Source organism: Mytilus californianus, unplaced genomic scaffold (assembly GCF_021869535.1).
Source record: "Mytilus californianus isolate M0D057914Y unplaced genomic scaffold, xbMytCali1.0.p SCAF_1, whole genome shotgun sequence".
Taxonomy (NCBI): domain Eukaryota; kingdom Metazoa; phylum Mollusca; class Bivalvia; order Mytilida; family Mytilidae; genus Mytilus; species Mytilus californianus.
The window spans coordinates 100,169,130-100,313,308 of record NW_026262581.1 but is presented as its reverse complement, the minus strand read 5'-3'; the positions used below and the strand labels follow the sequence as shown (position 1 = coordinate 100,313,308).

The following is a 144,179-nucleotide window of genomic DNA, read 5'->3' as shown; positions in this document are numbered from 1 at the left end:
TGATATGAACGGGGTTATACTTCAAATTGTAAATATCATCAATATTAAAGTCATTTAAAAACTATTTTCAGTTGTAGTATGTCGAATAATCATATAAAACGACAATGAAAATTCATCGCACTTCCAAAAATTCCACATCAGAAATGATTGCACTTACAGTGATAATTCATCGCATCTATAGTTAAAATGAATCGCATTCAGTAATCATTATTATGGATTCTGCTGCTTAAATAACACTTTTTTGGACTTTAATCCTTTACATCAAAAAGTTATATTCTAATGAAAATCTGTTAAAACATACATTCAAATCTATTATTTTGTATATTCAAAAAGTAAACAAACGCAGTTTTTCCCATCATCCTTTATTCTACAATAGACATACTCGCATACAACAGTTAAAATGAACTAACTGGATTCGCACTTTATATACACTGTACATGTAAACATTGAGTTTTATCAATGGGAACGTAATTGTGTTTAGTTTACGTGTGAATTACACTAACACAACACCGAGTTTAGGTCAGGTCAATGTGAACACGGCCTTATAGTCAAACGGAAGAAATCAGAGTGACCACATTTCTATATCCCAGTCAGTGCATGATCTCCAAATTAAACATCATACTGTTATGAATTAGCGCAATAACTCTAACCCCCGTCCATGGCGAATGCTTTGCTCTCTGAACGTTTAGTTACCCTTGCAACAACAATTTTAGGGTTCTTTATGTAGTCTGTTGCAAATAAATACCCCCCTCCCCTACGCAACGTGAATTCTATTTCTTCTCACAGTTCAGATTCATTACCTTTTACCAAGACAAACACAAGTTGCAGAACCTACCATATAATTGTTCTACATTAGTAGACATATCATATATAGCCTCTGAACAATTAATTAATCTTTTTTATTATTTGATCGTAACATAGGTTAATTCCTAGTGGAAAGTGAGTTCGTATAACAACTTGACCAAGTTTACTGTTTGGTGTCGTCTATATAATTTCAGAGACAACTTGAATAAAAAGAATATCAGAAATCACCAAATGAACAGACCCAATTCAATGATGATTCAATCGTAATTTTCATTATCTTATTGCGACATATTCGTTCAATCCAGTAAAAGTCATGCATGGCCAATAACTACCCATTAGCACATATTCGATATAAACACGTCGTTTACCGATATAAAGATGACTTTCACTTGGAATAGTTAAACATGGACAAATTGTATTTTATCGCCATTATCTTACTCATCATTGTTTAAATGACGGTCTAATTATATATCTTTAAATTCCTTTCCACTAAATCAAAATGTCTATATTACATTCAGTAAAAAAATGAAACAAGAAGTAGCTTTGGAAGGAATTTAAACCAAAGTGTACGTGTTTAGATCGACATAAAGCAGACTACTTGAAACGTTTAGACTTTGAACCCCTACTTTAGTTATATATAAAATTCTATTTTTGAAACGCATGAATAAAAGAGATTGTTCGAGATTTTCCTCAATATCTAAGGTCGTGTTTTCCTGAGGCAGGATCAGTGAGGAAAAGATGACCGATTGTGTTGAATTTAAGTATGAGCAAAATGAAAACTTAAACAAATTAGCGCTTTTGTTTTTCATTTTTTTTAATCACTTTCCCTCTAAAAAGAATAGGCATCTTTTCTCTGAACAGATGAATTTCTATAAATCAGCAATCTTCTTGGCTTTTAGGTACACGTGGTTGTAATATTACACATATAAAGCATAACATTATAAGTAAAAACAATAAGTAAGGCTAGTTTAAACATTTTCTCCTTTCAAAGAAGGGCCAAGAAAGAAACACCGGAATTGTAAACACACACTGTTCTCCTTATAGACTCAAGGACATTACCTATTTCGTTGGTTCAATATGTTAATAAACAATTTAATATCAAAATTTACAAACAAAAGCATTAATTTGTCATCACTAATTTCTCTACTATGGTGTTGACACAAACATTCTTTGAACCTGTTTTTTTTTCGAATGATTGTTATGTAGACCGTGGGCTATTTAACATGTTAAAACATTATGTGTTGGAGAATTATTAAAATTTTGGAAGGCCTATGTAGGGAAAACGGTAGTAGTTATTCTTCCATAGGCGACAATACTAACATTTTCTAAAATTACAACTTTATATAATGAAAAACCTGGACAAAACAGTTATGTGTGATATTAGTACTTTATCATTCTGTTTTAGAAATTGAAGTCAAATGGTATCATGACCATCTTCGAACGGAGCTTGTTTATTGTATCTATGCCCATCGTCATTTTACATCAAATTTAGGAAAATTTGGAAGCCCTTTCCGATTATTCGCAAGAAAATATTTCAATGTGTTTCAAAATTTATATTTTAAATATACACACTGCAGTTAATCATAAATTAAAAAAATATATTATATCCTTACATCCGATCACACTGCTCCTAAGTTGACTTCCTTCACCTGTCACGGAAGGTCAACCTTAAGCCAGGAAAATGTAATACTACTATTTTCCCTCTATGACATGACATACTAATGTTCCTTTTTGAATCTTATGTAGTTAATGTTGTTTGCAATGTAGTTACACATATTCTTCATACGAACAGGATTGATTTTTTGTATATGTCCCTGAATAGATATAGGAAGATGTGGTATGAGTGCCAATGAGACAACTCTCCATCCAAGTTACAACTTATAAAAGTAAACCATTAAAGGTCAAGGTACGGCCTTCAACATGGAGCATTGGCTCACACCGAACAGCTAGCTATAAAGGGCCCCAAAAATTACTAGTGTAAAACCATTCAAACGGAAAAACCAACGGTCTAATCTATATAAAAACGAGAAACGAGAAACACGTATGAACTACATAAACAGACGCAAACTACTGTAATCAGATTCCTGACTTAGGACAGGTGCAAACATTTGCAGCGGGATTAAACGTTTTAATGTTTTGCTACCTCGTATTTAATTATGAAAAATAATAAAAGAGTAAAAAAAATAATGTTATTCAAGTGTTTAAGATTAAGGTTTAAAATGTAAAATCTGTGTTTCCTTTCTTTAAGTGTATAAGCGGACATTTCAAAAATAAAAATAAGGTATATCTGAGCATCTTTAAAGGTCGCCATCTTGGATTTGTAGCTTGCTTCATAAATCTATCAGACGATTATTATCTTCGAAATACACTGCTTACACAACTTCAACTGAAAGATACATTAATTGTTGACTTATTCGCGATTCAAAGTATCAGTGAATAATGACCAGAGTGTTAACTTTGAACAAACAACTTTGATTCAAGGGGCAAAATTTGGACATTACTGCAAAATCAAAGATAGGTTTTTAGTCAATGAATTCGGAAAAAAGTAGAACAAAACTATCAAATAACATCCTTCACATGTGAACTAAAACGAATGTATGGGATATTGCACAACAACACTTTTTTTGCAGATATCAAGGCAAGGATACAAAGTTGTTTATAATTCGTTTCAAATATATGTATTCTGATATTCGTCCGATATTGCTAGTTGATTGTACTTAAGATTTTTGAAATAACCTTGTAATACTGCTTCGTAAACTTGTTAATTCTTTTGGTTATTCTTATTAATGTAGGAAATTGAGAAACATCATTCTAAACAGATAATTCTCATTGTGAAATAAAGGAGAAATGTAAACTCAAGCTATGAATTCCTTATCTTTTTGTAATTTGTTGAAAAAAATAGGCGAAGGATACAAAAGGGACATTCAAACTCGCAAGACGAAAATAAACTGACAACGACATGGCTAAAAAGATAAAAGACAAACAAACACCAATACACAAAACACAAATCTTTCAACCAGTTTAGTTCTAAATAAAGAAATTTAATGAAATGATCCAAATTGTATATTTTGTTGATACCTTCAACTTAACAGTTTATGTGTGATATTATTTATAAAACAAATTCATAGAAAGAAAACATATACATGTTTTTACAACCACTGGATCAATTTCACTGCTGGTCGATGTTTCGTCCCTTAGTGTATTACAAGCCTTGTAGTCCGAACTTTTGTGCTGACATGTAATATCATTGATATGTTCATTTTCTGTAAATTTACTGTTAACAAAATGTTGAAATATTCAAAACACTGAGGTTTTTCTACCCCATGTATAGATTGCCTTAGCCACTGATGAGTCTTTGTACCAAATTTTAAACCTGTTTTTTTCCCTTAGATATTCCTTTTCAAACAAACAATCAAAAACAAAACATGACGTTGAATGAAACGTTTTATCAGTTTTAATCGCCACGTTCTTACTTCCGAATTATAAATCAATCGTAATTGTAATTATCCTTTGCGACATATTCGTTAACTCCTGAAAAGACCCTTCAGTAAACGTCATGCAGGACTCATAACTATCCATAAGCACATATCCGACATGAAAACATTGAAGGCAGTTTCACTTTAAATAATTAAATTTGGACAAATTGCTTATTGTGGCTGTGAGCTTGCTCATCATTGCTTAAATGGCGGTCTAATAGTATGTCTTTAAATGCCTTTTCACTAAATCCAAATGTTTATATTACATTAAGTAATGATAGAAACAGGTTGTTACTGGTCGCTTTAGAAGGAATTTAAATCAAAATGTACATTTGAAACATAAACTAGATCACTTGAATATTTACGACGTTGTGCCTCTACTTCAATTATATGTAGAAATTTATTTTTCAAACGTAAGAAAAATAATAAGTCCAGTGTTTCCTAAATATTGTATAAGTCCTTGTGTGTTCCTAAGATATGCATGAACAAATTTTGACTTGACAAAATGTACAACAATTCAAATAGAGAAAACAAAAAGCCTGATTTATGAAAAAGCAATAAACGAAAAACAAATATCACAGACAGCAACCAAAGACAATCACTGTATTACTTTATCGACTTGGGACAATCACATACAGAATGTGGCGGAGTTAAACATGTTCGAGTGCCTTCTACACAATTAATAGACCAAGAACACTACCACATATGATTAAAGCACATAAAAGGTAATCAGCACTTACAATTTTGCGGGATATGCAAGTTATAAAATCAGGACGAAATCTGCAAAAGTTCATTTATTATCCCTGCATAAAACACTTTCTTTATTGTTGAATTGTATTCTGTTAAAAATGCGGGAGAGAAAATTTGTAATTTATTATAATTTAAAAAAATTCTTTTACAGATTTTCATATTGTTTTACTTTAATACACTATTAGTAAACTGGAGAGGTGGTACATCGGAATATCCCATTATTGCGAAGTAGTTCTCGTAAATAAACAAACATGGACACTGAAAGCGTAAATAATGATCCAAAACATGCTAACAAATCGCGTACCTTTAATTTTTTCTGTTTTGTATTTTTTCAGCCAGTTAATATGACTATAAAATTAAGGAAAGTAGTTGCTAAAATTCAAAATGATATCATTCTCATCAAGAGTTCATTTCGAAAGAATTTGTTTAAAATTGTAACAACAGCTATTCTCATAACAGCAGACTAAAGGACAATGACAATTTCCTGGTTTTTCATTATTTATCAAAAATGTTTTGGGAAATTTAGAGTTTTATATTAAAATTTATAAAGAAAAACATTAATTCGTAGGCAGTCTTTTATCTTTGTCTGGTTATAAGACAGACATTCTTTAAACCTGTTTTTATTTGTTTTCTCTCTTATGTTTGTTATACATAAACAGTGGACACACTGTGACTTTGGGATGAAGAACAGCAATAAAAGCGCTGTTCCTTTGCTTTTTGTGTGTTTTTTGCTGTGCATGTACTGATTTTGTGTCAAGGATGGATATCCATATCCTTTGTTTTTTTCTATGATGTTAAAACAAATTGGAGATTTAATCAAATTTTGAAGGCTTATCTACGACATGACATACTACTTTCCCCTTTTTAGCTTGATAAAGGTATTGTTGTATACAATTTAGTTACAGACGTTCTTCATGAGAACACAATGTTTTTTATAACTGTCCGCGAATGATGTAGTTTTCAGCTACCATAAAATTGTGGTCCTTTATGAAAAAAACTATAAAAAATTAAAATGTTATTCAAGTGTTTAATATTAATTAAAATCTGTATTTCATTTCTATAAGCGGACATTTCAGAACATAAAAATGAGGTATATCTGAGTATCTTTTGGGGGTCGCCATCTTGGATATGTTGCTTGTTTTTATAAGTCTATATCAGACAATTTCAAAATATATTATCTTCAAACTGCACTGCTTAAACCAACAAACTAATTTTTGACTTATTTGTGATTCACGAAACTTGTGAATAAATACATTGATTATGTACACCAGATACGCCAGAAGTTCAACGGGAAACAGATAAGTTTTTATCCAATTCACCCAGAATTTTGTTTGAATAAAACTATCAATAACATCCTTCATATGTTCATGATACTATAGCCTGTGAAATATCGGTATTTAAAATTCATTTTACATTTTGTTTTACATGTTTTCTTTATGCATTATATATATGCCTTATTCTGATCTAACCATTGTTATTTAATAGTTAGATAATAAAAACATGATAAATAAAATAGTAAAAATGTACAAGTGATATGGTGGCAATGCAAGGGAAAATATTGCAAGGATAGTTTAAACATGGTATATATACAATATAAATTAAAAATAACAATAAGGAGGCTACCAGTAAATTTCAGGTTCATAGTTGTCAACCAATAGACCCACCAATCCTGTTCATTAAGAGTTCTGATCAATTTACAAAGTTCTGTTAGTTTTACATTTTTAATAAAGTCATTAGATCCCTAAACTACAAAGCATTACAATGGTCAATATGTTTCCCATCAATATAAGCTCTCCTTTCGGCAGTGAAGTTATCACTTCATTCAAGAAGGTACTGATATTCGTCCCCAATATTATTAGTATCACCAGCTAACTATATAAAAATAAGGAAATGTGGTATGATTGCCATGAGACAACTATCCACCAGAGTTCAAATGAAATGGATGTAAGTAATTATAGGTAACCGTACGGCCATCGACAATGGGAAAAGCCCATACCGTATAGTAGGCAATAATAATAGGTCTATTTTCCATTTAAATGTTGGACCATCTTTCACATTCAATTGGTAACTATGATTGACCATTCGAAACTTGCAGAATGTGAACATATCTCTGACTTCAAGAATGTTGAAATAGTTCTCAAAAGTAAAATGATCTTTATAAATTCTATAATTCTGTGTTTTAGAACAGTTTTTTGCATTTTAAATCCAGAATAAACTAAAATATTGAGCCAATTGTACTCACGGTATGTCATGTAAATCCATATGCAATCGTTTCAAAATCGTCCATACAAATTGTTAATGTGGGTAAAATTTGTCATCGCATAAGATTGTGACTGAAATGAAATTTTTACCAGATTTAAATTGTCTTTACAGTAAAATATTCCATTGCGACTGAACGTCGCGTTCATGTTTTCAAGTACTCGAGTACCTTTGAAATTTTTGGGTTTTTCAAGAGCTAATGTTCTGAAAGTCTTTCAATTGGGACATATTTGGAAAACTTAAATGAATAGGGTTTAATGAATTAATGCGTCTAAATTTTATGTAGATTGTGTAATTTTATTAGCTTTTGAAGTTGATGCCTTCGATGAAATAGATAATGATATAAACGGCTTATTCATATATATTACTACCCCAACAAACAACAAAATCAAAACACTACGAAGGATAAGAAATCATATCTTTTTTAATCGCTATGTACCTAGTTGCGAATTATGATGCAATCGTTATTTTCATCCTTTAAAGACCTTTTTATTAACGTTTTACACGACCAATAACTATCCATTAGCACATATGTGACATAGACCTCACTTCTGACGAACATGATGATGGTTTCACTTGAAATAGTTGAACTTCGACAATATATTTATGTCTGTTTTTGCTGTAAGTTCGTCCAATTATATGTCTTTAATGCCTTTTCACTAAATAAAAATTATATATATTTTGTGGTGACTCGATACAGGCAGTTACTGGTTACGTGTCATCAGAGGAAATTTAAAGCAATGTTTATGTTTTTTATCATACAGTCCAGTCTAATATAGTTTTATCTTTAAAAATAGCACGGCAATATCTCCTTTTTCCAAATTTTGAGGTATTATTGATTATCTATTCAAAGAGTCGTCCCTATTAGTATGGTAATTTTTTTATATTGAACAGTGAGCATCCAGGTTTGTTTTTTTTAATTATAATTTGCACTTTCTATGCCCATGTTCATTATGTGACTTCCTAATTTTTGACAGTAGAACAATTTACTTCTGAGGTGCAACAACTTATTCTATATGCTCCTTGAACACGTCATTTGATTTGTCATATACCTTTTAAATAATGAATTGGAGTTATAAATTTATTTAATTCTTCAGAACACTTTATTTCAGATTTTAAAATCTCACTTAAGGATATTATTGTAGTAAAGGAGATTAATGGTACGTCAGACGACCTCATTGTTGAGATATACTATATAAAACACGAACTTCACAGATTGCTGAAAATGGAAAGTATTAGATTTAGAGCGGTCGCATCTGAGGCAACATATTTTCATATTCTGATGGATGACGTAATTCAAGGTATTGCATTTGCATAGGTGCTGGGTGGGTAATGATTTGTAAAAAGCGTTCAATCTGGTCTTATTTCAGACTCTCCTACATTGATAACTTATTTATAAAAATAACGAGATGTGGTATGATTGCCAATGTGACAACTATCCAACAAAACTCAAATGAAGTGGATGTAAGCAATTATAGGCAACCATACGGCCTTCAATAATGAGAAAACCCCATACCGTAAAGTCGGCTATAAAAGGCCCGACATGAAATATATGAAAACAATTCAATGGAGAAAACTAACGGCCAAATTTATAACAAAACAATTTACGAAAAACAAATATGACAGACACGAACAAACGACAACCACTGAACTACAGGCTCCTGACTTGGGACAGGCACATTAGATTGTTTATTTCAAAATTACTCATTGAAAAGTTTTTGGCTCTTGTCTATCAGAATATTTACACAAGTGACTGTATAGTTTAGTCAAGTCTTTGAATAAATACGTGTTTCCTGAGTTTAATGGCAAGCTGCGCTTTTTGCCAATAATGTATAAGTATTGTTATATTACTTTAGTGTAAACTCTTCTTTGTCCGATCCCCTATTTATAGAAATGTACTCTAAAAAAACTAATCTCTTGACCCAAGCGTCAACACTTTGAGCGACATTTTACATCAACGATAGTCTTTGTTTTTTTCATTATATTATAATAAATCTACAGTATTTTTTTCCCCGGAAAATACCCTCAGTTTGAAAAGGTTACCAGTGTTAAGTGTTCTTGTTGAACTCAACTTGTTCATTCATTAATCATGTTCATGTATTGTTATATGTAAGATATGTAAGCGAAGGAATATGAATGAGAAAATTTTGTATATCAATTGTGATAAAAACATTGGTACCTTTTTTGTTTAGTTTAATCGTACTTCATTTGTTTATCTTCTCCATTTAAAATGCATGTTTAACAAAACAGTATATAAGAGCATACATTTAATAATTTTTCTTCATTTATATAAATTGAACAGAAAATCAGTTTGTGAAAGAGTAGAAAAAAATCAAAAAATCAAAAACAAATAAACAAATCAAAGCGTTAAAAAATGTGGGTGTTCGTGTTTTACTTTTTACTCAATAAGCTATCATTCAGACCCTCTAATAAACTATTTTAAATGATATCCAATATATTATATACAAATTCGATGAGACACAAATCAAACAGATTTATGAAGTATTTTCTATTTTAAATGTATATTGACAATACAATATATAAGAGCATACATTTGATAAAAAGCAAGGATTTGTATAGTATAATCCTTGTATAAAATGATCAGAAATTTAATTTGTCGAAAGACAGCAAAGAGAAGAAAAATAAATTAGAAAAATTAGAAAAATCAAAGCTTAAGATAAGTGACGATGTGTTTGTATTAGTGTTTTACTACCGAAGTAATTAGGAATCTTTCCGACCCTTTAAAAAACTCGAAACATGTTGTAAGATATTTTCATTTTTCTCCTGAGTAAGAAGACAAACTAACCGAGGTTTACATAGTTCTTTATTTAATATACATTCATTTTAAGATACAAGCTAGAGTTTATTTCCGAAAATAATTACACTGAAATTTCTTTATCATTTATTCTTTACAAAAATAATTGACTGATTGATTGGTGATTGCTTTACGCCGCATCAGCACAAAAAGGCTATATCGCGGCGAGAGCTATTTCAAATATTATTACAAGATTTTATAAAAACAAGTATACTTAACGTTTATTTTGGTTTTATTTTCTTGTTGTGTTGCTATTTCATTCAATTTAAACACATGATTCCTTTTATTTCATATTTCTTCGTGTATTATTTTAGGTTTCTCTCGTCCAAGAAAGCTGCTTGTTTTCATCAATCCCATCAGTGGTAGGAAGAAGGGTTTAAAAATTTACCGACAACAGATGGCACCTATTTGTAAACTTTGTGGAATAGAATGCAGTGTGATAGGTATGTACATGTATAGTACAGCAACGTGATATTTCCCACAGAACATAACGAAAAGTTATCTTGCAATATCGAAGGGGAGGACTATAGTTGGTGTCGAGGGGGACTATAAACTTGTTATTGTCCGAATAGCAAATAAATAACCTGTTGATAGTTTCAAAAACTATTTAGTGGAAGCAAACATTTTCCCGTAATTTCTGTATACTTGTAATAAAATACTGGCTATTCGTACAATAGCAAGTTGATATTCCCCCTCTATTGATTGGTTGGTTGTTGGTTGCTTAACGTCCAATGGCAAATATTTCATGCATGTTCAGGACGATATTCCCCTCGACACCAACCATTACCGGTAAATAGTATTTTACGGGAAAATATTTCCTTCCAGTAAATAGTTCATACCCAGTAAATAGTTTTTGAATCTATTTACCGGAAGAAAAATAATTTCAAACAATTTCGTAAAAATAGTAAATTTATTCGTCTATAAATATATATAGAAAATACATATTGAGGTATGATGATCTATGATATTGCATTAGCCCAAATATAACTTTAAATTATGGACGTCATCAGTGACAAAAAAGTTTTTCAAGTTTTGCTATACAATAAAAGGGTTAATGCATGCATATTTGAATATATGAGTATTATCATTGGTAGAATATATTGCAATAGCAAGCTCGTGCAACATAAAGATCTACTTGGAACAATATTCATAAATATTCATGCAATAAACCTAGAGTACAAGTATCTTTGACTTTAATGGTGTTTTCATTCAGCATTTTTTTTTTCGTACATAATCTTAAAATATGTTACTGTTCATATAAACATGTTTTACATTATTATATATACATTGAACTTTGTAAATTAGTCAAAATAACAAAACTTCTTTTGACTCTTCCCCCACACATTGGTTTAAGAACAGTATAAAATAGAACTTTAATTAAAGCTGAACAATTCATCGTCTGGTTGTTTTCAAATAAATGTTCATGATTAATATTGGTCAGTAATAATGTCTGCTTCGTCATACAATAATCGTTGCTGTAAATAAATTTCTAGTTACTAACAGACGTGGTCAAGCCCTGGAAATCCTAGACAACTACGATCTGAATAGTATAGACGGGTAGGTATGCGACAATTACTTTTATATCCTTTATTAACTTTTTCGCCTACATTAAAAATATGTCCGTAGGATCTTGTGATTTAATGCTCCAGTAAAATTGTACATAAAACTGTAATAAAATAATTTGTTTTCTAAACGAGGAAGTTTTTCTTTTTGACAGGAGAATGACCATGAGATAAAAAAAAGATTAGTTACAAAACATATCAACCATCGCCAGAATTGTTTTATAAGTTTGATATATATGTTATTAAGTTTGTTTTTTAAAGACATATGTACTTAAAGTACGCGTGTCTTTAAACAAAACATTAAAATATTTGTATAAATCGCATCAGCAGTGCATTGGCAGTAAGCAGTTATAGTGTTTCAAAGAATATATTGGTTAAGATTTATATTTAACAATACAGTCATTTTTAATTATAAAGGCTTTTTAGATTTTAACTACACAAATAAAACGTTGAAAAATTTCTTCATTAAAAGTGTATACCATATATACATTGTAGTTTCATAGTTAAATTTAAGAAAACTGTGGAATTATATTGTGAAGTTTAAGAATTTCTGTACAACCATAAACTTTTTTAATGTATTGTATTTAAGTAATATTTTGCGTTGAACACTTTTCTAACATAATTTATACGAGATAGGAGATGAAACACAAATGGAATACTCTTCATTTAATAAAATAAAATTCATTTCAGTGAGTTAAATCAAAGATGTAACTAAGTTTTAAGATGCAAGAATATATATATAATAAATAACCCAGAAGCGATTTTTTTTAAAACTGATAAGAAAAATGATTTAACATTGACAAATTATGAAACTTATGTCAGCTATAGTCGAAGTAAGTTCAACATGCACTAATGTCTTATAAGTTATATAACATGTAATATTAAGGATAAAATATTAATCAAATTCTATTAACTTAAACAAAAAAGGAAAAGACATGCATGTGCAATACAAGGCTAGCGAATATTACGATTTCGTACTTCCCATTTAATTTTAAAAAACTAAAATAATATTCTTATTGCTGATTCGTCATATAAGATGAAATAAGATAGTGAATAAAGAAATAGATCTGTATTGGATATGAAAGTTAAAGAAGTTAATTCAGTAATAATAAGTACAAAATGATACCGATTGAACATATTCTAATTCATACAACATAGATGGAACAAAGATATAATTACTGCAATTTTAAAAAATAATTTGGTGTTTTACAATTTCAGTATTGTAACTGTTGGTGGTGATGGGATCTTTTCTGAATGTGTAAATGGACTTCTTCGACGCCACCAAGCGGAACATAATGTTGATATTCACGACGCCAACAATCCTCTGCACCCATGTGATGTCCCACTTGGAGTGATACCAGCTGGTTCGGGAAATGTTTTATTAGAGCTATTGCATGGCAATAAGGACGTGCAAACTGCAGTTTTAAGGATAATTTTAGGTTGGTTATTTCTCCTGACGGAAGATAATTTTAAAGCAAAATAGTTGTCTACAACATTTTAATAAAACAACATCGTTTACCCTGTACCGTGTCCTATTATCCATGTCTTTAATTTCAGTTATTAGTACCCACACTTTATTTTAACTGATCACTCAATTCTTTACTACATGCATAAAAGTAAACTATAAAGAAACAACATTAAGTCAATGTAAACAGATTTTTGTATCTAAGATTTGACTTATATTAACTAAAATAAATATATATATGATCCGCTTATGCAAGACGGATTGAAAAACATAAACATTTAGGGTTAATATTTCAAGAAAACAGCTGTTTTGAAAGTCATGTGAATTATAGTATTGATAAAGCTTCGCCGCGCTTAATCTCACGAGGAACTAAGATTAAGCTATCACGTAATCATCTGCAAATTACTCATTTCAGTTTCATTAGGCATATTCTCGAATATGCGGATACTGTGTGGGATTAAAAAAAAAACCCAAACATACCAACTTATTTGAAGGACAAACTAGAAAGCATCCAAATAGAAGCGGCTCGTATTGTCACAGGAGCCACCTAACTTTGTTCTAAAACTAAACTATATTTTGAGACTGGCTGGGTACCTCTTAGTGAAGAAGATCCAGATATAGTATTATCAAATTTCACGAAATATTTTATTATCAAGCTCCTGATTATCGTTGTAGTATCAACCAACTTTGCCAAGTTTATAACTATGATACTAGAAGGGCATTTAATGTTCAAAACATCAACCGTAGAACATCTTTTTATCAAAATTCGTTCCTACCATCTGTTATTCGTGAATGGAATAGCCTTCCACAAGATATAAGATATAATCAATCAAAAATCACAGTTAAAAAATACTTAAATCGTGATATTAAGAAAGTCCTTTCATATTATAGTACTTATTGTAGAAAAAGCTAAACACTTCACGCCAGACTCCGGTAAAACTGCAGGGCACCTTTTCCAGAGAAAAAAAAATAGTTCATTCCAACCTCTGTATATGTGAACAAGTTGAGACCAGCAAACACTGCCTGCTAGAATTTCATAATTTTAGACTCATTAGGGCACAAACCATTTCCACACTACCAAGGAAATGTTAATATACAAACATTATTATCAGGTAGCGAACTCCTCAGTGACGAGGAAAACGAAAATATTTTAAAGTTGTACAATGTTTTATTTTGGAAACAGGGCTATTTGGTTTATAAATCTTTTTATTCTTATGTCGATTTAGATTTTGAAACTTTGTAATTGAACTTTATTTTGTGGAACATATACATATCATATTCACAGCTAAGACCTCAATTAGAAATGAGTTGATCACATCTTTCGGTCAAACTGACTTCCAAGTAACGGGTAAACCACAGAGTAAACATGTAAATTGAAAATTATATTATAGCGGGTTCTTTACACTATATGTTCCCAATGTTGTAATCTTGTTAAGGAAGACGGGTTTATATCCCTGTATTTCTCTTGTATAATTGTAATTTATGCTATTTTGAAAAAAAAAAAAAAATTATTCAAACTAAACCGTCTACCGTCGAATTATACAGGTGTTTTGAATATTAAATGTTGATTTTGTTAGTATTCTAGACTAAATTTATTAATTGATGTTTAATAACCATCCAGAGGCAAACAGTTCATATGCATATTCTTGACTAAGATAATTAACAATAAATACGATTGGTAGGTTTTTCAACTGCTACATGAAGGTTGTCCAGTGTTCTAAGTTGTTCATCTACAGTGATCAGTAGCCAGTACAATAGACTGGTTGTCAGCTCGAACCCCGCTTCGGCAAGCTGCGTTCGACTCCAATCTTAATTGACTATAATTGCCAGTTTTCCTGTCGATCCTGATGGTTCCCTCCAGGTATTCCGGCTTCTTCCACCAATAAAAACTGAAAACTGACCACCATTATCTAGCTAGTTGTGATGAAACTGGCGTTAAATACCAGCAATCAATCAAAATAAATCTAAGATTCTCATGATATTTGACAAGTTATATAATAAACGAGAAACCGTTGTATTCTATTTCGTACTCCTTTTTTCAACATAATTTTTGGTTTGTTAAATATTTTTGATACCTTTGAAAATTTATTTTACTATCGCGATTCGATTTCCATATAATTACAGTATTTGTTTTTGATATTCAGGTGATGTGACGCATACAAACGTAGCAGCAGTACATCAGGGCGGGGGTACTGTCTGTCTACGCCTGTTTAATATTGGGATTTGGGCTGTGTGGACGTATGGTAAGGGACTGCGAAAAAACAAGATGGATGGGACCTAAACGTTACTCGAGTAAGTATATAAACATAGCATCACAGAAGATACGGAATACTAACAAGTGACCAAAAAAATGAAGATAATGTGAACTAGTGACATTTGTAAATATATTTGTGCAGTGATTTACAGATGATCACCTTTTCCATATAGTGATCATTTGACAACATTCCTATAAGACAAAACATAAGTAAACCAACATAAAATTAATGACCAAAATCAGTAAAGATATGGCATGGTATTGGTTGCAAAAATTTTATATTTTTCATTTAAATGCAATATTTCTTATTAAATTGGTATTTTTCTTCATTTAAATGCAATATTTTTTTATTTGAATGGTATATTTTTTTAATTTAAATGCAATATTTTTTATTCAGATGGTATAATTTTTCATTCAAATGGTATAATTTTTCATTCAAATGGTATAATTTTCGTTCAAATGCAATATTTTTTATTCAATTGGTATAAAATGTCATTTGAATGCAATATTTTTTATTCAATTGGTATAGTAGTTTTTTATTTATATGCAACAATTGCATTATGGGAAATTCTTTGACGTCATAAGGTCAAATTTGCAACAACGTTTGTGATTGGTCGGTAATTGTTTGGATATCTCCCCTTTCTTTCTAAACTTGAGTGACCAAGAATTAAAAAACGCGTCAGAATATCGCCCCTCTAACTAAATTTGGCGTTCGTGCGAGTTCGTGCACTGGCTGTTAATGCCAATAATGGCCAGGACGAGCAAAAAATGCGAGTGACAAGTAATAATAATTAATTTGACACACAACTTGTTCATGGATAGAAACAGATGCCTGCGTGCATGGCAAAAACACCTCCAATGAAAACCTTTTCTGAAAAAAAACTCTCCTACAGTCTACACATTGAAATAAAAAAAAAAAATACATAGCTAGCCCCCCTCCCCCTTCTAAGTCCAGATACATGTAATCATGACGTTCTTTCGTGCTATATCATTTTTTTACTTTTCTTGATCCTCAAGAGACGTTGCAGGAAGGCACACATGAAAACAGAATAAAAAGCATCCAGGACGTTACAATTATTTGGACTAAGCCCCCTCTTTTTTACTACATGTAGAAAAAAATCACCTAATTACGACAGCAGAACCAGAAACCTACAAGTAGAGACATAAGCTGTTATACTCCGGAACTAATTCTTTAATAAAGACAATTCAGGATAAATTGGAACCAGTTACTAACCCATGTTACAACAATAGTCCTATGACATAGGACTTCACTATATGAGGCGTGAACTTCATATTTAATACTATCTATAATATGTGCTCTCATGTCTTATGCTGCAAATCATTTTACATTTAGGATTCGTTGCTGAGCTTTTTTTTTACTGTTCTCGTCTCCGAATCCCTTAAATAGATTTTTTTTAAGCCCCACAGTAGTTCAATAATTACTATATGTCTTTGCATAAATAAGTATGCAGGGCATATTTCAAAACATATTTTATCTTCAGGACTTTTAAATGATTTACTTTTCAATACTGCATTGGGAAGGGGGGTATACAAGTTTATTTTGTGACACATTATATACTATAATTAGGTATCCAACAAGTTATATGATTGTACGTTTAGGTGGCACGGTAGTATTTCCTGGCCCATAAGGGATAATGATAGCCTTTTTAGAATTTTCACCACTTTCTAACACTGCTAAAAATTCTACATTCACAGTCAACTGAAGTACTTTCATTTAACTATTCAGAAATGAATTTGAATATGTATCATGACCGTTTACTTTTTTTGCTATCTTTAAGAACCTAAGGCCACTAGTGCTTTTAGGTCTTTTATCGTGCAGTGAATACAAAATTTTAAAAAATTCTCAAAAAATCATTTTCATCTGCATGTAAAATTATTTCATATTTTTCTACACCTGATTCATCCCTCAGTTTGGGAAAGTATGTTCAGTTGATACTGTATTTTTTGTCCAATCATAATGTTCAGATACATTGACTTAAGTAGGGTACACAAAAGAGCAACCTAAATTCTGGAATGTAAATACTACCGTGCTACCTTTAGCTATTATCTAGACCCGTACAAAATGTATATAATTAGACACATTTAATAGAGGCGGATTCAAAACCTCGGTGTCTAAAGGGGAGGGGGGGGGGGGGGGAGTAGGTTCAAATTTAGATATTTGTATAGAGATGTATATATGCGAGTATTGGCAGTAATGGTTATGGTGTGTATGTGTGAGGGTAGGGGTTTCAGATCAAAGATCGTTTCTATAATTCTATATCTTTTAGTTTTTACCATTTCACTCTATTCTTTATCCTTTGATCTCTATTATATTTGTCCTAAACATGCGTGACATATTTGCCACTGGACATAAGGCAACCAAAAGTCAATCAACGTATTCTGTATATTTCATCATTTCTTTTTTATGTTATCTATAGGTTTGGTCCCGCCCCTTATCTATTTTTTTGCACATTAGGGACGACATCAAAAGTTCAATGTAGGATAAAAATAACTTAATTTATATAGTTTTTTTATATATATATAAAATCGATGCTAATTAAACAAAACTTGCTGCAATTTTGACCCCCCCCCCCCCCCCCAAAAAAAACAAACTATTTGAATTAAAGTTTTTTTTATCCTTCATTGATTTTCTGATGTCGTCCCTTATCCTCTCTATGTAAACCCAATTCATGTCCTGATAAATGGTGACTCATGCATAGCATCATATGTGGATATTAAAACAAGAAACATATTCATATTATAATAATTAATGTATGCTAGGACTTATAGATAGATGTCATTAGTCCCAGGTCATGTAATAAAGCAGGTCTTATAAAAATACAATAGCATTTTAATTTTGATGATTATATATATGTTTATATATTTAATAATGCCATTTTTTTGTAGGGGTACGGGCAAGGCGTTTTTAAAACATATCAATGGGGCGCGTTTTTTTTTTGTTCTTTGGAAGTGAGCCAGAAGGAGTCCATTTCTGTTTTTTTTTTGCATTGGGAAGATCTTCTGGCTCTCTTCCACCTCTTCTTTTTTGATAGGTTGACGACAGAGGCACATAACAAACATGGCGTCGTTTAGTCTAAATGAAATTAATAAATTTATGAATGCAGATATATTAGAATGTGAGCTGTTTTATATACGTTTTTATGGTATGACAGCCTTAGTAGGACATCCCTGTAGGACGATAAGCTGGATAAATATAAGAACTACACGGACAATAACACTTAAGGGACGATTATTTGTTATTCTAGGGAAGGGATTTTGATTGATTGGTGTTTAACGTTACTTTCAACACTATCGGGCTATTCCGTGGTGGTCAGTTTAAATTTATAGATGAAGGATGGGGAAGGGAAGAGAGGGCATTATTATTCATTTCAATCTGTCGCTAATCATGCCTATTTTTCAGCTCTTACCAGGCAACCATATTCTTATATGAAATCCTTCTGTCCCCCACCCCAACAAATAAACAAATATCAAATGGTTTTCCTCTTATTTAACACAAGTTTAAATTGATTGATTGTTTTTTGCCAATTTTAACGCCCAGTGGAAATTATTTCATGCTTGTTCAGGAAAACACGAGTTTAGAAGTCACGTATATAATATAAAAATGAAGAGATGGAATATGATTGCTAATAAGGCAACTATCCACCGGAGTTCAAGTATGAAGTGGATGTAAGCAATTATAGATAAGATAAGATAAGATAAGAAAATTTTATTTTAAGTCGGGTTACATGAAATACTACAAACATAAGCTCTGTAGAGCTTTTTGCCGTCATGTAGACAAATGCTTTTTGTAGGCAATCGTAAGGCCTTCAACAATGACAAAAACCTGATACTGTAAAGTCGTCTATAAAAGGCCCGACATGAAAAGTGTGAACAATTCAAACGAAAAAACTAACAGCCTAATTATACATAACAAAACAATTTACAAAATATCAAATATGAGTCGAGACAGGAACCAACGACAACCACTAAACTACAGGCTCCATCCCTGGGACAGGCAAATAAAGAATATGGCAGGGTGGATATAAAAACGAAGATGTGGTATGATTGCAAATGAGACAACTTTCCACAAGAGATCAAATGACACAGAAATCAACAGCTATAAGTCGCCGTATGGCCTTCGACAATAAGCAAAGCCTACACCGCATAGTCAGCTATAAAAGGCCCCGAAATCAAAAATGTAAAACAATTCAATCGAGAAAACTAACGGCCGAATTAATGTACAAAAAAATTAACGAAACACAAATATGTATAACAAAGCAACAAACGGCAACCACTGAATTACAGGCTCCTGACTTGGGACAAGCACATACATACAGAATGTGGCGGGGTTAAACACGTTAGCGGGATACCAATCCCCCTTATCTGGGACAGCGGTGTTACAGTACAACAACATATTTGTGAGCAACCCACCCCGAAGCTGGGACAGTGGTGTAACAGTACAATAAAATAACAACCTGCACAAATCAGGAAATTAACTCAAAAGATCGGTACGAGACACACAAAAAAAATAACATTAAGACAATAGACACAAAGCACCGACATAAGAGTATATTTGCAATTACTGGAAGTTTGCTCAAACCTAATTACAACTGAATGGTACTGAAATATATCTTGTTCTCCCAGACTGAGTTATCAATCAGTACACAACGCGCGGCAAAGGATTTATTAAAAAAAGAAAACAGTCTGAGAAACGTCTGGTTTACGTTGTATATAGATATAAGAAGATGTGGTATGAGTGCCGATGAGCCAACTCTCCATCCAAGTCATAATTTGTAAATGTAAAGGCCATTAAAGGTCAACGTACGGTCTTCAACCGAACAGCAAACTATAAAGGCCCCCCCCCCCCCCCCCCAAAAAAAAATAGTAGTGTAAAACCATTCAAACGGGAAAACCAACGGTGTCTAATCTATTTAAAAAAAAACGATATACTTGCATATAAATCCATATACAATGAAACGGTTTTTGAAAAGTGGACCGAACGTTTTGACCATCGAAATTTTGCAATAGAAGTACTAGTTATGACCACAAGATTTTAACAGCCAGTGCAAGACTCGCATGAACGTTAGATTTAGCCAGAGGGGCGATATTCTGACGCGTTTTTTGATTCTTGGTCACCCATATTTAGAAAGAAGGGGGAGAAATCCAAACAATTTCAGACCAATCACAAATGTTGTTACAAATTTGACCTTATGACGTCAAAGAATTTCCCATAATGCAATTATTGCATATAAATAAAAAAAACTACTATACCAATTGAATAAAAAATATTGCATTCAAATGACATTTTATACCAATTGAATAAAAACTATTGCATTTGAATGAAAATTATACCATTTGAATGAAAAATTATACCATTTGAATGAAAAATTATACCATTTGAATAAAAAATATTGCATTTAAATGAAAAAATATACCATTCAAATAAAAAAATATTGCATTTAAATGAGGAAATATACCAATTAAATAAGAAATATTGCATTTAAATGAAAAATATCAAATTTTTGCAACCAATACCATGCCATATAAAGACCCGTCTTAATTGCATTTAACTGATAAATTCAACAACACTTACCGTTATCTTGATGATATTTTTTCGTTAAATAATCAAAATTTTTCTAAATATACTGCCGAAATTTGCCTAAAGGAACTTACTTTAAATAAATCAAATATAAACGGTAATAACTGTCCTTTCCTAGATTTAGATTTCAGTTTTACAAGGGAAACTCTACACTAAAATTAACGACAAAAGGGGCTATTTTTTGTTCCCTATTGTTAATTTTCCTTTTTTGGACGGTGATGTTCCTTTGGCAACATCTTACGGTGTTTATATATCACAACTAGTTCGCTATGCCTGTGTCTGTTGTGACGTTTTGGATTTCAATGAACGTAATCTTTGTAATTACCGGTAAATTATTCAGTCAGGGATTTCGTTACCACAAATTAGTTAAAAACTTTACTAAATTCTTCCATAAATATAAAGATTTGGTTTTGAAGTTTGGTTGTACCTGTAGAAAACTTATTTCAAACGGGATAGCACATCCTAATTTTTACGGAGATGTTGTTTACCGAGCCCGGAAATTTAGATACGATTCGGGTAAACTTATCGATCCTTTAAATAAACCTATCCTAAAAGGTTATAAATTCAACACTTTAATTAGATCTTTGAATATTGTTTTTTGTTGGTATTAATATTGATTTTGTTATCAGTAAATTAAAATCAAACTAAATATTAATTTTATATACATATGCACATTCATGGTCTACAATCTGTCGATACTTGTATCAAGGCATTGCACAAGGTCATGTTTTCTCGGGCTATTAATGATGTCTTTACACTAAATCCATTGGATGTTAGATGTGTACTGATTGATATTTTAGTCTTAGATGCATGATTTTTTTTATTAGTTGTTATTGGCTTTGAACTAGCTGTCAGTAACTACGAGTACTCTCAGATCTATACTTAGTGTCTTTTTGTTGTGGGAATGTATAAGTACCCTGCCACGTCAACTCTGTTTTTTGTTAGATGTATTTCTATTTGTATCCATCTGATGAGTTAAGCCTTTTTCAACTGATTTTTATAGTTTGTTCATACGTTGTAATGTAACACCACTGTCCCAGGTTAGGGACATGTTTAACCCCGCCACATCATGTATGTGCCTGCCCCAAGTCGTGAGCCTGTAATTCAGAGGTTGTCGTTTATTTCTGTGTATCATATTTGTTTTTCGTTCATTATTTTATACATAAATTAGGCTGTCAGTTTTATCGTTTGAATTGTTTTACATTTGTCATTTCGGGTCTTTTTTTAGCTGACTATGCGGTATGGGTTTTGCTAATTGTTGAATGCCGTATGGTGACCTATAGTTGTTAATTTCTGTGGCATTTGGTCTCTTGTGGAGAGTTGTCTCATTGGCAATCATACCACATCTTATTTTTATAACGTCAACTCTTCATACAGTCTTCATTTACGACTAAGCGTCCAAACCATACACCAATATCTAAAAAGTTTTGCCAAGTAATAAATAAAAGTCGAAACTTAAAATTCGAACGGCTTAGAGAATGCATAAAGAAAAGTGGTGATAATAAAATGTATAATAACCCTCTCAATTTGTAAAATTTAGAATAGAAACGGGGAATGCGTCAAAGAGACAACCACCCCGACCAAAGAGCAGAAAATAGCCCAAGGCCACCAATGGGTCTTTAACACAGCGAGAAAATCCCGCACCCTGAGGCGGGCTTTAGCTGGCCCCTAAACAATAATGTATGCTAGTTCAGCTAATGGACGTCACAGTAAACTCCGAAACATATAAATGAACCAAAATTTAAAAAAAAACATACAAGACTAACATATTTTCAAAATTAGTACTAGCTGTTTGAAAATAAGCCAATCCATTGACAAATGTTCAGGAAAGAGGTTAACTTTTCAGAAGAATTTGGAGAGGCTAGAATAATCAGTACAAGCATTCTTTTATAATTAAATGCAATTTATATGGAGAATATTTTCGTTTTCGTACACGATTTTTTATTGAAATAAAGACATTTTGTATTACATTTGAAAATAAAGTTCTAACATGATTTATTTTTTGCAGTTGCTCCACTGAAAGCCTTGCTTACCCGAAAAATGTACGATGTAGAAGTCAGTCTGTTGAAAAAAGACAATGAATCCTTTATAAAAAAATCGAAAAACAGGATTGTAACGAGGACAAAATCTTATGATGTTCGAATGGGAAAATCTGCTGTTAGAAAACAGAAGCAACATTTAGTTATAAACCGAAGTAAATCTTTAGACATTAATGAAAATTCAAAATTTCATGCCATTGAAAGAGGAAGAGTCTCCTTAAAAAGGAGTGTTTTTTCTAACTTGTCCGCTACCTCACAGACTAGACGAAATGGTGTAATTAAAGCGTCCAATAGAATTGCCTCGAATCATGAAATGAGAGTGTCGTACAAAAACAAAAATACTGTATCAGACATAAATATTAAGCCAATAAACTCTGTTCAAAGATCATTACACGTGAGTGGAAGTATAAAAATGACTAACTCTAGCCAGAACAACTTGTTACGAACGAATGGTAGTGCAGGTAAAGTTTATCCAAATTCCCAAAACCGCGGAAGAAATACAGACATCTTAAATAGACTATATACTGACCAGGAATCTTGTGATGATATCACAAACTGTTTACCTGATGATGATAATAAAGGTATGCAGATTTTTCTAGGTTGAATAAACTTGAACTCTGACACAATTACGCGACTACCTTTGTAATAAACATTAAATTTGTAAAATTAAGGGGAAACATACTAAGTATACTAAAATACAAGGTACATTGAAAAAAATAATTCTTACTTCATGGTTTACTCTTGGATAAAGATCTCTTTAAACGACCCTCATTAGCATTTGAATGTCATTTTCCGGAATTTGTACAGCCACTTGAAATGAGAGTGGAAGGTTCCGCCAGTTCTACGATTAAGATTAAATTTCATATCATATTCATAACATCCTAGCATTGGAATTGTATGATCAAGTAATAATGACACCGTTTTCAATTACAGTTCTGATATCACTCTTCGATCTCACATAACACTTGGCTAACGCCTCGGCCTGATATGGGAGTATGAGAGTTCATCAATGTCATTGGTAGAATATCAAAGCAGAATTTCCTTAAGTTGTAAATTATATTATACGATAGAAATCATTGATAGTACTAATCTAGACTAATTTTGTTTCAGAAAACTATGTGCTTCGGGACCGCGTATACAGTATCGATACATGGATTCCAACGTTAACGGATATCAGCGACCAATGTCATCCAGTGTTTGGTGACTCTAAAATAACAGCGCATTGTGTCAAAGAATGTTCGTTCGGTGATCATTTAAAACATTTATTGAAAGTGAACGAAAGAGTCGCATATTGTGTAAGTATACACTTTTGTAGTTGACTGGATGACTTTCAAAGTGGTAATACAAGTGGGAGGTTAAGCTAGCTTTAAAACCAGTTTTATCCATAATTTTCTTCGGAAAATGCATGTACCAAGTCAGAAATGTGGCAGTTGTATTTCGCTTGTTCCGTTGATTGATAGTGTTTGATTTTGATAGAAAAACAAAGGATATGGGGTATCTATCCATCAATGACATAATATCAGTACATGCACAGCAAAAATCACACAACTAGCAAAAGAACAGCTATTATTGCTGTCAATTTTGTGGACTTCCCCTTTATTAATTGGCCTTGGAGTTCGGTATTTTTATAATACTTTTTATGCTATTATATCATGTCTATGCTTCCGACAAGATGAAGTCAGGAAGTAATTTATATGCAATTTTGAAGCAGATTTTCATTCAGATTTCACTATCACAGCAGAGCAGGTTCTATTAATTATTTAAAGGCATTTTCCTCTGCGACAAAGGACGAATGCCGCCAAACAGTAGAAAATATAACTAAAATGATAAAGATTATCCATTCAAAACCGTTTTCAGCTTTTCTATTTGTACGTCCGCATATGCGTAATTTTTCATATCCAGTATGCGCCTTTTCATGACTTTTCGTAAAAATTAAAAAGAATAAGCATACGATTTCCCGAAAATTTGTATATTTGTCAATAACTTATACTATGCACTAAATGTCTATAAGTTATAACAAGTGATAAGCAAATTTTGCAGGGACTTCAAAAGATTTGCCATTAACATCAAATTCCTTTAGTCTATATTATTCAGGTTGTCATACGGTCTATGTATGAAGTATTCCTGTGTATGTCATATGATCCATGTATGAAGTACTCCAGTATATAAAGGATATCATAATTATGCTCTATCATTTTTACGAACAATCTATTATGTTAAACAGGTGTTCTAAAGCAGTTATGCGGTATGGAGGATTCTAGTTAAACTAAATTGCATGAAACTTCTATATTGCATATTTTCGGTTAGTCAAGATTAGTATCTTGCGCTTTAATTGTATAACATATTTTTCAGTTTAAATTCGATTTTGTCCATGCGCTTAGAGGAAGAGGATATAAAGTACGAATATTTGACACTGGTGATTCAAGACATCGTAGTAAATACTACATTAACTATGATGGCGATTCCCTTTTATTGAAGTCCTCTGAATTTGACGTCAGGTAATACTACTATACACCTTCTAACTAATGATCCATTCTTTCACATATGTTTTACACTTTGACTCCTTCAAACTATTATTGGTTTTATTTGTTGAAATATCATCTTTTCTTAAAAAAGAGAGGTGAAAGATACCAAAGGGATAATCAAACTCATAAGTCGATAACGAACTGACAATACAATGGCAAAAATAGAAAAACGATCAAAAGACAAACACCAGTATACAAAACACAACATAGAAAACGAAAGACTTAGCAACACGAAAAAGGGTCCAAAAACAAAAAACATAGAACATCTCTCATAATTTTGACCAACCTAGCCTTAGCAGGACATTATGTGCATTTATATGGTCGCGTATTATATTCTGTTTGAGACAATAGTAGCGTAGCAGTCTCATGCTGTATATTATCATCATAACACATGTAAATGTTTCTTTTTTCAGGTTGCATAGAAATATTATCAAACTTTTTGGCACGAAAGAAGAGGTTGACATTTCAAGTAATGTCAAAACCTAATAACATGGCAAAACTGTGAATGTGAAACCAATGTTAGCTCAAAGTTACCATAGAGAAGTTCAAAACTTAAAGTTAAAAATTAATCAACACTTATAAAGTGTATGGTGCGCTTCTACATAATTGACAAGAGATTTCTCATAAACGAGTTTCTGTAACAGACAATATATGAATAAAATGTTATTTATGAAAAATAAAATTTGTGTAAATATCTTTGATCCTTTTTGTTTGTTTGTTAAAGCCAAATATTTTTTTCAATTTACTTGAATACTGGATTTGTTTTCTGCATATAGATAAACCAATCAAAGTCAAACCTTTCTAACACCCGTATTTTACTCCCTGCTGTACTAAAGTGGTTGTTTCGAGCTTTCCGTTATCTTTTAACATAGTATATTATAGGTGATGTATGTTTTTTCCACATTAAAACCTTTACAATGAAAACAGCATATCTTGATTAGTTTCTCAAATGATATCATTAATTATAATACTACGGATAACCCGAACTTTGAAGAAGTATCACACAACTTCTGCTTTATATCCTTCAAAGACTTCAACTATGACAAGCCTTTCATTTCAATCAGCAAGTTAATACGGTACTCTAACACAATGTGTTACCTTCAAGGAGAAACGATTTGCATCTACAAAACAACAGTTAGCAATGTCTTCTTTGTTATTTGAATAACAAAACTATCCAATTTGAATCAAAATGGTGTGTATACAAATTTGACATAACGAGTTGAAATCACTTTTGAAACATGAACAGGAAAGGGTTATATTCATTTGAAATCTCTCAATCCTTAAGTATTTCTAATTGAGTTATTTTGTATTGCTCCAATTAATATGTGAATTTTCGTTCTTATCAAACAAAACTATAAAGACTTTCATGAAAGATGTTTGAATATATCTGAAACTGTACTCTTAAACGTTCAGTTAAATGTAATATACAACATTTATTTACATTAAACAAGTCAATTTATAAAAGTAAGTTGAAGTATATATGTTTTAATATACGAGTTAGTTGACCGTTATGGAATAGCCGTTTCACAGATGATATCGGATATGTTCCTTATGTCGTAACTACAATACCCTTCCCTTTTCACAAATGTGACCTACCGAATTAGACTATTTACCGGATTTGTAATAACATAAGCAACACGACGGGTGCCACATGTGGAGCAGGATCTGCGTACCCTTCCGGAGCACCTGAGATCACCCCCAGTTTTTGGTGGGGTTCGTGTTGCTTAGTCTTTAGTTTTCTATGTTGTGTCATCTGTACTATTATTTGTCTGTTTGTCTTTTTATGTTTGGCCATGGCGTTGTCAGTTTGTTTTCGATCTATGAGTTTGACTGTCCCTCTGGTATCTTTCGTCCCTCTTTCAGTACTTACTTAAAAAATTCTGAAAGGTGTCCATTCCATATATTGGTAAAGTATGGTCATGTGTCTTTATTGGATTTATTGGGTTTTATTTATTTGACACAACTTCAAATTCGCTGATTATTATTAAGAAATGACAACTCTTATCAATTTATTCTTTTATGTATTATCATTTATTTTCTAATGTCTGTTTTATATAAATTCCAATAACGCTTCTTTATGATGATTTGATAAAACAATTGCAGCCAAAATATAATAAATATAATAGAGGAAATGTTTCCTTGGTGATTATATTCTGATTGATAATCTTTTATACACTGCAAAGGTCAATGGTTAAGATATTGCACGCTATATCTTGTATTTATATATTTAACGCAAAAAATAAAAAATAATCAAGGAAAAGAGAAAAAATTGTTCCAAGGTAGTTCTAGAACAACGAACTAAGTTTAAAGCTATTCAAAGATGAGGATTTATTGCTCTAATTAACATCTATTGCATGACAGTTTACAAAATTCTAACCGCCACCCCTCACACTGTCCATCATTCGCCCAAAATGGACACACTACATCTCTATCTTCACATTCCGTTGTACTAGTAGGTCCAAATGAAGTTTCGGAATTTATCTCATTATTGTCCTGACCACCAGTTTCTGGTGAAGTATTATCAATTACCGTGTTGGGTGTGGTAGGATTGACATTATCTCTACCTACTGTGACGTCAGATGAATCAATACCATTGGCATTTTGATTTGAGACAATTTCAGGGGAAGTAACACTAGCAGCTGGAACATTTGGAGTTACGCCGCTAGAGATACCATTTCTGTTGGAACATAATCCACTTCTACAGAATTGTCCTGTTTTACACTGGGAACAAGGACGTCCATTCCGAAGAAATGGATAACAAGGAGGGAGGCAAAAGTTAGCCCTGAAAGATATTAACAAGAGAAAAGTTCTTTTTTATTTTTTTTTAAATTAGCAATATATGTTCAATACGCAGACACAATGATTATCATTTATCATAATTAATTTTTTGGTGAGTAGATTAAATTTTGCCACTTAAACAAGTTACCCTCTAACATATTATTTTTCCGTATATGTAAAAAACCTGTTGTTCACTCTAGGTCACCAGGATTTTTTCGTCTACACACGTTGGGACTTATATTTATTGTTTTATCCCTATCCAAGGACTTTTTTTACAGGTTTTCCGTACTTTCCCAAAAACAATTATATACTAGCATTTGGTATAAAAGTTCGTCATTTGAAGTTATAGTTCATATTAGTGCTTTACTTCTGTGCAATGACTTCCATTTGAGTTATGGCGCTAGTATTCTTTTTAAATCTTCCATTTAAAAGTTTCAAGAAATGCTATGTTAGGGCTAGGTTGCAAAGAGTAACTACCGTTAAAAATTCCTGTGGATAGTCACTTTGATTGTTCATTCTAATTCATATACTCTCAGAAATGAATGTTGTCCAAGATAAACTTTTACTTAATGATGCGCGTTTTTCTCATGTGTATTTATTAAAAAAAAGAGGACCTCAGATATAAAAAAAAACCACGAAATAATGAACAATTAGCGTACTTTTTCTCTGACCAAATAAACTCATCATAGATACCAGGATTAAAATTTTGTACGCCAGACGTCTACATAAGAATTATTAGTGACGCTCGAATAAACTTTTATATACTTTTTTAAGGTTAGTAATTTTTTTTTATCTTTTGTCACTTTAACCGAAAAGTTGCGAAATCTTCAAAACAATTTTTGTTTCTGCTTATTAACGAAATGTAAACAGTGTGTTTTTTTATATACCAAATACGATAAAACAGGCACGACATGAGAAGTATGAAAATGTCAAGTCATACAACATCTTGATCCTTTAGAATGTAATCTAGGAAATTCGCTTTTAATCAACACAAAATAAATAAAATAGAATAAAGGGGCCATTTATCGAAACTGGTACAGTTTGTACTCCTCTGTAATTGTGTTTGTGTTTTCTATTACAATGACCAACAACAAAAGCTGTGAGTCTTGCTGATCTGAACAAACGTACTATGACAGATAATAGATTTGAACTAAAATATAACATAAAAACTTGAAAGGTTGACACACTACAAACTGACAGATTATTCGCCTCTATAATTAAGCTTTTGAAATCGCACTAATATTTAACTAGACTAAGTGTTTTATAGTGTGTGACTAGTAAATAATATTTATCTACATGCTCCTCAAACAGTTTGGAAAGCCACAGATATGAAGAAAAAAAAGGAGTTCTTTGATTCAATTACGAAACACTTGTCCTTAGATGATATCCTCGAAGTACAACTGTTCTCGTCCATTTGCATCGACCTAGTGGTAAGGTAATCAAAACAAAAACGTTTAAAACTTTCGAATATAAAAAGGTGCTACATCCAATTTCTCCTCCAGGGACTTTTTAATAAAGTATCTAAATATTTTTCTGAATTAACAGAATGACAGCTTTGTATGTGTGGTTCTATCTGAATATTCAATCAAATTTTAAACGCTCAAAGACTGCCAAAAAGAGCAATTTTGATAGATTTTGGTAAATTTTGAGTATTTATCACAGAAATTAAAATGAAGGACATTCTTAAACATAACCAAAATTCTACTGGAAGTAAACGAAATGTGTTTTGCCTTTCAGATATAAAATTTAGCTCATTTTGGTAATGATCTCCTTTAATAAAATTGAGAATGGAAATGGAGAATGTGTCAAAGAGACCACAACCCGACCATAGAGCAGACAACAGCCGAAGGCTACCAATGGGTCTTCAATGCAGCGAGAAACTCCCGCAACTGGAGGCGTCCTTCAGCTGGCCCCTAAACAAATATGTATACTAGTTCAGTGATAAAGGACGTCATACTAAACTCCAAATTATACACAAGAAACTAAAATTAAAAATGGTACAAGACAAACAAAGGCCATAGGCTCCTGACTTGGGACAGGCGCAAAAATGCGGCGGGGTTAAACATTTTTTTGAGATCTCAACCCTCCCCCTATGACTCTAGCCAATGCAGAAAAAACAAACGTACAACAGTACGCACAGTAAAAAAACTCAGTTTAAGAGAAGTCCGAGTCCGACGCCAGAATAAGAAACAAAAGAAAATAAACAAAATGACAACAATACATAAATAACAACAGCCTACTAGCAGTTACTGACATGCCAGCTCCAGACCTCAATTAAACTGATTGAAAGATTATGTCTTCATCATATGAATATCAGGCACAATCCCTCCTGTTAGGGGTTTAGTATTATATAATCATAAGATATATGAGAAGAACATAACCCGTGTCATGCCAACAACTGGTTTTAGAATAAATATGTTTAATTCCGATGCAAAGACCCTATAAGTGAATCAATATTAAAGCCAAAATATGCAATCTTTAATGACCTGATAACAGTATTGTAACTATATCCCATCTTAATAAGTCTGTTTAAATGTTTTGTTAGCTTTTGAGGTGAATACTGACATTTCGGTGCTTTGTAAAGAATATTACCATAAAAGATTGGATGTAAAATACCCGAACGTATAAGATGTCTGCATGTTGAGTTATATTTACGAATGATGTCCTTATACCGATGATAAAATTTAGTAAATGTTTTGACTAGTTTATGATATCGAAAACCCTAGTGTAATAATTTTTCAGTAATACATAAATTTCTCTCGCTAAAATCTAATACGTTGTTACATACACGAGCGAATCGTACAAGTTGAGATATATAAACACCATAAGATGCATAAAATTAAAATAAACTTGTAAAATTTGATTTTTTTTTTAAAAGAAATAAAATGTCTTCAAGAACAATGTTTAGGGGATGGAAACATTTTTATTTTATTGATATGGTACAACTTTACTGTGAATTTGTTTATTTACATTCTTTAATGTACAAATTTTAGTATGTTTTAACAAACTTATGGTTTTGACACGTGAGTAAAATAAATTCAGGGAATATTGGTCCATTCTCTTTGTATAAGACTAACCTTGGAGAATAAAAACACACAAAATGCCAGGCATTCCTGTAGACGTTACTTAACAAATCACAGATATACATTCCACATCCTATCTTGGTGGTATTAGCCCAAACTATCTGAAATTGGACAAATTAATATACAATCATGATCACGTAGGAATTCTTTCTGAAGTGGTTACCGCTTATATCCTTTACGGACAAAAGAGAGAAGATTAAGATATCAATTTGCAAATAAAATCATAAGTCGAAGAAAACCAGACAACACCATGACCAAAATATAAAAAGTCAAACAACAGTCTATAAACACTATACAGAAAACTATAGGCTAAGCAACACTAACTCACGACAAGTACAAATCCAGTAAAAGTCGCATTCGGTGATGTCACAATCGAGTAAAAGAGGGTGAGAATAGGATATGATAAGTGGAACAGATCCATGGTTATTTGTAACTCAACACAAAATAGACATGTATTCCATAACGGTCAACCAAACCACTATCATATTACAATGTTAAGTGGCAATACATTCCATGTTAGCATCTAGCTATTCAATTAATACTATTATTCGTTGAAAAAAAATTCTGTTTTCGTTTTAATTGCAATTGATTTTATGATATATTACTATAATTTATTATATTTGGTTATTATCTACCTGTGTGTAATGACATGAGGAACCACAGTTATTCTGGTCATTGTAAAAGTAATCGTTTATCTCATCGTACATGTCCTTCATAACAGTCTCTATTTGTTCTTCTATTGGGTACTGATTTGTCATAAATGCAAGATTTTCACCAGGTCTTTCCAACAGGGATCCGGTTGCCGGTCTGTGCTCAAAGCGGCATCCTCTTGCCCAAACAAATGCTTCACGACTAAGAGCATTATCCCAAGCCTAACAATGTTAATGTATTATACATTTGTTAGTCTCTGCTTTTCGGTGATTTTCATTGACTTATATATAATAAAAGTTGTTCAAAGATACATTTGTTACCAAGACAGTATATTGTGTAAGGGCCAAAGTAAAGATTTTAGTCTGTTGGAATCAAATTAGGTGTCAAGTTTGTTTTGCGAGGGAAAATACATGCCGTATGCCACGAAATTTGATGCTCGTTATATAAACCATATTTTTTTCTCAATTAAATCATTAACATCAGTATCTGTATGAATTTCATTAATTCAAATGGTGATCAGAACTAAACCTATACATACACATTCGCTCTATACTCAAATATAAATTGGTATTGTGTCACTTACGGGGATGCAATTAAGAAAGGGATGTTGGTTGCAGAGAGGTAAAGACATTCATTAAAACATAAATTTCTGTTAATTGGACTGTCACGTGCATTCAATTGAAATTTTGAAGTTGAAATAAAGTAAAGTTGAGTTACATTTGATTTAAGAATGATTTTTTTCCATATCTTGTTGTGCGATTTGAACCTGAAATTTTACTGCTGGAAGCTGAGTCATTCTACCGCTGGGCCACAATGGTAATAGTATTGTCGATGATTTAGAGACAGTTTAATTTACTTCAAACGTTAGCGTCGTGTTCATTTTACCATTGTCAACGTCATCTTTTGTTAACAATGTTCTATTGTCATGTAATACGTTATTATATTGAGTTCAGATTACAAAACAAACGAAATAGACGTTGTTTACTGCGTCTCCATACATTGAGCTTACCGATTCGTCACAAGTATCGACATTAAAGTATTTAATTCTCCGGAACAAATATAGAGAGAACAGACTTTAGAAAGGACATTAGCTGCATTTCCCTTAGAAACACAGATAGATATATATATTAATTGTAAATGATTAATTTAGAGAAAATACAGAGGTGGAGGTTAGTCTATAGTTAGGGTGGTTGACATATAATTGTTCTTAATGAAATATGTTTTCAACATAACCACAAGTAAGAACTTAAGATACGATGTGTTGTTACAATTATTTCAACTTTGCTAAGAATATTCAAGAAATTTTGAGAAATTCTAGCTCTTTTTTAAAGAAACTCTTTAAGAAATGTGCAAAACATTGGGGTGTTTTTCATTAAGCCTGATAAACTACAAATCCAATATTTTACTTAGGCACATTAATTTAAAATTATAATTTTGATCATCCTGTTGCGAAACACACTGCACTGATACCAAAATTTTCATATATTTTTCAAAACCGGCAGTATAAATGACAAATTTTCTGAGTTAATATTCTAATATAAATGTTAAAAAAACTGTTTTTACAGACGCTATAGACAAATAAAACTTCAAGCAGTATATGATAGATTTGAAGCACATAGACCTACACTGCTGATTTTTAGGGTAATGATTTGAGTCCTTAATCATGTCTGCAGTTCCAAAAATGTCAAATTTACAGCATTTTACGTACAATAGTTGTGTTCAAACTTAGAGTACGGATAGAACAAGAAAATGTTTATCAAATTAGCATAAAACAAATACAAACAAAATCATAAATGATACAAATTCGGTCGTATTCGGCTTACATGACACTGTATTTATAAATAGAATGTTCATGCAAATGCAGTTGGAGAGAGACCCAAGATATGACAAACTCTCTATAAGGTCCCTCAAAACCCAACTGATTTAGTAGTTCCTTTTTGTGTCTTTATCAGTCTTTTAAGTTATTGATTAAAAAAGGAAGACAAAATTAAAGGAGAAAAGAAATAAATATGCATCAACAGCGCAAGTTAATACCAAATAATTTCAACATATCACAAAATGGCTTTCAATGACCAAGTTCAATCTAGACAAAAGGTGAAATGATGCCAAGAGGACAATCCAAATCCATAAGTCGACAAAAGATAGAAATCAAGTTGTCTAAAAGAAATAAACCAAGCAACAGTCCACAAAGAACTACACAGAAACGTAAAGATCGAGATATACGAGCCCACCATTAAAATCCGGAAATGAATCCAGGCAGGAGCTCCAGAAGGGTCAGCAGTTCATACTTTGTCATGTTACTCCTCTCTAAACACGTGAATGATAAATAAAAGGTGAAAAGGCAATAAGCATTAGGGGATGGGAAAAATCACTTGTTTTACTCTAAGACGTTAAAAAATTTATTATTGCATATTCAATGTGCGCAATGAAAATAGTACTAAAGATTTGTTTTTTTTTAATTTCCACTGTCAGAATAATATTAACAACAAACAAATTAAAAATTTGAAATTTGGCTGATTATTTGTCATGGCATTCATTCAACAATATTCAACAATATAAACAAAAAAAAACAACCAACATGAACAAACTGGCCAACAAATTAAAACAATTAAACACTGAAGGGAAAACCAACAGTGAATGCAAAACAATTTCTAACTTCTGGACAGATCCATAACAGCTCAATGAACAATATTTGAATAAATCACTGACAATTGAATAAAGTTGATGATGACATCCAACGAACTTTCCATATTGAACTGAATGCCTTGACGATAGACATTTTGTGTTCCTTTATTACTGCAAATTCCTTGAATTTCAGTTTACATTGCATCTGCCGATGAACGTTGAAACTTCTGACACTTTTGATGATACATGACAATCTAATTGGAACATTCAATACATTTGGATATGTTCACCATGCAATCTGAAAAATAAACTGAAACAGCAGCAATTTTGTTTATTAAAGGGAGGGAGGGTGGGTCGTATTATCTTGTTGATTAATTGTCATGGAATGAAAATTGAGCGGGAACACGTGTTTATATATGACTAAAGTACTCGAGGCGCTTCAAAGCATATTTTTTGAAGCGCCTCGAGGACTTTAGTCATATATAAACACGTGTTTCCGCTCATATTTCATTTAGATATATGGTTATGTAAAGATTAAAATGGAAAACCGTAAATAATGGACTGTACATTTAAAAACACAATAAACAAATAAATGTATTTTCGATGCGATAAATCAATTTAATTATTAGATCATTAAATTTATTATTGCATACTTGTGCGCAATGGATATACTACTACAGATTTGTTTTCTTTCCTTTCCACCGTCAGAATAATATAAAAAACAAACAAATTAAAAAATTTGAAATTTGGCTGATTATTTGGTATGGCATTCATTCAACAATATAAACCAAAAACCAACCAACATCAACACACTGGCCAACAAGTTAAAACTTGATGAAATTTGGTCACTGAAGGGAAAACCAACATTGAATGCAAAACAATTTCTAGCTTCTGGACAGATTCATAACAGGTCAATGAACAATATTTGAATAAAATCACTGCCAAAATTGGTATTTCAGTGAACTCTCAATCAAATGCCAATCCGCCATGACAATTTAATAAGCAGCATAGATTAAACGAAAATATAATCAACTAGTTATTCATTTGAACATACAACATACATCAAATATAAACAAACAACATCATGAATGCATCGGATAAACAGAATTATTTGGTACACAATAAATTTGTTCTAAAGCAGTTTGAAATGAATCCAAAAATATATCATTGCCAATAAACGACAAATGGACTCCATCGTGACTAAATAAAGATTGATGTTTGTCTTCAAAATCAGAATGAATTATAGTGTAACCCCCAGTTTTATTTAAATGTGATTTAACTCCCCTATTTATACGTTTCCTGGTTACATCCATTGCTTGTAAATCTTTTGAATATCTCCATTTCAACCTTGGCAAAATACTTGAAAAAATGATTTTACTACCATTTACCATACGTCCAACTATATCTAGCATAAATTAAATGTCAAATAAAAGTTAAGCATTGTTAAGAAGTCCAATATCATTGCAACCACAGGGAAGCAAAGCAGCAAAGTAAACCCCAACAATGTATCAATTTCTCCATTATTGGTACAACATTATATACTGGTATACCGGACATTTCAGCCCACATCAACTTGTAGCCTAACTTTTGCAAGCCCAAATCATTTCCCAAATGTCTCATTTGACTATGTGATGATGCTTCGGTAATCAAGGAGGATCCAATAATCCAAACCCCAAAAAGGCCTGAAAACAATTTAATTTCTTTAATTAACCAAAGGACTTAGTCTAATATACGATTTAAAAAAATTAGAATTCCATATACCCTATGATTGTATTTCTTCATCCGTTTTGCCTTCAAGGCTGCAGTGGTTGCAGCCCTATTCGAAATGAATGAGTATTAAACTCCTCAGGATTCAAACTAAGAAAATTTAAAGCAGACCTTAAAACAGCTGAAAAGTGAAAACGAGTCAATTTACTTTGATTAAGATGACAAAATAGTTGGCCTTGACAATCTGGACGTAAATGTAGGTAATTTTTTAATGTTTTGACAACACAAATTTCGTCATCATTATCATTTAAAGACAATATTAAAGTTGTTGAACAACCAATTTGATCCGTCTTTGAAGACACAATTGTAATAAAAACGTTAGAATTAATATCAAATTTAATATCTGAAATTTTTATAACATGATTTTAAGCATTTTTGTTAACATATGTGATTTCTCCAATTCTCATAAATCCAAAAAAGGCTAAAGCAAGTGCTGCCCTGAACAGTTTTGTCTCATAAATTGACTGACAAACATGGTGAAGAATCGATATAAGCCGTTTATATACATCAACAGTAATAGGTTTTCTTGAATCAACTCTTATACCCAAATGCTGCATACCTTTAACAGTTTTCCAAAATGAATGATTTGTTTTAATCCTTTCAAACATTCATTTTCAACTTATGATTAATTCCTGATAGATATGTTTTGCAGTGGTGTAGAAACAACAATTTTTTGAAAGATAGGCAACGTAAATAATTATATGATCAACAGGAGGTGGCCAAGTTTCATCTATTTGAAAACTGGTCCGAAATTTACTAAATAAATAGATTGCATTTTCATACACATTACTCGTATTTGAAGAAACAGAGTGCTGTAAAAGTTTATTCACTTCGTCTTTAAAAAGTTCCAGAACCACTGGAATTGGATGTGGCAAATCGTTGGCAAGTGGTGCAAGACGTTGAAATTTCAGAAACGTTGCCAAGATAATGCATCAGCAATTGCATTGTCCTAAGACAAAATGTGAACAGATTTAAACTGAAAATTACCAATTAGTGAACAGTAAACATTTAATCTTAAAACTGACATAACTCGTTCAGATTTGCTTGACATTTTGTTTAAAATATTCACTACTGCAAGATTATCAATGTAAAAAAGTAGTTTTTCATGTAAAGTTAATCAAACCACAAAAATATTGAAAGTGCTATTGGAATGATGTCACCATAATAAAGTGAAACGGTATTGAAACTTTGCCCATGGTCGAATACAAACGTCAAATAAACGCTCTTCCTGCAGGTAGAGCCTTTGTGCAGAAGGCTAATGAACCACAAATTGAGTGCAATTCTTTTAACATTACTTTTTTCATGGCCGATGATTTAAAAATTCTGTCTAAATGTTCTTGAACCTTTTTATGTAGAATTCTAACAAGCATATTAACAATATCAATTGTAAGACCCAGATATTCAATCAGTGAAGTTGGACCTTCAGTTTATTTATTTGCAAGTTGGACTCCAATATGATGGCAAATTTAATCGTACTTTAACATCAGTTATTCACAATCATCAGAATCTGATTTGCCACCAAATAAAAACATCTTCTAAATAGTAGTCTATATTATTTGAACCAGACTTACCGGAAGTAACTTAAATGCTGACTTAATATTCAAGTTTGCTAATTTAGCACCTTTTCCAAGTTTTTTTTTAACCATATTAACAGCATTATCAAATGAAGAATATTTATCAGAGGTAAACCTATCATCAATGAAGTCATTAACACTGCTCAATGGTGGATATGATAAATTGGTAATCAAATGAAGTCCCCCAGTTTTTTAGGAACTAATCCAATAGGAGAACATCTTAGACTAGATGTTGGTCTATTACAAAAAGGACATGCTATTCTTTTTAATGATCTTTCAGATTCAATCTTACATTTAGCTCCAACAGGATTTGACAAAACAGATTTTAAATTCTTTTATTCAAATGGAGTTCTTGGTCCATGATAATTCAAACCAAATTTAAAACCATTAAACAAAATTTGTTTATCCTGTTCATTAGATTTTTTTTTTAAATAACTCTAATTGTTCAATATCAATTGGTGAATGTCCCATCTTCCAAATATCATATTTATCGTTTGACAATTCTAAAAGAAAAGTTAATTTCAATTCATTTGATTAAATGTAGGCACAGAATACCTTGTGTTAAATGGTGGCCTTTTTCTATTTTGTTGAAAAAATGAAGGCCTGTTTTGTTGAAACTGGTTAGACATTTAAGGTCTATTTTGGTTAAATATTGGTGGCCTCAATGATCCATTATGAAAACCTTGGTTACTTTGTTACCTATCAAATCTAACACATGATATGGCTGGGTGTTGTTATGAACAATTCATACAGTTATGTCTATAAAAACACTGAGATTTCTGACAAAATCCTTAAAAGTTATAATCATAACAAGGTTTTTGTAAGTAAGCCTGACAGACTACAGGATAATGCATGCCTTGCGATCCCTTTGCAATGAATTTCAACCAAGGAAAGCCATCAATCTCAGACCAAGACTTGGAGTGATTTAGTGATACACGTTATCTAAATTGTCTATCATACTGATAAACTCTGTCAAATGATGCATCTGATATAGCATCTCTTATAATTGACATGTTTGTAAACAAGTCTTGTGCTAAGCTAGCATGCTTTTGAAGAAGTATTTTAGAAATTTTTTTTGGGAAATGACAAGCATTCCATTTTCAACAGTAACACTTTGTTTCTTGTCATAATTGCTGTAATATTGACTATTTTGTTTAGGTAGAGTACCAAAATCAACATATTCGAAATTCGAAAATTTCTCTTTTATTTGCTGAGAAACAATGATATCAATTTCATTTGAGCATGGCATCAATAAAGGACCAGTATTATCTAAAGTATTACCCGATCCAGCCTGAACTGCAGTAGTTTTTAGTTGAATATTTGGCTCCACAGGTTGATCTGCTTGTTGACGGTCGAGTGCAGCACGCCTTCTATTTCCTCGTCTGCCCCGGTTAACCACTTGTGCAACTTCTTCAGGGTCAGATTCCTCTTCTGGTGCAGGTGCTTCATGATGAGTAGGTTGTTTAACACCTACATTGTCTATCCTGGGCCTTAATCTCCGGCGAATATAATTTCTTCTCCTAGGCATTTTATAAAATGAAATCATTATAAATATAATGTTTATAACTACATGTATATAAAGATTTTTTAATTTATGAAACAGATTACATTGATGCTTAGGCTGCATATAAATTAATTCGTAAATTAAACAACTGTTCCATACTTCAAATATATACTACTATAAATGTGAATAATGTACGCCTCTAATGACAGCTATATGTGTATAAAAACACGCAACAAATTGACAGGAACTTATTATATTTAACTAAATGACATTACATTTGTAATAATCGGGCGTTCCGTAACTTGATAACAGGTATAAGGTGGCACGGTAGAATTTACATTCCGGAAGTTAGGTTGCTCTTTAGTGTACTCTATCTGAACAGTGTGATTTCTACTGAAGATACTTTCCAAAAAATAAGGGAGGAATCAGGTGTAGAAAAATTATGAAATAATTTTACATACAGATTAAAATGAATTTTTGAGAATTTTTGAGAATTTTGTATTCACTGCATGATAAAAGACCTAAAAGCACTAGTGGCCTTAGGTTTATAAAGAAAGCAAAATAAGTAAACGGTCATCATACATATTCTAATTAATTTCTGAATATAATAAAGAAAGTACTTCAATTAACTGTGTTTGTAGAATTTTGGGCAGTGTAAGAAAGTGGTGAAAATTGTAAAAAGGATATCATTATCCCTATGAGCCAGGAAATAATACCGTGCCACCTATCATATTAGTGTCAATTTATTAAATCAAATTTCGGTAAAGTACGTAAAATAGAATAATGTAACTAAGCGTATAATCACAAGCAAGCCTACACATGCATTCCATTGCTAATTAAATGAAAATATTTATTGCTACATTGATATAGTAGAAACAAAAACTTACCACAAAAATACCTTGTTTAAGAGCTGTGAATTAAATGCAACAACCAGAAGTAAACAAATTCAAACGGTAGTAAATAAGCATACAATAAATGTTATATTAAAGTGACATAACAATTCATCTATTTAATAATGAACGTGAAAAAAAAAATAATTATACAACCACGTGCAAACACATGTTAAATTTAAAATTTACCTGTTTTACTTCAATGTCACAGATTTTCAACTCACTGGTAATAAGTTTGCTCTTTAAGTGTAAAACAAATTACTATAGTGAATTGAATTTAAATGCATAAAAGGAAAAATATTTAAAGTATATTGGAAAAACTAAAATCAACTTATCTTATTTATGCTCTGGTCCTCCCCTTGAACTATCTTGTTGAAAAAATGTCGTGAAATGAAAATTGTGCGGGAACACGTGTTTATATATGACCAAAGTCCTCGAGTCGATTAAAATGGCAAACCGTAAATAATGGACTGTTCATTTAAAACACAATAACAAATAAATGTATTTTCACTGCAGTAAATCAATTTAGTTATTAGATCATTAAACTTTATTATCACAAAAGAGGCTAAAGATACCAAAGGGACATTCAAACTCATGAATCGAAAATAAACTGACATCGCCATGGCAAAAAATGAAAAGGACAAACAAACAACAGTACACAAAACAACATAGAAAACAATAAACTGGGCAACACGAACGCCAACAAAAACTGGTGCTCCGGAAGGGTAAGCAGATTCTGCAGTTGTGGCACCAATCGTGTTGCTCATGTAGACAAACCCGGTGATATGTCTAATTCGGTAGGTCACATTGGCAACTTTCAGTGAGTAAAAAAAACGTTTTATGGAATTCGTATTTGAAGTACATTCGTTGGTCTATATTCGATAATCGAGAGAAAACTACATGTATATTGTGATTAAAGTTTAACTGACCATAACATCATTGTAGTTATATTTACAAACCAGTTCTTGCATATTTGAACTCTGTTGAATCCTTCTATATCTATTATGAATATCTAGAATCAATTTGATATATGGCCCCACTGGTACTTCCTGAGATATTATTGGCGTTAGCAACATCGGTAAGAATAGCCAAGACATCATTAACTTCCTGAAAGAAGAAGTTTTTGTCATTTCAATGAGCAAATCAGATAAACTGAATCATATGTTTTTATTATGTATAATTGATCTTTGTCTTTTCATTGCGTTCTCTATTTGTTGTATTATCTTGGGTTTTTTGAAATCTTGGTCTTGTTTTGCTCTGTCTTTTCTATGAGTTGTGATTGTCTTGATTTGTCCTGACATTTCTTTACGTTCTTATGTTCTTGTTTTGTCCTCTCTTTTCTGTTTCTTTCTTTGCCGAATAAAAAAATCAGTTCATAATCAGGCAAGGACATGAAATATTTTCTATAAAAATATGACTGTTCGGTTTACTATGGATAAACTTTAGACGAGTTTTGTAACGGAAAAGAAACATTGTTGTTAATATTTATAGAAATGTGGATTGTATGTATCCATTTAAAAATTCTTAAGTAAAAAAGTAGAACATAAAACATAACTATGTTTCCTGATCAAAAAAGTAATAATTTGTATAATTTGACGAGAAAAAATTTTAAAAAAAATTTTCAATTTTGAAATTAAAATTTTGAAATTATAAAGAAATAAAAAAATTCTGACACTTACTGATTGTATTTCCAAAAAATATATCTTTCCTGTTTTGTTTTGTTTTTAATTTTGATAAACACTAATTGAATATTTCAAATAATTCTTTTATCTTAATTCATGTTTTGTTAATTGAAATTTATAAATAATATGGGCTTTAAGTTTGATGATAATGATGTTTATACTTACTCCATTCCGTTGCAGCAACAAAGAAAGACTGATCATTGCAGATTTTGCTTTATACTTTCAAAAGAAACGAACGAAGCCATCTGCGTATTAACTTTTCTATTATTTTCCATTGTCGAGTCATTGTTTAATCGTTCAGTTTATGATGATTGTCTATATATTGCTGTGAGTGGCATAAAATTACAGCGACATGATTTTTAACCAATATAGAGACAAAAATGTAAGAAGCGGCTGTTTTACTTGATAACATTTGTATGTTAGGTGATACTTAGTACGTTGACACTGACCAGTAAGCAGCAAAGCAATTTGAAATTCATTCAAATAAGCTTAAGTAGGGATTCTCGACGCGAAAGTACATATTCGATGTCATTAGACGAAAGCTGAACTCGACGATCTATACGACAATCCTTGATTACTCTTTTTCGGGATTGAATTACTTTTTTTTTTAAGAGTAATTATATATATCTAATTTTTTGTATAATAATCATATTTCGATTTCAAATTACAATTTATTCGGTATATTTAAAACACATTTTCACAAATATTTCATTAAAATATATATAATTAAGTTATTAAAGGCAATATTTGATATCGGGATTCAATAGAAAAGCGTTGGTTCGTAACAAAAGATACCATAAGTTTAGGGGGAATTAACAGTTTGCAGTTTTCTATCTCAATTTTAAAAACATTTTCAATCTTACACACTTCCTATTTTGCTTTATTTGTATTAAGTTATTATGATTTTGCACATAACTATCTCAATCTAATTCATCTTAATCAGTAGAACAACAAATATGAACTTTACTCTATAATATCGCTACAATAGATGTCAGGAACTAAAGTGCAAACAAAACGATACTGTATCAAAGAAAGCAAGCTTAAAGCACCTAAACAATACCCCCATCGATAACGCTGATTTTGAAGTGACGGACAAGATATATTTCTTCAAAATATACTAATTCAAAATACAGTGTAACGACAGATACAAATTAAGTGTTACTCGTGTGGTAATTAATGGGCGGTTTAATGTTAAGAATAGCTTAATCCCAAAACGTATGCGTCTGTCTGACATGAGAACCCTCGTTAGTGGTTGTCTAGCTATATCTTTAAGGTTTTGTCATTAGGACACTTTACTGTTGAAAGCAGATCTGAGGTAGACTATATTTATTTTGATGTGTTTCAGTATTGGTATGATTTGTAAGATACATTTTAGTCTGTAAATTCCCATTTCATAAAATTATATCCTGGCTAAAACTAAAATCAATATTGCATAATATCTCGTGCAAAATTGACCTTATTAGGCTCTCGGGGTTTTGAATGCTCTCAAAAGTTTAATGTACTTGTAAGGTTGTATGTATTAAATATTTGGGTTCTAGTGTACGCGATGAAGGTTATTCGGGAGCCACGTGTTGTTTGTGCTGAAATCATACACATTTTACGAGGTTGTTTACTGCTCATTTCAAACCTTTCAAGTAGAAAATAATAGTCGTCCTTAAAGTGTTACTTATTTTCATTGATTTGAGATTCGAAAATGATGAATACCGACAAAATATTTTTTAAGGTGATGTCTTTGATACAAATAAATATATTTTGATGAAAAATTTACCAAATCACTTGAAATTGGCAAATTGTCTTCCAACATAAAAAATAACATTTTGATTTAGTCATGTATGGCTTGATGTGAAATTGTAAATTATATGTTTTATGTTTATAATTAGACATGTTTTTTTCAAATTGCTGTAGGTTTCATTGCTTTCCTTTTTGACCTTGTGAGTAAAACAGCTTTATTAGATGACTATACCGCGTTACATTTCAATGGTAAAGATTCCAGATAAACTCATTCAACAAATGCCAATTCGACCTTTTCATGTTAGTCACCATATTTTAAAAAAAATGAACCTTTGAACAATAAATCAATAAACTCATCATAGATACATACAAGGATTAAAATTGTGTACGCCAGACGGACGTTTCTTCTACAAAAGTTTCATCAGTGACGCTCGAATCAAAAAGTTAATACGGCCAAATAAAGTAATTCAAGAAGCTGATGAGCATTGAGGGCCCAAGACTCAACCTAAATATAAAAATAAATCAGTCTCTAATTTATCAATTCAGAATATATATATATATATATATATATATAAGTCTGAAAATTACACCCAACAGTGTTAGAATTAGACTTTTATGCTGACAAATTTTTGTCCCTCAACGGGATTCGAACTCACACCTTTGATACACTACAGCACCAATCGCTTAGCCTCATGTCCAGCGCTCTTTATATATATGTTTATTATCCTCCTCAAGGTGAGTATGATATACAGGAATATAGTTACAATACATAATATATAATACAAAGCTGCCATGTATTATTAAGATTATAAATTTACAAATCATCAAGAAACTAAGGTTTCAACTCACTCAGGCAAACTTGACCTACGATGGATATTGCTATTATATTTAGGTCATTTTTTTTTGTCACCTGTTTCGATTCTAATACAGCATTGCCTTTCAAATATTCGGCTTTGAGCGTTCCTGATGAAGGTAAATGTTCAGATAATTCAATTGATGTCTATTTAGAGTTTTCAATTATGACTATCAAATAAACTGTCATATTCCTTACATAACCTTTAAATAAACTTTATGCATGAGAGAAACTGCCCGCTTCTGATTTTTCAAGAAGGAAAGATTTGTCACAGTTACAAGATAGCAGAGTTAGTGTCAAATGTGTATCTTCCGTATCATGTAGCGTTGCGCAGAATCCAATGCGTCCAATATTAATCAGATCTATCCAAAATAAGTCTCTTGTTGACGATACACTACACCACTGTACTAAAATGAATTGCATTGCCATAGAAAAATCCACAAGTTTCAGATGATGTCTTAGATACAAATAAATATATGTTGATGCAAAATTTACAAAATCATTTTAAAGTGACAAAATTGTATCAAAATTGTCTTCAGCATAACAAAAGCACTGAATAACATTACAATTTAGTCATGTATGGGTAAATGTGAAATTGTTAATACAATCTTACATGTAAATCATTAGACTGTTTAATATTCAAATTGCTGTAGGCTTCATTACATTTTTATTTGTGAGTAAAGCAGTTACAGGAGATGACTAAACCGCGTTGCATTTCTATGGAAAAGAGTAAAAATCGACCCGTTAAACAAATCGTAGTATGAGTGTTGTAATGATGTATTTCACATTTTTCTAAATGTTGGGAATTGAAGATGAAGTTTAAAAGCGCGATATCATATATATTTGACTGAGATATAGAAAGTTATGAAAAAAATTGAATTTATCGGCATGAAGAGTAACTCCTTGTTCGGTTGGTGTTTTTTTATTAGACAAACATCTTAAATAAATAAAGCCTCCCCTTTTTGAAATAAAACTCTAAACGATAAGCAATATTGTTTAAGAAATCAATCCCTATATTTCTATTGGAGATAGAGAATGTTTTATTATGTAATATTCGCAATTCGGGATTGCTTGATGTGCTTAGAATAACTCAAAGATTGAGATCAAACCATGCAAACAATTTAAGCATATAATACTAAGATAATTTTGATAACAAATATTTTACGGCGAAAGTACCTAAAATGTTGGAAATACAACACTATCATTTTTTTCTCTAAACTTATGGTGTCCAACTAGATGAATAAGTTATTATAATCCAATGGGAGTATGAAGATATAACAGTATAGTACCGACAAAAAAACCGTAGAGTGTAGAAATCGCGTATTATAGTTCTAAATTGTATATGGAGATAGGCAATTGCCCTGGATATCTAGTTTATAGCTATCTCCATTTTTATCAAAAGTGAACATATCACACTATAATACTCTTACGACGAAATGACGATTCAACCTTTTTCATTTTAGTTACTTTATGTTTATAAAAATGAACCTTTGAAACGTAAATCAACATAAGACACAACCTTGATATAAAAATAAATCTGTCTCTCTTATTTATCTATTCGGAACATACAAAGACGAGTGACTAACTGTGATAAATATTGTTAATTGCTATAAATTAGTAAAAATTTGCCGATAATAATGATCCAGTAAACAAATGAAACCTACAATAAAACAAAGACCTTTGATTTTGATGCATGAAATAATGATCTGATAATTAAAACATAACCCGCTATAAAAAGATGGGTAATATCAAACCATCAGCAAGTGTTCAAAGGCAAGCAAACACCAAGTAAGTTTTTAATTCTTTTTTTAACACATTTTGTAACGACCCGGTTCAGTCTTAAACGTGATGCATGTTTAATACAATGTTGGATTGTCAGTCAACATGCATTTTGTACATTGGAATTGTTTTGACTATCGTAAAATTATATAAAAAAAATGTATAATCAAAAATACCGAATTCCAAGGTAAATTAAAAAAGGGAGAAGTCCTTTAAACTTAACAAAACAACTATCATATTCCTGACTTGATACAAGATTGTAAATGAGACAATCAAATTCACAAACATTCCAAATATGGTGATACTAATAGTATTGCGAGGCATTTCAGGATCTTCTCCTTTGCCGTTTAACTTCATTCACAAAAACTTTCAACCAACTAACTATCTTTTTAAGTGGTGATAAGACATAACCATCACGATTAACCCGATGATAATACATATTTTAGGAGAAGCCCTTCGGCCTTCCCTTTTTTATTTGATCGTCTACCTATGGGGAAGCTAATTTTTGGCATGAATCAATAACGTTCTGTTAACTGGTTATTGTGTAGCCTGTTAAACTACTGTTTGATTTGGAAAATGGTACAAATTAATCCCATACTGGAAGTCTGAAACTGACAATATTACTACTGTAATGAAGGATCCATACATCTAAAAAACAAATAACGTTATTACTGAATTTTCCCGGTTTTTTTAATTTAGTTATTGAAGTGTAATGCACAGATTGCAATGTCAAACCATCCTATTGTTTTTTTTTTCTCTTTCATTGTCTTACAGTGGCTGGCGATATATCCGTCAATTCTATTTATCGCTTCCATTTAGCGTGAACATAAACTTAATCGCCAATAACCATTGATATGTTCAAATTGTCGTTACCAAAATGCCGTCTACTTTTCCTCCATTGTGACATCGCCGAATGAACCTCATCTAGTGCAGTGCATCTGTTGCTGATAATGTTATTAATCCTCGACACACCAGTTAGTTGCATCTTCTGGATATTTTCACTTTGTACGCAGCATTAATTTGCTCATCCTATTTTGACAACATAACGGAACTATAAACAACTGTCATACAAGTGGGAGATTTATCTAGCTATAAATAAAGGCAACAGTAGTATACCGCTGTTCGAAACTCATAAATCGATAAAAACATTAAAATGTAACACACACAAAAACGAACTATAATATAACAATGGCCATTTTCCTGACTTGGTACAGGAAAATGGTGGGTTGAACCTGGTTTTGTGGCATGCCAAACCTCCCGCTTTAATGGCAACGTCAAACACAACACCAAAACGACAACATCACATGACAGGACCACAATACAAATAAATGGGAGAACATATAGGACAAAGAAACACACGAATAATAGCTAACAAAAGGTACTAGTCTTAAAATTAAATACGCCAGACGTGCGTCTCGTCCTCACAAGACCATCCAGTAACGCTCAGATGAAAAAAGCTTGAAAGCCAAAACAAGTACAAAGCCGAAGAGCACCGAGGACCAAAACTTCCAAAAAGTTGCGCCTAACACGGCCAGGGTTTTCTGGTATAAAATCAGGTTTAACCCACCATTTCTTTGGAAAATTCCTGTACTAAGTCAGAAATATGACGATTGTTTTCAATTTGTTCTGTTGGTTGATATATATAGTCTAACGTTTGATTTTGTCAGATTTTATGGACTTTCCCCTTTTTGAATTTACCTTAGAGTTCGGTATTTTTGTTAATACTTTTTTGCATGGATATCATAATATTCAAAATTCTGTGCAAAAAAATATTTCTTTTTAAAAGACATGAAGAATTTTCAAGCTGATCATCTATGATATCAAAATAATTGAAATTAATTTTTTTTAAAAGAGTATGAAAAAGAAATCTTTTAATTAGTTTAGTGTCTGTTCGTAGCAAGAATACATACAAAAAACATATACAAACACAATATAAGTTATCTTTCGTATGGTAGATAGATATATGACTTAGATATATTGCAAAGCGAACCTCTACCCATACACACACAATTTTGTGATGATGATTGTTAAAGAAATCAATGATTCAAATGTTTAATTGGTAATGATTTACAGTAGGTGTTCAATATATATTTTTTAATGGCTGCAGTGGGGAAAACGCAGTGAAAGTTAAAAAAAATGAAGGAATATATAACATAAAGTCTCAAGTTAGTTTACATATGCATCCATCATTATTCCTGAGACCCTCAATAATAGTTGTTTTGAAAAGCTCCTTTGACGATCAAAGAGACCACAACCCATACATATGGATTTGTTCTGGAAGTATTTTAAGTTACTAGTTAATGAATTGTAAATACATTATCAGTACCAATTTTACTGCACCAGAGGCGCATTTCGACAAGTAATGTCTCTTCAGTGATGCTCGAGGCCAAAATATTTGAAAATACAAAAATGAATTCAGACATGAAAGAGATGATAAAACAAAAAAAAGAAAAAAAAAGTCAAAAGTAACTGTTGTTTGACTAAAAGATATACTTTTCTCTAGGTAAAGCCATTGTTAAGGAACTTGCAGATATGTCATTACTATAATGGTCTTCGCTGGTTGACAATGCTTTCTCGGGTTATTGGTATGTTCTTTCATCCGCTCAGTCATTTGTTATTTATACTGTAGTATAATACATGATAACTTTTCGAACAAGACCTCTCACATTCCTTTTAACAACTTTGTCTACAAATATTCATGTATTTGACCAGCAGAGGTTCTAAATAAAAGTGACATACCATTTGACCTTCAGATAGAGATAATGATTTCGTATTTTATTACACAGTATTTTGGTGTTTATGTTCTTTATGGAGTTTTCGCGGTGTTGATGACATATATTTATCTCTGTTAGAATTCAAAATTTTTCTCGGCTCGGCGATTATATAAAGGCAACAGTAGTATACCGCTGTTCAAAATATACTATATGATATACTGTTTTGCATGTGTCTATTGTTGAAGACCGTATAGACGTCTATCTGCCTTATTGTTGTTGTTGAGTAACTGTTCACCCTTTATCCTTTCTAATTTAATTCTGTGTTTTCTTGGGTTTTCTAGAGTTAAAATGTCATATCTGTATTTAAGACAACATGTATATTTCATTCCTATTTTCAACAGTAGAATTGGACAAGTGAACACTTGGACGCCATGTGAAAATAGTTGGGTTCTCAAAAAAAACTATAGGCACGTAAGTGCAGAAAAGAACAACTTCTTAAAAAAAATATTTTTCAAGAGTATTTGTTATCACAACTATAACATCTCTTTAGATGTAATTTGTTTTTTAAATGCGTATGTGTGTTAACATTAAATTCTAATTTTGTATTGCTTTCGGTTTATCCCTTTACTTATCAGTTACAGAATGTTGCCGTTGTGGTTCATCTGTTTTGTTGCCATGTCAGCTGGTGAACTTCTAGATACCGAGAAGTACAAACAGTTATTGTTAGATGAACATTCTACCTACAGAAGAAAACAGGGAGCTTCTAACATGAACAAGCTGGTAAAATTCTAATTAACAACATCCAACATTTTAAGCGATTTTATAAACGCTAAGTGGCAAATCTTGCAATAACATTTTAATTGACATGTTTGTTAAAATAAATAAAATTCAATGGCATCTAAAATCAGATCCAAAAACAAATATCTATATCTTTTGAAAAATGGCTTCGCTTCTGTTGGAGTTTATGCGATTCCCTCAGTTTTCGTTTTTTACCTTGATTTTTTTTATCTTATTAGTGGATTTATGTTCTACTGACATCCTTCTATCGAAATTGTTTCGCCATTAGTACGGAAAAGTGGTAGACAAAAGTAGAAGTATACTAATTCTAAATCAATAGTTTGTCATGCTCGAAAATGCTTAAAGTAAGCTCAAAGTACAAAAATTTCTGGTATAGAAATGATAACTTTCTTAAACTCTGGTTTTTATAGCAAATTCTTTGCAAATTTTCCTAAAGACTGCATAATTGACATAAATTTACCCTTAATTAATGACAGCGCTGCAAAATCATGTCAAATTTGAAGAGATATTGTTAAAACATTACCTACCGTTTTATTATCATCTTTTCAAAAACAAAATTCAGAAAATGGAAACATGGTTTGGTGTTTGGAACTTTTATGTTTTATAATAGCAATTAATAATTTCTTTTATTACAAGGTATGGGACGAACAGCTAGAACAGGAGGCAGGTGATTGGATAAAATCATGTAACTTTGATCATCAGCATAAAGGTCGCGGAGAGAACTTAGCTTTTGCTACCGGAGACGATGCCGAAAAGATGGCTAAAGACGCCATGAAAGGGTGGTATGATGAACTTAACACGTACAGCTACTCAGGGAAAGCTTGTTTATCTAGCTGTCATTATACGCAGGTAACTAACATAAAATCGTTTCGAAAAAAGTTTGAAATGTTTCCCTGGAACTCAACCTACATACCTTACCATTACGAACCCAGGTGGCTGATACAATTTTAAGTTATGTCCTGTTCTTAAGAGGGTGTCGGAATTACAAGGGGTTTGTGTTTGAATGTTGTAGATTTTATTCAGTTTTCAAAATGAGTGAAAGGAGATACGGTTGTAGAAATAATTATTGAGACATCCACCTTACTACTCAACAAATAAAAAACATTACTTGAGATCAACATATGGTTAAAATCATTCAAAGTATATAAAGGAAGTGAATAAATTAAACAACGACTTATTGAATATAGTTCATCAGTTAATGTTGACGGACGTTCTTATAATTGTGTTTTTATGATTTTTTTCGGCAGTATTAAACCAACACATTGGCTTGCTTCCTATAATAGCGAGCTCATTTTGATCAACTTTTTTTAATCTGTATGTAACCTTTACAAAAAACGATTAAGAAGTTGTTTTGCTCGTGTAAAAAAAGGTTTAAAACCACCACATGTTGTGCATTAACCTAGTCGTCAACCAATCGGGACAATGTGTTGTTTATTATTGTTTGTCTTCGTACGTTTATTTTCACGGAAGGTTCGATTGTTGATGACTGATGTGGTGCTGTCCTATGTTATCCTTTTTATGTGTCACATTCGTAGTTGTATTTCTATTCATTTGGTAGCTTCCGTGTCGTTTTTCAGTCATTATTTATAAAGTCCAACAACTGAAGGTTCGAATCAACGCAACACAAAAAATCGTACCTAAATGAAATAGTGTTGCACCAACAACAAACAAAAGTTTCAAGACATCAACAAACATATTTTGTTTAAATTTTATCCATTTTTAGTACTATATTTGTACGTACATGCTTCAATAGTATTTTTGTATTTTTTCATACCATATTTATTATGTATTACACTGTCTTTAAGTTTATTTATCAAACTACATATGTGATATACAGTTCAAAGTTTAGAATAACATCTATAAAAAAAAACTGTTTGTACTAAAAACGACCGTACTAAAACTATGAAATAGATATTTGTACAAAATATGAGTAGATATATATCATCTGACCGTTAGTAAAGTTTTGTTTCAATGTATACTGTTGTCAAAAAAAAGGTACATCAATCTCACAAGGTGATTCTTCAAGGATCTGTATATCTGTTATTCTCTCTTTGTAAACAAAAATCCATTTAGATTCTACTACAGTAGATTTGTACTAATGCAACGACTTTATCTTTAGGTAGTCTGGGCCGAAACAAGGAAGGTTGGATGTGCTATGAATAAATGCGGTTATTTATCATTTTCTGGACGTATGATAAAGGATGCATTGTACTTGGCTTGTTTCTACGATCCAGCGTAAGGTTTACATTTTATAGCTTTTATGTTGTGTATTTGGCATGTTTATTCATAAGCCTTTCTGTATATCCTTCCTCAACATTTCCTTGAAAAATGGAAACGTTGATTGAAACTTTAACAAAATATTCTTAATGGTATGAAATTGCATTTCTCTATTTTTATCATTACCTGTGATTGCTAAACTATCCAAACACAAAACAAGCACTTGATTGTTTAGTGTTATCAAGTATGCTGGGCGTTTAATTTGTATCAAGACCTTTGCGAGACAAACAATTAATTTTGAGGTTGTCAAGCATAATAGAATTGCACCGAAATTTCAACCATTTTCCCAAAGTTAATGGCATTCTTACTGCTTAGTTATAGTTTTATGCTGATAAGATTTTGTATTATATTTCTTGCTTGGAAAGGATCCTCAGAGTTTTTTTTCCACAAAGACTCTTGTCCTGGTAAGCGAACCTCACAAAGCATATCAGAGGATTCGTTGACTTTTCAAAGTTTCTGTGGAAATAAATTAATAATAGTACGTTTTTCTATATGTATTTGAATGTTTCTGGAAAAGTCTCTTATGTTAATTCAGAGAATCAGTTAATTGCATTGATCAAGCAGAAAAGACTATGAAATGAAAACTGGTTTGCTATAAATACAAGACACCAAATTGACTTTCAAAGAAAGCCACCCTTACAACTTCGTATATTTTTTTTTAAAGCAAAATCTTAATTCCTACAATCCACGACAGTACAAACATCTCTTCTTTCTCACAAGGTTCAATTTATTTGTTTAATATGTGTTGCCAGAATTTTCAACGATAACATTCATAAAAAAAATGGAAATTATTGGACAATGAGCGTCTTTTTGTATATAAGTGGTATAAAAATATATTTTAATTTATGTTTTAGGGGTAATGATATGTCTGAGTATCCATACTTAAAAGGAAAACCATGCTCTCAATGTCTAGAAGGACAGACATGTGACGATGGTCTTTGCACAGGTATTCACTGGTTTCAACATCATGAAAAACTTCCTGAACCATTATTTCTTTTATAGCACGTTTTAAAATATCATTGAAAGTTTACTTCTAAATTATAGATCAGTACGTTTGATTGTATGTTTCGTCTTCTATTCAAAAGGTATGATTGAACAAATATCTAGTTCCTGTCATAGTATGACAGATGTTCGACTTAGTTTGATTTCACGTTGATCCCTTCCTAAAATTAAGCTGATTCTCTACTGACTTATACTTTGTTTGTTGAGCGTAGCAATAAATACAAGCAAATTTTATTTCAGTTTGAATCGAATTCTTAAAGTTCAACGGATTGATAAAATTTATTTTAAATAACAGAAATTTTGAAAAAGTAGTAGTAAACCTAATGCAAATTTATCAATTGGGATAGGCGTTTAATGTTGAAGTAACAGGAATTTTCAGATAAAGAAACATTGAGATAACGAGTCAACTGTAGAAGAGTCAACAAATACAAGCAGTAAAAATTCGTTGAATCTTACCATTTGACCTAGTGACTTTAACCAGACACTAACTATTTTATTAATATCAGTGAACTTTCAATAGTATATTCATACGATTAAACTATTCACATTTGTGATCTTCAAGTCATATTTAGGCGTTAAAGAATATAGTCAACATCACAGCAACCTATTTCTAATTATATTTAAGGCTGTTTTAAAAAAATATTTGTGTGCAATTACACATTCAAAATATGTTGGGTTTTTTTTTTTACCTGTTTGGTATTTGTGAGAGAGGGATATGGTACAAACATAGAATATACTAATTATATTATCAATATTTTAAAGATACTGATTTTACTCTATTGAACAATAACAGCCATAAAACTAGATCAGGAAACGGTATCTTTGGGGACTTTTTATAGTTCAACAATTTACTTATTAGACGAACATGGTAATTATGGTAAAAATAATATAATAATATCTTGATTTGTTTCATATTTATATTTCGCTTGTTTTACAGGGAAAGGTAGGAAAGTATGTGAAGACAAAGATGATAAGTGTGAATACTGGGAATCCATTAAAGAATGCAACAAAAACCAAAAATGGATGGAGAAGACATGTAGAAAGTCTTGCCACTTCTGCGAAGGTAATCGTTTTATTCTATATATGCATATTATACATATATGACATTGTTTTATTAACATTTTAGGCCTATATATAATAAATGTACTTGCCGAAATATTTATCATTACGATTTTATTTCATTTTATTCGTACATATTTACTTTTTATCAGTATCGTTGCACAAATCTGAAGACTTGTATATTTCCTGCTTGTGTGGAATCTTCAATTTTAGACGATTCGTTACCTATTGAATTTTCGTGTCGGTAGTTTTCTTGAGATATATATGTTAATCAAGCATGAAAATCCGTATTTAGAGCTGCAAAATTGAATACTAAACCTTTTTAATGATACACTTTTAATTCTTGAGTAAAATTAACATTCGGTAATGGTAAATTTAGGCAAAATGAAAATAACACTTCGTCAATTTTATGCGCACAGTAGTTTAATAATTTCAAATCCCATAAATAATTGCATGAACTCCAAAAGGGGCTTCGCTGGGTTTGTCGAAAGTAGGCGTCTCCTGCTTTGCTAAATACAGCTAATGTAATTTATTTCTGTGGTAGAAAATTTTTAGTATTTCGAACAATTTAAAGTTTTGTAAACAGTTAATTTATAAATAATAATTATGACAATCCACATTCAGTTAAAATGTCACAATCGTGAATAGAACACAATTGGTAAAATAATAAATAAGACCACTATTTTGTTATGTTCAGATCAAGGATTACGAAAACAATGTCGCTAATGAGTTTAGACACATACATATTATAACGGTTAACCAATTCGTGATGGTGACCGTAAAACTTATTTCATCATAACTCTGTTTGGGCAGTTTCTGTGTAAGGATCACACCCCTTCGAATTAAGTCTGTATGGTGGAACATTCACAAGCGTAACATATCAATCAAGATATGTAAACGCCAGTATCGAGAACGAAAGATTAAGAAGCAGACCTTCCAGTTTCGGTAATATCCTTAATCTCAAGTTCACCAGGATATATGAGATGCAAACATTCACTGAAATGTGGGTTATTGAGTGACAGGACATCATCAATAAATCTGAGATTAAAGAACATTGCCAGGTGTTCTTTTTCTTTAAATAGCTTCCTATGTATTTTACTTAATTGATAACAAATACAAGTCTTCGATCTTTTAATTGAGCATTGGGAATAGTAGCGTAAAGCGTAGACAAATCAGACACATCTAACAGTGTCTCAACAATGTATCAACAAATTATAACTTATTTACTGCTATCTCTGTCATAGTTTCAATATTAAAATTTTTCTGCTCCTTGAGTTTCATCATGGTATAAATGAAATGTTCAGAAATTATTGCATGCATTTATTGTTGCGATTTTTTAACAATGGACAAAAGATCGATATTAGTTATTGCGATTTCAGGAAAATCTGCATACAGACATATGCATCGAATTCAGAATGCGAGTTCTTATTATTGCCCAGTCGCATCATTCGCATTAATAAAAACCTCGCAATAATTTCTGAATTTACAGTATCTCACTCCTAGAAAACATGTCTTAATGTCAAAATCCTGAAATATTTCTTACATTTTTTCAGATGACGATATTCAGACAGCAGGTAAGAAGTGAATTATTACTTATTTTAGGATACCATCTACTTTGGTTTTCAATTTATTATAATATTGCAAATCCCTCTAGGGTTCTTTCGAAAAGAAGGGTAGTGTATAGGGACATTCAAAACAAGGACCAGCAACTTCATTGTTAAAGGAAAAAAGCAAGAAAAACAGTAGCATTTTTTTCTGATATAAAAAACCGCCATATTTCTTTTTTATGGTTCAAACACACTGGTTTGCATCAAATTGCATTTTTAAAATTGTTATATTATTTAATTTTTAAATACTAATATCGTTGAATAGACATCTTTAAAATGTTAGTTATCCGAGATACTTAAAAAAAAATGAAGACAACCCTTTAAATTTCATGCGCCCGAAGCGCTTTACTCGATTTACCTTCACCAGGAGCGCTAAAAACCAAATATTTGAAAGCAAATGCTGTAGAAGAAGCGAATCAGTTGAAGAGCTATATGACCAAGAAAGCATTGAATATAATAGCCAAATCCATCTGAGGTTAACATTGCCACTCTTGGCAGCTAATGTAAAACTGAAGAATGCACTTCTATTTCCTTGACACTAGGATATTTTCCTTTATGATGTGTGAGGTTTCCACATGAACATATACCGCTGATCCTTCCTCTCATACGAACATCCGTTTTCTTAACTAATTATTGAAGTAAACAATAATTGCTTGTTTAAAATTTCAATCCAGTTCTCATTAGATTGGAGGGTATTAAGTTAAATATAGATAGGATAAAAGCATAAAAGGAAACTCATGTGCAGGGCATGAATAAAACTGTGTTTGTAACTACCTACCCTTAGATTTAATTTAATGTAGATGCTATAATACATTTACAAGGTTATAGAGCAAACCATATTATAATTCAAAGCTTGAATGAGAGCAATTACATATTCATATGTTTCGTTGCAACTGTTCATGTATATCATGGTTACCTTGTATATATTTTTTTCAGGACCAGCATGCGAGGATAAAGCTGGAGACACAAAATGCGCTGGATGGAAATTCTCCTGTGAGAGCAATGCAGCTTACATGAAGAAAAATTGTAGAAAGACGTGTGGACATTGTTAGGAAATATACAGCAAATTGCCTGAAATTTATACGTAGAGTGTTACTGACGACTGCCAAATATAATTGAATAAAGCATTGCAATATAAGTGACTTTTTCTTCAATTTCCAATGAACGAGATGTACTTCTATAAAAAAAAAGGAACAAAATACCAAGGGTGCTATCGAAAACCATAGGTAAAAGCAATAGAGGACAAAACCATGGCCAAAAGAAATAGGAAGAAAAACTAACAGCACTACACTAAAAAATAAACAAATCCGCAACGCAAACTCCGTAAATAATCTATGAGTTTAAAATCGGATACTCTGGAAGGGTGAAAAACATATGCATGGAAATTTCTTTATTCGAATTCAAAGGTATATATTCCTAAATACAGGATTTTCAATAAAAAAAAAGGTTTTAGAAGAGAAAATACGAACAATTCTGCAACAGTCTCCGAAAAAAATAGACGTATAAAGAAATACAATCAACAGCGAAGAAAACATGGTCTAGATAGCCAAAATAACACACTCACACACACACAACCACATGTAGATATGACATAAGACAACCACTGTATAGGTTCCTGACTTTGCACAAGCCAATAAATATGTGACATGTAATAACCGTTTTTTTGTACTAAATGACTTGACATGAAAAATTGTAATATAAATGTTATAGTTAATCCTATAGTTAGAAAGCAAATGATTATATTGGTGTTGTATAATCACTGTGTTTGATATTTTGGCGAATACTCATCAATTCGCTGATTCATAATTTGAAGCACTACTAAAATATTTCTTTTGTTATTCTACTTTGAATTTTTGAACAGTTTGATCTGGGCATTTACAAGACGTGTCTCCCTGTACTGTTTATGACGATACTGTATAAAATCTTGAACAGTAACCGATATAGCAGTGTATGACAGCATGATTTCATATAAACAGGTTTTAAAAGTAATTTTGGCTTTCTTTCTGTAACTGTGATAGTGTTTATCATAGTATTCGAAATTATAAGCCTGGTATCTTTGATGAGTTTTTACAACCACTTGCGACCGCGGGTACCACCAGCACAGTAGTCAGCACTTAAGTGTTGAAATGATATAGCATTGATACATTCATTTTCTGTAAATATACTCTTTATCAAATGCTGAATTAGTCGAATTATTAAAGTTTTTTTACCTTCATGCATAGGTGTGGATTCGCATGGCAGTTCATGCATGCAAAGCAGGAGACGCTTACCATTTCGACGCACCTGGTCTCGCTCCTTTTTGGAGTTTGTGCGATGCCAGCAGTTTTCATTTGATACCAAATTATAAGCTTGCCTGTTATACTTGATGAGTTTTTGTCTTTCCTTTTTTATCATGAAGTTAGACTTTTGATTCTTAATGGCCCTTTGATATAGTCTAACTTACATCTGACATCATCAACTGGATACTACCTTAGACTTTGCTAGAAAAAAAAAACCAATTGTTTATTGATATTTTATCTTGTGTTCACCAGTTTTCAATGTTTTTGTCCCAATCAATTCATTTTACAAAAATTGCATGTGTTTCTGCAATTGTCTACCATAAACGTTTCTGATATCTTACAATAACTTTGATATTTAGCACAAAACTCTGTTTCAAGTTTCTGTAAAAACTGTCAATGAAAGATGAATATATTATAAATTTCAAAAATTACAACAAAAAAGTTTGGATAAACAAATAAAACTATAGTAATTAGCGATTGAAAAAGTAAATATAAACCTGTCGCACATGCTGGAGTATTTCAATTCGGTGGAAAACCCATGCTAAACTGGGGCGTTTGTTTGACTGTGCGTGATGTATAAATACGCAGACACGTCCGGTCAGAATTAATACGTTAAATCTGACGCCACTGAGTGCCACGCTCTCTGCATTTTAAAGGACCTTGCGACAACTCATTGAGAGTCCCTAAGTGGCCGATTGAAAGACAAAACTTCTGTCCATATCAAACAGATATTCGCTCTTCTGTGGCAGTTGATATTCCCATCGTGACTTCAACTCAGTCGACCCCTCTGCAGAAACAAACTTTTTTATTTATTGTGTTTTTGTTCCAGTCCTGATTACGCATTAAAGTTAAAATTAAAAAAAATCAACAAATCAAGCAATACTTATGATAGTTCGAAGTTAGTCTTTCATAAAGTAATAACGTTTTCACATATTCAGTGTCCCAGCACATTTCTTGAATCTGAACTGTCTATGAACAATGACATAAATATAAAATCAATGACACAATGGATGGCTGTGGAGATCGTTTCTAAGTAATAATCAATTTATAAACTCACCATAGAAATGTTAGCATCTGTCGAACAGTATAACATCTTCTAAGCAACCAGAGTTATTAACAACATTTGACTTCTATAAATTAAGCTGATTCAGTAATAAGCATTTCGTGCAATACATTACCTTTACTAGCTGTACATAGTCCGTCATCACACCCTTCATTTGCCAGACATTTAGAACATTGAGTACCTTTCAGATATGGGTATTCTGACAGATAATTGCCCCTGCAACAATATTGATATCAGGTACTCAATTTTAAATCATTTTAAACAATAGTATATGCAAAAATATAATATAAATCAAAGTACTGAAGTACTGAACATTGGATGACCGCAAGTTTGGTGGATGGTCACAAGCAATTGTCTCAAAAAAAAAAATCACATCTCTATACCTGAAAGTTAGGTTAAAGTACATAGATATATTTTTTCTGAGACAAGTTCCTGTGTGGATGATTTGCTGTAAAGAAGGCGAGACATTTCAGCATTCATATTTTTCAGCTTTTGTTGCAAAACGTTCTCGAGATATTCTTCCACATGCCTTTACACAAATTTTCGGTATCCATGATTTGTTATTGATATATATATTTCTCACGACAAAAAATTTTCATACATTTATCTATGTTCTTAAAAATTATTTTCATGAATATTTATTGAAGAAATTAATATATAACAAGCGATAAGGAATGTTATTTTGCACTTGATAATATCCGCGTAATTATACGAAAAACGTTCGGTTATCAGTCAAACGGCAAGGAAATTTCTGCGGCAACATAACACAGGTATGACCTCTCAAGGTCACATCCGATGTAAACATAAATCGCAACAACACCGGCTAGAAAGAGCTTAACAAAAGGAAAACGCAAAATAAGTTGGTTTTCAGAACCTGTATCGCCCCAAGATCTTCTTAATTAGACATTGTTATTGGCCCTAATAATATTTTGATCTTAAATGAAGTTTTTGCAGTGCTAGGGTAGTTCGTTTAGGAGTTGCTTAGACTTGGTGCCATTTCAGAGTTCATATATGATATGGACACTGTCTATCGTTGGAGTTCTTGTTTCGTCCTCTAGCTAGTTGTATTATTCTGTATTTGATTTATTGTGTTGCTACATTAATTGCTGTCTTATTGTCAATAACCGCATATTCATCATCTTTTATTCGTGCAAAGCTTTTTTCTTAAACATCAATAACTCTGACATAAATGGGATCGTAGAAACAGCATAGGAACATCACGAAGTTACATTTGTTCAAAGAACATCCTTTCTTTCTTGTTTCGGCCCAAACCATCTGAAACATTCAGAAATGGTTATGATAATATGTGAAAAATAAGTGTATGTTTATGCATATAGATTTGTGGTCAAATCTGTTGAACGTTTTATAACGGATACTAGTATTGGACTATTTACCGCAGTAATATGTAATATAACGCGGGTTCATATCCCAAAAGGAAATTCCTATCTGTGGTTGTTAATTTCGAGGATTCACGTAGGGAACCGATGTAATAATATCCACAGAATATAAGTTCTTTCGAACCTTGCATAGTTTTACTTCACATATGTCGCTAAGAATAGGGAATGCCGGAAGTGCTTCAAATGAATTTCTAATTATCTAATTTGGTATTTAAAACAGCTGAGAGAAACATGGTTACGCTTGTGAAAATTTGTCGCTGGATTTTAGGATGCCTAATTATTGTGTTAGCCAGGATTATACGAACGTTAGTATATCTGTAAAAGATAAATCACACACAAAGAACTAATGAAACTGAATAATATTTTATACAGTTTATAAATTTACAAATGTAAAAATTATAGTATAAGAAAATGCTTTAATATTTTTAGTCTTCAGTTTTCTATGTTGCTTTTTGTAGATTGTTGTTTGTCTTTCGGTCGTTTTTCTTTTACCTTTTTTTTTTGCCATGCCGAGGTCAGTTTGTCTTCGACTTATCGGTTTGAATGTCATTTGGTATCTTCCGCCTCTCCTGTAAGAACTATTGTCTTAAAATAAACTTATTCGTTATGCCCGTGTGTGTAGTGATGTCATAGATTTTAACGAACGTAATCAATGTATCACTGGTAAATTATTAAGTCAGGGATTTCGTTACCATAAATTACTTAAATCATTTACTTAATTCTTTCATAGATACAAAGATTTGATTAGTAAATTTGGCTGTACCTGTAGAAAACTTATTAAAAACGGTATTTCACATCCTAAATTTTACGGTAATATTGTACTAAAAGCGCGGAAATCACTATGTGATCCGTGTAAACTTATCGAACCTTTAAACAAACTTATTAGTAAAGATTATCTTATGAATGTTGTAATAAGATCTTTGAATATTGTTTTCATTGGCACTAACATCGATTTTGTCATCAACAAATTAAAACATAACTAAATTTGTATTATTTTCGAAAGTTTTGGGGGGATGTATAAAAAACACATCCACTTTAAATTCTATTTAGACATTGTTTTATATATATATAACATCATACATATTTATTATAAGGTTAAATACTAACTATCCTACTGCCTGTCGTTACTTTTATTTTGGCATTGCACAAGTCATGTCTTCTTTGACTGTCCATGGCGTTAAAACAATAAATCCCTGCCTGGGATGTGTTTTAATTGATTTTAGTCTCTGATGCATGATTTTGATTATTAATTGTTTTTGGCTTTTAACTAGCTTTCAGTAACTGCGAGTACTCTCAAATCGTACTTTCGTGTTAATTTGACCTGTTGACACAATTTGTAATGCATTTATATTATTCAATGTTTACTTATTTTGCGTTATATCTCGTCTTACTATTTTTAATATGTACCACCTTTGATAAGTATTTGGTATAACGATAAATTTTCACTTCTGTACTCGTACTATGAACAACAAATTTATCTTGTAAAAATGTTTCTGTACTCCTAACAACAAAATTATTCTATTTAAATTTACCTGTGTACGTAGAACGGTTTCCGATCGCAATATTCAGTATGTTACACTTATACAAATATATAATCGTGACAGTGTATGGCTATCAGCTAATACTTGGAACGTAGTACCGGGAACCAGGATATTGTGTACGTTACTTTATTTAACGCCATTTTGTCCTAGGTTAAAGTTGACTTTTTGACATTGATACATCTTTTTTATTTATATTGTGTCATAGATCAAACTTATTCGTTCAGTGTATAGTTACTTGTTTTTGTGTATATCTTTTTGATCGAGTTAAGCCATTTCAATTGATATTTTATTGTGTGTCTTTTTATGTTATAATGTTACACCACTGTTTCAGGTTAGGGTGAAGGTTGGCACCTGTTAAACGTTTAAATCCGCTGCACCTGTCATAATTCAGGAGACTGTTGTTCAGTGGTTGTCGTTTATTGGTGTGTTTCATAAGTGTTTCTGGTTTCTCGTTTTTTATATAGATTAGACCGTTGATTTTCCTATTTGAATTATTTTACACTAGTCATTTTATGGTCCTTTATTGCTTGCTGTTCGGTGTGAGCCAAGGCTCCGTGTTGAAGGCCGTACTTTGACCTATAATTGTTTACTTTTTACACATTGTGACTTGGATGGATAGTTGTCTCATTGGCACTCATACCACATCTTCTTATTTATAATTATACATATTTTGTTTAAAAATCTCAGATTTAGGGAAATTGGATTACTCATATATTTAGAATAAAAAATAGAGGAATTGGTTTACTTTTATTTTTATATCTATTACCGTTTTCACACTATGAAATCTGATAGTTAACCCAATTCAATTTTCCCGATTCACACTTTATGAAATCCTACTTTTGGGTTGGTCCCTTCAACAAAAATTGATACGTATATATGCGCCATATGTCTTTTTTATGTACGAATTTATAGTGTACGTTCTGTATGTGCATTTTGTCATTCCACTGACCGATATTAAAAGGTGTGAGGTTTTAGTTCTTATAAAAACAACACGTATATAGATGCGTGTCTAGTGTTGAATGCTGCATCTTTATTTCTATATGTCATTTTGTTCTTTTATGTCGTTGGGTTGCACCCTAATTCTTTTTTTATTTATATTTCATCTTTATGTATTCTTTTTTTACTCGCGCTCTCTCTCTCTCTCTCTCTCTCTGAATGAGTATTGGATTATTTACATACTTGTGTATAATAACAACTGGAAGGCAAACATGATATCCCAGTGTAATTGTATTCATTGATCTCGTCATACCATGATTTCAACATATCAGAAATCCCCTCTTCATAATTGTCTCCCACAAAAAATCCTTTATTTTCACCGCGACCTCCGCCTTCGTGTCCCCAAATACAGACTTTTGTCCAGTTATGAGCTTCATTTTTCAGTTGATCATCCCATTCCTATATTATATATTTCATTAATGGTCATTATATGGACTGACTATTTAATGATATATCAAAGGTTAAGCTACTTTCGTATCAGATTTTTTTTAACGTGATTAAAATTGCAATTACTTCGACCCAGCTGGACATTCAGTTCGACGTAATTTTCAGATTGAAAACAAAGGAAACAATGTTAAAACATCGCTTGAGGTGGATTTAACACCAAAAAATCGTCTGATATTCAGTCAAACGTTAAGTCCTTTTAACAGTACCATAAACTCATCATAGATACCAGTCTTAAAATCAGATTCATGCAATGATATAATTCTAATAGTCAGAATGTTATGAGCTTAATTTCTAAACAGAGTGTCATATACAATTAAATGAATCGAAAACTATGGAACGCCACAGCTGTCTTATGTGGAACTCTGATATTACTTTATGTTGTTTTATTATTACTTGATGATATTTTGTCTTTACTTAATATGGTTTTGACATTACGTAATGATGTTTTGATATAACTCAATATGGAATAGTCATTACTTAATGATATTTCGATATTACACGATATGGTTTCGTATTGACTTGATATAGTTTTGTCATTACTCAATATGGTTTTGTCATTACTCGATGTGGTTTCACCATTATTTAATGTGGTTGTGTCATTAGTCAATGTGGTTTTAACATTACTTGATGTGAATGTGACTTAAAGTTATGTAGTTGTTTCATTACATGATGTGGTTTTGTTATTTCGTAATGATGATTTGCCTATTCTTTATATGGTTTTAACATTACGCAATGATGTTTCAAAATTTGACGATTTTACACTACATGATGTGTTTGTTTCATTATTTGATGTGGTCCTGTCATTCTTTGATGTGGTTATCCCATTACTTGATGAGGTAAAACCACGTGACCAATTCGGAAAAAAATATGTTCTATTTTAAACAGATTTCAATATATCGTTTGTTTAAGGTGCTTTGGATGGGTATCGCTAATCCATTGAGTTAAAGTTCAAATTAAAGTTCGAGTGGTTGTTCAGAGTTATTTGATATGAAAAAGGGGAACGGCAGACAATAATAAGAAAAAAAGTATTAAAAAGTTTACAGTATTTCGGACATAATTGGGATATCCCCAAACCACTTGGTCCTGTTGTTTTTGTCCTAAGTTCTCAAACGGAAGCAGTATTTTTGTAATAAATTTGTAAAATATTCCACGGAACCATGTGTCTCGCCTGATATTGCTGCTGTAAGTGTAAAAGCGTCATGTTGATCGACTGTACATTTATCTATACATTTATCGGTAAAAACAAAATTAAAAAAAAAATGTTTTTCTGTAGATGCTTTTTCTTGAAATTGAGGAATAACTCCTATACAAGTTTTAAAACACTTCATTGAGGTTTACAAATTTATCATGTCAAAACAGTTTAATTCGGTTTTTATTAACTAAAACAAAACTGTATGGTTTTCAACAATGAGCAAAACCCATACCCTATAGTAAGCTATAAAAGGTCCCGAAATGAAAAATGTAAAAAACTAGAAACCTAACGATCTATAGATACATAGATACTTTATTCTCTAAAAACTAAATACAAGTTTACAGAGAAACATACAATATAAATACAGATACAATAGTCGAGGTAAACAAATACAGTATGATATTCTAAAAGTACAAAATTATGATGGCATACATGTTTAGTAACATGTATAATGAAAGGTTAAACTCAATAGAAATAAAAAAAAATGGAGATGGAGACGCCGACGCCACTATCGACGACGAAATATAGGTTTGTTGTGTCTCACTGCCGCTACATTGATGTCGCAGGCTCGACACAAATCAAAAGACTTGAACTTTATTGTTAACAAATGAAACACTTCAAATCGACTCACACTAAAGTTACAGGGAAACGGGGGGAGAAGGGGCTCGGACTTAGCGACAAAGCATCAATACTATAAAATAAGAATTCTCCGATTTTTTTTTTAGCGTAAATGATCATTTGAACTTATACGAATATCAATCTTTTATTTGTAATCAATTGAATTCCCTGATCTACCTCGCACTAATTGAAAAATAAACTTTTTGGAATATCTGTTTCACATGTGACGACGGACATGTTCCAGTGGTCGTAACCATAATACCGTCATCTTTTCCTTGAATGTAAACTTCCAAATAAACCCAAATCACTGGGTTTGTACTTTCTCGAATAACACGACGGGTGCCTTTCTGGAGCATCCGAGATCACCCCGATGGATTTATATTACCCAGTCATACCGATCTATTGAATCAACCAAATGAAACTGTTTTGTATGCTACCGCAACTGAAAGCTGGGGGGCATATTGTTTTACCCCTGTCCGTCCGTCCGTCCGTCCGTCTGTCCGTCCCATTATGGGTATATAGTTATTCCGCATAACTCCTCCTACAGTTTGAATCCAAGGAAGTTTTCTCTTTACTGTCTGTTTGTACATATATTGAAGGTGTGCATGTGGTCAGGGTTTAATGTTTATTAATATTTGCTTTTTTGGGAGATAGTTGAACTTAGTAATTTTTTGGGAAATTTCCTTGCATAAGAAGAGCGTTTCCAGATAACTCCTCCTACAGTTTGAATGCTAGCAAGTTTTCACTCTGCTGGCTGTTTGTACATATATTGTAGGTGTGCATGTGGTCAGGGTTTTTATTTTTATTATCTTTTGCTCTTTTTGGGAAACAATTGAACTTGTTTTTGTCATTTTTGGGGTATAAGCGGTTAAATGAGTTGAGTGCGGGGGCATCACTTTGTCTAGTTTACATTTTTTTCTCGTGTTGTGCTGTTACACAACTGTAACAGTCCGATGTAAGGTTAGGATTTAGCGCTCACATACATGTTAAACTCCGCCACGTGCACTTTCTTTATGTACCTGCCCCAAGTCAGGAGCATGAAGTTCAATTGTTGTCGTTGTATAAATGTGAGTTTTTTTTGTAGATTGTTTATTTATAAATAAGACCGTTTGTTTTTTCGTTTGAATTTTTTCACATGGTGCAAGGTGGCCTTTTGTAGCTGACTAAACGGTGTGTTGAAGGCTGTACGGTTGCCTATATATGATTTCTTACATGCACTGCATTTAAACTCTGGCGGATAGTTGTCTCATTGTCAATCACACCACATCTAGCTTTATTTCAACTTCTATGTTGCGTTTTGTATACTGTAACATTGTTTATCTTTTGTACGCATAACTCGGAGCCCTCTTTTCGGAAGCCCGAGCAAAAGTCCTTGTTCCGCGATAGAAAATTTAATTACGAACCCATATAAGATAGCTCGAATTTCAACTCATAATCTGAATTAATATAAATGAGACTTAAATTCGAATCTTACTCAAACTCTACCTCAAAAAGTGACTCAAATTTAATGTTGTAACTAGAACTCTACCCTTAAATGTGACTCAAACTCGAAGTCCAACTCGAAACTCAATGCTAACTAAAATTTTAATTCTAATAATGACTTGAATTCGAAATCGAAGACTAACTCAAAGTTTAACTCAAACAGTAACCCGAACTCAAATTCGATGGATGGCAACACTCATCCCAGGCACATACAACCTGAAATCTATCTAAAAATAGAACAGGTTTTTCCGAATTAGTCACGTGATTTTACCTCATCAAGTAATGGGATAACCACATCAAAGAATGACAGGACCACATCAAATAATGAAACAAACACATCATGTAGTGTAAAATCGTCAAATTTTGAAACATCATAACGTAATGTTAAAACCATATAAAGAATAGGCAAATCATCATTACAAAATAACAAAACCACATCATGTAATGAAACAACTACATAACGTTAAGTCACATTCACATCAAGTAATGTTAAAACCACATTGACTAATGACACAACCACATTAAATAATGTTAAAACCACATTGACTAATGACACAACCACATTAAATAATGGTGAAACCACATCGAGTAATGACAAAACCATATTGAGTAATGACAAAACTATATCAAGTCAATACGAAACCATATCGTGTAATATCGAAATATCATTAAGTAATGACTATTCCATATTGAGTTATATCAAAACATCATTACGTAATGTCAAAACCATATTAAGTAAAGACAAAATATCATCAAGTAATAATAAAACAACATAAAGTAATATCAGAGTTCCACATAAGACAGCTGTGGCGTTCCATAGAAAACTTACCAGTTTGTTCATGTTTGAAGCACCCTGCATTCTCCTGTATTTAGAGTATTCATCTAATACCAACTGTTTATATATTTCATTATCCGTCAGATTACATGATGCAATTTTAACAGCGAATATCAGAACGATTAATCGTAACATTTCAAACCTAAAATTGAATTGTTGAAAAAATATACCCAATCATAAAAGTGTTTTTTTTTTATCCTTTGGAAAAGGACTGAATTACTATGCTGTGTGTTTGTCGCTCCAATAAAGTAATCACATCAAAATGTAAATTTTTGATACCGAATTTCACTTCACTGCATTCCAGATGGTCACAAAAGACATTGATTTCATTATAAGTGTATTTCAGCAGTTTTACTGTTAACCCATGAAATCGACTGGTTTTCTGCTTAAAGTACAATGTGACACAAGGACTTGTACTTTAAGCACCCTTTTTACTGGGAATTATGCAGCACTGGGAGTTGACGAGACTTACATTTTTTTCTCGTGGTATTGTGCTCGCTTTAAATGCGGAATAACGTTTGTTTGATTCCTGGTTGAGTCAAACCAAAGACTAAAAAGTGGTGTTTGTTGCTTTTTCGCAAAAAACGCTGCATTTAGGGCATTTAGGAGTAAGAGCATGTTCCAATGACTGTTACGTTGTGAGCTAGCACGATAAAAATTCGACTCACTGTGTCTGTATAGTTCAACAACAGGCTCTATTCATATCGCACTAACTGAATATCCATGTAATATTTGTCGCTTCAATTTTCAGCAGTTATCAATCAATCAATTCAGTTAATTTAAATTAACGTCAAATGAGCCAATTAAATTATCAGTCTGGTTATTGAAATCAGTAAATCAATGAAAAAGTTATCTTTGAAATGCAATTCTAAAGCGCTTTGATATAAATAACGATCTAAGTTTTACGTAGCATTTAACAAAGAAAAGCAGTTAAAAAATGTTATGTTAATATTTCAATTCAGTTGAATAATATTCTACTCACTATATGGGAAATTCTTTCTTGGTACATGCTATGGTATAGAACGGAACAACACTTTTATAAAAACCCTTATTCGATCTTGGACCGTGCTGGCTACATATAATTCTTTAAATTATACGTCGTTGGAAACGTTAATAATTTGAATAATACAGTGTGAAGTATTAATAGTGCCCTTAACGGAAATCCTATAATAACACATTACAACTATCCGATCAGCTGAAAATTTCATGTAAAGGGAACATAAATTTATTTTCCTTGTAGAAGCCATCATCTCATCGTTTATTGGTGTGCATATGTACAATTATTTTAATACTGGAAGATTTCTGAACCGTTCAGAGATGTTTATTATATAAACCAAGGTGATGTGGCATGCTTGCTAATTAGACAACTATACAACAGAGTCCAAATGACATGTATATTATTAACTATAGGTCACTATACGGTCTTCAACAATGAGCAGAACCCATAACATACCGTTTAGTCTGTTTAAAAAGAGTAGAATGGGAAACGAAATTTTTCAAAGTAAATATGGTGATGATGCACTAGAAAATTCATTTCTTAGCCAATTCTTTCTAAAGTGTTTATGAAAAGACTTTCTTAGGGTGCTTACTAAATTAATACAGTCCTAGTTAACAAGAAAGCTTAATGTAAAACCTGCAGTTTTACCTTCAGTCCTTCGTGGCAGGTCTTCAGTAAGGCACAACGAAACAAGTAACTATAAAACAGGGACAAACTCGGTTTGTGAAAACTATCAAGACTAAAAAACTTTTGAAAGAAAATGACAGGAATGTTAAAAGAATTGCAAAGTGACCGAATAGAATTATAGCAGTGATATAAAAACTAATGCACAGACTAAACCTAATCAATAATGATAAATTTTAATGTCTTTTTTTGAAATATATCATTTTGCAACGAACAAGTAAAATTTCAATTATTAAATTCCTTCATAAACTAGTCAGATATTTCGGTTAGATACGCAGCTAAGTTTGGCTCGAATTGGGACTTTAAGTCCGATGCATGGTGTAGGTAGAGTGCAAACCTCTATTTGCGTTAAAAAATCCTATCAAAATATATTTGAATCACCCAGATGTTGCATTTAAGCAGTCCAAATTTCTGATCTTGTACAACGTGCTCCCTTTTCCTGTGGCTGTCCATATTTCTCTCCCCTCAATCGGGTAGACCAACTTTGTAGAACATACAAATTTGATTTATTGATAATTTTTTTCTCGTCCTGAAGCTGCAATAAATACTTATTCTTTCTCAATCCAATATCTTTTTCACGTAAAATCCAGGCATTTGGCTTCTATGGTAAAGCCGAGACAGTAGTCTCAGGGTAAAGTAACACTTTATAAAAGGTTTAATAGCTACCAATATCTGTAAATCATCATCGTACACTAGATAACTATCAGCCAATTTAATTTTTCTTATGCCTAAATATCATAGCAACTTTGCGGAGAAATTTGTTATGGAAAGTTCAGTATACTGATTGAACTTAATCACAGCAAATTTTCCTGCTGTGTAAATTCATTAGTCGCATTATAAGTACAACTTTGGAAAATATCTTCATTTTGACAGAAAATTTCAATGATTTATGTAAGAGTGTTTATATCTTTCTTGTAATTTAAATTTTGGAATGTACGAACTAGCCATTCACATCTGAGACTACTATAACAATATACAACTATGTGTTATAGTAGTCTCAGTTCACATAAATAGGAGTTTTATATTTCTTAAAACGCAATGCCAATAGTTATAATTATATTGCAAAATTTGTGTTACCGAAGCTGCAAAATTGTTGAAAAGTGGGAAAGAAAGATATCAAGGGGCAATAAAAACCATAAGTGGAAGAAAAACAGACAACAATATGGCAAAAAACAAAAACGCTTTTGTCACATTATACAATTTTTTGTCAAAAAATCAGTCGTGGGATCTTTTAAGTTAGTTTATTTTCATCGATTTTGGCGTTGTTTGTCTTGATCAATTTGATGAAAGTGGTGAATTTGAAGCGACATAAAAAATGGTGATTATTTTATCAATATTGACTTCAGTAACTTGTGCTTGAAATTTTTGCTGGTCATGTGAAACTTCTTATTTTCATTATATACCTCCTTTGTTTTTTTCGATTTAATAGCTTGAAACAAAATTCCAAGTAACCCCCAAATTTCTCTTTATAATTTTGTTCAGCATATTTTAAACTTTGAACTTGACGTAACAAAATTTTCCGCAAAGTTGCTCTGATATTTAAGCATAAAAGAAAAATAAAATTGGGTGATAGTTTACTAGTATTATGATGATTATTTGTTCCAATTACATTCCTATTACAATGTAAAATGTAAATGTAAAGTGAAAGCCACTTGGGATTAAAATAAATCCGGGACTATTATACCGAAGTTAGTAAACATAAAAGTGTAATATTGACTGCCAGAAACTGAGTCCATGAAAAAAAATCTTCCCCTAAAAACGTTTTTATTTTCCTTATTTTTCAATTTATACATATATTAAGTCAGGTGGCTTCAGCCCTGTGATGTTTTCAAAACAAAGGACACCAAGAGGGGTCGATTACAGTATGTCTGTCTGAAGTCATTCATTGGTATAATCAGGACATAAAAATATATGCAAACGTGATGCCCTTTTCGTGTTTATGTAGTACAACAGAAAACTGTGTTAATTATGGATAAATTCTTTGATCTTGATACATTATTCAATAGCTCTGCTAAAATATAACTTATGTCTATTTATATGTGCATGATAAACGCATTTTTCTACAGTAATTTATTCCTTTTTGCAACATGGAATATTATTAATTGGTTTTGTTTCACTGGTTTCCAAGTGCACTGTACTGTCAAACTGCAGTAAAACATTGACAAGAATAAAATTCGGTTAACCAAAGAATTATTATTTAGTATAAATAATAATATAATGAAAGACCCCAAGGATAACTTGATATCTGAATTCGGGATTCAAGATCTGTATTATATAATAAATAGAATACCGTTCACCAGATGCGCATTTCGACAACTAATGTCTCTTCGGTGATGCTCGAGGATAAAATATTTGAGATTCCAAAACCTATATAAACATCAAAGAGCTAAATTTGAAATTCGAGATTCGAATTTCAATTTCCTGAATAACCTATCAAATGATATGGCATTAAAGCTCCCTCACTATGTAGTAAATACAATAACATTAAAAGTTACGCTACAATAGCTAGAACTTGAAGAAAGATGGACCAAAATGAAATTATTACGCTAAACGAATTGGAACAAACATACTAGTGGCTCCCAAGAGCCTGAATCGTTAACCTGATAAAATTGCTATTTACTTTTTCTCTTTATTTATCATAGTTTCTGCAAAAAAACAAACCATGAAAACATGGGTAAACAATCATCCCAGGGCAATAACTCATCTAAAGGGGTCAAATGACGATTTCGAAAATGTTGTCTTATTTGTAGAAATTATCTTGCAGAACATTTTTGCTATATATTGTTGCTCTGTCTATTATAGATTCTACATGAATACATTAAATGAGTTATAACGGTTATTCATGGGGAAGAACACCTATAAGGAGTCAGTTGACAATCTCGGCCATGTTAACTTATTTGTATCTCTAATTTTTCTGAAGATCTATGATATAAAAAATGTATCTCGACCTATCATGATTTCTGCAAAAAAACACATAAAATGGGTAAAAACTATCTTTCAAGGGCAAGAACTCCTATAGGGATTAGTTTAGGATTTTGGTCAATTTGACTTATTTGTAGGTCCTATTTTGCTGAACTATAATAGATAGGTAGAAACTTTAAATAGTAAAAATTATCAGCAAGAAAAGATCTACAAATAAAGTCTGAATGACCGAAATTGTTAGTCAACTCCTTATTGAAGTAATTGCTCTTTAATGAAAATGTTTTCAAAATTTTTGCATTTTTGCCTATTACCTTGAAAACTATAAAATAAAATTTGGAAACTTTAATATGGAATAAGGGGCTTAACTCTTTGAAAAATAATTGATTGGCAATGATTTTCTAACCCGTCAAAGACATTGATGATATAAACCTACAATATAAATTTCATAAAAATCTAGCGAGAATTGTACACATTAGAGCGATCACAAGGCAATTTTCCATATAATTAATATTTCCAAGGGGAATAACTCTTTAAAAAATATTTGATCGGCACTGATTTTCGAACTCATCAAAGACATTGCTGATATAAACCTATGATATAAGTTTCATAAAAATCTTGCAAGAATTGTACACATAAAGCGCTAACGATGCATTTTTCCATATATTCTAAGGCGCATAACTCTTTTAAAAATAATTGATCGGCACTGATTTTCGAACTCGTCTCTAAGACATTACTAATATAAACCTATAATATAAGTTTCATAAAAATTTGGGAAGAATTGTACATGTGAGAGCGCTAACAAGACCGGACAGACACCTGGTATTTCTATGTCCCCCGTAACGCGTTGGGCTGGGGACAAAAATGAGTTCTACAAATAATAACTGAAATTGTCAGTTAACTCTTGATGGAGTTATTCTCCTTTAATGATGTTTTTCACTAAAAAGTGGCCCTTGTTGCATATGCAGGTTCATGACACAGGCTCTATCTAGTTACTTTTAATATTTGTCTCTAATAGCTTTCAGGATAATAACCAAATATACAATATTTGCAACAACAACAAATATTTCAGGGGCAATAACTCCAAAATGGATTGTCCTATTTTTCTGAAAATTACATAAGAGACAGACATCGAACAGCTGATCATGTTTATATTGTCAGTTTAGCTCTAACTGTTTTAGTTTGAGAGTTTAGATTTGAGCCAAAAACTGTGAAAATTTAAAAAAATAAAATGACATTTCAGGGGGAATAACTCCAAAATGTTTCTGAAAATTTTTTTAGGAGATAGAACTTGACCTGCTGATCAATTTGACTCTGTCAGTCTGATCTGCTTTAGATTTTAAGATATAAGCCAAAAACTGCATTTTACCCCATTATTTGCAAATATCTAATCAATTATTTCAGGCATTACAGAAAGACCTACTAAACAGTGATATTTTGAAGACATTTTTTACAACTCATGCAACAAGAGTGCACACGCTGAAATGTCTCGCCTGCTATACTGACCATTGATTTTATGTTGATAGTCCTAAATATAATAAACTGCTTCGCCGAGCGCAGCTGGATACGTCCACAGAGGTCCAACCCTGAATAGTTGGGGAAAAAATGGACACAATATTCAAGATTGATACAGGTCTGAATTTGGATTGTAATTAAATATTTGACACATTATAGGTTTCTGACACAGAATAAATGTAGTCAAAGAACTTGAAATTGGTTGTATGATTTGAATTTATATTCAATTGAAGATTTCTTGCTGTTGTGCAATACACTGTGCTGTTGCGCAATACTTAGTAAATCTGTTTTCTGACTATATACAAAGAATTAGCAAAATAAATTGTGACCCCCAATTTTTTTGGGGAAAATTGATAATTTCTTAAATCTTGAGGGAAAAAAATTGACACCCCCCAAAAAAAAGAATAAAATGCTTCACTGAGAGCAGCTGGATACAACCACAGAGGTCCAACCCTGAACAGTTGGGGCGAAAATGGACACAATATTCGCGCTTGATACAGGTCTGAATTAGGATTGTTATTAAATATTTGACACATAATAGGTTTCTGACACCGAATAACTGTAATCAAAGAACTTAGAATTGGTTATATGATTTGAATTTATTTTCAATTTTTTGCTTTTGTGAAATACACTATGCTGTTGCGTATTGACCCCCTCCCCCCTTTGTTTTGCAAAAAAAAAAAATATTTGAATGGAGTTTGCAACCATAATTACCAATTTCAATACATCATAAAAGTCTTAAATAGATAATTTAAAAGCAGTGTAAGGGAAGTAATCCAACATTGTATAACATTGTACAATTTTGTTTTTGGATTACCTCCCTTACACTGCTTTTAAATTGTCCATTAACCAGGAAACCCTTGTTTTTTCCCCTTTTTTGCCTCTAATTCTTAACGGTTTGAGCCATAACCCCCCAAAGCCAATCCTTACCATCCCTTTGTCATATGGAAACTTGTGGTATAATTTCAGAGAGATCCATACACTTAAACACAAGTTATTGTCTGGAAGTTACAAAAATGCTTATTTTTGGCCCCTAATTCCTTAACTGTTGGTACCATAACCCCCAAAATCAATCCCAACCTTCCTTTTGTGGTATTGAACCTTATGGTAAAATTTCATAGAGATCCATTCACTTAAACTAAAGTTATTGTGCGAAAACCAATGTGTCTTCGGACGACGACGCCAACGTCATACCAATATACGACATAAAAATGCTTGTTTTGGCCCCTAATTCCTGAACAGTTTGGGCAATTATCCCCAAAATGAATCCCAACCTTCTACTTGTGGTATTGAACATTGTGGTACAATTTCAGAGCAATCAAAATACTTACCGGTATACACAAGTTATTGTCCTGAAACTAGAAAAATGCTTGTTTTGGGCTCCCTTTTGGCCCCTAATTCATAACAGTTGGGACCATCACCCAAAAAACAATCCCAACCTTCCTTATGTAGTATTGAACCTTTTGGTTAAAATTTCATAGAGATCCATACACTTAAACTAAAGTTATTGTCCGGAAACAAAATGTCTTTGGACAACGATGACGTGATAGCAATATACAAACACAAATTTTTTGCGTTCGTATAAAAAATGGTGAATATGAAATTTTCAAGTTATACTACATGTCCAAGGTCAACAACTTCTGCAAAAGTCTCTTACCAAAAACCACTTGTACTGTCCAATATTTTTTGTGATTCATGTTTTCTTTTGAATATGTTTTTAAATTTTTGGAATGGATTAAACCTTTCTGTTCTTTGGTGTTTAAGAGCTAAATTTCTTGATGAACAGAGATGGTTGGGTTAATTCTTCACTTTCAACTCTGTGCACCATCTAACCATGGGGTTGTGTGTTTGAGGTTCATTTGGTGTGTTATACTGTCTACATTTTTTCGTGATTTCTGTTATCTTTCTGTTGTTTTATTACATTCTGTATTTTTAGCATTAATGTGGGACACAGACCTGAAAACCATAATGCCCCTATTATCATAGGCAGGGCAAAAAAACAAGCAAATTAAATGACTTAACACATTGCAATTGACCTTCTTCATTAAACAGAGGTAAAATTATTCATGAATTGGTGGATATTTGTAGTTGTTGACAATTATTAATGTGAGGATGATCTGACTGAGAGGAATCATATACTTTCTGAAATGAATAATCAAAAATGTTTTTTTTTCAAATTTTTTAATTAAAATTCAATCAATTTAAAGAGTGGCTGTTCTTAGATAATTGACCATACAAGTGTTTTGTGTAAATAAATCTTGTAAATTTCTCCATGTCTCTAAATGGCACGAACTTAAAGTTTCTAATACTGAACACAATGTAGGATTGCTAGCTATAGTATCACCATGTACCTGAAATACAAAAATAAAAAATTATTTATTTAAAAATAACTCGAAATATATAGAGAATATCATATGGCTTTTTCAATATCACATCAGCATCAACCTGAGACACCAATATAATATTATTTGAGGGTTGACGCGGTGTGTAATATTGAAAAAGACATATCATATACACTTCATTATATACCTCAAGTAGATGTTTTTTACGTGACATGATCTAATACAGATTAGGGGTTTGATAAAGCCTTTGCAACTGTGACTGATGTCGATGATGTGACGTTAAATAGATTAGGGGTGTGATAAAGCCTTTGCAGCCGTGACTTATATCGATATCATCATGGATGGCTGATACAGTACAATAGCCATTGATCCTAATACACATACAATTTACCTGTATTTACTTATAAAGATATAATAAACAATTTTATACAAAAGTAATTATTTCCACAATCAGGATCTTTGTCAGTGATTGTCTTCAGTAATATCTGTGTTTTGTCCTAGAATTAGGTGTTATATTTTTGGTAGTCTCTGTTAAATCATACATAACTTGCTCATTGATATTTGAGCTTGACACATGACATATATTGCTAAAAACTGTACCTTGAACTTAATTTATACATTACTTGCTCATGGGTATTTATAGCTTGACACATCATATATATTGCTGAAGACTGTACCTTCACCCTAGTTTATACATAACTTGCTCATGGGTATTTAGAGCTTGACACATGAAATATATTGCTGAAGACTGTACTTTGACCTGAATTTATACATAACTTGCTCATGGGTATTTAAAGCTTGACATATGATATATATTTTGCTGAAGACTGTACCTTGACCCTAGTTTATACATAACTTGCTCATGGGTATTTAGAGCTTGAAACATGAAATATATTGCTGAAGACTGAATCTTGACCTTAAATAACACATAACTTGTTCATGGGTATTTGAGCTTAACACATGATTTATATTGATGAACACAGTATGATGGTCTATAGATGTCCTGTATGTTCCGCAAATATTTCAAATAGACAATAAAATAAGAATGCGTCTGAGGACACAAATGCCCCTGTTCTGGAAAGACAGAAAGATGGACGGTCAAGGGTAACACTTAATGCCCTTGTTGCCTACAGCGGGGGGCATAATAAAAAAATTGGACAATGCTTCTGTTCTATTCTTACCTTAAGAAAAAGTCCTAGGTATGCATTAATTAGTTCAAAGTTATTTTTAGAATAAAGGATGTGATTACAGAACATTAAGAATCTTTCCATGGCTTCTAAAGATCCTCCTCCTTCTGGTGATAATGACCTTATTTCAAGGTCAATAGCAGATGGTCCTAATTCCTTGAATCTGTTTAGTATTTTGTCATCTAACAATAACAAAAATAAACATGGTAGTGCATGTATTTGATAAGATGCTTAGTGAATGAAATAAAAACACTATCAGATATGTGTTTAACTTGTTAAAGAGCTTTTAAAAAAATCATATCCAATTCATTTCTTTAGCACTTGTATCATTGATGCATATGAGAGGGGTGGTAGGAGGGGGTATCATCCCGAATTCCCGAAAAAATTAAAACATTCTTTCCAGGATACCAAAAAAATTATTATTAATTCCAGAGTCCTGATAGGTGTAAATTCCAAATTCCTATAAAAATTAAGGTCCAATCCCGAATTCCCGCAATATAAAGGCCCAATCCCGACTTCCCCAAAAAGGTCCTCCCGCCCCTCATATGAGTTATTGCTGTTTTAATAACTAAATCACTGAAGAAAAAAAACATTTCTATAGGACTCATTGGTTTAAACACACTGATGCAGTAGTTTTCAAAGAGCAGGGTACTTGAATTTACTAAGAAGATAATACTAAACATAAATACCTTCACAAACCATTCAGGTGTTTTGAAAAAAGTAGAAAAACAGACCTATAATAGGAGTTTATATATCTAAAAATGTGGATCAAACATCAAACAAAGTGAAACAAACAAAACAAAATGTAAAAAAGTTGTATAAAATATTACTTACAATCTAAATCATCAGCAGTCAATGCCTTCCCCAACTCTGACAGAGGTTCTAGATTACCAATACTAATCCTGGATTTTGTCTACAAAATAAATGTTATATCATAAGATTAAATGTCAAATTGTCCCATCTATTTAAGCATTAGGAGTAATAAAACAGTTCTAAACAAGTAGACCTAGTCAAACCATTTTATTTGTTATTTACAGTATTTCGAAGATTTCTTCACGTAATTCTCAAGTGGGAAAAAAATTCCAAAACAGGTTTAAGAACAAGAAGTTATTTCTATGGTTTCATTATAAGAGCCCAGCATTATAATTCTTTCTTTGGAAACACAGTTGTTCAATGTTATTATGAAGATGAAATCATATTCTGCATTGTTGTTCACCAGGTCATATTACTAGATAAAATTTTGAAATGTCACCCATGGATGATACAGATCTAATTGTTTCAGATGAGAAAATCTTTAAGTGTACTGTATCCAATTATCGCTAAATTGACAACAACACTTAAGAAAACTGCATCTTTTATTGGTCGACATGATTCACCGATTAGATCGGCGTCTTCAGGACAAAGTATAAGAAATTAGAACCCCTTTATATTTTGTCCTGAAGACACCGATCTAATCGGTGAAACATGTCGACCAATAAAGATGCAGTTTTCTTAAGTATTGTTGTCAATTTAGTGGTATTTATTTTTTTATCTGACAACCCTGCATACCATCTGGTATCCACTTAAGGGAACTCTACGAGCACAAAACATAGGAGGCGTTTGTTGAGCAGCTCTTTATGTATCCAATTATGTAGTAGGTCAAAACTGTTCCAAATCAATAAACATATTTGCAGACAGACAGGTTGATTAAAAAACAAAAGTCAAACATATCAGCAAAAAATACTAGACCAAAACAAAGATTCAATTAAATTTTTTCCATAATTTGCCTCATAATTTTTATAATTTCAAATGGAAATTTTACTGGTTGGGTGGCTTAGGTTATAAAACATATTCTTAAAAGGGACATTAAAATTAAAGTACTGCTTCCACCACATTTGATACTAGTTAAGTGCACAATTACAGATAGAAAAGCAAGAGTTGATTTTAGTTTTTGTGTCATATTTGGAGTATCACTAGCAAAGCCAGCTGTTAAGCAAAAAAAAAAAAAGCTTAAAAAGTCTTTCTCGTAATGTATCAGGCCTGTCCTTCATATAATGAATCAGATCTGTCCTCCTTGTAATACATCAGACCTATCATCCTTGAAATGGATCAGACCTGTCATCCCTGTAATGAATCAGATCTGTCATTCTTGTTAAGAATAAGACCTGTCATCCTTGTAATGAATCAGACCTGTCAACTCTGTAATGGATCAGACCTGTCATCCTTGTTATGAATCAGATCTGTCATGCTTGTAATGAATTAGACATGTCATCACTGTAATGGAACAGACCTGTCATCATTGTAATGAATCAGACCTGTCTTCCTTGTAATGAATTAGACCTGTCATCTTTGTTATGAATCAGACTTGTCATCCTTCTTATGAATCAGACCTGTCGTCCTTGTAATGAATAAGACCTGTCATCCTTGTAATGAATTAGACCTGTCATCCTTGTAATGAATCAGACATGTCATCCTTGTAATGAATCAGACATGTCATCCTTGTAATGAATTAGACCTGCCATCCCTGTAATGAATCAGACCTGTCATCCTTGTAATGAATCAGACCTGTCATCCTTGTAATGAATTAGACCTGTCATCCTTGTTATGAATCAGACCTGTCATCCTTGTTATGAATCAGACCTGTCATCCTTGTTATGAATCAGACCTGTCATCCTTGTTATGAATCAGACCTGTCATCCTTTTAATGAACCAAAACTGTTGTCTTTGTATGGTGAAACATTTATTTTCAGACCCAGCTTGTATTAATTAGCAAAGATGTTATAAAAATTCTGTTTCCAGATGCTTCATGCACATGATGGAACATCTCCATAAGCTTTTGGGAATATTAATGTCAAAGCTTTCCCTGCCATGAATCAACTATAGAGATAAGAAAAATGTGTTTTGTCTTAAATATGATCTGCCATGACAAATCAAACTTATCATCTAATTCAAGCCAAAAATCAATTAATCAATTAATTTATAGACTTTGTGTAGGTAATCATCTCAATCAATCAAAATACATATGCTACAAACAATCCTACCTCTTTTTCAGTATCATCTTTAATACTGGCAAATTTAGGTTCAAGTCCTGCTATAGTTGGTATAAAGAATGGTGCAGACTTTGGTACCCTGGGAGCTTCTTTAGGTTTGTTCCTTTTCTGAAACAGAAATACAGAACTGTTGCTTAAAAAGTAATTAATATTTTTATTTGATAAACATACATTTTACTTGAGGTGTTTATCATTTTTTTAATTATGAAATTTTGATACTCAAACAGTTTTATCTTTTACTCTAGGTTTGTGAAAACAAAAAATTGTTATCATCTGTTATCAAATCTTCACAACTCCTTAAAATTAACTTTTTCCACACTTACACTATTTAAGCAATAAGGTACTGACAATAATCATTTATCTTTCTACCTAATCTAATAATCATTGTTAGAAGGTATGCCTGCTAATCAGATCAAAGATGAAAGAATAAATTAGAAACATTCCTAGCCATTAAAAATATTGGTTTAATTTTACTGAATAAACATTTAATAAAATGCTCCGCAGGGCGCAGCTTGATACGACCGCAGAGGTCGAACCCTGAACAGTTGGGGCAAGTATGGACACAACATTCAAGCTTGATACAGCTCTGAATTTGGATTGTGATTAAATATTTGACACAGCATAGTTTTCTGACACAGAATGAATGTGGTCTAAGAACTTAAAAATTTTAAATTGGACATTCACCTATTATGGTCCAATATCCAAAATCTAAATACATGGTTAGATTCAGCATATCAAAGAACCCCAAGAATTCAATTTTTGATGAAATCAAACAAAGTTTAATTTTGGACCCTTTTGATCTCAATGTGGACAAAGTTGATAACGGGGCCCAAAAATCAAAAATCTAAATACATGGTTAGATTCAGCATATCAAAGAACCCAATATATTCAATTTTTGTTGAAATCAAACAAAGTTTAATTTTGGACCCCGATTTGGACCAACTTGAAAACTGGGCCCATAATCAAAAATCTAAATACATGTTTAGATTCAGCATATCAAAGAACCCTAAAAATTCAATTTTTGTTAAAATCAAACTAAGTTTAATTTTGGACCCTTTGGACCTTTATGTAGACCAATTTGAAAATGGAACCAAAAATTAAGAATCTAAATACACAGTTAGATTCGGCATATCAAAGAACCCCAATAATTCAATTTTTGATGAAATCAAACAAAGTTAAATTTTGGACCCTTTGGACCTCAATGTGGACCAATTTAAAAACGGGGCCCAAAATCCAAAAACTTAATACACGGTTAGATTCAGCATATTAAAGAACCCCAAGAATTCAAGAAAAAAACCCCATTGAAATTGATCAAGAAATAAGCAATTTATACGAAGTATCTTCTTTTGCACAATACTGTGCAATTGAATATTTCTTGCTATTGCGCAATACTGTACAATTGACAATTTCTTGCTATTGCGCAATATTGTGCTATTGGATATTTCTTGCTATTGCGCAATACTGTGCAATTGAAGATTTCTTGCTATTGCGCAATACTGTGCAATTGAAGATTTCTTGCTATTGTGCAATACTGTGCAATTGAAAATTTCTTGCTATTGCACAATACTTATTATATAATAATTTACACATCCTGTTTAGTGTGTATCTCCTACCATATCATTATTATTTGCTTTTAAATATAAATCAGAAATAACCAACTTAAAATGGAAAATTTTAAAAGAAAAAAAAAAAGGAAAAAAAGAAAAAAAAGAAAAAAAAAAAATCCCCCCCAAATTTTTTGAACCCCCTTATGATTCATCACCCCCAAACTCAATCCCAGCCTTCCCTTTGTGGTATGGTACCTTGCAGTACAATTTCAGAGAGATCCATACACTTGAACACAAGTCATTGTCTGGAAACTAGAAAAATGCTTATTTTTGGCCCCTTTTTGGCCCCCAATTCCTAAACCTTTCGGGCAATTACCCCCAAACTCAATTCCAGCTTTCCCTTTGTGATATGGAACCTTGTAGTACAATTTCAGAAATATCCAAACACTTACACACAAGTTATTGTCATGAAACTAGAAAAATGCTTGTTTTTTGCCCCTTTTTTTGGCCCCTAATTCCTAAAATTTTGAGGCAATTACCCCCAAAATCGATTACAGCCTTCCCTTTGTGATATGGAACCTTGTGGTACAATGTCAGAGAGATCCATACACTTACACACAAGTTATTGTCTGGAAGTTACAAAAATGCTTATTTTTGGCCCCTTTTTGGCCCCTAATTCCTTAACTGTTGGTACCATAACCCCCAAAATCAATCCCAACCTTCCTTTCGTGGTATTGAACCTTATGGTAAAATTTCATGGAGATCTATTCACTTAAACTAAAGTTAGAGTGCGAAAACCAATGTGTCTTCGGACGACGACGACGACGACGCCAACGTCATACCAATATACGACCAAAAAATTTTTAATTTTTGCGGTCGTATAAAAATGAAGTGACAAATATTAATACTGACACTAAATTAAAACACACCTTAATAATGTCTAAATTGAGAAGATTTTGCCACCTTGAATTAGGTAATAATGATAATGTTATAAGTTCATCAGATAATTGTTCTGGAGATTTAAATGCTGACAGTTCATAGTCATCCATATCTATATCGTCTTTTTCATCTTCTTCATCTGTCTCTATAAATAGAATGCAGCAAATTTTACATTTTCACTTGAGACCTCTAAGTTTTAGGAAACCTGTGTTAAAAGTGATTGGGTGTATGGTGCTTTACATTATTTCCAAATTTCAAATGATTTGATCAGTTTTGCTTTCTCAATAAAAACAAGAATGTGTCCATAGTACACGGATGCCCCTCTCGCACTATCATTTTCTATGTTCAGTGGACCATGAAATAAGGGTCAAAACTCTAATTTGGCATTAAAATTAGAAAGATCATATCATAGGGAACATGTGTACTAAGTTTAAAGTTGATTGGACTTCCAACTTCCAACAAAAACCTACCTCGACCAAAAACTTTAACCTGAAGCGGGACAGATGGATGGACGGACGAACGAACGAATGGACGCACAAACGGAAAAACATAATGCCCCTCTACTATCATAGGTGGGGCATAAAAAATGGTGGGAGGGTAGAGAACTCTGATTTATCTTAAATCCGTCTATACTCAGGTAAATTTAGACATACTATAGGAGTGCTTTTATTATACATTAGGGTGACCTAAATATCTTAATTTTTGGTTTACATGTGTTGATGGATTGCTGGCACAATGATATTTATTCCATGTTATATTTCATATATATCAAATTATTGAAATTGACATTCAATTTGAATGTTAACCTTAAATTTGATTTATTTTCCACAAGATTAAATTGTGAATGAGTCAAATCATACTTTTTCCTGTGTTTAATTGTCCCTAATCACAATTTCTAAATTTAAAATGATTTTGGTCATCTTTAGCTATAGCATACACAATATAAATGGTATTTCTTTCCATATTCCTCTTTCAACATCTGACGGTGGAAATATATTAAATGGTTTACAAAGTCCTATACTCTTCCACTCACCCTTCTTTTCATACTGAGTAGCTGGCAGTTCTAATGTGTCAGGTTCATAATCCTCAGGGAGAGGTCTCAATGAGACAAAGGTGTACAATGTCATGTTAGACCACAGGTAAACACCTATATCATCTACATGTGATGTGGCTAGAAAATCTCCTGTAGGTGACAGGCTCAGTGATGTTGCTGCTGAACTGACCAGGAAACAGTCAATAAGTCTATAAATATCAAATAATGAGTAAATATTTACCAATAAATTACATCAATTTAAATTTTATTTTATCTAATATTGATGTAATATCTGAATATAAAAAAGAAATTGTGCTTTAACCTTTTCCTTGGCATTTTAAAATTATGTGTAAATTTGTTTAATTTGTTTGAGAGGCAAATTTAGGGCGGGGGGCTTGTTGAGCTAAACATATGGTTAACACATAGACTTTTCACAAGTCCAAATTCTAATGTTGGTGGGCCCCCTTTTTTCAAAATCCTAGATATATGGTACATCCTGGACATGCAGCAAAAAATTTATAACATAACTGTTTGATGGGGTGTGTAAAATATTTTTTTTTTCAAATAGTGAGAAAAAAACTGAATATATATATATATATAATAAAATATGCTTTAAATAGAGAAAAGACAAATCAGAAAGAAATTTCTATAATTTCTTCTTTGAAATGTCACACACAAATTAATGATCAAGTTTGATGTGTATTTTCCTTCTTATTTGCCAGTTAAGGAATACTGAATTATGAAATAACTTCTTTAAGCTGTTTATTATTCTATCAAATCTCATTTAACAAAATTATGGTTTAAAATTTGTTCATTGGAAACCAATTTTCCCCACACAGTTCATGATGATGCCTTGTTTTTGTTTTTTGTTTGTTTGTAGTAACATTCATAGCCTTATCTGGCAATGAATAATAGAATTTGTGTAAATTACTTCACCAGTCTAATCTGCAATTTACTGATGACTAACATATATGCTACTTTATATATAACATATATAACAGTCGTTGAAAATATCAAAGAGTATTTAAGTATGTTCATGTTGACGCTTGGTCAATAAATTTTTTAAAAGTCCTGTTACTATGGAGTGACTAATTTGTCTACAAACAAGAAATGATTGTAACAGGATGCTGTTACGAAGTCTCCCAAACGAAGCTCCCATAATTCGTAATTCCCAGGGTCGTCTGACATTGGGCAAAGTCCAGTGAAAATTGGTTTGGTAAAGTTATATGCATTAGTGATGCCTGGGGACTAACCCTGTATATCATTCAAATCATCTTGGCATGGCAAACCAGAATATATATGGTTAAGGGGTGGGGATCTCGACCACTTACAAGATACTAGAACACAGGGGGTGGGGGGAACCCCTGGGGACTGACCCTATACGTCATTCAAATGTTCGAGACATGACGAACAGGAATATATATGGTTTAGGGGTGGGGATCTTGACCATTTACAAGATATTAGAACATTGGGGGTGGGGGGAACCCCTGGGGACTGACCCTATACGTCATTCAAATGTTCGAGACATAACGAACAGGAATATATATGGTTAAGGGGTGGGGATCTCGACCATTTACAAGATATTAGAACTTTCTCAAATGGCAGGGGGTGGGGGATGACCCCTGGGGACTAACCCTGTATATCATTCAAACCATCTTTGCATGACAAACCAGAATATATATGGTTTAGGGGTGGGGATCTTGACCACTTACAAGATACTAGAACATTGGGGGTGGGGGGAACCCCTGGGGACTGATCCTATACGTCATTCAAATGTTCGAGACATGAAGAACAAGAATATATATGGTTTAGGGGTGGGGATCTCGACCATTTACAAGATATTAGAACTTTCTCAAATGGCAGGGGGTGGGGGATGACCCCTGGGGACTAACCCTGTATATCATTCAAACCATCTTTGCATGACAAACCAGAATATATATGGTTTAGGGGTGGGGATCTTGACCACTTACAAGATATTAGAACTTTCTTAAATGGCAGGGGGTTGGGGGGACCCCTGGGGACTAACCCTGTATATTATTCAAACCATCTTTGCATGACAAACCAGAATATATATGGTTTAGGGGTGGGGATCTTGACCACTTACAAGATATTAGAACTTTCTTAAATGGCAGGGGGTGGGGGTGACCCCTGGGGACTAACCCTGTATTTCATTTGATTTGCTTTATAATGACAAAAAGAATATATATGGTTTAGGGGTGGGGATCTCGACCATTTACAAGATATTAGAACTTTCTCAAATGGCAGGGGGTCGGGATGACCCCTGGGGACTAACCCTGTATATCATTCAAACCATCTTAGCATGACAAACCAGAATATATATGGTTTAGGGGTGGGGATCTTGACCACTTTCAAGGTATTAGAACTTTCTTAAATGGCAGGGGGTGGGGGTGACCCCTGGGGACTAACCCTGTATTTCATTTAATGTGCTTTATCATTTAGAACATTTTCAAAAAAAAAGATTGTGTCTATCACAAACGGTTTTCAATTTATAATCATTTGAAAATTTAAAAAAATAAAATCCCATAGGGTTCTATAGTAAAACCCTTCTTTCTTTTCGCCCCTCAAAGTACCCCTTTATAAACCCTATTGCACAAACAAAACCCTGATTGCACCACTAGACATGTTAGTCTAACATATTGTGAAACCCTAAGTTAATCTGACAAGCGGTTTTGGAGAACGGGTGCGGACAAGTTCAAATTTAAAAGTGGCGGAGGAGGAACAGGAAGAAGAATTATAATAATAATAAGAACTGAGCAAAAACAATAAGTCTTCCCAAACTTCGTTTGGGAGACTTAATAAAGACGATAAATAGAAGAAAAAAAATCTACCTTTAAAACTCCTCTAAATGACGGAATAAGCATAGACATACATGAAGGTTAGGACAAATGGATGGATGGACAAGGTGAATGCAAAATAACGTCCACTTTTAGAATGGGGGTTTAATCAAATATAATGAAATGTGTGATACACATTAAGGTTAGTGACATACTTTCCTGTTGGCAGGTCCCAAGTTCTCACGGTAGAATCCATACTTGCAGTTATCAACCATCTGGCGTCAGGACTGAAGGTCTGAAATGGCAAATTCAGAGCACTAAATATACAAGGTCATTTTTGATAGTGTGCTGTACTTATTCAAATTAAAAGGCAGAGTAAAACCATGGACATTTTATATAACATATGAAAATCATACAACAGTGTTTTATTAAAATTGGTTTATTGACGAAGCTAACTATGCAAGAACCAATATCATTGTGCACTGTATATGATAACATTCTAGTATTCATGATAGACCTTATACAGTTAACTCTCATTGATTCGAACTCAGTTGACTCGAAATTTCGGATGAGTCGAAGTTTTCTTGTGGTCCCGAACTTTGTTCCATATAAATATATGTATTTCCACTCCTGATGAGTCGAAATTGGATGAGTCAAAATTTCGGTTGACTCGAACCAAATTTACAGTCCCAAGTTAAACAAAAGCAATCAAATTGCATTATTTATCTCAAACTGATACACATATGACATAATACAGATACTTCGCATTCAGATAAGAAAATCGATCCCCTACCCATATTCATCAGGATTTATTTTAGCCTTACCAAGCTAAGCAAGAGTTGTATCCCTTGGTCTGTCAAACTTTCGGTTTTCGTTAGAGTCGAACTACAGGTATCTTGAAATATTTCTCTGGTCCGACTGACTTCGAGATAACAGGAATAAGATTGTATATCTAACAAATTTTGTGAATACAAGTGAAGAAGTGATATTAACTCAATAAAAGAACAGCATTTCAATAGACCTTATCGCTATTTGGGAATCTGCGACCCTTGACCCGAGAATCTGTGACACTTGAACTATTGACATCATACAACAATCACTTTTCCATTGTGGTGTCAGACATTTTCTATTGTGACGCCAAAATTTTATGGGAACCTTTGTGATGTCCAGTAATGGCGATAAGGTGTATGTCCCCTGCCAAAGTGCATATTTTATCTGTCCAAGGGCTAATCCAAAAAGAATTTTTGAGGTTCTTTTTTAACTTTTTTTATAAATTTCCTACAAGAAATGTAGGCATGAGATCACTAAACAATGTTAATTTCCATAGTATTTCTTTTTCAACGGGCATATGCCCTGTATAAATAATTGCTTAGCACTCTTCTAAGAAATATAGGTGTTAGAGTGCTAATATATAAATTACATTTTGAAGGACATAAATCCTGTAAAATTATTGATCAGCACTTCTTTTCATACTCGTCCATGACATTGTTGATATAATCCTTTGACATAAATTTCATAATTATCCTACAAGAAAGGTAGGTGTGAGAATGCTCCATATAATTTATATTTCAAAGGGCACAACTCCTAAAAATAGCTGATTGGCACTGATATTATAACTCATCCAAGACATTGCTGATTTAAACATTTGATATGAATTTAATAAAAATCTGGCAAGAATTGTACACTTGAGAGTGCCTACAATACAATTAATGATAGAATTTACAGTCCCAAAGGACATAACTCCTGTAAAAATAATTTATCAGCACTGATTATTCGATTTTGTCCCAGACATTACTGATATAAACCTTTGATATAGATTTCATAATAAACTGTTGACACAGAGATATATGTAATTTTGTTAGTATAATGGAAATGTTGAAATTAAATTGGCAATCCTTTAACATGTAAACTATGTAAAATACCTTTGACAATAAACATATGCTTTACCTGCCATATAGAACAATCAACTAGTTTTTTTTTCATTTGCTGGAAGCAACTTAGCTATTTCTCTCGGGTAACAATTTATAATACATAACATATAATCATGAAGTTTTGAGAACACTGAAGCATATAAGTAGCAGGATCAACTGTTTGAAACACCACAAAGGGAGATAACTCAAAGTAAAACTGTTGTCTTACCATATCTGTGACAGCATTGTGATGTCCCTGAAATGTCCTGACAATTTTACGTGTGTCTGTATCTATAATCATAATTCTAAAGTCATCAAGTGACACTGCCAGCATGGAACTATAAATTAAAAAAAAATAAAATAATATAATCAGAGAGATTAGCTTTCACATTTTTAAAAGATTATTAAATGTGATAAAAGAATTCCTAAATACCATCCTTATTATATTTTAGTTAATATTATATGAAAAGCATTGTATAATCTAGTAACTTAAAAAAAAAATGGTCAAGACAATAATGCATTTTTGCAGTTTTTGTCAGGTGTAATTTGTATAGACAACTGTAAATTCAGAAATTATTGCAAGGTTTTTATTATTGTGAATAATGCGACTGAGTGAGTATCGCAATAATAACTCGCATTTTGATATCTGATATTTACACCTGTATACAGATTTTCTTGATATAGCAATAATTACTCTAGCATTTTTGTGCATCCTCCTTAACATCACAATAATGAATGCACGCATTTATTTCTGTATTTACAATATCCAATGTATTGTGGTAATCAGAAGAGAGATAGGTATCTATTTATAAAACTCTGTTTTTTTTTTTCAATTCAAGGGGGAAAAGTTGTTTGTTCATAAGATATCTATTCTTTGGGACTATAGTTCTATCAGCTTCTTTGTGCTGTATAATTATAATTCAAATTTTTTTTTTTATCTTTGAAATAAATCAATGTTGTTGTGATAGAAAATTTTCCCGTAAATGAATTTAGAACAAATTTTATCTAAAACATTTTTGATTAATAATGTGACTTTGGTAGTTCCTCTCTTCCCACTGAAGATAATCTTATTCAGAATTAATTTTATGCTTGTTATGGCCATGTTGAAGAAATTAAAGGTGTCAAATTTTGGTTTATTTTTCTGCATGCTGAGATATTCCAAAAAAAAATATGTGCACATGTTTTCATGCTAGAAAAAAATAGATTTGTAGCTTACAGTTACCAAATAATTAAATAATAAACTGCAGTATCAGATTAGATAGAAGACAACTGACATATTTATAAGCACTCTTTAATTTCATAGAAAAGAAACATAAATAATGATCATTCTTTTATAAAATTTTCAGAAAATATAAAAATCTGGATATAAAAGTAGACATGAAGACAGTTGAGCAAGATAAATCTGTATGATTAGCAAAATTTGTGGTGTGTAATGAAAATACTCCGGAAAACCATTGCTTAATTTTCAATCCCCTAAATGATATTTTACTTTGATTGAATAAACAAATTTTGTAACGTTTTGCTTTTTAAAATGTTTTTGTTATCTAATCAAGAGAAAGCTTCAAATAAACAATATGAAAATGCATTACTTCATACATTATCGTTACCTTTCTCAACAGAAACAACAAGTTCTAGGTCAAGAGGAAAAATCTTACAAGGCAAAACCTTACCTTTCTCTATGTAACAATATATCAGATATGCAGCATTTCAGGTGACATGTATCTATCAGATTTTTCTGTTTAAATTTCCAGAACTTTACTTCACCATCCAGACCTGCTGTAATCGTGATTTGGTTTAACCCATCAATGGCGATACCTCTTACACTACAGTTATGTGCTGTAAAAAAGTTTTGAAATTAAGGAAAGTCAATATGACATATTTATCTACCGGTATTTCAATTCTACTTGACAATGCATTACGTTCTGAACAGTGAACAAATTTTTTTAGCCTAAATCTAACTTTTAATAAATACTGAAAAAAAATTCTCATAGAAATTTACTATGTATCCTTTATATTGGTATGAATTGATGTAAAAATAAATATTCTGAAGAATGAATTTGGCAGAAAACTTATTGAACATTGTACACACTGCTCTTTCAGAAAATATGAGGGTGGTAGTAAGAAAAATCAAATATATGAATATTTTTCTTTCAAACAGGCATGGTAACAAATACCTTACACAATCTTATATACAGGTGAATAATGAAAACCAGCTTCTTAAAAACAGTTCAGTGACATAACAATAATATAACCTACTTGCGTTTTTGTGAGTTTCTTGGAACACATGAAATTCAAAATTTTCCTTGTTTTGATATTATATCACACTATTAATTTTTTTTTTCAAATATGCATTTATAAAAGTTTATAATAAAATGCTCCGCTGGGGCGCAGATGGATACGACCGCAGAGGTCGAACCCTGAACAGTTGGGGCAAGTATGGACACAGCTTGGTTTCTGACACAGAATGAATGTGGTCTAAGAACTTAAAAATGTTTAATTTACCTATTCAAACCATATCATTATTATTTGCTTTATATATAAATCAGAAATAACCAATTTAAAATGGAAAATTTTAAAGAAAAAAAAAATCTCTCCACTAAATTTTTTGAACCCCCTTATGATTCATTACCCCCAAACTCAATCCCAGCCTTTCCTTTGTGGTATGGTACCTTGCAGTACAATTTCAGAGAGATCCATACACTTGAACACAAGTTATTGTCTGGAAACTAGAAAAATGCTAGTTTTTAGGCCCCTTTTTGGCCCCAAATTCCTAAACGTTTAGGGCAATTACCCCCAAACTCATACCCAGCTTTCCTTTTGTGATATGGAACCTTGTAGTACAATTTCATAAAGATCCATACACTTACACACAAGTTATTGTCCTGAAACTAGAAAAATGCTTGTTTTTTGCCCCTTTTTGGCCCCTAATTCCTAAAATTTTGAGGCAATTACCCCAAAATCAATCCCAGCCTTCCCTTTGTGGTATGTTACCTTGCAGTACAATTTCAGAGAGATCCATACACTTGAACACAAGTTATTGTCTGGAAACTAGAAAAATGCTTGTTTTTAGGCCCCTTTTTGGCGGCTCCAAATTCCTAAACGTTTAGGGCAATTACCCCCAAACTCATACCCAGCTTTCCTTTTGTGATATGGAACCTTGTAGTACAATTTCATAAAGATCCATACACTTACACACAAGTTATTGTCCTGAAACTAGAAAAATGCTTGTTTTTACCCCTTTTTGGCCCCTAATTCCTAAAAATTTTGAGGCAATTACCCCCAAAATCAATCCCAGCATTCCCTTTGTGGTATGGTACCTTGCAGTACAATTTCAGAGAGATCCATACACTTAAACACAAGTTATTGTCTGGAAACTAGAAAAATGCTATTTTTGGCCCCTTATTCCTAAACGTTTTGGGCAATTACCCCCAAACTCAATTCCAGCTTTCCCTTTGTGATATGGAACCTTGTAGTTCAATTTCAGAAAAATCCATATACTTACACACAAGTTATTAACATGAAACTAGAAAAATGCTTGTTTTTTTCCCCTTTTTTGGCCCCTAATTCCTAAAATTTTGCGGCAATTAACCCCAAAATCAATCCCAGCATTCCCTTTGTGATATGGAACCTTGTGGTACAATGTCAGAGAGATCCATACACTAACACACAAGTTATGTCTGGAAGTTACAAAAATGCTTATTTTTTGCCCCTTTTTGGCCCCTAATTCCTTAACTGTTGGTACCATAACCCCCAAAATCAATCCCAACCTTCCTTTTGTGGTATTTAACCTTATGGTAAAATTTCACGGAGATCCATTCACTTAAACTAAAGTTAGAGTGCGAAAACCAATGTGTCTTCGGAGGAGGACGACGACGACGCCAACGTCATACCAATATACGACCAAAAATTTTTTAATTTTTGCGGTTGTATAAAAATGAATCAATTCAAACTATCATTGGCAATGCATATAACCCATATGAAATTTTTAAGATACCATAATATTTTTTTTATTTCAAAATGCGTAAAATCCCAAATATGTAGTCTATATTTTTTCTATATTTGTTTTCATTTCATTCCAACTAGCATGATTAGCACAAACATCATATTCATCCATCCTGAAAATATCAATAAAACATAAAACGATCTCAACTTCCTCTATCTAATCAGCTAACTCCTTACCTATAGTCTCTCCATAACAGCCTCTGTGTATTGCAGACTGAAGATTATATTTATCCACATGACCAGTGCTATATCCAATTACCACAAAATTACCACAAGGACTTATATCAGTACACTTCAATAAAACAAATAGAATCATTCATATCTCTAAAGTATTTCCAAAATTAACAACATATAAGAAATAATGAAATAATATCAAATAAAACAAACTGTCAATTAATTTAAAAATTCACAAAAATACAAATAAAAACAGAAAAATATTAATATTACATCTAATCATGCTAATTGAAATAATGAAAAATGGCTTTCATATTGCTGGTGGATTTGATACTTTTAACTGATAGGTGGTATATAAACCAGCTTGATCGGTACAAACCCCCTTCTATCATCGTACTAGGGACACCCTTTTATGGTTCAATCAATTGCAACTTTTCAGATAATTAAAATAAAGAAATATCTACTGAAACTAAGTTTTATAATGATCACAGAAAATTTTCATCGGTGTTGTTTCCTTGATTTCAATGCATAAACAATTTGTGCATCAAAGTTCAAACCAGCACATCAACATTTTTTATTTGTACAAACCAGCATTATGCCACTGACATTTTTTATTATTAAATAGGATCTTGTGGCTGACATTTATAGCATTAACATCGACAGAATTTTATAAAAAAAAACTTAATAAATTCTTTTGATGATTGGACCACAGTAAAACTTACAGGATGAGGGAAAACTGATACTAAAATGCACTAGAAGCTCACGGTCTATCATTTAGATATTACAAATGTTCACATAAAATACAAATATTGTGTATCAAAATAACAAAATTCATACCAATGCTGTAGCTAGTTTCAATTTTGGATCCTCATCAAACAGTGGATGTTTAAGTTTATGAGTACCCATTGTGGACCTCTGATAACTCCATGTTGTTACCAAACATTTCCCACGATGGCATGCGGCTATGTTATCCCAATCACTTTGTCTACTGGTATCTGTCAAATATCAAATTTATGTTTTACTGTATAAAATTAGATTGTCTGGATGAATGGTACTTACTATCTCATTGAATTGGTCATTCATTTTTACAAGAATCATTCATTCTATTCACTAGGTAAAGCCTATTTATTTTTCATACCCTGGAAAAGTATGAATTTGGAAATTATTTATTTATTTAATAAAGAAATGTGACCGAATATGCATCAGAAATTCTTTAATCAAGCATTAAACATATCACGATCAAGTGCTTAAATTACAAAGTGGATAGATAGATAGATAGTTTATTCTCATAAAACCATGTAAGTACAAAGGTTACAGAGAAGATAAAAACATGCATACAAAATATTTAATGTAATAACATAAAAAAAAATAAAAATGTTAAACAAAAGTGAAATAAATAAAAATAGATAAAAAAAAAAAAAAAAATATATATATACACAAACAAATAATTAAGGACTGCTGAACCAAAGTTTCGTGCAGGTAGAGATACCTTAAGTGGATACCGATGGTTTGCAGGGTTGTCAAATGAAAAAAATCTAAATACATGTACCACTAGATTGACAACAACACATAAGTGATCTGCAATTTATTTAGTCGACATGTTTCGCCGATTAGATCGATGTCATCAGGACCTGATGATGCCGATCTAATCGGCGAAACACACAAATTATGTAAATAAACATGTTTGAAGAAATAGTTTTAGTGTTTAAATATGTTGAAACTATGGCTGAGAAGAAGGAGTAATTTTACTGTTGATACATCTTATGAAATTGCAAAGCTGTCTGAGTGTCTTTGGTTTTTTGGAGTTAGACAGTGTGTTGAATTTTAAAACATTATGTCTGCTTATTAGTTCGTTTGGTATAATAAATCTTTTCCTTTCATCTTCTAAAGCTGGGCAAACAAAAATATAGTGATAATCGTCTCCGACATCTCCATTCTGGCATATAGAACACTTTCTTTCACTTCTGTCAATATAATAACATCTCCCCTTTTCTATTGGGAGTGAATGATTTGAAGTTCGGAATTTGGAAAGTGTATATATATCTTGGTCATTGTTAATATTAAAATAATTTTTGTCAAATTCCAAATTTTCCTTGAAAAGCCCTGAAAAGTGACAAACATTTTGTAAAATTGTGAGAAAAATTTATTGAATGCTTTAATGGGCTACTTTAAATTAAAGTAGTATCTGTATTTACAGAAACTTCTTTAGCTTTAATGTATTTCAGTTACCCATTAACAGATACTACTTTAGCTTTAAAGTCACCCATTAGGTCATTCAATATTTTTCATCTCATACTTTGAATTAACTTAATACAGTAAAAATTTTGCAATGTTTTTATCATTGCACAACATTTAATGGATTAGTATATGGCATACATTCCAACTTATCAATTTCCAATATATTTTTGAATTTTTATCTGCTGATTAACAATCATAATAATTAATGCACACAAGAATTTTTGAATTTACTGCAAAGTAATAAAAGTTACCTTACCTGATGAAAACTGGGTGATAGGAGGCATCATATATGTATCTTTCTTTAATCCGGTCTTTTTAGATTCTTTCTTGTCATAAGACGCTCTTCCTAAACTTTTGTTGTGTTTGTCATGGATCACAGAAAATGACCTTAGGGTACTGTCTTGACCTAAAATACAATTGCATTTTTGGCAAAGATTGATAAATGACTATTTCATCTTCAATATTAAAGAATGTAAGAATTAATGCAATTATTCAAACTTCAAAATCTACATATAGCATAGAAGACTCCCAAAGCATAGTAATCTTTCTGAGCAGTGTAACATCAAATTAATTTATAATTGATGGTTGACTGAATTTTCCAACAATCAGAAAACCTAAGAATTAATCATATGTCAGTAAAATAGCGATTGTAAACAATTCACAAGAATTGTTCAAAATATTCAATATTTGGACAAAATGCTAACAAGAGACAGACATTTCACAATGGTCTATCTAATATATAAATTATTACTTATATAACATTGAACAAAGCCTTGTACTAAAGTAGCATCTGTTCTGAATCCTGTGTATCTGGTATGTTGTATACAGTTAATATTATAATGTTCAAATAAGATATTTTTTGTAAGATATATCTGTACACTACCTGCACTAAGGATATTCTTTCCATTATTGTCATAGTGTTGAACTTTGTTTGGTGGAGCTGAATGACCTGACCTTTGTCTTAATAACCTTCCACCCCCATCTGGTTGATCAAATATCCAAACCTTCAAAACATAAATTTGACTTACACCTTGTGCTGTAAATAGTGAGGTTTTTTTTAAGGAGGACAGAAAAAACTTAATTTAATTCTGTTTAATCTATGAGTTTTGTCATTGTTTACACTGCTACTGCTGTAATTAATCATTTGAATAAAATGTGAATTCAATCCAGGATTCAATCACCTAAACTGCACATCCTGTCCATTATCTGATTTTTTTTTACAGATTTGTGGTACCTATATTACAAGGAAGAGAATCTAACTAAAAGGATCAGCAAATTCAAAAGAAAAATTCAAATCTGATTGGCTGATTAACAACAATCACAACTGATTCCCATTTGGGACAAGTTTAAATTGTGCATACTTGTTTTTAAAAGATTTGTGTTACAAATCTATTTTCAAGACCATAATAGTGCAGTTCAGACAAATTGTTGAATTCTACTTGTAAATCGTAAATGCTGACAGAAATAAAACTGCAAAATGTAATAATTTCACAGTTTTCTATTACCTTTAAAGAGTTGTCAGCTGCATTGGTAACCATAAGAGGTTCATTTGGTAAACATTGCATACCAACAACAGACCCTGCATGAGCATCTCTAATCTGACTTTTCAACTTTTTTGATTCTAAGTCCCATAATGCAATATGACCAATTGTACTTCCTGTCACCATCATTGGATGGCCATCTAAAAATGAAAGTTATAGTAGACACACTTTATACAACCTTAACTGGAAACATAAAATTTCAAATCAATATCATTATACAGGTTAATTTCTTGATTGGGTTTGCATGTGACAACTCAACTCAATCAACTTTCAGCAAAGAAATCTACAAAAAAAAACTTACTGGAAAATATAAATTCTAATGAGGAGCTTACAGAGCTAATTCAAAATACTGTCTTCTGTTGAAATCTGAACTTCTCAGGTAAAAAAAACTTTTTAAATATCTATCCTTTATTTTACCTTTATACAAAAGACCAACTAGTAGAGCTCTTGGACCTAAAAAAAATCTGGGCTGTTTTGTTGGTGTGATGTAATTAAAATATTTTTTGTTTGATACCACAACTTCAAGAATGCCTCAATTCTTCCTATATCTGTCTAATGCTTCCATCAATAAGTATGTGTTAGAAACTAAATTCTATGAAATTAAAAATGCTTAAGGCACTTTGAATACATGGCTTAAGGCCTTTTAAATGTTTGACTTAAGGCCCTTTAAATGTATAACCATCAAAATATATACCTGTTCTAAAAGATATCGTAGTAACTGGTCCCCAGTCTTGTCTAAATTTCATGACTGTTTCATCAAACTTAAGATTATGTATAATAATCTGACCATCTGCAAGTCCTATGGCTATTACATCCATTGCAGGAGACTGAAAAATCAAACACCACATATCTATAATGAAACAAGTATGGATACCTTTTTTAACATAAAAAAAAAGAAGTTCTAAACTTTATTTTTTGGAATGAAACAGTTCTTGTCATATTCAAATATTCTTTGAGACAAACAACAAATGCATTTTCTCTTTTTAATTTTTGATACCCTTTTTCACCTGTTTAATAAATATACTTAAACATTTGTATTGAGTGCTAATAAATTCTACTGTGAAAATGGTGTTACTCAGAAAGTAATAATATAAATGTTGCTTTACATGATTTTTTCTCACTTTGAACTGCTAAGAAAACATAAAAATTTTATATGGTCCCTACATGATGTGTGGTCCCTATGTCTCAGTCTGACAAAAGCCAGCCCCCACTATCCACTTGTGTTACAAAAGGAAGTGGATAAGGGGCTGGCTTTAGTCAGACTGCCTATATCTTTTCGTCTATCAAAATGACTGTTTATCAATTATTGTTTTGTACCTTTATCAGGCCATTGGTTTTTCCTCATTTCAATTTACATGTTGTCATTGCAGGGCCTTTTATAGCTTACTAAACCGTGTGGGTTTATCTCATTGTTGAAGGCTGTGTGTTGACCTAAAGCTGCTTATATCTATGTTATTTGATCTATGGTGGATAGCTGTCTCATTGGCAATCATACCATACCTTCTTAATTTCATATATGGTCAGGGTGCATTATTGTTGTTTATAACTACCTGCTCAAGACACGTTACTGCACTATTCCACCCCTCAAACACGTATAACATTTTATCTTGTTTAATATTCCATAACTGTAGAGTTCCTTGTTTACTTCCTAGCACTAATTTATTGAGATAGGTATGTGGATGCATTACAGCTGTCACCTGGAAACCTGAGTTGTCAAAGTTCATTTCCAAATACAACCCTAGGAAAAGAAAATATAGGTAAAATCACAGCTATGCTTTCAATTTTTAAGTACAAAATAAATATGATTTTATTCATAAATAGTGACAGTTTAGATAAAGTGTTGATTATATATAATAATTTCAAACTAAATTATGTTTAATAGCCCAAATTCTAGAGAAATTTAGATTTTAGTCAGACCTGGAGGAGCTAGATATTTATCTTTGCTTATAAGCCTACTACATATGATAGCTAAAAGAGCATTTTTTTAACAACTTATCAAATCTACAATTAAGTAGAAAAAACAACTTTGTAAAAACAAATTGTATAAACAGAAAAAATCCTTGAGGTAAAAAATCGCTTTTGCAATGTATGGTAACATTCACTCACCATATTAAACATCAAAGTTAGCATAAACATTTTGTGCTAGGTTTAACTAAATTGTAATCAATCCAGCATGCCATTTAATAAGATCTATCTACATTGTTTCATCTAATAGTTTTGGTATTAAATGCATTATGTGTATCAATATAATTAAATATATTTGATAATTACCATTTATTCCTTTGTAATTCATGTCTTATTACTAAATACCTTTAATGATATACTTTTCCGATGATTAAAGCTCAATCTACATTTTTTTATGTGAATAAATATAATATTTTTTTACAACTGTCTGGGTGGCCGAGTGGTCTAAGTAGTCAATACTGTATCACTAGCCAGTCAACACTGAGGTTGTGAATATGAATCCCGCATGGGGCAGGTGCACTCGACTCCAATCTTAATTGTCTAGGATTGTCAGTTTTCCTACCGTAGGTCAGTGGTTCTCTCCGGGCACTCCAGCTTCCTCCACCAATAAAAACTGACTGCCACGAAATAGCACAATAGTGTTGAAAGTGGCGTTAAACACCAATCAATCAATCAATCAATATAACTGTCATTTTTGACTCTCTATTCTGAAAAATCAATCCTACCCTCTGAGTGGATGTCCCATACTTTTACATTGCTGTCAGTGTCTACAGAGATTAAGTGATTCCCAAATGGTAACAACAGATGTACTGGGTACTCATGTCCTTCATAGGTACGTAATACCTGAAAGAAATATTTGTGAAAAAAATTATGTGTTTACTGTGAAAGTTTCATTAAGAAATTTTATAAAAATAATTAAAAAGTTAAAATTATTGGTGTTGAACAAGGTTGGTCCCATATTCATGATATTAGTATTAGCTAAGAAACCTTAAAAATGTCTGCAAAATTTGCTGATTTTTCACACAAAGCTTTTGACAACAGGGTCTCAATGAAATACCCTACAAAGTTAGATATAGACCCAAAAAAAGTCAAGGATTTTCACATGGAATTCCCATCAATCAAATAGCAAAAAAAAAAAAAAAAAAAAAAAAGTTGAAAAGTCTGGATTGACTATATTTTTTTTTATCTCTTAAGAACTGTAATTGCTACATGTACAAGAAAACTCCTGAAATGCCTCAGATGGCCATTTTGGCCTTTTTCTTTAGATAATTCCAAAATCAATACCAATCATAGTATAATGCTGAGGACCATTGTATCATAATTTCATAGCTTATCTTTTAGAATTAACAACCTTAAACATGTTAAAAGAAGAAATATTAAGAAGTAGCCCTAACCACAGTAGAATTTTTTCTTCAATATTTAGAATGCAGAAGGTCTATTATATTCTGTGTCTAAACTTTCATTTACCTGTTTTCCTCTCTGAAATGCTTGCACTTTATTACGACACCCAGTAAATACCAAATTAGCATCAACAGCTAGACAAGATATATCATCTTGATGTGTATTACCTACAAGAGATATTCATATATAAAAATAAAAATATGTGGTATGATTGCCAAGGTTGGCAAAAAAGCGGTCAGTACTAGTATTGACCATGCCGGCGGTAAATACAAGGAAATACTGGCAAATACTGGTCGATTGAAATTTTGAGTGGACATTACTATAAAAACCACTCTCTACCGGGTCAATTACTTTTAGTAATGAAATAATGAAAGTGTTAAAGTCATTTTAACTGTTCTCATTTCTATTTTTATTGTAAATTCTTAATAAACAGTGATTTACAATGATTTATTAGTACATAAGATAAAAAAGTTTCGTCCCTGTCAAGGAAACTCATCAGGTGGCTTTTGCACTGACTATAGCATTGCAATCATTACATTTTGCACTGGTTTTGTTGTTGTCTTATATTGTATAGAAGTTCCAAATAGGGTCTTCAGGTTTCAGTTTAGTGCTTAAGGTCAAGATGGTTGTACTATGTGTATGTAAATCATGTAAATATTGATTATGTAAAGGTAAAATTTATACTACATTATATATTTTTTGGTTTAAAACATAAATTACAGTTCAGCCATAAGAGTAAAGGTCCTTCATACCTTCCATTTCATGCATAAAGATGATTTTTGTCTCGCATTTAATAGATAGGAAATATTTCATGGTTTAAGTGAGTCTTCAAATATCCATTTTATTACTTTCAATCATGTTTTGTCATTATTTATTGGGGGCTGTTGTTTTTATAGTAATTAAATTTTCACACCTAGCAATGCCAGGTGATAGGTAATAAGACACCTGTAACTTCATTTACCTGTAATTTTGTACCTGTAAAAATTAAGCATTTTCAATAAAAAATATCTTGATTGAATAATGTTGTAATAATTAATTTGTCAATTCCTTATATATATCTAAAACATGCAATATCATAACTTATAAGGACTAAATTAGTAGGTATAACTGTTAAAAATGCATAAAACATATCAAATTCATTCATTTATATCAGCTGAAACATGCCAAAAGATAAAAGTTTAAATATAGCTTACTTTTTATCATTTTTTTACTTCAATAAATAGTAATAAATTGCTTCGCCGAGCGCAGCTGGATACAACCGCAGAGGTCCAACCCTGAACAGTTGGGGCAAAAATGGACACAATATTCGTGCTTGATACAGGTCTGAATTTGGATTGTAATTAAATATTTGACACATACTATGTTTCTGACACAGAATAACTGTAGTCAAAGAACTTAGAATTGGTTATGTAATTTGAATTTATATTCAATTTCTTGCTTTTGTGCAATACACTGTGCTGTTCCGCAATACTTTGTAAATCTGTTTTCAGACGATATACAAAGAATTATCAATTGTGACAATTTTTTAAATCTTGAAGAAAAATTGACACCCCCAAAAATTATTTTGTTTACCACTCCCCTTTTTTTGTCAAAAAAAAAATATTTGAAGAAATTTTCTTTTTAATTTCTGAAATCTTGATAAAAAATTGTCCCCATCCCCCTCCAATCCCCCCCCCCCAAATTTAATTTTTTTAACCTCCCCCCCCCCCCCCCCCCCCTTTTCCAAAAAAAAAATGGTCATAATCTCAATTCAAATTTCCAATGGAGTTTGCAACCATAAAAACCCATTTAAATACATCATAAAAGTATTGAAATAGAAAATGACATACATAATCATGGATAAAATTAATATACCTTCATCAGCATTTAATAGTAACTTCTAAAAATAAATTGACAGCTAATCACCTCAAGATAATACAATATTTCTTTATAACAAAACAATTGTAAGGGGGGTAACTCTTTATGCTAAAAAAAACCCAAACAAATGATATTGATCACAAATAAACAATTCTGAATATGAAAATTTATTACCACTGAACCCTTTGATATACACTATTATTAAATTATATATACTTCCATCACAGTATTTGATGTTTCTAGAAAAACCTAAAAAATAATTCGTACTAGAACTAGCTGACAACTTTACATAATTTAAAAGGAATGTAAGGGAGGTAATTCAAATATAACATTGTAATTATTATCTTTTAAATTTTATTTAATGTTTATTAAATCAAACAAAACACATTTTATAGCCTTAGGACCAAAAATTGGACCAATAAGAAAATGGGACCAACAACCAAATACACAGTTAGATTCAGCATATGAAAAAAATTGTAATACTAATAGCATGAAAAATTGTAATACTTATAGCAAAAAGTCCCAACATAAAGAATCAAAGCTTTCTCAAAATCAAAATCCCAAAATATTGTTCTCTTCTATATACCGTAAAATATCAAGAATCAATCGAATGCTATCCCTTATATACATGTAATGCTTAATGGTCCAATATCTATTTCATAGAGATCCAAAGACCAATACTTTAGTAATTGTCCATTAACCAGGAAACCCTTGTTTCCCCCCCTTTTTTGCCCATAATTCCTAAACGGTTTGAGCCATAACCCCCCAAAGCCAATCCTAACCATCCCTTTGTGGTATGGAAACTTGTGGTATAATTTCAGAGAGATCCATACACTGTTCCACAAGTTATTGTCTGGAAACTAGAAAAATGCTTATTTGGGCCCCTTTTTGGCCCCTAATTCCTAAACTGTTGGGACCATCATCCCCAAAATCAATCCCAACCTTTCTTTTGTTGTTTTAAACCTTGTGTTTAAATTTCATAGATTTCTATTTACTTATACTAAAGTTCTTGTTCCAGAAACCAAATGTCTTCGGACGACGTGGTACCAATATACGACCGCAAAATTTCAATCGACCAGTATTTGCCAGTATTGACCACTTGAGGAGTATTGTCCGGAGCGGTAAATACCTGTAAATACCACCGGTAAATACCAGGGGAGGTATTTACCGCCCAACCTTGATGATTGCCAATGAGAAAACTCTCCACCACAGACCAAATGAAGGTTAGGAACTATAGGTCACTGTACATCATTTTCTCTGTTGCAATATCAAAACTGTTTGATGAATTGGGTGTTAATATTTTTCTTAATGAGTTCTACTCCTATACATAACTTTCAGGTTTTTTCACAATCAGACATTGTAATATAAATAAACTGTAAATATAAATGTTCAAGATTGCATCAAATAGACATCTCTGATGGTCAACATAAAATATGTCTGAATGATTTTCTGATAAGACTTATTCTTAATATTCATTTTGATTGTAAAAATGGAAAAAAAATTCATTAGATACTTACACTGTAGGACATTTATAGTTAGTCTCTTATCAGATGTATGATCAGATCCTTTTGGCTTAGTTTATTATAAGATAAACAACATGTAAGCAGTGTCCTAACTAGTGCAAATTATAGGGTTCAGCTTTCCTCTGCCCTTGTGGGCACCCATCTGTCCTTATCTTAATGTCCGGTGCATTTTTGTTTTCTTCAGGAAAATAGATACTTTTCAATGAAAAAAAAAATTTACTCCTGGAAAAAGCTTTTTACAACCCCAAATTCCAGCAAAAAATCATTAATTCATTTAATAGTCTTAATTTTCTTATCTGTTAATATCATCAAATTGCCCTTTTCAGACCAGAAAGTTCAGAAACTGTGCTTACATGCCCTTCATCTTAAAACTGTGCCCTCTACCCATAAATCCTAGCTAGAACACTGATAATAATCTGTCACAATATTTCTATTTTAAATTCCCATCAAAACAGAAAAGACAAAAAAGTACAATACTTAATTATTATTATACTTACTGATACTGACAATTCCTAATTTGGAACACTGAAAATATATAAATAAGTAAAGTTACATAGGTTCATGTATTTTGTACATGTATTAAAAATGATATTTTCATTCCAGATGTTGTAAATAGAAAAACTGTGGCATGTTTGTTGAATAAAACATGTGCAAATCTTTGAAGTGCTTAGTGCTTAGTTTAGTTTTTTTAGCTGCTGAATATTATGTGTGTGTAATGCATATTGATACTGTAAAAAAATTAGCTGCCAGTCACAAAATGAAGCATTTTGTCAAGTGAGCGCAACAAAAAGAATGATACTTTTCTTTTATTGGAGATACTTAGTCTTTTCAAGTTAACCTTTAAATTGCCACAGGCACTTGTCTCTGAATTTATTTGATCTACATTCCTTAATCATGTTAATATAACACAAGGTACCCGACTCACATTTTAGGGAAATGACACTCAGTCGCAAATTTTCGTTATATTTGGATTCAGCGGTTGTCTATCCCACTGAAACTTGTTATACACTGTATTGAAAATCTACATTAAATTATCTACAAAATGATGTATGACACCCTTATTTCTGTTGTTGGAATCATTTGTAGCAGACTTTTCAAGTAGGTCAACTGTAAATTATTTCATCTTGTCACAGCAAAATGGCAATGTTGAAATTGCAATAAATATTCATTACGATTTCCAATTGGTCAATCTTCTTGCTAAAAATACATGTTTAAAATTCGACTTTCAAAATTTCCTGTTTAATAAATTCTATGGAGTTATCTCAATTTTATATATAAATCCAGAGAGAGGTTGAATGACTTTGATAGGAGAATGTGAAAATTTGAGTTCAAAAATAGAAACTTGTTACACAATAAACATGATAAATATACCTCAAATAACACTTACTAGATTTTTATCAGAGTTTATATCTTTTACAAATTTACTACATGGGTGAATGTTCTATTCAGAGAAAAACAATTACCAGTACTGAAAATATTTTATATAATTAAGGGCATACGACCCACAGTGAATTTTTGATGAAAGTTTGCATACAAGCTATTTTTGACTTAGTCACTTCAAATATGTTATAAAAAGTATACCTTCATGTGCTACTTTTAGAGATAAATATGGTCGAAATTTAGACATTAACTGGAATTTTCAGTTTCTTTGATATTTGAATTCTTTGGAATGACATTCCTAACTTTTTTGCTTCAAAAGATAAACACAAGCAGATTTTTGTACAAACTTTTTGAATATCTTCTCTACATAAGTGTGCTTTGAATTTGTGCAACAATTCTTTGGAAATATTCATTTTTATAAAATTTCATAATTTTGGTAAAACAACCGGCATTTTAGCTGTATATCTATCTTAATTAAAAAAAAATTCATCAGTGATTTGTTCATACATAATCAAGCCAAATGTCGTTTTTTAAAAAGAGGTGTCCATGAACTTGTTTTCAAGTTAAATTCAGTCTGAATGATAAAAATCAGTCGCAAAATGCATCTTTCCCCGATATGTCACAGTTTGATGTCGCTAAAAAAATAACAATTTACGTTAGCGACGTCATTACCTCCCCTGTATATATCCATATGTATATACATAAATACATAATTACTCTAAATATGTATATATATCATGTATATAGTAGCTATCTGGGGCCATGTTTAAACAATGTATTATGCATAAAACTTTTCAAAGAGAAATGTTTAAACCATCATAAACACTTCAAACAAAGCATTTTTATTTCCTTAGTTTGTGTTTAAAAAAAAGTGGATCATAATCTATCAAAGTTTCAAAATGTTTGCTTTCTCACATTTTTCCTCCCTTAGCTTGTTACTGATGACCTTTGTTTTTGCGACACTTTACCCGAACAGGAAGTTGTCTAAGTGACTGGTTCTTGCGGATTGGACTAAATAGTTATAAGGTGTATATTGACATTTCGCTGTGAGAAAACGAAGGCCTGCTATGTATGAGTCCGACAACAGCAATACGCAGTTCATTCGTCATTTTGTAAATAATTTAATGTACATTTACAACATAACAAGTTTCAGTGTGATAGACAACTGGAGAATCCAAATACATAACGAAATTTTGGGACGAGTGACATTTCTCAAAAATGTTATAGTCCTCCGATATAAATTGCTTCCGAATAAGCGACTATTTACTGATGAAGCGGCGGATTATGCTTAACTTATTTAATAATATCTAAGTCAAATTACATTGTAAGTGTGAAAAGATTTCCCCACACAAGTGATAACATAGTTTTCCTTCTGCTTTCTGTGGTGGCGAATTTGCAGTGGGATATGATTGCTCACGTATCCTAGAGCTCTGAATCCTGTGAATATTTTACTTGCTGGCATGGTTGTCACATGTCACATAAACAGCTAATAAAAATATTTCATGTTCACAGACTTTTAGTGAAAATCAATTTGTAACAAAAAACATGTGCTTCAAATTTATACCGGAAATACATACAGATCTACACACATAAAAATGACAAAAATAGGTATTTTACTACCGTCTAAAATAATCAATAAAATTACAATTACTTTTTATTTCAGCATTTGTAATATCATTAATATCAATATAGCATTTTTAGCGATTAATTTAAAACTTTTTTTTAGTACTATAATATAATTTTCTGGAGAAATGTATGGTCAACATATTAAGTTCAGAACTGCCCTCTTTAATTTTAAATAACCATATTTTTCGGTCTCACTAATTAGCGACAAGAAGAATTTTAGCGACAAGAAGCGTCAAGAAGCGACAAGAAGCGTCAAGAAGCGACAAGAAGAATAATTTTAGCGACAAGAAGCGACAAGAAGACTTTTTAGCGACAAAGAAAACATTTTTTTTTTTTATTAAAATTACTTATTCCAAATAAATATTAAAAGAATATGCAAAGAAAAACAATTTTAGCGGCAAGAAAGTCAATATTCTATCGATAAATAGATAGAAAAAAATTTGAAACATAGATCTAATTGCTACATTTATTTGTGATATTTTATTATTTGTTATGTATAACAGCAAGTATTACGTTTACCCTGTCGTATTATGATATTAATCTTATGATTTGCTTTTAAAACTCTCTTTAATAATATACACTATATAATAAACTTGCAAATTGCATTATTTGTGCATCATTGTCCAGAAAATACAGACACAAATTCAAACAAGAGTAAAACATAAATGTTAATATTTTTCATCATTTTATTTTGTGTATATTGCCTCATTTAACGATATTTATCATGTTAACTTTATGAATAGTTTAATGTTAATTGAAGATTAAAGGAAATTAATGACAATCTTGAGTTTTCAACAGGTGTTCAAAATTTACAATGATTGTATATTCTGGCGCGTGTAATTGTTTAGTCTGACGCGTGTACAAAGTTGCTGTGACAAACTAAATCCTTTAGGATAAGGGTTTTTCTCTTGGGCAAAGGAAATAGTACGGGAAGTTATACCCTGCATTATAAAAATTACACTCTAAAAAAAACTACACAATCCCTTTCTTTCTCACAAATGTTTAATTTCTTCATCTATCAATATAATAAAAAACAAATATTAATTTATTCCTGCCCATATGTTAAAAAAAAAATCAATTGCATATTTTTTAATATTTATTTGGAATAAGTAATCTTAATAAAAAAAAAAATGTGTTCTTGTCGCTAAATAGTCTTCTTGTCGCTTCTTGTCGCTAAAATTATTCTTCTTGTCGCTTCTTGACGCTTCTTGTCGCTAATTAGTGAGACCCCTATTTGGGTTACACTAATGACTGGACCGAATGACAGGACCGAATGACAGGACCAAATGAAAAATGCGCTAATAACTTTTTTATTTTTCATAGGATTAATTTCAAATTTAAAATTTAATAGGATTTCATCATTTAATATATAAATTTAAAAAGAAAAAATTATATTTTTTTTCAAAAGCTTGCGAAAACGTGACCTGACCTACGCTGACAATGACAGGACCAATATCGAGAATGACATGACCAAATGAAAATGCTAATAACTTTTTTATTTCTCGAAGGATTTGTTTAAAATTTGAAATTTAATTAGATTTCAACATTTAATACATAAATATAAGAAAAAAATAGAAAAAAAAATATTAAAGCTTGCGAAAATGTGACTTGACCAACGTTGACATTGACCTGACCAATATCGACATGACCTGACCGATGAAAAGTCCTAATGTTCTGTTATTTAAATAACAAAATTAGAAAATTGTTAAATTTTGATCATTAATAATTAAGAAATTACTAAATAATCAGAAAAACAATTTTTTTTTGGGGTAATAAACTTGACTTGACCAACTTACGTTGACTGTGTCATAATTAACCGTTATCATGACAAGGAAAGATGACTAATTACATATCTATATGTAAAAGTATTTACTTCAAATTTTTCGAAATATTAAAATTTAAACCATTCATTTTATCAAATTTAAAAACTATAAAAAAAAATCCTCCTGATCAATGTTCTTATTATTTTCAAGTCCAGACTAATCTAAATTCAATTCTAAAGTCCAGAAATTTGTGTATAATCTAAATACTGATTCTGTAAAATAATTTAAACTGTTTTGCTAGCATTCTGCATGACATTTATCGTCATCCCAGGGTACAGGACGAGGACCTAGCTAGCAGTGTACCCCACCCTGAAATAAAGAAAAAATAAGTAGGATTACACATGCAAATAGATAATTAAAAATGTACTTGTAAAAAGAAGATATAAAAACTGAAAACTTTAAATTATAGATCACAATAAAAAAAACTACGTCTATGTTTGAAAGCATTTAAATCAAAATTATGTGATAGAAATTATCTTACTTAAAAAATAACTGAAAGGTAATGCATGTAAACTATTATCAAACATATTTACAAACGAACATTCAGTATAGACTTTCGGGAAAATTTAAAACTAAGAAAGATATCCTGCACAAGGCTCGGGCATACCTCAAGTAGTCCGCGAAAATGTTTATTTATTTTTTATGTAAATATTTTAAACTACCAAGACATCCTGCACAAGGCTCGGGCATACCTCAAGTAGTCCGCGAAAATGTTTATTTATTTTTATGAAAATATTAAAACTACCAAGACATCCTGCACAAGGCTCGGGCATACCTCAAGTAGTCCGCGAAAATGTTTATTTATTTTTATGAAAATATTAAAACTACCAAGACATCCTGCACAAGGCTCGGGCATACCTCAAGTAGTCCGCGAAAATGTTTATTTATGTTTATTAAAATATTTAAAACTACCAAGATATCCTGCACAAGGCTCGGGCATACCTCAAGTAGTCAACGGAAATAACTATTTACTGATATGAATTTAAAATATTAAAAAAACCTATATATGATGCTAATTACTGTAATCACAAACTATTTTGGATTTATCAACTTATTTATGGCTTATTTCACACCTATTGTTTGTTACTTTATAATTGTAAATCAAACGTGTCAAATCATGACCGGTAATGCACAACAAAATTTACAACACGTTTAGATACAATATACTACTATAAATACAATAAAAAGTTCAAGTAACATGGTGCTCGTCACAGTACCAATCTTCTAAAACTCCTGAACATGTCTGATGAACCCACTTAGCACAATTGATTCTTCCACGTTTTGCCTCACATCCTATCATGTTCTCAAAAACATCTGGTTTGCCACATTGACAGTTACTTTCAATCCTTCTTGCATATATTCTCACAAAATCTGAACTTGATGTAATTCCTTGAGGAAATGGTGTAAAGTGACCTTTTTCTAAACAAGAAATTAAATGCGGTCTCATATATTTCTCAATAAAGTTGGTCCGTCTCTGTGTGTTGAATTTTCCTTTATCACAATATTCCATCATGTTGGCAATAGCAAAGACACCACAGTCATATCCGTTTGTTTGCTGTTGTACGTCAGGTAGTTTTACAAGTAAGTTCCTTTTTCCATGACCATAAATTGCTGACAACTGAATTTCCATCGAAGGTGTAAGTTTAAACTCTGTACTTTTACTGTCTAACACATAAACGGCACTTTCCTTTTTAGGTTGAATAGATGTTACCCAGTGCGACTTTCCTGTATGATGAACTTGAACACACGGTGTATCCTTACTGCTGAATTTCCCGAAACTTTCAGCCCAGCACTGTTTGTCTTCATCGTAAATTGGCGATAATCCTGTCGGTTGAAATCCAGATATATGTGGAAACTGTTTCGCTATCATATTTATACTTACATTCACAATTTCGGAACATAACCATGAGTTATTCTCCAACATAAGTTTGTGTTCAGAATTTAAACTAGAAATCCAAGGCGTATAACTGGTGTTCTTCACGTCTGTATTAACTTTACGTTTTTTCATAGGTAGTTGACAAAGACTTGGTACTCGTTGGAGACACTGTATCCACAGAAAATTTCAATATCTCTCCTTTTTTTTGGTGTCGCACAACTATCAGTATCCTGTTCCTTGGATTTGAATTTAAGTTTCTTTGTCGATTTCGGGATTTCTGGTGTTGATGATGGCCTTCCTGGTGTTTCTGGCATAACAGACGGAGCACTTTGTTCAACTATTTCGGAGTCTGGAGCTGGTATAACTTCATCATAATCATTTGGTCGTGGTTTTTTCCTTCCTGACTTTTTGTCGTTCCTTTTCAAATTTCTCTTCGAAAGCATTCTAAGATTCATAATTTTCGGTTTATTCTCACTTTCATCACCTATGAATATTTTCGCTGCCATTATATGATAACACTGCGTAGTCGATGGACACTGACATGTTTCTTTCGGCAGTAAGGTTACAGCATATACAGTACCTTGGGTTCCCTTCACCATAAATGCTTTCTGCTGTTGTACAAATGTAACATTGCCATTTTCGACTGTTAGACGGGCTAGCGATTTTTGTGAAAGATTCGTATCCTTAGAAATCACCACATTCGGAACGTCTTCAGACGACACACTATGTTCACTCAAATTTTAAAAGCTGACCAAGTTTCCTTTATTCTTTTATTGAGACAATGATCACCAATTATCCTTCTAATCAGTAGTTGATTGCACTGAATGTTTATTGATATTAATTGGATTAACAAGCCAGTAATCAAATCAGATCTAATCTCATTAAGCTGATAATTAGATTAGTTTCGACAACGTGTGCATTGGTCAGGTCACGTTTTTTAACCTCTAAACTATTTTTTCCACAGTGTTTTTTTTTTATTTGATAATTAACTGTACTGATTTATGATTTTGAAGCAAATCCTTAACAAAACAATAAATATTAATTAGTTTCACGTACAACGATCAGGACACCGTTGGTAGTCAACGTTGGTCAGGTCAAGTTTTTTTTATCCAAAATTATTTTATTATTCTCGTATATTTATGTTTAACATGGTGACATCTTATTATATTTTGAATTTGAGATAAATTCTTTGAGAAATAAAAAGGTTATTAGCATTTTCATTTGGTCCTGTCATCGCCGATGTTGGTCAGGTCATTGTCAACATTGGTCAGGTCACATTTTCGCAAGCTTATAAATATTTTTTTTCTCAATTTTTTCTTATATTTATGTAAAACATGCTGAAATCTTATTATATTTCAAATTTGAGATAAATCCTTTGAGAAATAAAAAAGTAATTAGCATTTTTTTTCGGTCCTGTCATTGTCAAGGTTGGTCCTGTCATTATCAGCGTAGGTCAGGTCACGTTTTCGCAAGCTTTTGAAAAAAAAATATATTTTCTTTTTAAATTTATGTATTAAATGTTGAAATCTAATTAAATTTCAAATTTGAAACAAATCCTTCGAGAAATAAAAAAGTTATTAGCATTTTTATTTGGTCCTGTCATTCTCGATATTGGTCCTGTCATTGTAAGCGTAGGTCAGGTCACGTTTTCGCAAGCTTCTGAAAAAAAAATATAATTTCTTTTTTAAATTTATATATTAAATGATGAAATCTTATTATATTTCAATTTTGAAATTAATCCTTTGAAAAATAAAAAAGTAATTAGCATTTTTCATTTGGTCCTGTCATTCGGTCCTGTCATTCGGTCCAGTCATTAGTGTAACCCCCCCTATTTTTAATGGGATTGCGCAATCATCAAATACAAACATTTTGTAAAATGTGCGATTTAAAACTCTGCGATAATTCAACCCTGGATGAAGTAGAAAATGATATTGTAGAAGTTAAAACTGTATGGCCAAAACGAAAAGTTAAGACTTCAGAATTTCATGTAAACTGGGCTGCAAATGCCTTGAAATGGTGAAGCAAAATTTCATGAACACTGTTGGACACAAATCATTTCTTCAATTAAAAGGAAGATAAGAAGTGCACCATTTATATTTTCTTCACAGGAAAAAACTCTTGTAAAGGAAGCTGAAAAGACTGCTGAATTTAGAAATGCGCATAAACAAATCATTGAAGAAGCTAAACGTGTTTCTGATATGATTAAATCATCTGAGCACTGTGTAGCATTTACTGGTATGCTTATACACTAGATTTCATGTCGATCCAGCCCCAAGTTGATCCGTCCCAAGTCGGTCCAGTCCCATATTTTAAGTCGATCTGGCCCCAATATAAAAAATATTTATTGATAGATTCGTGTATATACTCGCTCGGATTATTAAAATTAAAAACTATGTCTCTGTAATTATTTTGTATTCTCAAAACTACAGGTATATACAGTTATACTACAAATTTACAACTCTTAGTTTTGGCTACATGTGCTGTTCTAATCTATAAAGGAATGAATATTCATTAGCTATGTAGGCGTGTCAAATCGTATCATACGCAATAATGATCAGCCAGTACATGTACATACTGTTCTGATTTCATTAACCAGTATTAAAAAGATAAATATAACATTATAAGGAATAAAAATAAAGATAAATATGAATTGTAATTCATAAATGTTTATGTATTTTATAATGATATAAAAGGTGGACGGTAAAAAGGTTGGATTTTCTTAGATGAGACATTCATTTGAATTTTTTTTAAAATTTATAATAAGATTTCATATAGAAATATAATATTATTTTAATATTAAATATTTGAATTCAAATCAGTTTATCACCTTAATTGAATACGGATGATTATGCAGTATAAAACAATTATGCTGATTATGTTTTTATTACAAGTTTTTAAGACTATTGGGTATGCATAATTATAATAAAAACATACATATCAGAATTTACGGTAGTACCATTAATCATATAATTCATCTGAATGTTACTCCAATATTAGGCATACTTCACTTACCTGCTGTCATTAATCATGTTAATCATCGATACTTTTTACAAATTCCATTTATCCTGATTCAAATATGTCACCAAATCCTCCGAAGTTAATATAAATTATTCATTATTTTTTTATGGGGCCTGATCGACTCTGGGCTGGAACGACCTGATACCATACACTATACAGTAGAAACATTGATGAAAAGAGGTCAAAACTGGTTATCAAATAAACCTTTTATGCAATACTTTTTCTGTCCTTTGGCATATGCATTATTTTCAAGATTCAGTTTGGAGATTTTTTCCGGATGATGCGTACATGTATAATATTATTTAAGGCATACATGAACATGGGTTTCCTATCAGTAATAATAAAGAAACGAATTTGCTGAATTTTCATGAAAACACTTACATGACTTAGCTCAAACTGAAAGTGATATAGTTATGATTGTGCATGTTATTACGGCACATGCATATCTACTCTTATAGGCAAAATTTCTTCCTGTTTATTTGTACATTTTATAATAATATAGTTTATTTACTTTTGATATCCAAATTCTCTCAATGTCAGAAAATTTAAGAATTATTGATGTCATGAATATGCATACTAGTTACTTCGATGTAAGGTCACCTATCCAATTGTGTATGAACGTTGTTCATGCATATTCTGATAATTTCACTCTTCTAGGAAATTTTGTATTCTGTTTAAACTTTACTTTCTGACAATTAACTAGATTAATCCAGGCTTCTTTCTAATACAGATAATGATGTTATTAGAATTGTCTCCCTTTTCTCATCAAACATAATTAGTTTTTAACTGATTTCAATTAATAGAATATTGTTTTTGTAGACTTCAGCTTCATGTGTTACCTATAAATAACTTCCAAGAAAATCTTACTTCTTAAGATCAAAACAAGCATCTGCTTGATTTTTGTACATGTAAGTGAAAATTTCCAAGGTAATTTTGGGGTGATGAAAAGGGTGTGTGTAGTATACACAAATGCGTACTATACAAGACCAAATATGGTACTTATATTAGAAAAACAATATTTATATTAAGGTGCAGGGATTTCTACATCTGCTGGTATTGGTGATTATCGTGGTAAAAGTGGAAAATGGACTGAAATGGATCAAAACAAAATCGATGTAGACCATTTATTCAGTGACAGGATAGAACATACACCAAGCAAAAAAGCAAAGTTACAGACAGAAGGTAGAAGATTTTTTAATGTAAATTATTGTATTACACAGAAAAATGTTGAATACAAATAAATTGGGAATGAAACAGGATGTTAGTTTTCATGTAGATGTACCATCTATAATCATGGTAATTAAAAATGTACCGTCTTTGGAAAAAGTGGTGCAAGCATGCACTAATACATTTTGTACTCGACGCAAATTTTTTCGTTTGTTAAAAACATGCATTGTACAATGTATAACGTGAAGACCCATGACATTTAAAATTGATACACAAAAAAAGTGAAATGTACCATTAAATCTAGTTATTGTTTGGTACAGCATCTGAAAAGGATATAAGGTAAAATGGTAAGAATTGTGACATTTATAATTAAGTAAGTATAAACAATTCATGATAAACAATAATCCACAGATGATATTGACCATGCAACCAATGTTTTAAAGACTGGAGTCAAATTATGGCATATGAACAGAAACACATATATATGAAAAGAGGAGACTTGGGCCATACATCAATGAGAGAGCAACCCAACTGACTGATAAACAAAAATAGTTAATCTTGGTAACAAGTTACTAACAACTCTCTATTTAATCACTTTTTATACGACCGCAAAAAAATTTTGTGGTCGTATATTGGTATGACGTTGGCGTCGTCGTCGTCGTCGTCGTCCGGCGTCGTCGTCCGAATACACATTGGTTTTCGCACTCTAACTTTAGTTTAAGTGAATAGATCTCTATGAAATTTTACCATAAGGTTCAATACCTCAAAAGGAAGGTGGGGATTGATTTTGGGGGTTATGGTACCAACAGTTAAGGAATTAGGGGCCAAAAATAAGCATTTTTGTAACTTCCAGACATAACTTGTGTGTTAGTGTATGGATCTCTCTGACATTGTACCACAAGGTTCCATATCACAAAGGGAATGCTGGGATAGATTTTGGGGGTAATTGCCTCCAAATTTTAGGAATTAGGGGCCAAAAAGGGGCAAAAAACAAGCATTTTTCTAGTTTCATGACAATAACTTGTGTTCAAGTGTATGGATCTCTCTGACATTGTTCCACAAGGTTCCATATCTCAAAGGGAATGCTGGAATTGATTTCGGGGGTAATTGCCTCCAAATTTTAGGAATTAGGGGCCAAAAAGGGGCAAAAAACAAGCATTTTTCTAGTTTCATGACAATAACTTGTGTGTAAGTGTATGGATCTTTATGAAATTGTACTACAAGGTTCCATATCACAAAGGGAAAGCTGGAATTGATTTTGGGGGTATTTTCCCACAACGTTCAGGAATAAGGGGCCAAAAAGGGGCCAACAATAAGCATTTTTCTAGTTTCCAGACAATAACTTGTTCAAGTGTATGGATCTCTCTGAAATTGTACTGCAAGGTACCATACCACAAAGGAAAGGCTGGGATTGATTTTGGGGTTAAATCCCTAGAAATTTGAGGAATTAGGGGCCATAAAGGGGCAAAAAACAAGCATTTTTCTAGTTTCAGGACAATAACTTGTGTGCAAGTGTATGGATCTTTATGAAATTGTACTGCAAGGTTCCATATCACAAAGGGAAAGCTGGGTTTGAGTTTGGGGGTAATTGCCGTAAATGTTTAGGAATTTTGGGCCAAAAAGGGGCCAAAAAATAAGCATTTTTCTAGTTTCCAGACAATAACTTTTGTTCAAGTGTATTGATCTCCCTGAAATTGTACAGTAATCATACATGTGAACCTCCCGAAGGGAATACAATAATCCCGTTTTCAGGGGTCTCCTCCCGACCTCCCGTTGAAGACAAAAAAATCCTGTGTATGAAATATTTCATGAATGAAAAATTTCAGCCCAACATATCTGGTGTAACTGACATTACCTGAAGTTATATTTTACCTGTAAATCAATTAACATGATAATTATATGGCTTCACTTGTCACCTTGGGTGTCAAACATACTGGTAATCAACGATTTTTACATCAGGCTAACTGCCGTTGTGTAATAAAACTTTGTATATTTATAAATGAATGTTGGGTTACTTCCCTTGATTTATCCTGTTTTAAGTTACTTTCCTTTAAATAATGTAAATTTTTAAAAGAATATAAATAAAATATAAATTGAACAAATAATCATAAAAGGATGGTAATTAAATGATTTTAAATGTCTTAGGACAAATAAAAAAATAATAATTTGAAAATTATTTGAGGGTTTTATACTACCTTTCAAGGCTTAAATTGAAATTTATATATTAACTATGACCCATGAATCCTGTTTGAATGTGTTACTTATCATGCATTAAAAATCTACTTGCATAAAGATTAAAATAAAAGATCTACTTGCAGATAGATAAGCAAATATTCTGATTGCAATGAATAATGGAAAAAAAGATATGACCTAAAAAATTTAAAGAACATACTTAAAAAGAAGAATGTTAGATTGAACAAGTTGAAAGTTTAAAAAGATAGAGAAAATTTATAAGTACAAGGGTACTATAAACATAATACATTCGGATGGAAAGTTGAAGAAAGCACACTTTAACAGACAATTTCTACAGCACACGGTTACATTTACGACAAAATTTATGTCGATTAAAAACCTCCTGATCTGAGTCCTAATCTCCTGACCAAAATTTCCCAAACTCCTGATCTTAGTTTCACAGTCCATCATATGTACTGCAAGGTACCATACCACAAAGGGAAGGCTGGGATTGTGTTTGAGGGTGATGAATCATAAGGGGGTTCAAAAAATTTTGGGGGGAGGGGGATTTTTTTTTCCTTTTTTTTCTTTGAAATTTTCCATTTTAAATTGGTTATTTCTGATTTATATATAAAAGCAAATAATAATGACATGGTTTGAATAGATAAATTAAAAATTTTTAAGTTCTTAGACCACATTCATTCTGTGTCAGAAACCTATGCTGTGTCAAATATTTAATTACAATCCAAATTCAGTGCTGTATCAAGCTTGAATGTTGTGTCCATACTTGCCCCAACTGTTCAGGGTTCGACCTCTGCGGTCGTATCAAGCTGCGCCCCAGCGAAGCATTTTATTAAATATTGCGTGGAGAGGGTGATAACACACTTAGCATCTAGATATTTGACCTGTAAATATGATGTCTAGACTAGAGGGTAATAACCCTTATTTTTACCATCTAGATATGAAGTGATTTGGTTAAAACCTATTTTAAATTCTAAGCAAAACTTCACTGGGTAAACACACTGCAGCAAACCTACATGTAAGTATAACGGCATTAATGTAACAATATGTCAAGGACTGCATTGCTGGTACTAAATATTTAAGTAAGAATGTATTACTTATAAAACAAATGATAACTTCTATATAAAAAGAAGAAGATGTGGTATGATTGCCAATGAGACAACTATCTTCCAGATTTCAAATGACGTGTATATATATATATATATATATATATATATATATATATATATTCTAACCAATTATCTAGTTCACACAAATTTCTAAAAAAACCAAAATAATGAACACATATGTGTATAGATCTATGAACTTTAAACTCTTTTAATTTTGAATTTGAACAGTTTATAATATTACATGTGTGCTTTTAAGACATTTTGAATTTGTTTTATAAGTAATCATGCATCATTGTAAAGACTCATGACAGTACAAACTTTACACAAATAAAAGACTGCACAAGAATACATTATACACTATTACATATAATTCAAATATAAAGTGTAAGAAAATCTCCTTTTGTAGCTACTTGTTTTAAAGTAATTATATGTGTGTAAATGTATTTAGAAAAAGATGAAGACATTGAAGAAGCAGAAGAAGATGGGGTTCCTTATGAAGCTTTAAGACCAACATACACTCATGAAGCACTTCAAAAATTGACGACTGATGGGTATCTGAAATATATAGTGAGTCAGAATGGGGACGGCCTTCATGGATTATCAGGAGTACCAGGTGACAAAATTTCAGAACTTCATGGTAATGTTTTCTTAGAAATCTGTGAGAAATGTAAGAGACAGTATTACAGACATTTCTATGTGATGGATGATGTTGGTAGTCAGTATTTTGAAGAACTGGACGATAATGGGAAAACAGATATGAAGAAACCTAAATATGCAGTGAAGTGTAAAAAATGTGGTTTATCACACAGAACTGGAAGAAAATGTGAATCTAAGGTACATTTTTCTATTTGTAATTTTAAGCATTTCTGCATTTTCAAGATGTCAAAATTCATTTGGTATAATAACATGTACATGTATGAAAGTTTTGGCATCAAAGCATTCCTCAATGAAAGTTTATATTCATGAGACTAACATTTTTTTGTATCTACAGATTCTACAGACATGAATAGTTGTTTTCTGCTGGCTGACATGGCAGTGAAAAAAACCAATAAATTTTGACACAATTAGATAATACTTGAATAAAAGACAGATATGGTGTATTAATTCCTGACACAAAATCCCTACATGCCTAAGTACCTACAAATGTACACGAAACATAGCAAAGGATCAGCACATGCACTTTTATTATTGTTCATCTCAAATTTAATTTTTACATTTGTACATAGGGTAAATAATTCTATGCCTGCAATATTTAAACTTTCTCTACCAAATATTTTTATTTTGTAGCCATTTATTTTGAATTATATACAGCTAGATATGTGCATCAGTGATCTCCCAGTATTTTGCAAACAGCACTGTAGAATTTGAATATTAGTACTTCCACTAAAATTATAGCACAACATTTATAATAATTCTACTATAAAATCTATTCAGATAGCTCCATGGTAAAAAATATATACATGTACAAATAGATGCCACAAGTTCTCACCTTTTGATGGTCCAAACTTGCTAAAATATTAAAAAAGAAAAAAACTACAGACAATTGTCAATACACTGTACATAAATCATATAAATATTTAACATTTTTGAAAGTTTTACTTTTTTTTTTATTAATGTTCAAAAATGATGCATCAATGCAATTTACTGTTGAAATTAATATATGGTATTTTTGCAGGGCTGTTCAGGGCATTTACAAGATTCCATTATTAACTTTCCTGACTTGTTGGATGATAACATTTTCAAACAAGCAGAAGAAAACTCAGAGAAATGTGATTTGATGTTATGTCTGGGTACTACCCTTACGGTTACACCTGCTAGTGACTTGGTGGAGAAGATAAAGAAGCCTCAACGATATGTTATATGCAACAGGTAGGTGATTGAATAGACTCTTTAAACTGATTTTTTGTTCTTAGGATTTTTCTGCACCATCTTCAGGGAAAGAACTAGTAACTTTAAAAATAGGAAAACAAGTAACAAAACAAGAAGAAACAGTTTATTTCTTATTAATTTGCAAATAGAAGTACAAAAAAGCTATATATATTGTACATTAAAGTTTATCTAAAATCTGTTTTAAGATTTTAGATTTTTACGTTATGTTTATCTGTGAGTCAGAACACCTGAAATACTGAAGTCATAAATAATTGAAGAAGGTTTAATTTTCATTTTCTTGTTACAAATTAAAAAGTCTACAATGATAAGTTGGCATCAATGTGTAATTTTTGGGTATTCTGAAACAAAGAAATTGTGTTCAACACAATAACTAATTTAAAAATTTGATATGAGGAGTACCACAAATATAAAAACTCTTTATCAAACAAACTGTTCATGGTGGCTGAGTGTTCTAAGTTGTCCATTTACTGTATCACTAACCTGTCAACACTGAGGTTGTGAGTCTGAACCCCACAAGTGACAGGTGTGTTTGACTCCCAATCTTAATTGACTAGGATTACTAGTTTTCCTGTTGAAGGTGGGGGATTTTTCTCCAGGGATTCCGGGTTTCTCCACCAATAATTACTGGATACCAGTCCACCACAATATAGCCAATGGTGCTGAAAGTGGCAATAAACACCAAAAAACAATAAATTTATCACAGTTAAACAACGAAATTGACATCATATGAAAATATTTGACTTTTTGTTATGACCTGTTATCTCTTTCCTGCATGAAGAGATATTTCTCATATCACACTGAACTGAGTGTGATGTGAATAAGTGATAAGGAAAATGTGTTTATTTGGTTGGCCTGTCCTTCAGTGTGTAACGAAATTGCAACATTTCCATGGACTGTTAGGTAGATCAGCGATGACTTTTGACGGTCACAAAAGATTACTATTCCCTTGTGGCAATGGAGATATGTGATTTATTTGATAAATATACTAAACACTTACATGTTTCAACTAAGAATATTCTTTTTGTTAAAATTAATTCCATTTTGAGGTCTACAAAAAAGCTTGAAAATGTCTGATTTTGCACAAAGATAATTTGTACCATAATAGAAATAGGTTTTACAACCAGCAAGAATTGCATATTGCTTTATATTAACTGTTGTTATTTAATTTCAATAATAAAGGAGGAAGTCCTCATAACAGTATAAAAATCTATAATAAAGGAAGAAGTCTTCATAACAGTGTAAAAATAAATAATGAAGGAGGAAGTCCTCGTAACAGTATAAAAATCTATAATAAAGGAGGAAGTCCTTATAACAGTATAAAAATCAATAATAAAGGAAGAAGTCATCATAACAGTATAAAAATCTATAATAAAGTAGGAAGTCCTCATAACAGTATAAAAATCAATAATAAAGGAGGAAGTCCTCATAACAGTATAAAAATCTATAATAAAGTAGGAAGTCCTCATAACAGTATAAAAATCAATAATAAAGGAGGAAGTCATCATAACAGTGTAAAAATAAATAATGAAGGAGGAAGTCCTCGTAACAGTATAAAAATCAGTAATAAAGGAGGAAGTCCTTATGCCAGTATAAAAATCAATAATAAAGGAGGAAGTCATCGTAACTGTGTAAAAATCAATAATGAAGGAGGAAGTCATTGTAACAGTGTAAAAATCAACATCCTAGTGAATCCTAAATTGTTTCCTTTTTTTTATACGACCGCAAAAAAATTTTGTGGTCGTATATTGGTATGACGTTGGCGTCGTCGTCGTCGTCGTCCGGCGTCGTCGTCCAGCGTCGTCGTCCGAATACACATTGGTTTTCGCACTCTAACTTTAGTTTAAGTGAATGGATCTTTTTGAAATTTTACCATAAGGTTAAATACCACAAAAGGAAGGTTGGGATTGATTTTGGGGGTTATGGTACCAACAGTTAAGGAATTAGGGGCCAAAAAGGGGCCAAAAATAAGCATTTTCTAGTTTCCAGACAATAACTGTGGAACGGTGTATGGATCTCTCTGAAATTATACTACAAGTTTCCATACCACAAAGGGATGGTTAGGATTTGCTTTGGGGGGTTAAGGCTCAAACCGTTTAGGAATTAGCGGCAAAAAAGGGGGAAAAACAAGGTTGTCCTGGTTAATGGACAAATACTTTAGTACAAAACATAATTTAAAGCAGTGTAAGGGAGATAAATCAAATTCATCATTGAAATTATCTCCCTTACACTGCTTTTAAATTATGTATAAAGTAATGGTTAATGAACAATGAAGATGATTTAAAACAGTGTAAGGGAGGTAATCCAAATACAACGTTTTGGTTACTTCCCTTACACTGCTTTTAAATTATGTTTAAAGAAATGCATATTTATAAAGGAAGACTAGTAAAAATATCTGCAAATGTTGCATCATTTTTTTTTACAAAAATATCCATATGAAAGATTTGACACTATATTTTTAATTCTATTATAAAATAGATTAAGTTAGCACTATGGTAAATTTAAATGGGTAAATATGGTTGCCAACTCCATTGGAAATTTGAATTGAGATTATGACCATATCTTGAGGGAAAGAATTTTTTGGGGAAAAAAGGGGGGGGGGGGGGGATAAAAAGAAATTGTGGGGGGTCAATTTTTTCTCATTTCAGATTTCAGAAATTAAAAAGAATTATTCTTCAAATATTATTTTTTTTTCAAATTTCAAATATTGAAAAATTTCAAGAAGTAATCTTTAATTGCACAGTATGGCGCATTAGATTTGTAAAATCTTTGATCACATTTATTTATTTGTTATGCCGAATCTAACAGTGTATTTAGATTTTTAATTTTGGGTCCAGTTTTCAAAATAGTCTACATTAAGGTCCAAAGGGTCCAAAATTAAACTTTGTTTGATTTTAGCAAAAATTGAATATATGAGGTTCTTTGATATGCTGAATCTAAACATGTATTTAGATTTTTGATTTTTGGCCCATTTTTCAAGTTGGTCCAAATTGGGGTCCAAAATTAAACTTTGTTTGATTTCAACAAAAATTGAATATATGGGGTTCTTTGATATGCTGAATCTAACCATGTATTTAGATTTTTTATTTGTGGACCCCGTTATCAAATTGGTTCATATTGAGGTCAAAAGGGTCCAAAATTAAACTTTGTTTGATTTCATCTAAAATTGAATTATTGGGGCTCTTTGATATTCCAAATCTAACCGTGTATTTAGATTTTTAATTTTGGGTCCTGTTTTTTAAATTGGTCTACATTAAGGTCCAAAGGGTCCAAAATTAAACTTAGTTTGATTTTAACAAAAATTGAATTCTTGGGGTTCTTTGATATGCCAAATCTAAACACGTGTTTAGATTTTTGATTATGGGCCCAGTTTTCAAGTTGGTCCAAGATAGGGTCCAGTATTTAAACTTTGTTTGATTTCAACAAAAATTGAATATATGGGGTTCTTTGATATGCTGAATCTAAACATGTATTTAGATTTTTGATTATAGGCCCAGTTTTCAAGTTGGTCCAAATTGGGGTCCAAAATTAAACTTTGTTTGATTTCAACAAAAATTGAATATATGAGGTTCTTTGATATGCTGAATCTAACCATGTATTTAGATTTTTTATTTGTAGGCCCCGCTATCAAATTGGTTCATATTGAGGTCAAAAGGGTCCAAAATTAAACTTTGTTTGATTTCATCAAAAATTGAATTATTGGGGTTCTTTGATATGCCAAATCTAACCGTGTTTTTAGATGTTTAATTTGGGTCCTGTTTTTTAAATTGGTCTTCATTGAGGTCCAAAGGGTCCAAAATTGAACTTAGTTTGATTTTAACAAAAATTGAATTCTTGGGGTTCTCTGATATGCTGAATATAAACATGTGTTTAGATTTTTGATTATGGGCCCAGTTTTCAAGTTGGTCCAAATTGGGGTCCAAAATTAAACTTTTTTTGATTTCAACAAAAATTGAATATATGGGGTTCTTTGATATGCTGAATCTAACCATGAATTTAGATTTTTTATTTGTGGGCCCCGCTATCAAATTGGTTCATATTGAGGTCAAAAGGGTCCAAAATTAAACTTTGTTTGATTTCATCAAAAATTGAATTATTGGGGTTCTTTGATATTCCAAATCTAACCGTGTATTTAGATTTTTAATTTTAAGTCCCGTTTTTTAAATTGGTCTACATTAAGGTCCAAAGGGTCCAAAATTTAACTTAGTTTAATTTTAGCAAAAATTGAATTCTTGGGGTTCTTTGATATGCTGAATCTAAACATGTGTTTAGATTTTTGATTATGGGCCCAGTTTTCAAGTTTGTCCAAGTTGGGGTCCAAATTAAACTTTGTTTGATTTTAACAAAAATTGAATATATGGGGTTCTTTTATATGCTGAATCTAACCATGTATTTTGATTTTGGACATTGGACCATAATAGGTAAATTAAAAAAATTCAAGTTCTTAGACCACATTCTTTCTGTGTCAGAAACCTATGCTGTGTCAAATATTTAATAACAATCCAAATTCAGAGCTGTATCAAGCTTGAATGTTGTGTCCATACTTGCCCCAACTGTTCAGGGTTCGACTTCTGCGGTCGTATCAAGCTGCGCCCCAGCGAAGCATTTTATTATAAATTCACATGATCCTGTTATTGGAAACTTCCATTTCTTAAATTGCAAATTTGTATATCTGATTACCAAAAAATATCTCAAAAATACTAGTCTTCAACCTCTTTCAACAGTACCAATTTAACACCTGCCTCATATTTATAATGAACTCGTCAAAGGCTTTATTATTATGATATTTAAATTAGATACCAGTTACTCAAGTTGACATCAAGTGGTATCCGATTCTCACTCCTATGAACCTATAGAGCTACAGTAAAATGAACATAAGTGTGAAATGTACAGGTACAATATAAAATTTTTTTTTATAGGCAACTTACCGATAAAGACAGTGCCTGCTCAGCAACAGATAAAGATGGAAATGTTCAAGGATCCAGAATATATGGAGATTGTGATACCTTCTTCAAGGAATTGATGAAAAACATGTTAAATGCAAAAGAATTAAAGAAATGGGAATCTGAAAGATCTGATAGACTGAAGTTTTATGATTCTCAAAGAACTCAAGTTTAGAGACTGAAGCAAAGTTAAAGAAATAGAATTTGGCTTTTATATTACATGTACTAGTGAAAAAAGAAGCCATGAAACGATTTGGACTAATCTGTAAATTTATGCACTGTCATCTTTTATTCTGTATGATGTATCAACAATATTGTAATAGCACATTGAAAAAAATAAAAAGTAACTCAATATTCAACTCACCAAAAAAATCCTTAAAGCCCTAGAACCATTTAAAAAGCTTGATTCAGTTGAAATAATGCTTAGCATGTTTTAGTCCTGATTCTGTTACAAATTTATATAGATTGAAACATTTTGTGAATAAAAAAGTTTGAATTATTGCAGTTATCTCCCTTGTTCAAATCCTATTTTTATTCTTTTGAGGTTAGTGATCTTATTTTTAAAATGAGATTTCTCATATACATGCAGTTGCATATAGGCACTTTGAAAAATATGTGATGATTCAATCTAGATATATATATATATATATATATAATATTAAAATCCTTCAACACTCATGTATTATTAACAAATAGTTTGATTTAAGCAATACAAAAAAAAAAGTGAATCAATTACTTAAATAATCAGTTTGAAAGTCTTATAAATGTATAGTTTTTTATCTTCTTAAACTTTAAAAGTAATCAATGAACAGTATTTATGCTATGATGTATAATGAATTATTTTATAGACAACAAACTATCAAACCATTCAACTTTAATGAACTGGTTTCTGTCAATGTACTATTCTATAACACATTATCCACAGTTTGCAAAATTCATGCATGTCAAATAGTTTCATTATATTCAGGTGAAGTAATTTGTTTATTTTAAGTAATTAAACAGATGTTTATGAATTTGTATGTTACAAATATATTTTTAATTTACAGTTGTATTTGTGAAGGAATGTTTAATTTCAATGGAAACCGATACCAAAATTGAATTTCATATAAAAAATCAATTCCATCCTTTACCTGGAGCAAAATAACTATTTGTGCACAACAGAATAAATAAAAACCTTCCGATATAAAACATGTAAAAATGGTAGATATGTTTGAATGGAAGTAATGCTGTATAACATGTATAACCTGCTTAATAATATGACTTCTTTATTTATGAAGCACAACTTTTACAATAACAGTTTTGACTGATAAACTACTGTGATAAAGATTAATAAAATACTGTGATAAATGTGCAATTCCCATTTTATGTTTCAACATACACAATTCTTTAAGTGTTTTGTAAAGATGCCGTGTTCAATAAATTTTTTTCAGCTGCAAGCAATAGCAAAGTAATTATGTATCAAAATAAGGAGATGTAGTATGATTGCCAATGAGACAAGTATCCACCAAGGTTTAAATGATGTGGATGTAAGCAATTATGGGCAACCATACAGCCTTCAACAATGAGAAAAACCCATACCGTATAGTCTGCTGTAAAAGGCCCTGACATGAAAAATATGAAACAATTCAATTGAGAAAACTTAACAGCCTTATTTATAACAAAACTATTTACAAAAAAACAAATATGACAGACTTGAACAAACAACAACCACTGAACTACAGGCTCCTGACTTGGGACAGGCACATAAAGAATGTGGTGGGATTAAACATGTTTGTGAGTGTGCAACCCTCCCCCTAACCTGGGACAGTGGTGTTACAGCACAACATAAAATCAAACTATAAAAATCAGTTGAAAAGGGCTTAATTCATCAGATCAATATAAAAAAAAACAGCAGAAAAACATCTAACAAAAACACACACCAGACGTGGCAGGATATTTATACATCCCTAACAGCAAAAAAGACACAAAGTACAGATCTGAGAGTACTCACAGTTACTGACAGCTAGTTGAAAGCCAATAACAAAGTATTAACAAAAATCATGTATCTAAGACTAAAATATCAATCAGTACAAATCCAACATCCAATGGATTTAGTGTAAAAAGCATTAACAGTCAGAGAAAAACATGACCATGTGCAATGCCTTTACCCTTATTATTTTCAATGATAGAGAATTGGTGGTTAGTCTGGTTAACTCTGGTAAATGTGCAACATTCTGGAAATTATGCACCATCAATTTGAGTGCAAAATGTCCTTATTTGCTGTGTAAGGGGAACATTTAAGGGGAGGTTTGTGCACTTGGTTTGTCATTGTTCATCTTATGTCATATCTGAATTTTTTGTGGTTTTTATACAACTGCAAACAATTTTTGCGGTCGTATATTGGTATGACGTTGGCGTCGTTGGCGTCGTCGTTGTCACATTGGTTTTCCCACAATAACTTTAGTTTAAGTGGGGCAAAAAACAAGCATTTTTCTAGTTTCATGACAATAACTTGTGTGTTAGTGTATGGATCTTTCTGAAATTGTACTACAAGGTTCCATATCACAAAGGGAAAGCTGGAATTGAGTTTGGGGGTAATTGCCCAAAACGTGTAGGTAAAAGGGGCCAAAAATAAGCATTTTTCTAGTTTCCAGACAATAACTTGTGTTCAAGTGTGTGGATCTCTCTGAAATTGTACTGCAAGGTACCATACCACAAAGGGAAGGCTGGGATTGATTTTGGGGGTAATTGCCTCAAAATTTTAGGAATAAGGGGCAAAAAACAAGCATTTTTCTAGTTTCAGGACAATAACTTGTGTGTAAGTGTATGGATCTTTCTGAAATTGTACTACAAGGTTCCATATCACAAAGGGAAAGCTGGGTTTGAGTTTGGGGGTAATTGCCCTAAACGTTTAGGAATTTGGGGCCAAAAAATAAGCATTTTAATACGCCTGTTTACGGGATGTATTATGGTATACCATTGACTGTCTGTCCGTCCGTCCGTCCGTCTGTCCTTAGGTCGTCCATCCATCATCAACATGTCGGACATTAATTCAAAAACGCTTTAATCAATATGCATGAAACTTTGGTGAATTGTTTATATCGATTGACGTGAGCTTTCTTTTGTTTTTTATAAATTTCGGATTTATCGTTTCCGAGTTTTGGGCTTTTATTCATTAAAAAAAGGGGGATTTTCCAGTTTTCGGACAATAACTCAAAACAAATTTCACCAATTTCCATGAAACTTTTGTGAATTGTTCATATCTATTGACATGAGCTCCATTTCGTTTTTTATAAATTTCGGATTTACAGTTTCCGAGTTTTGGGGTTTTATTCATTAAAAAAGGGGGGATTTTCCAGTTTTCAGACAATAACTCAAAAACAATTTCACCAATTTGCAAGAAACTTTGGTGAATTGTTTATTTCTATCCACATGAGCTCCCTATTGATTTTTATAAATTTCAGACTATACGTTTCCGATTTATGGGGTTTTATTCATTACAAAAAGGGGGATTTTCCAGTTTTCTGACAATAACTCAAAAATGCTTTCAGCATTTTTTATGAAACTTTGGTAAATTGTTTATATCTATTTTTGTAAGCTCCCTTTTGATTTTTATAAATTTTCGATTTTATGTTTCCGAGTTATAAGATTTTATTTGTTTATAGTCTGACAACAGATTTACGAAGTATTGTTCAACAGCACAGTGTATTGCACAACAGCAAGAAATCTTTCATATAACCAATTTCAAGTTCTTTGACTACATTTATTCAGAAACCTATAATATATCAAATATTTAATTACAATCCAAACTCAGACCTGTATCAAGCTTGAATATTGTGTCCATTTTTGCCCCAACTGTTCAGGGTTGGACCTCTGCTGGCATATCCAGCCGCGCTCAGCGAAGCAGTTTATTCTAGTTTCCAGACAATAACTTGTGTTCAAGTGTATGGATCTCTCTGAAATTGTACTGCAAGGTACCATACCACAAAGGGAAGGCTGGGATTGAGTTTGGGGGTGATGAATCATAAGGGGGTTCAAAAAATTTGGGGGGGGGGGATTTTTTTTTCCTTTTTTTTTTTCTTTAAAATTTTCCATTTTAAGTTAGTTATTTCTGGTTTATATATAAAAGCAAATAATAATGATATGGTTTGATTTCATCAAAAATTGAAATATTGGGGTTCTTTGATATGCTGAATCTAACCGTGTATTTAGATTCTTAATTTTTGGTCCCGTTTTCAAATTGGTCTACATTAAGGTCCAAAGGGTCCAAAGTTAAACTTATTTTGATTTTAACAAAAATTGAATTCTTGGGGTTCTTTGATATGCTGAATCTAAACGTATTTAAATTTTTGATTATGGGCCCAGTTTTCAAGTTGGTCCAACTTGGGGTCCAAAATTACACTTTGTTTGATTTCAACAAAAATTGAATATATGGGGTTCTTTGATATGCTGAATCTAACCGTGTATTTGGAATTTTGGATTTTGGGCCTTGTTTTAAAATTTATCCACATTGAGGTCCGAAGGGTCCAAAATTAAACTTTGTTTGATTTCATTAAAAATTGAATTATGGGGGTTCTTTGATATGCTGAGAGTTTTGGTCCTAACAGGAATGTGGGGCCAAAAGAGGGCTCAAATAAGCATTTTTCTAGTTTTCAGACAATAACTTATGGAATGGTGTATGGATCTCTCTGAAATTATACCACAAGTTTCCATACCACAAAGGGATGGTAAGAATTGGCTTTGGGGGGTTATGGCTCAAACAGTTAAGGAATAAGGGGCAAAAAAGGGGGAAAAACAAGGGTTTCCAGGTTAATGGACAATTACTTAAGTACAAAACATAATTTAAAAGCAGTGTAAGGTTGGTAATTCAAACTCATTTGAATATCTCACCTTCACTGCTTTTAAATTATGTATATTGGAAATTTGCCAAAAACTTGATTGTTAATAAATTCCATTGGAAATTTGCCAATAATTTTAGTATAATAAACTCCATTGGAAAGTAAGAATTGGCTTTGGGGGGTTATGGCTCAAACCTTTAAGGAATAAGGGGCAAAAAAGGGGGAAAAACAAGGGTTTGCAGGTTAATAGACAATTACTTAAGTACAAAACATAATTTAAAAGCAGTGTAAGGTTGGTTATTCAAACTCATTTGAATATCTCACCTACACTGCTTTTAAATTATGTATATTGGAAATTTGCCAATAACTTAATTGTTAATAAATTCCATTGGAAATTTGCCAATAACTTTAGTATAAAAAAATTCATTGGAAATTTGTCAATATAAAATGTTGCTGATGAAGGTTTTTTGTTTATTCTTAGCCATGACTATGATGTCATTTTCTATTTTAATAGCCTTATGATGTATTTAAATTTTTTAATACTTTTATGATGTATTAAAATGGGCTTTTATCATGTTTATGGTTGCAAATTTATTGGGGTTGTAATTCAAATTCATTTGAATATCTCAGCTAAACTGATATGCACACAGAATTACAAATGGACAACAAAATAACTATACACACAGAATTACAAATAGACATCACAATAACTATACACACAAAATTACAAATTGACATCACAATCACTATACACATGGAAATCACGATAACTATACACAAAGAATTACAAATGGAAATCACAATAACAACACATGTAATTACAAATGGACATCACAATAACTATACACACAGAATTACTAATGGACAACACAATAACTTTACACATATAATTACAAATGAACATCACAATAACTTTACACAAAGAATTACAAATGAACATCACAATAAAGATACACAAAGAATAACAAATGGAAATCACAATAACTATACACATGTAATTACAAATGAACATCACAATAACTATACACACAGAGTTACAAATGAACATCACAATAACTATACAAAAAGAATAACAATTGGGCATCACAATAACTATACAAAAAGAATTACAAATGAACATCACAATAACTATACACACAGAATTACAAATGATCATCACAATAACTATACAAAAAGAATTACAAATGGACATCACAATAAAGATACACAAAGAATTACAAATGGAAATCACAATAACTATACACAAAGAATTACAAATAGACCTCACATCAACTATACACACAGAATTACAAATAGACCTCACAATAACTTTACACATATAATTACAAATGGAAATCACAATAACTATTCACAAAGAATTACAAATGGAATTACTTTAAATATATATACACACAGAATTACAAATGGACATCACAATAACTATACACAAAGAATTACAAATGAACATCACAATAACTATACACATATAATTACAAATGAACATCACAATAACTATACACAAAGAATTACAAATGGACATCACTTGAAATATACACACAGAATTACAAATGGACTTCACAATAACTATACACACAGAATTACAAATGAAAATCACAATAACTATACACAAAGAATTACAAATGAACATCACAATAACTATACACATATAATTACAAATGAACATCAAAATAACTATACACGCAGAATTACAAATGAACATCACAATAACTATACAAAAAGAATTACAAATGAACATCACAATAAAAATACACAAAGAATTACAAACAGAAATGACAATAACTATACACAAAGAATTACAAATGGACATTACTTTGAATATACACAGAATTACAAATGGACAACACAATAACTATACACACAGAATTAGAAATAGACATCACAATAACTATACACATAAAAATCACAATAACTATACACACAGAATTACAAATGGAAATCACAATAACAACACATGTAATTACAAATGGACATCACAATAACTATACACACAGAATTACTAATGGACAACACAATAACTATACACATATAATTACAAATGAACATGACAATAACTATACACACAGAATTACAAATCGACTTCACAATAACTTTACACAAGGAATTACAAATGAACATCACAATAAAGATACACAAAGAATATCAAATGGAAATCACAATGACTATACACATGTAATTACAAATGAACATCACAATAACTATACACACAGAATTACAAATGAACATCACAATAGCTATACAAAAAGAATTACAAATGGGCATCACAATAACTATACAAAAAATTACAAATGAACATCACAATAACTATACACACAGAATTACCAATGATCATCACAATAACTATACAAAAAGAATTACAAATGGACATCACAATAAAGATACACAAAGAATTACAAATAGAAATCACAATAACTATACACAAAGAATTACAAATAGACCTCACAATAACTTTACACATATAATTACAAATGGAAATCCCAATAACTATACACAAAGAATTACAAATGGACATCACTTTAAATATACACACAGAATTACAAATAGACATCACAATAACTATACACATAAAATTACAAATTGACATCACAATCACTATACACATTGAAATCATGATAACTATACACAAAGAATTACAAATGGAAATCACAATAACAACACATGTAATTACAAATGGACATCACAATAACTATACACATAGAATTACTAATGGACAACCCAATAACTATACACATATAATTACAAATGAACATCACAATAACTATACACACATAATTACAAATCGACATCACAATAACTATACACATGTAATTACAAATGAACATCACAATAACTATACACACAGAATTACAAATGAACATCACAATAGCTATACAAAAAAAATTACAAATGGGCATCACAATAACTATACAAAAAGAATTTCAAATGAACATCACAATAACTATACAAAAAGAATTACAAATGGACATCACAATAAAGATACACAAAGAATTACAAATGGAAATCACAATAACTATACACAAAGAATTACAAATAGACATCACAATAATTATACACACAGAATTACAAATAGACCTCACAATAACTTGACACATATAATTACAAATGGAAATCACAATAACTATACATAAAGATTAACGAATGCACATTACTTTAAATATACACACAGAATTACAAATGGACAACACAATAACTATACACACAGAATTACAAATAGACATCACAATAACTATACACACAAAATTACAAATTGACATCACAATCACTATACACATGGAAATCACGATAACTATACACAAAGAATTACAAATGGAAATCACAATAACAACACATGTAATTACAAATGGACATCGCAATAACTATACACACAGAATTACTAATGGACATCACAATAACTTTACACATATAATAACAAATGAACATCACAATAACTATACACACAGAATTACAAATCGACATCACAATAACTTTACACAAAGAATTACAAATGAACAACACAATAAAGATACACAAAGAATAACAAATGGAAATCACAATAACTATACACATGTAATTACAAATGAACATCACAATAACTATACACACAGAATTACAAATGAACATCACAACAACTATACAAAAAGAATTACAATTGGGCATCACAATAACTATACAAAAAGAATTACAAATGAACATCACAATAACTATACACACAGAATTACAAATGATCATCACATTAACTATACAAAAAGAATGACAAATGGACATCACAATAAAGATACACAAAGAATTACAAATAGAAATCACAATAACTATACACAAAGAATTACAAATAGACCTCACAATAACTATACTCACAGAATTACAAATAGACCTCACAATAACTTTTACACATATAATTACAAATGGAAATCACAATAACTATACACAAAGAATTACAAATGGAATTACTTTAAATATACACACAGAATTACAAATGGACATCACAATAACTATACACAAAGAATTACAAATGAACATCACAATAACTATACACATATAATTACAAATGAACATCACAATAACTATACACAAATAATTACAAATGGACATCACTTGAAATATACACACAGAATTACAAATGGACAACACAATAACTAGACACACAGAATTACAAATGAACATCACAATAACTATACAAAAAGAATTACAAATGGGCATCACAATAACTATACAAAAAGAATTACAAATGAACATCACAATAACTAGACACACAGAATTACAAATGATCATCACAATAACTATACAAAAAGAATTACAAATGGACATCAAAATAAAGATACACTAAGAATTACAAATGAAAATCACAATAACTATACACAAAGAATTACAAATAGACCTCACAATAACTTTACACATATAATTACAAATGGAAATCAATATAACTATACACAAAGAATTACAAATGGACATTACTTTAAATATACACTCAGAAGTACAAATGGACAACACAATAACTATACACACAGAATTACAAATCGACATCACAATAACTTTACACAAAGAATTACAAATAGACCTCACAATAACTTTACACATATAATTACAAATGGAAATCACAATAACTATACACAAAGAATTACAAATAGACATCACAATAACTATACACACAAAATTACAAATTGACATCACAATCACTATACACATGAAAATCACGATAACTATACACAAAGAATTACAAATGGACATTACTTTAAATATACACTCAGAAGTACAAATGGACAACACAATAACTATACACACAGAATTACAAATAGACATCACAATAACTATACACACAAAATTACAAATTGACATCACAATCACTATACACATGAAAATCACGATAACTATACACAAAGAATTACAAATGGACATTACTTTAAATATACACTCAGAAGTACAAATGGACAACACAATAACTATACACACAGAATTACAAATAGACATCACAATAACTATACACACAAAATTACAAATTGACATCACAATCACTATACACATGAAAATCACGATAACTATACACAAAGAATTACAAATGGAAATCACAATAACAACACATGTAATTACAAATGGACATCACAATAACTATACACACAGAATTACTAATGGACAACACAATAACTATACACATATAATTACAAATGAACATGACAATAACTATACACACAGAATTACAAATCGACATCACAATAACTTTACACAAGGAATTACAAATGGGCATCACAATAACTATACAAAAAATTACAAATGAACATCACAATAACTATACACACAGAATTACAAATGAACATCACAATAGCTATACAAAAAGAATTACAAATGGGCATCACAATAACTATACAAAAAATTACAAATGAACATCACAATAACTATACACACAGAATTACAAATGATCATCACAATAACTATACAAAAAGAATTACAAATGGACATCACAATAAAGATACACAAAGAATTACAAATAGAAATCACAATAACTATACACAAAGAATTACAAATAGACCTCACAATAACTTTACACATATAATTACAAATGGAAATCCCAATAACTATACACAAAGAATTACAAATGGACATCACTTTAAATATACACACAGAATTACAAATAGACATCACAATAACTATACACACAAAATTACAAATTGACATCACAATCACTATACACATTGAAATCATGATAACTATACACAAAGAATTACAAATGGAAATCACAATAACAACACATGTAATTACAAATGGACATCACAATAACTATACACACATAATTACTAATGGACAACCCAATAACTATACACATATAATTACAAATGAACATCACAATAACTATACACACATAATTAAAAATGAACATCACAATAAAGATACACAAAGAATAACAAATGGAAATCACAATAACTATACACATGTAATTACAAATGAACATCACAATAACTATACAAAAGAATTACAAATGAACATCACAATAACTATACACATATGATTACAAATGGACATCACAATCACTATACACATTGAAATCATGATAACTATACACAAAGAATTACAAATGGAAATCACAATAACAACACATGTAATTACAAATGGACATCACAATAACTATACACACATAATTACTAATGGACAACCCAATAACTATACACATATAATTACAAATGAACATCACAATAACTATACACACATAATTACAAATCGACATCACAATAACTTTACACAAAGAATTACAAATGAACATCACAATAAAGATACACAAAGAATAACAAATGGAAATCACAATAACTATACACATGTAATTACAAATGAACATCACATTAACTATACAAAAGAATTACAAATGAACATCACAATAGCTATACACATATTATTTCAAATGGACATCACAATAACTATACGAAAAGAATTACAAATGAACATCACATTAACTATACACACAGTAATTACAAATGAACATCACAATAACTATACACATATAATTACAAATGGATATCACAATAACTATACAAAAAGAATTACAAATGGACATCACAATAAAGATACACAAAGAATTACAAATGGAAATCACAATAACTATACACAAAGAATTACAAATGGAAATCACAACAACTATACACATATAAATACAAATGAACATCAAAATAACTATACAAAAAGAATTACAAATGGACATCACAATAGCTATACACAAAGAATTACAAATGGAAATCACAATAATTATACACACAGAATTACAAATGGACATCACAATAACTATACACACAGAATTACAATTGGACATCACAATAACTATACAAAAAGAATTACAAATGGACATTACAATCACTATATACACATGGAATTACAAATGGAAATCACAATAACTATAGGAAACATATATAATTACAAATGGACATCACAATCACTATAAACAAGGAATTATTTCGAATTATGGAAAAGTTATGAGAAATGTACGGTGAAAACTTACCAAACTATTAAAGAGGGTTATTTATAGACAAAACGGTGTCATGGACGATCACGACTAGGGACGAATCTAGGTCTGTGTTTGAGAATCCGGGTCCGTTCGCCCAAAAACACGATCGCGCCCATTCACGTTCGCCCCCTTTCACTTTCGCACCCTACACATTTACACCCAAAGTCCGTTCGCACCCTACACGTTCGCACCCTTTTTATTGGTTTTGTGTTTAATAATTTTGTAATCGAGTTTTGGTAAGTGTATTGCTATAAATATTTTTTTGTTCATTGTTTCAAAATAAAGTGAGATTCTGACAACATTTTTTTGTGTTGAATAAATCTTAATCATGTTTTGGTTAGTGTATTGCTATAAAAAAAAATTTCATTGTTTCTAAATAAAGTGAGATTCTGACAACGTTTGTTTTTTGCGATGAATAAATCTTAATCGTCTTTTGGTTAGTGTATTGCTATAAATTTATGTTTTCATTGTTTCAAAATAAAGTGAGATTCTCACGTTTTTTTTTGTGCTGAATAAATCTTAAATAATGTTTTGGTTAGTGTTGTGATATACATTTTTTTTTCATTGTTTCAAAATAAAGTGAGATCAAAGGGGCCAAGCTGTTAAAATCAATTATCTTTCGTGTTTTTCTTTTAAAATCTTCAATGTTTTACTCATACCTCCTTCTTCTTCGTATATCCTTCCAATTAGGAACACCAAGTAGAAACAGAATTGTTTTCACTTGTATTTAATAGATTTTTACATTACTATATACATCGGATAGTTTTAAAATATAAAAATTGTTGAACACTCCAACCCCCATGTACAAGATAAAAGTGCCATCCAATAATATATATACAACACTATCGTGCAAAGCAGGTGCAACATATATACATCCGTTTCCTTGGATTATACTACAGGCAGGTTAAAATGTTTATAGAGTAAGCATATAGTGTCTAAAAGATAGCTCATGTTCAAAGCTAGCAAGATTCCTCTTTCATTCGGATAAGATTTTGTACAGTTAAAAAGCTTGTTTTTTCATGCAGTTCACCATAAAATATATTTATATTTAAAAAAACACTATTTGAGTTCCTCACATGTACGTCATGAACGTAGAAAATGGTTAAAAAATAAATCAGTTTCTTTCATGCAGCATTCACACATTAAGATTAGATGTTCCTTCATTAAACTGTTTGTTTAAAAGTGGTATCTCTAAAATCTAAGAATGATTGCTGTTTGATGGTTGGGAACCCTTAAGTAATATTCAGTTCCAATTTTAATTTCAGTCTTTTATGATGGATTTCATAGCACATTTCGCTTGTTGCTTTTGTTATATGTGCTAAGTTAGATAAGGATTTCAGTGTTTGGCTTTAAAAGCTGGGATCAACTATCAGCTGTGTTATTGACTGTTTGTTAACAAAAATTTCATTCCATTGTCTCAGTCAAATGTATCCAATAATAATGTCTTTTAATCTTAATAGATGTGTTTTTCTGACATCATGTAACAGTATGCAGCTTTTGAGCATGTGTATCATATCTTCTTCTTCTAGACCACATAATGGACATGTAGCAGTTTCTTTATTGTTACTGAATTTTGCTATGTTGGTTTGTAGTAGGTAGGTTCCTGTTGCTATACGACAGTGGTTGATAGATCTTTTCACCTCAGTGACTGATGACCAAATAGATTGCCAAATTTGATATGGTTAAATTTCCTATTTCCACGTGATCCACACAGAGATGTTTTAGTGTTGATTTATTGGCTGATTGATCTTTATAGGTTTTTGACCAGTAGTTATTAATTGCTATCTTATATTGATGTTTCCACTGTAATTTGTTCATTTGATTATTCAGTAAGAATTCTAGATTCGGTAGGTTATATATTTCTAACGTTTTGGATACTATGTTATAGAAACTTCCTGGGTTGTTGATGTTGATAGAGATCTGGCGTTGATTAAGTTGTTGTATACTTTTATTTTCATTGTTTAGAAGGCTATATAAAAAGCTCAGTTGACGTTTGTGGAGCTCTGCTTCTATGGGTAGTGCACCAATAAGTAGACAGACGGCACAATGGGCTGTTCTTTGAGACAGTGATTGGAATGTTCTTATGCAGTTTATGTGGAACTTTCTAAGGCGGTCAATATCTATTTGTTTTAATGGTAGTATTTCAAGTCCAAAAAGAAGTTTAGGTATTACATAGCTCCGATATATTTGGTAAGAGGTGATGGGATTTAAACCATTTGATCCACGAAGTCCGCTGACAATGAGTAGAGTATTCTGCGAGCTAGAGACAGTCTATCCTCTATATTTACGTTATTTTCTTTAATTTCAGCTCTTATTATACCTAAATGTTTAGTTTGGTTGGTTGGTGTTATACAAGTGGTGCCAAGATTCCACTGTAGGTTGTTTCTTACAGTTTTGCCTTTATTTAGGATGACAGCATTTGTTTTTGTTGGATGAATTGTGACCCTGTCCTGTTTGGAATTTCGTAGAACAGTGTTTAGCATAATTTGTAATTCTTCGACATCATCAGACAGGAGTGCTATATCATCTGCACATGTGGGTGTACCAGTGTAAATATTGCCAATTTTCATTCCTACACGGCTTTTCATTAGTTTATTCAATACGTTGTTAATGTAAACCTTATATAGGTGAGTGGATAGGACTCCACCTTGTCAAACTCCTTGTTGTATTGGAAATTTGTCACTTATTTCACCTTTCCATTTTATTTTTGAGAACATGTCTGTATATAGATCTTTGACTATGGACCAAAGTTTTGGATGTATGCCACATTCATACAGTTTGTCTAGAAGAATGATGTGAGAAACCACGTCAAATGCAGTTTGGCTGTCTACCGCTATCATATATAATGGTTTTAAAGTTACATGTTTGGATTCTGATTTACATTCTGATACGAGAAAGGCAGCTATGAGCATAGAGAGACCTTCTGTAAAACCAAATTGCATGTCTGCCTGAATAAAGTTTTTAGTAAGGCGTGGTAATAATACATATTCGAACAGTTTGGTGATTGTTGTGTCACTGTGATACCTCTGTAACTTTCTACTAATGTTGGATCTTTCAGCTTTTTTAGTACTGGGTTAGTAATTCCAGTCTTAAAAAAAAGTGGTATTTGTTTTGTAGCTATGATTTGATTAAAGATGGAGGTGAAAATTGGTGAAAGAATACTTCTAGCAGTTTTGAGATGTTCTGCGGAGATGCCAAATTCATCCATAGCTTTGCCTGTGTTTAGTTTTTTTCCTATTGCTTCAAAAATTTCAGTTTCTGATAGTGGTTCTACTTCAGTGTTCATGTTTTCATATATAAGGTCAATGGCGTTAGTTCTGGCAGTACTTAATTCTAGAAATGTATTCTCGTACCTGTTATCTTTTGGTACAAATATGTCTTCCATATATTGTGAAAAGCGTTTAGCTTGGTTTTTCGGATCAGAAATATCACAATCGGGTCCTTTTGTTATGGAGGTTGTTGAGGTTTTGGATTGGCCTCTATTTCTATCGATAAGTTGGTAAAATTTCTTCATTGACGGGTTGTCCATAATTTCAGAATATATTTTTTGTCGATCTTCATATTTTTCTTTTCTCATCTGTTTTCTAAGTTCTCTTTGAGCTTTTATTTTTGATGATTTGGAAATATCATTTGGTTTTCCTTTATCGATCCATTCTTTATGTTTTGTTTTAGCTGCTTTTATCAGGGGGAGGACAGATGGGGAAGCCTTCCACTGAGGGCCCTGTAATTTTATCATTTTTGCTGGAACAGCAGTGGCATCTGCTTTTTTAAGTTTTTTCATGACATGTTGTTATATTTCTTCTACAGACATTGATGTTGTTAGATCAGCTTTTAAATTTAAAAGTTCACGTTGGTATGCTTGGGTATCGACATTTAACCACTGTTTTTTGAAAAATTTTCCACTTTTTTGGGAGATGGTAGGTTCCCTTTGAAAATTGATTTTTATACTTGCACTGACACAAGTGTGGCTAGATGTGTTGACCGGATCCATTTCATGTATTTTATATTGATCTAAGATTCCACTTGGGGTTGATAAGATGTAGTCGATTTGAGACTGAGAGTTACCATTGTGATGGAAAAAAGTAGACTGTTTTCCTATAGTAGATTTCAGTTGAAGATCTAGAATAAATTTCTTAAATTGTTCATCATGCTTGTTGTATGATCTAGAGGCTAATAGTGTGGCATTAAAGTCTCCTGCGATAACAATTTTATGTGTATCACTAAATTTTAATATGATGTTGAAAAGAATATCAAGGCAGTCTGAATACTCATCTATGGAGTTTATTGAGGGATTATGAGTTGGCAAGTAGGTACAGATGATGCAGAGTTTTGTTTCTGTATTCATTCCAATAGCTACAATTCTTTCATTTCCATCATTTAACTTCTTTACTAGATGTGAGATATTTGTAGGCCATGATATTGAGACCCCTCCTTTTCCTCTAGGTAGATTTATAGATGAAATAGCATCAACAGAGTCAACACTACGAGCAGTTGAGTGTTTATTTGGTAGATATTGGTCTAGTTCATGTTGTTGGAAGCTGTAGAGCCAATGTTCCTGAAAGCATATGATATCAAACTTTTTACATAGGACGTTAAGATATTTACTGTTTGATTTGACCCCTTCAATATTGCATGTTGCTACTGTGAGAGACGAGACTGATTTTCTAGGTTGAGTAATGCTCTGTCTGGAGGATCTTGATGGATTTGAGCGTGGTATAAAAAAACAGTTCTGAGGTTCTTGATCTATGTTAGGAGTCGGTACTATATTTTGCTCCTAGCTTGTTATTTGGATTGGATTCAATTTTGTATTGTCCATGTCATGGGATATACCCTGATGCGGTTGTGTAGGTCGAGGTGGACATTTGGATTTAGCTTCTATCAAATTTGGCCTTTGCTGGATATGTCTGTGTTGCTGTTTTTTTGTCTATTATCTTCACCCTTTGATGTGATAGGGTTGTTTTCATATGTTGGTGCATTTTGTTTAGTATGCTTGCCAACTCTGGTTGTTTCAGAGGAGTTTGATTTTGAGGGTCTATTATGAATCTGGTTCTGAGAACTTGGGTATCGGTTGTTTATAGGCAATGTTTGTTGATAACCATAGGGTAACCCTGTTGTTACATTGGGTTGTGTTGGTTGTTCCACATATGTATTTTGATTCACATGTGTTGGATGGTATCGCTGCTGAGCTGGGATTGTTGGTCTGTTATATGCTGGTGCCTGTCTATACATGAGGTTGGTATTTACATATTGACGGTTTTGTGGTAAATACATTTGAAGACCAGCTGGATGTGGTATTTGTGTGTAGGCTGAATGATGGTATTGAGGAGGTCCAGGAAGTTTTGGTGATAGATAAGGTTGATGGTGTTGATGGTTCTGAAATTGCATCATTAATTGTTGATATTGAGCTTGCATAGTTTGCATATTTTGAAGCATTTGTAGTTCTAAATTTCTAATTCTGTGCTCATTTAATTTTTGTTCAATAAGTTGGCTACAGAAGTTGTGAAGATGCTGGTTTTGAGCACTATTTATTGGAGACTGATCTTGCTGTATGTTTGGAGGCTCAGACCAATGGTTATTTTGTTGTCTGCCCAAATTTTGTGATTTTTGTAGAATCTGTACCGTAGAGGTAAGCCTTTCAATTTGTGTCTCTAATTGTGAGATGCATGCCTTATCTAGACTGATTTCTTCTTTGGCCTTAGATTTTGTCTCTTGTTTTTTCCCTTTTATTTTGGGAAGATCATTTACTTCTTGTTGAATTCCTCTTTGTTCAACATTTAGAGTTGTTGTATTTAATGTATTTATTTCATAGATCTCATGATTTTCGATAGGTTGAACCTCTTGTTCTGGAGTTTGTTTCCTGATTGGTGGATCTATTGCTGTTGGACCTATTACAATATTATCAGTTTCAGTATTGGTAGAGTTTAGTTCACTGTTATTATGCAGTGTTTTTACTATAATGAGGCTCTCATTATGTTGGTGATCATGCTCATTATCTTTCTGATGTGTGTGGTAAAGTAGGTTTTCACTACATATGCGGCATATGAAATCATTTTGTCTAAATGTTGGCAGATTTTTGTCTGAGATTCCAGCACATGTAAAGTGTAGCCAAAGGCTGCATTCACTACATCCTATTGTATCATTATGCGAGGGTTGTTGGCACATTGGGCACAGATCTATACTTTGAAGAGATGTTTCTTGTATAGATTCATTGTTTACTAGATGGTCATTTCTAGAAATTTTCTGTTTTATTTGTAAAGTTTCCAACTCTTGAGATGTATTGTTTTCATTTTGGTCCATAGTATGTAAGTTTAAAGATGACTTTTGTTTTTATTCCAAGTTTCCAAAGTTTCATTGTGGTCCAAAGTATGTAAATTTAAAGATGACTTTTGTTTTAATTCCAAATTTTCCAAAGTTTCAAGGATATTGTTGTTAATAATATCTAAATCATGATGTTTCTGTTTTATTTCATTACATAGCTGAGAGTAAATTTCTTTCACAAAGATGTCAATGTGAGCCCCATTTATAAGTAATTGTGAAGATGTATGGTAAACATTTATAGTAAATTACTTTTGTTTTCCTTTGGAGCCATCTAACTTTTTATTGAACACTTGGTACATCTTATCAACACTGACCCCTTTGTTATCCACAGCATTACGTTCTTCAGTTGAGAAGGTTTCCATATGGCTTGTGAGAATTAAAGGTATAATTTGTTGTGCAAGCTCATAGGCAGCAGTGCTGAGTGAGATAACTAAATTTTTTCCTGGTTTAAGTTCTGCAATTAGATGTTGTCTGTTGGAGTTTTCACTCTTCTTTTGTAATGCTCTTCCTTTATTAAGATTGTATTGTTTTTGTATTGGTGCTGTAGATGAGATGGAATTTGAGTGGGGGGTTAGGCATGTGCGGGATGTTGCTAGCTGAAGCATGGCGTCTGGTAAGCATGATTGATATTTTACTGTAAACCTAGTATAGCGTAGAAAAGCCCACACTGACTAGGTCCTACAGATCCCCTGCGGTCCTGATATGGTGTATTATTCAAATGGATATTAAAGCTGTTGTCTTAAGTTCTTTACTATTAGGTGCTACTGCCAACCTAGTATAGCGTAGAAAAACCCACACTGACTTGGTTCGACAGAGCTCCGAGGACGTTATTATGGTAAAATATAAAGGATATTGTGGTTGGTTTTATGTAGTTTTCATCAAGTCCAGCTGCCAACCTAGTATAGCGTAGAAAAACCCACACTGACTTGGTCCAACAGAGAACTTGAGCAGGTTATGTGCTGTGCTATTTAGAATATATGTGAGTTGTCATTTAGTCTCTGCTTATTTACCAGCAGTCAGTTTTCATTTGTTTAAGTATTTTACGGAGCCAAACTTGTGCCAAAATTCTTTCTGGGTGTATACCGTCCAGGTAGAGATAAAAGTTATAGAATGCCCTAGCTGCAGGGTTACGGTGGTTGTTTCCTCGTCTGTAATTTGATCGACGATATGAATCACATGAGAATTGAGGTGAATGTGAATTTATAGTTGAATTAGTATAACGAATACAAGAATTGAGCTCATAGATTTGGTCTTGAAGTTTAAGGTCCTGGTTCTTGAATATTTTTGGGTCTGGGCGATTTCGTGATTTGTTGAAGGACTCAATTGAGAAGACTGGAATTTCTAAAAATGTTATTTTGCATTCAGGATACTTCTGAATTAATGTTGAGAATTCTTGAAAATAGTGTGTGATATTTAAAACAGCTTGGTTATCTTCTGAGCTTATGGTGATGCAATTCCCATCTTTTGTTGTAATATTACAGGTTCCCAACCAAAGATATATCCATAGTTTACCGTGGATAAGGATTTTATTTTCTATGTTTTCTTTGAGCCAGTTGTATGATTTTTCAACAGTTGAGCCACTTCTGCACCAAAATTTTACTTTGTTGTCAACAACTGTATTTCCAAGGAATTCTTTAAGTAATTTCCTTTACTGTCAGATAATAAAATGGGTGTGTAACTGCATGGAGTTGGTG

The 144,179-nt window shown here is 31.7% G+C and overlaps 2 protein-coding genes and 2 pseudogenes across 2 annotated transcripts; 3 read left to right on the top strand and 1 right to left on the bottom strand.

Annotated features, from left to right (window-relative positions):
* The first annotated feature begins 8,571 nt into the window (after positions 1-8,571).
* On the top strand, positions 8,572-26,247 carry LOC127738485 (uncharacterized; annotated as a pseudogene).
* A 20,210-nt stretch (positions 26,248-46,457) lies between these two features.
* On the top strand, positions 46,458-57,039 carry LOC127727814 (GLIPR1-like protein 1). Its single transcript, XM_052234932.1, has 8 exons — positions 46,458-46,474; positions 49,815-49,959; positions 50,614-50,826; positions 52,097-52,212; positions 53,109-53,200; positions 54,194-54,319; positions 55,869-55,889; positions 56,859-57,039. The coding sequence occupies exons 2-8, from the start codon at positions 49,822-49,824 to the stop codon at positions 56,972-56,974; spliced, it is 822 nt and encodes a 273-aa protein (XP_052090892.1). The 5' UTR covers positions 46,458-46,474; positions 49,815-49,821; the 3' UTR covers positions 56,975-57,039.
* Positions 57,040-76,051: 19,012 nt separating this feature from the next.
* Positions 76,052-106,326, bottom strand: LOC127727673 (WD repeat-containing protein 36-like). Its single transcript, XM_052234791.1, has 20 exons — positions 106,072-106,326; positions 103,868-103,895; positions 100,057-100,157; positions 99,315-99,432; positions 98,175-98,362; positions 97,319-97,451; positions 96,589-96,764; positions 95,967-96,087; positions 95,340-95,489; positions 93,683-93,840; positions 92,849-92,963; positions 90,340-90,505; positions 88,899-89,007; positions 86,975-87,054; positions 83,965-84,173; positions 82,922-83,076; positions 80,437-80,553; positions 78,251-78,329; positions 77,411-77,598; positions 76,052-76,238 (listed from the first exon to the last, which is right to left on the bottom strand). Exons 1-20 carry the CDS (start codon positions 106,210-106,212, stop codon positions 76,089-76,091), a joined length of 2,682 nt encoding a protein of 893 aa, XP_052090751.1. The 5' UTR covers positions 106,213-106,326; the 3' UTR covers positions 76,052-76,088.
* A 5,583-nt stretch (positions 106,327-111,909) lies between these two features.
* LOC127727706 (NAD-dependent protein deacylase sirtuin-6-like) lies at positions 111,910-125,437 on the top strand (annotated as a pseudogene).
* Positions 125,438-144,179: the final 18,742 nt, after the last annotated feature.

Bases quoted from the DNA above. Each gene is read 5' to 3' on its own strand.
- LOC127727814 (XM_052234932.1), top strand. From the start codon at position 49,822: ATGTTGCCGTTGTGGTTCATCTGTTTTGTTGCCATGTCAGCTGGTGAA. The intron at 53,201-54,193 runs GTATTCACTGGT...CTTGTTTTACAG, and splicing joins TGACGATGGTCTTTGCACAG to GGAAAGGTAGGAAAGTATGT. The intron at 54,320-55,868 runs GTAATCGTTTTA...ACATTTTTTCAG, and splicing joins GTCTTGCCACTTCTGCGAAG to ATGACGATATTCAGACAGCA.
- LOC127727673 (XM_052234791.1), bottom strand. From the start codon at position 106,212: ATGCCAGCAAGTAAAATATTCACAGGATTCAGAGCTCTAGGATACGTG. The intron at 87,055-88,898 runs GTAAGACAACAG...TTGCCATTTCAG, and splicing joins ACAATGCTGTCACAGATATG to ACCTTCAGTCCTGACGCCAG. The intron at 78,330-80,436 runs GTAGGATTGTTT...TTTATTTTGTAG, and splicing joins AAGATGATACTGAAAAAGAG to ACAAAATCCAGGATTAGTAT.